This window comes from Camelus ferus, chromosome 15 (assembly GCF_009834535.1).
Source record: "Camelus ferus isolate YT-003-E chromosome 15, BCGSAC_Cfer_1.0, whole genome shotgun sequence".
NCBI classification, from domain to species: Eukaryota; Metazoa; Chordata; class Mammalia; order Artiodactyla; family Camelidae; genus Camelus; species Camelus ferus.
Window position 1 is genome coordinate 29585797 of NC_045710.1, and position 144179 is coordinate 29729975.

Consider the following 144179-nt stretch of genomic DNA (forward strand, 5'->3'; position numbering starts at 1 on the left):
TATTCAGATCCAGCCGTTTACAATGGTCTGTCCAAGGAATTGGCGAAGTCCCCATCTACCAACGTGAAAAGTAGGCTGTGGAAAGGCAGCCCAGAGAAATGCCAAGAGCATTAGGCTAGGAGCCAGAAACTGAAACTGACATTGGTTAAGCAGTAAGGTGAAAGTCAGAACTCAAGTCTGTCTGGCCCTAAAACCTACGCACTTAACCACAACTGTCCTCCTTCCTATGTTAATAAAATGCTAATAGTCACTGCTCATGAACTGTATGCTGGATGCTGGATTGGGCACTGCTATACCCAATTTTTATAGGTAGGGAAACCAGTTTCAGTAAAATAACTGGTGGTGCCAATATTTGAGCCCCATTCTGTCTGACTCTACAGCCAGCTGTGGCACCATTCAGGTGTCCAATGAACAGAAGCAGGTTGGAATAAGAAAAGGGAGCAAGACTCTGAATAGCACCCATGACTATGGAGGCTGGGTGGCGCCCCAGCCAGGGCAGAACTGGCTACTTTGGGAGGAGAGGGGGGAGACGATAGTGGCATCAGCTGGTGGCAGCATGGGCTGGGAATGCATCCTCAGTGCCTCTGTGCTCTGTGGTGGGGACATTCCATATCCCCAAGGGGCAGCAGCAAGAAGGGGCTAGAACAGACTCAGCCAGGGTCAACAGCAGGAGACTATGACTGGGCAGCAGCCTGAGGCTGGGAAGAGGGACAAATCAAAGCCTGGGATGCAGTTCTCCGGGGGCACCCAGGACACGCTGCGTGGGGAGGAGGTTGCTGAGGCATTAGGCTGCGTCTAGACCCTAAGGAGCAGCCACCAGGGAGTGGCCCATAAACTCCATGGTATGTGAAGCTGGTCTCCAACCAAAATAAGTGAATCAAATTAAAAGCAGAGACCAAAGGAAAAGAAAAGTGTCAAGACCCAGAAAATCTGAGTAGGAACACAGCTAAGGAGGCTCTGGACAAGAACAGAACCCCAAATTCTTCAACAGTAACCATGGCTTAAGGGAAAAGGACTCTCTGGCCCCAGGTGGTCTCTAAGCAGGCGAGAATGCCAGTGAGTTGGGTCTAACTTAGAATTAGATGCGTTACCATGAAGCTCCCCAAAAGGACATGCCTTTATTCAGCCATTAATTCCCATAAAGGTCATCATTGTGGCTGTAATCAGGAGGATTTAAATACCAAATTATACATGGCAGGCTGCCAGGGCTGCAAATGAGAATAGGGTAGAAGATTTATCTCGGCCCTTTTGCCAAAAGAATCACTTTATTTACGGTGATGTGTATAAAGTACTATGATGATGATCTAGAGCCCAGGAGACCCACACTGTTTGGGAAGAAGCTGTAGAGAAAACCTGTGATTTCTTCTCCCCACTTCAGCCCTCTGATGGCTTCAGTCTGAGATTCAGCCCACCCTCCATCCTCTTCCTTACTCCCCTCCAATCCCCCGATCCTCAGTCTCTTCTACTTCTGATCAGCTGTCATTGTTTGAGTGCACAGGTGTGGAAAGCAGGACACCAGAAACAGGAGAGGAGGCAGTATCTGATGTCTCAGGCAATGGCCTGGAAGGCAATGAGAGGGAGGAGGCTGCAGAAGCCATCAGCCCCCAAAGTAAGACGGGGTGGACACTGACCCAGACATGGGCTGATGGTCACACTTCTTCAGCAGCTGGGATGGGAATTTTGAATCATAAACAGCATATATCTCGACCCTCTGAATGTCTAGGGGATTATATGGATAAAGAGAAAAGATGCTGACACTGTCATTGAGGAGAATGCTGTTTTATAAGCCTCTCTGGGCCCTTCTAGCCTCAAAGACATCTCAGAATAGGGGTCCAGCGTCAGGCAAGAGAAAAGAGGACGTCATTCCCAGGGGGAGAGAAACTCCCTGCACTGGCCCCACACAAACAGTACAAGGAGACTCAAGGGGGCTGAGAGGAAGGCCTCAGCCCACGGCTCACAGCTGTAATCAGGTCACTGTCTGGCACTGCTGGGGTTACAGACCCCATCCTAGTCATGGTCCCTTACGACCCCTGGGAAGAACAGCATCAATGCCAAGCATAAGTGGTTCCGTGGAATTTTATTGATTCTAAGACGCACCTTTGCCTCCCCATTTTAGTATCTCTGGACTTGAGATACATTGAACAATCAGTGTCATCTTATGATCCCTGTAAGCTACTCTTTCAAATTTTATCTCTGAAACTAGAAAGCATTTTATACTTGCTAGTATCCTAGGGCAGGCAAAACATGCACTCTTTCCATTTTAAAGGTGGAAGAAATTGAGGCTCAAAACGATTCACTAAATTGGCCAAAGTCATATAGCTAGCACAGGGCAAGGGGGAGGTATTTGGGACTAAAATTCATGTCCTCCGAGCCTCACAGAGAGTGTCCCTGTCTATTTCCATCCTGTCTCTAGGGTCTCCAAATCCTTGTTCCAAATCTCATACGAACACACATATGGACATACCTACCTTCTTTGGGCAAATGGATTTTGAATTCCAATCTCTTTCCTTTCATCTGCAGCAGAACATGCAAAACTCTGGCCAACAACAGAGCTCGAGACTTAGAATACGCTTGAAAGCTCAGACCTGGCTGCAATGCCATGTAATGTATTTGTAGCTGAAACGTGAGTTGATAAGTTCTAGAAAGGCAAAGACGTAAATGCTGAGTGAGCTTTTTTACAGTCAGTGGGTAGAGAGTGATGGAAGAGCGGGGGGTGGGGGTAAGCTATAAAGAAGATATTTCCTGCACGTTTTGCATTTCACTTCAGTTTCTTGAACCTATTTTTACATCCTGAGTGGAAAACGAGGCCCCGTCGCTGCTTGCTATAAAGTTGCCGGCAATCCTGGCATGACACCTAGGAAATTCTCATCTCTGACTAAAACACGTAGACAAGAGACTCGACAAGAAGGGGCAGCCTCCTGGGGTTCCTGACCCCATCACTGCCAGTCTGATTACATTCTGTGCTCAGAAGCCCCAAGCGGCGCAAACCAAAATGACTTCCCCGAATCAACACGGTGCTGAAAATTCAGTTGTTTCATTTCTAAGCTAAGAAAAGGAGCTCCCCTAGAGCCAACTCCCAGAGCCAAAATCCCAAATAACCAGCTGATGTCAGCAGCCAGCTTCGGGGTTTGCCCTTGGTGCCCAAGCAGGCCTGATGTTTCATTTCAAGACAAGAAAGTGAACTTTATAATTTCCTCCATTTTAGAGCCACTCTCGGGGCAATTCCTCTTTTCCCTCACACTCTCTCCCTCAACAGACGCTGCGCCTTGAGCACAGTGCCCTTCCAGGGTGATGGCTTCACCCATGGTCTACGCTTGGTTAGGCATCTGGTCCAGAAAATGTGTGAACTGTACGTAGGACGGGCATGTTTGGAGCCAGAGTTGCAGGCATGACCTTGTCAACCCCTCTGAAATTCTAAGCAAAGAAATGCTTAGAAAAGAACTGCCTAAGACCCTATTTCCCTTATCTAACGCCCCAGCAACTATGGCTCCCCTCAGTAACGTGGTAAGCCGACCTTCCCACTGTATAAACAGAAGTGTACAAAATAAAAGCTTCCTGCGTTCCGTGCACCTTACCTGGGAGGGATTCCCCAGGATTTTGTTAATGCTTAGCATTTTCTTCTTAAAATGGCAAGCTTGTCTTTATTATCTTTGGCAAAATAGTAAATCTGATCACCGTGGAGCCAAAGGAATTCTCTGGGATTATAGGAATGGGTATTCATACCGTTTTGTGCAGTAAAGTAAATATCCATACGGCAGAAAACAAATGCTGCCTAAGAAGATTCTGTGCCCCTTTCCTCTTATACAAAACACTGTTTTCCCACAGCAAGGCTTTGGATATCAGTGGCTTAGCTAGAACCCAAGACAGTCTACAGCTCCAGGACAGCTGAACAGTGGTTCTTAGCCGCTCAAGGGTTTTTAGCCCCTTCAAAAATTGGTCTAAGGCTGTGGACTCTGCCTCCAAAAAAATGCACACAGGCACACATGAAGGCTGTTTGTGATTTCAGCATGTTCGTGTCCCACTAAAGCCCATCCATTTCTTCCCTGCTTTGACCCTAGTCCTATCCCTCTTTCCCGGTGACAGGGGATGTTCATGCAGGACGTGCCAGCTCACCCCATCTGATGATGCTGCCCCATTTCTCACATAGGAGCTTGTTTTCCACCCCAAAAGAGGGTGCTTTCCTTAATTCCTCTGAATCTCACTTCCCCCACAAACTGGGAACTATCATATGCACCAGCCCAGCTCGTGGGATACTGCGGAAAACAAAAAAAGGAAGAGACATAAATATACTCTGAATTATGGATTGAACATTGCATGTTTGTGCAGGATCACTGGTGGGGAGTGTGTGTGTCAGCTGTAATGGGCTCCATCCATTCTGCCTCCAAACTCCTCCATCTATGTTTGCTGAACACACCAGATCGCTGATTTGATTTTTCACTAAGGGCATCTGGGGTTCACCGTGCTTACACATGCCTTTGCAAATTAGGGCGTGTGTGAGGGGAACTGTCAGGCTGTCGATTCTTTAAAGACAACGTATTGGCACCTGGGGAACAGCCAAACGTTCCTGCAATCCCAGTAATTCAGGGGCTTCCATAAATCACACTGATGAGAAAGAAATGCTAAAGCAGGAATATTGCTTTCTGCCACCTATAAGAGAGAATAAATGGTTTTAAGGATATCCTTTCAGTGTGACCTAGTTGTCAATAACCCATTCCTCAAGTTGTCATGTGTAACAGAGGGCCTCAAAGATAGGATGCAGGGAAAATAAAGATGATAATGAAAATATTGCCCTTCGTCTGTCTTAGCCATTTTTGCATATCACTGCTTTAATAGGTTAAGAGTATTTATTAATACACATGTAACTAACTGCTGCAACAGACACACCCAGAGATGTATAGCAGGCTCTCGTGCAATAGGAGTTCAACTTCTCCCTCACATAAGCAGTTCAAGGTATTTCCTGTTTGGTTCCACAAAATTGTACAGGGTCCCAGACACTAGAGACCCTGCCAGCCTCAACACATGCATTCAGTGTTGTCCTGGCACCCGTGTCTCAGAAAGGAGAGCGCAGGGCAGAGAGGATGCGGTTAGGGAGACTGACTGGAGCAGACGTGGGAGTGAGGCATAACTTCAGCTCATGTTCCGCTAACTGGCTACACTGAACAGCAGGGGAAACTGAGAAATACAGCCTGGGGGAAAGAGGAAATGGATTTTCTTTAAAAATTCTTCTTCTCAGAAATAATGTAAATAATTTTGAAATTAACATCTGGCCAATATTGGGGTGAATAAACTCAGCTGGTTAATTTATTCATACATTCATGCATTTATTGATCATCTGCTCTGTGCTACTCACTCCTTAGGCACAGGAAATGCAGCAGTCTTTTTTAAAAAAATAGCAAACTCCTTGTCAGCAGAAAACTTATTTTCTACTGTGGTCAGACAGACACCAAACAAGAAAAATAAGTAAAACATATGGGATTTTAGTGATGAGTATTAAGAATAAATAAAACAGAAAAGGAGATAGGGAATGCTGGTGGAAGATGGTTTACAGCTTTAGACAAGATGTCCAGGGAAGATGTCAAGATTAATACCATCTGAGTTTGGTTTAAAAAAAAAGGTTTAGACTTTGCTCCTTTAAAAAAATGTATTATAAAATAATTCCAACACACAAAAAAATGTGAACTATAAGCTCCCTAAGACTCTCAAGAAATATCCCATTTTTGCTTGTCAATGGTCGGATCAGATCCATAATATTAGAGTCAGGCCTGGGAATCATAATTTTAAAGACATAAACCAACCAGAGCATAATCCAAAGGAAGCAATCAGGATGGTGAAGAAAGCTGAAACCACACTCACATCCAATTATCCATTTATATGTTCAACAACAAATGTCTTCTGAGCACTGACTGTGTGCCAGGCTCTCTTCTCCTCAGAGCAATGAAAGAAAGAACAGATCATAAACAGGTCAGCACAGAAACTAGCAGGCTGAGCAGTGCAAGGCTGTCAAACAAGACTGAGTTTGGCAGGTTCGGGTAACGGAAAGAAGGGCAGCGCTGCTCAAATACTGCAGACAAGAGAGAGTGGTAGGGGCTCAGGCTGAAGGGTTGGTGGGATTGGATACAGACTTGCGGGCTATAGTAAGGAGCTCGGATTTTCTTTCCTAAGGGTAACTGAGAGCCATTGCAGGGTTTGAGAAGGCGGTGATATGATGTGTATTCGTTTCCTATGCTGCTATAACAAATGACCACAAATGGTGGCTTAAACCAACACACATGTATTCCCTTACCACTCTAGGGGCCAGAAGTCCAAAATCTGGTTCACTGGACTAAAGCAACAGTGTCAGCATAACTAGTACCATTCGGAGGCTCCAGGAGAGAATCCATTTCCTTACCCTTTCTAGCTTCTAGAGGCCTGCTGTGTTCCTTGGCTCATGGCCTTTTCCTCATATCACTCCAACATCTGGCTTCCATTGTCTCATCTCCTACTTGAATCTGCAGTCAAATCTCCCTCTTACACAGACACTTGCAATCACATCTAGGGCCCATCAAGATACCCCAGTATAATCTCCTCATCTCAGGATCCTTTACTTAATTGTACCTGCCAAGTCCCTTTACCATAACAGTAACATTCATGGATTTCAGGGATTTGAACCTAGATATCTTTGGAAGCTATTATTCAGTCTGCCACAGGGCACCTAAAAGAGACTCCAGCTGAGTTTCCAAAAAAAAGGTTCTTCAAAACTTGAAGATGTTACTAGTTGCTACATGAGGAGAAAAGTTTTCCTGAACAAATTAGTTTAGGGAAATTGGATTACACCAAACTAAGCAGTCTTTCCTACTTCTCAGAGTCTCAAATGAAACTTTCCAAAATCAAACATAGTTGCAACTCATGGAGCACTGAACCATTTCTTTCCACAGAACATTTAACAAAACTGATATTTTCTGACACAAGTTCTAGGAGATGCTGGCTTGGAAAACCCTCAGGGAGGGTAAACTGCTTTGAGATCTTTGAAGAACTGTCACGAAAAAAATGAAGTAGACTTGTGTAAGGCCCCGGACCAGGAACAAATGGGGAAGTAATAAAAGGTCAGGTTTTGGCTCACTAGGAGCCTTCTAAGAATCTGCTAGGCTGAAACGGGCTTCTCCAAAATGCAGTCCACTTGACCTCAATAGCATTCATGCTGGTCTACAGCAATGCTTCTCAGATTATACTGTGAATATGCCTCATCTGGGGGTCCTGATAAAATGCAGATTCTAACTCAGTAGATCTGGAGTTGGGCTTGTGGTTCTTTTTCCCAAGAGGTGATACTGATGTTACTGGATGATGAAGAGAAATTCAAACACTGGGTAAGTAATTAGAACCCAGAATCTTGATATATCCTGAGGTCTACACTATTGAGTTTAGCAGAACCTCACTGATATTGAGGGTTTGTCCCCAACAATGAACATGAAAATAATAAGACAGGGCAAACTATAGATGCTTGACATTGCAATAGAGAAAATAAAGCCAAGTCAGTATGTTTTGTATAGTAGGAGAGATTTCTTTCCAGGTTTCTATTAAATCTGGGAATTTCTCTTCCCACCCAATACCTGAAATGTAGACATGGATATACATATAAACATATGCTTTATATATAAATCTTGCTTTTGACTGATTGTGGACTTGGAAACCAAGTAAACGAGCTTCTTAGGTTCGTGTATGGAATAAGAATAAATCCATTCTGAATTGCAGCATAAAATTGGTCTGATTTTGTTGGGTTAGTCCAATGACAAGATAAACTTGACTCATTCAACAAATAGTTTACCACCTACTATGTACCAGATACTTCACTGGGCACTGGGGAGCCAGAGGTGGGCAAAATGGACATAATTTCAGCCTTCATGGACCTTAGCTGATCCTAAATAAATAATCACCCACCCAAGCAATAAAAACTGTGACAAGGGCTATGACTGCATTTAGCAGGGGGGCCTAAGAGGGTACTGGAAGTATGGGAATAAAAAATTAATCTGAGTCATATTAGACAGGTAAGTATGTGAGAACTAGCTTGGAATACCTCAATTCTACTTGCCTTCCAGAAACATCTCCAGAAGGAATGGCAAAAAGCAAACTCCTATTCTCCTTCATGGGTGGATGTCAACAGACAGGGGAAGAGCCCCAGAAAATCAAATGCAGTGCCTCTGCATACTAAGTCAATTCTCTCCACAACCGTAAGAGAGGGGAGATCTCCATTTTTACTTTCAAAATCTTTTGGACACAAAGACATTAAAAAGTAATCATGACGGTGCTGATGAGCCATTTCTGCTTTGAGCACCTACTTCCTGTCTAAAGGACCCAACCAGAGAGATGAAATTGGCAGTGAATAAAAGGTTTTGTTCTAGCTTATTCTTGTTATTGTCCAAAGCATGTTTTTTGTGGTGCTACTGTTTGTGGGCATATATAATGTCTCCTAGTAAATTACTGACCCAATATTCAGTAGAGGTTCGAAAACCTGTGGTTGGTCCTGTTGCTTTTCCATAGGAAAGATAAAAAAGTGATTCCTTATTTTTTTATTAGTGTATAGTATTATATATCACAATTTATTTACCCATTGTTTATGGGTTGATGCTATTAAGAATAAAGATGCTATTAAAAAATAAAGTTGTGAACATTCTTGAACATTTCGTGCACATTTATACACATTTCAGTTGGATATGTATACCTAGGAGTGGAATTGCTAGGTCAGAGGGGGTGTGAATGTATATTCATCTTTTATAGACAATGTCAATTTTCCAAGGTGGTTACAGCAATTTATACCTCCCACCAGCAGAATGTGAAAGTTCCAGTTTTTCAACATTTTTGCTAAGAATTAGTATTGGTCAGTTTTTTCATTTTACTCTTTCTGGCAGGTGTGTAAAAATATTGCATTGTGTAATATCTCAATAAAGCTGGGAGAAAAATGAATCAGTCTCATGAGCGATTTTATTTTAAAAGCTCTGTGTTAATTAGAGGGGAGGGTATAGCTCAGTGGTAGAGTGCATGCTTAGCATTCGTTAAGGTCCTGGGTTCAATCTGCTGGACCTCCACTAAATGTAAATAAATAAACCTAATGACCTCCTCCCCTCCTCCAAAAAATAAAACAAAAAAAAATTTTTAATAAGCTCTGTATTAATTATTCATTGCTCACCCAGAGTTCATAGGGGACTTAAACCACCCACCCAAAAAAAGATATGAGAAGATTTTAATTTGCATTTTCTACTTGATCAATGAGGCTAAGCAAATGTCTTCCTCACTGGACACTGGCTATCCTCTATCAGAAAGGGTCTATTCAATTCTTTTGTCCACTTTCTGTTGAGTTGTCTGTCTTTTTTTCTTCATTGATTTGTAGGAGTATTTTGTTTTATGTCAATATGAGTTACTTATCAGTCATAAATATTTCAAATATGTTTTCCCATTCAATGGCTTGTTATTGCATTTTCTTAATGGTTTTATTTTAATGAACAAAGAATCCTAATTTTGTATAGTTAGCGCTGTCTTGTTTTTTTCAAGGTCATATATTCTCTTATAATATCTTCCAGAAGCTTTACTGTTTCTCCTTTTACATTTAAAATTGCAATCCTTTTGGAGTTGGTTTCCATTTATACAATTATGAAAAATTTCAAATGTAACAAAATTAAAATAATAATATTATAAATCCCAAGGTATCTTTCATCCAGTTTCAATAACTGTCAATTGATAGCCAATCTTACTCCATTTATACCCACATTTACCTCTCTCACCTTGGCTTATTGTGAAGCAAATCTCAAGACACATCATTTTATCTATAAATATTTATCTCTAAGGACATTTTTTCCTAACAAAACTATAACAATCACAACTTAAGTTTTATAAATCCTTACTCTCATTAAATATCCAGGAAATATTAAAATTTCCCCAATGGTCTCATAATGTTTTTTGTTATAGGTGACTTCACACGGGCACCTGAGAACTATAAGAACACCAAGATAAAAATGAGATACAGAAAAAGAAGCAACCTGGGTTAAAGAGAAGAGCTCAGCTACGCCTGTTTTCCTTTTCTCCAGCATTAAATTTTCTCACTAGATACTTTTGAATCCATAATCTTTTTTAGCAAAAATAACTCTGAAATTTCCCTAAAGCACAATCCTGAATTCCTATGAGCTAAAAACCTGCATCTACATTGAACAGCCTTAATAAAGAACATCTTGGAGTTTTTGCGAGGGACTCTGGTAAATGGGATTTGTATCATCTCTTCAACATTTTCAGACTGTTGAGCACTGGCCTGCGTCAGGCCCTGGCCCGGCTCGCTGAGGGCATTCCAAGATTGCCCGGGTACTTTGCTAGTGAAATCTGCTTGAAGAGAAGATGCTCATTTTCCACTTGAGGAGATATTCAGCTTGCCTCACAAAATATGATTTCAATTTTTTTTCATCCTCTTTCATAGAGTTCAGAAAGCCATTAACTAGTGCCTAATAATTTTTAACTTTAGGAGGTAATTCACATTTCTACAAGGGGCCTAGCAGGAGTGTTCTCTCCCAGAAAGAGCCGACAAACGCCCCACTTGTACCCGGGGATTACCCCAGTGAGAACTTTCTGAGAACTGGGTCTAAGATGTTCCCAGAAAACTGAGAATACTTTGGATCAGTATCTCTGGCCCCAGACAAGACCAGAAAATTCTGTTGTTCCTCTGAGCTACCACCCTCAGCATTCCACTTTTCAAGACCCCACTCCTAAGTCCCACAGAATTTTATCAGGATTAATCCAGAATCCTCTAGCTCAGTCAATGCTGTTCGGAACCTGGTGAGATAAAACAATAAGAAAGTTCCGTGAGAACAGGGACTTGGTCTGTTCAGTGCTGTACTAATCAAAGCCCAGAGAACTTTACAACACAAAGAGAGGAACTCAATGTGTGCAATTTTTTAAAAACTCATTTAAGAGGTTGAGCTATCTCAGGATAGAATGTAGACTATGTTTTAAAAAGAAAAAATCTAAGTGTGTTAAAAATAAATGAAACAACCTCACTGAAGGGGTTGGGGGAAAAGGCACTAAACTAAGTCACCCTGGGAATGAGGGCTGTCTGTAAGGCTAAAAGGCAAAAGGAATTTCAAAGAAGCACTGTACTCTAGTTGATACAATTGCTTCCCATGGCGGGGATGAGTTAACAACGTCAATACTAAAGACATGGATACTGGAATTGAACAATTAATAAATGAATGATGGATGGTGACCCAGCTTGCTTACTATTGGAGTGGGAAGTTATGACAAGCAGGGAGAGAAGGCTAGAACGATCCGTGTGGATTAGAGTTAGAGACACATGTATACAGATGGTTACATATATAAACATTTACGTATACAAATACTTATAAATACATGATTATTCATGAGTTAGTATTCACACATACACTTCTGGGCTCTGCCATGTGAGAGGGCCTAGAGGCAACCACACCCCAGCAGCATCCAGACGTTGGTGTCTAATACCAGTCTCCAATATAAGAACCAGAGCTCCTCTGAGAAATGGAAAATTCTAGGGCTGGGGAAGGAAACATACAAGCTGAGCTTGGAAAAATCACATTGTTGGGGGTACGTAGGTCAAAGGGACTCAGAAGCCAGCAGAAAGAGCTCCCAATGGCCAAAGCTGGAACAATTTGAGCAAGAAAATAAACAGTAAGTAGTACTGAATTATAACCCAAAGTATGAAATAAATATTTACCAGTCCATACTGGTATAGATAAATAGTTGAATAAATAAATAAATGGGGAAGAAGAAATAAATTTTCCATGCAGAAAATTCCAAATAGTTTATGTAGATACTTTCAAGGAAACGGAGCAAATCTCCCCATTCCCCACCTCTGGGGCACACACAATGCCCTCCTTCTGAAAAGTACAGTGTGGACATAAGTCAAAAGACTAACTTTACAAAGGGGACCTGACCAGCCCTACCTCAGCCAGGAGACCAGGGTTAATGTAAACAGCAATCATTCATGTGAATAATAGGTATCCTTGACATGATGTTATGAGAACAGTATTTCACGTGTTTTTTTCTCCCCCAAAAACTTACAACCCCAGTCTAGTCATGAGAAAAACACAAGACAAATTCCAGTAGAGGGACGTTCTATAAAACACCTGACCAGTACTCCTCAACACTGCCAAGGTCATCAGAAACAAGGGACATCTGAGAAACTGTCCGAGTCAAGAGGAGCCTAGGGAGACATGACGACTAGAAGTAATACGTGGTGACCCAGATGGGCTCTTGGAACAGAAAAAGGACATTAAATAAAAACTACGTAAATGGGAATAAAGTGTGGGCTGTTTTTAATAATAATGTATGAATACTGGTTCATTGGTTGTTAACAAATGTACCATACTAATGTGATATGTTAATAACAGGGGAAACCGAGTGTGAGGCATATGGGCACTAACTGTACAACTTTTCCATAAATCTGAAAACTAAACAGAATTAAATTTTTAGAAAATCATAATTCTAACTCCACTTATGTTACATATGTCCTTCCTGCTTGTTGGACAGGGTTTTCATTTTGTGTACTTGTTAAATGACACGAGGTAGTGAAGAAGAGATGCAAAGATCTGAAATCAGTGAATACAACTAAGGCTTGTCATTACATTCAGTTTTCAAGACATCAGGGAATTAACCATTGCACTTTCGACTGCATAACAAGTATTTAGTATAATTCACAGTTAAGGACAAGTCCAAGCCTAAAGTCCAGACTCTTTACTTTGAATGAAGTCCTGGTTCTCTTTATACCTCTGTGGAGGCAGCTTCCCACTGGCACCTACTCTGGCACAACTTATTGAAGCCTGCTCCTTTTAAATGACAAAAATGAAATTCCATAAGGTGAAGTGTCAACGGAACTCGATCTTTTTCTTTTACGTTTTCTTTTATTGCTTGCAATTTTGTTATTTTATCAACTATAAATCTTTCAAATGGCAATGAAACAAAACTAAACTCAATAAACAATAAAAAAAAAAGTTTGAACAAAGTAGGACTTCATTAACCCATTAATCTGAGAAGTCCAGAGGTAGGTCTGGCTTCAGGGATAGCTATAATCAGTAACCCTAATAACATCATTAGAACCCAGTGATTCTCCATCTCTTGGCTCTCTGCCTTCTGGCTCCATTTTTAGGTTCTTCACTATGACCCTAAGCAACTGTAATTCACATCTTCTCACGTTCAAGCACAACACCAAGAGAGCTTGACTCTCATCCCACAGTTACAGCAAGTGTCCCATTACATTTTACTGGCTCTAAATAGGACATGAGTCCATCTCAGAAACAATTACTATGACCAAGAACATGATGACCTGTTTGAATCCATAACTGCCCCAATGCTGGAGATTCGGGGCAGAGGTGACCCCTACCCAAAGCACATGAACTGAGTTTCAGGGAGAGAGTATTTCCCCCAGAGAAAGAGTGGAATAAAACTGATTGGACAATGGAGAATGGATGCAAAGTAGCAAAACAACAAAACAAAGCATGTTTATTCTAGAAAAACCAGCAATCACAGACAAGCAAGAGACAAACATGAAGAATCCTCCTACTACGACCTTTGCTCTCAGAGCCAACCACCTTCCCGGAGCACATCCTTCCAGATGCCATCCTGTTCACAGGCTTCAGTGGTGTGTTTGATGGTTCTCTGCATTCAGAGCCTTTCTCTGTTATTCCCACTCCACCCACACAATGTACTGCTCCATTCTCCTCATCTATTCCAACTCATACTTCTGTCTCATCCATGCCATGTGCACTGACTGGGAGTGAGAAGAAAAATTATCCCTCATCATTAAGAATTTATGCCAGGAAAATCAAAACCACAAAGAGGTATCACCTCACACTTATTAGTACAGCTATTATTAGGAAAGCAAAAGATAAGTGTTGGGGGGAGGGTACAGCTTGGTGGTAGAGTGCATGCTTGGCATGCACAAGGCCCTGGGTTCAATTCCCAGTACCTCCGCTAGAAAATAAATACATAAATAAATAACCATCCCCCCCATAAATAAATGAGTAAAATTCTACCAAAAATAAATTAAAATAAATGTTCTAAATTTTAAAAAAGGTAAGTGTTGGAAAGGAGGTAGAGAAATAGGAACACTTGTGCACCGTTGGTGGGAATGTAAATTGGCACAGCTACTATGGGAAGCAGTGTGGAGGTTCCTCAAAACATGGAACAGCCACATGATGCAGCGATCCCACATCTGGGTAAATATCCAAAAGAAATGAAAACTTGGTCTCAAAGGGATCTCTGCACTCCCACAGTCATCACAGCACTATTCACAACAGCCAAGATATGGAAACAACCAAAGTGTCCACCAACAGATGACTGGATAAAGAAAACGGGATACATAAACAGAGTATTATTCAGCCTTTTAAAAAGAAGGAAGTCGTGCCATTTGGGACAACGTGGATGAACCTGGAGGACACTGTGCTAAGTGAAGTAAGCGAGACACAGGAAGACAAGTGTTATAAATACTGCATGACCTCACTTGTATGCAGAATCTAAAAAGAAGAAATAATCTGAACTCATACTAACAGAGAGTAGAATAGGGGTTACCAGAGGCTAGGGGTGGGGGAAAAGTGGAGATATTGATCAAAGGGTACAAACTTTCAGTTACAAGATGAGTAAGTTCTGGAAACTTAATGTACATCATGGTGACTATAGTTAATAATAATGTATTATATACTTGAGATTTGCTAAGAAAGTAGATATCAAGTGTTCTCACACACACACAGAAGGTAACTGTGGGAAGTGATGGATATGTTAATTATTTGATTGCAATTATCATTTCACTATGTATACATATATCAAAACATAACACTGTACACCTTAAATATGTATAATTTTTTATTTTCCAAAAGTCATAGTGTTACTACCCTTTGACACCACCCCCTAAAAAGAGATTTTATGCTAGAATATTTTCATGATAACTTATTCTGGGCTTCTCAGCTTCAGAGAGACAAAGCGGAATTCCAAAAGACACAGCTGGAAAACGTGGGTTCCAAATCCAATTCTGACACAACATAGCTGTGTCATCTTTGAAGTTGTCTGACTTCCTCTCTGACACTATTTCTTGTCTGTGAAATAAGGGAGATTAGATTTGTAGACGGCAGGCTTTAACCAGAAACAATGTCAGTGATCAGTGGTTAACTTTTCCAGGGCAGTTTTTTTCCGTTAACAGACGGAAAGGGTATCAAGCAACAAATGTCTAGCATAAGTTCCTTGAGGGTAGTGCCTAACTCACATTATAAGGATGTGCTCACCCCATGCGCACGGTGGGCATTCAAGAACTTCTTGATAAAGGATTAGATAATGATGGTAAGTGAAACCAAAGGAAAAAGGGGAAAGAAGAATAATCAAAAAATTACTTCTTGGAGTTCTATATGCCAGCTCCCGGCTCACAGGCGAGCCTGCTCTGATGCTGGTGGTGAGACCAGGGGCTGGGACTCTGGGGCTGGCACTGCAGCAGACGCCCAAAGAAGCATCCCCCGACTTGCTTGTGCGAGCTGCCTCCCTCACAGACTGTTACTGAAGCCTGGCAAAGCCTTGGGCTGCAGACAGGCTGCTGGAGAGGAAACAGAAGACTAAACAAGGCCGGACCTTGATTCCTGCCTGGGACAGAAATGGGAGGGCTGGAAACTCAGGTTTCATCTCCCCGAGCAGCCGGACAGCGTGCCCATTCCTCCCCAGCCCCATCCAGAGCTACAGATCCAGGGGCCTTCAGTGGGGTCTGTGGTAGTTTTCTTTTTCACCCAGTTTCCTCTAACCTTTCCCACTTCCAACCCGGAAGTGACACCAGTTAGTCATTTAACAACCACAAGTCCCTAGCCTGTCCATCTTCCCGGTCACCCCAGCTCCCAAGTGACTTCAAAGCTAATCCAAGCTTGGCCGATCTCGGTTTCAGTCATTACATCTAACAAGTTGCCAAATTCTGTAGAGTCTTCCTCAGCAAATTTTCCACATCCACTTCCACCCCTGCATCCAGCCTCCCTGGATAAGGCCCTCGTCATTTCTCCCTTAGGGTATTGCAGTCTCCCTCCCCATCAGCCCTCAGACATACTAGAGCCATAATTATCTTTCTAAAGCACAGACCCGATCATTGTCACTCACCTGCTACAAAAAAAAATAATAAAACAAAACACTGGAATTTGACACAACATTGTAAAATGACTATAATTCAGTTTAAAAAAGTTAAACAAACAAACAAACAAATAAATAGAAAAAGTGGGGGAAAAAAACCCAAAAAACAAAACACTTTAATGGCTCCTAATTTTTTACCCAGTAAAACCCAAACTACTCACCCAGCACTCAAAGCCACCCTAGCTGAACTCCAGACTTCTTCAACACCCTTCCAGACAGCCTGTTCTGGAAAGCCACCCTAATAAGGCATCCTTATTATACCACTATACCCTGTGCCCTCCAGACTCCAGGCCCCAGCTTTTGCTTTCCCCTCCACCTGGAAAGTCCATCTACCACCTCACCACTAACTCTACCCCCTCAACTGCCTTCTCCAAAGCATGCATATTCTCCTTGGTCATTATGCATCTCATTTCCTCATCTTTCTAATCATTTTCCTTTGCAGCACATTTAATCATTTGCATTATACGTATACTCTTTGCCTGTTTACTTCCCTGCTACACCCGGGGGGAAAGGGATCACGGTATCATGACCTTGTCACACTCCTCTCACCCCTTTATGGTCCTGAAAGCACGTAGTGTCAAAGGATCTAACTCCATTCCAATTAGTTTTCCACATACGCTATCTCATTCAGCCCTCACGATAATTCTACAAAGTGTTATTTTCATTATTATCACATCATTCACTTTGCAGAAGGGGATCGGAGGCACGGGGAAGTTCAACATCAAGCCCAAAGACTCGCAGCAACGTGCTGAAGCCAGCCTGTGGGGCTCATGCTTTTCCGCCCACGTCACACCGCAGAGCACAATGCTTTGCAAACGCCCCAGGCCCCCAAAATAGGTGCTACATTAAATTTCTGTCCAAATACCACACATACAGTAACAATTATTTAGTTGCTACATATAGGAAGGACAAACTTTACTCAAAGATATTTGATGGTGGCTCTGTTTCCTCTGATCATTGTCCCAGATTTTTATTTTTGCTTTCATGTATCCTAGACTTCTACACAAATTTAAAATAGAGAACTAATGAGACATTAGTCTGGGCGATCCCTGTAGAGAACTGGCTGTGTCTCACTTCCTTCCGGGACCTCTTCCCGCTTCCTCCCCTGACCTAGCTTGTCCAGCTCCAACAATCCAGGCAACCCTGACAGACAAAGATGCAGAGGCCGGATTAAAAGGAGAAGAGGTCTCACACAGGAGCCACGCAGGGTACCTCAAGCAGATGGCTCAAAGGCCCACCCACAAAGTTCTAGGACAGAGTCTTTCATCTCCCCAGGTCCATCTACCTGCTGAACTCAAACATGACACCAGATTTTTTACAAGATGACTGGAAATTAACACAATTCCCTCTTCTGTCACAATTCGCACTGAAATGATGGTGCTCTGCACCTGCGGGTGAATGGATATTCTCTGGGAATCCAATAAGCTGACTTTGCTTCCTTCTGTGTGGGAAGCATTTCTATTAAAGGAGAGAAACAAGCCCCAACAACTTCAAGCACCAAGAAGAATACACAATGAACGGCATTTCTTTCCTGCTGGAACATTAATCAAACAGAGTGGACAAGGACAAATAGCCTCACAAGGCAGGGAAGCAAGGGTCTTTGCTGTTTCCTAAATTGTCACATAAATACCTATCCCTGGAGCCTGCAAAGGGGCAGTACTCACAGTTCCTCTGGGTGCTAATTCCCTTTCTGATGTTGCCAGAGCAACATACATCGGGTGGGGGGAGCCCCAGGTAAAACATTTGAAGGAAATGTTATCACTGCAAAGACAAGAAAGAAGAGCCTTGGGAACAGGATGACAGCATCTGTTTGTGCAGCCCTTGCTTCAATGAGAGGACTATGATGAGCAGCCCCTGCGAGCAAGGCTGGGGCTTGTCTCCATTCTACCAACTTGCCAAGCAAGAAAGCTGAGAAACAGAGAAGCGAGAACTATGAGAAACACAGTGTAAGGAAGGACTGGGGAAAGATATAAATGACTCTGAATTCCAAGCTAAGGGCATTAAGCTTAATATTATTTAAAATTACTAATAACTGTAATAAGATAACTATTTTTATTTCTTTTTACTGTTCTATGTATTATCTCATTTAATCCTTAAAACAATCCTTAAGGTAAGAATTATACTCTTCTCCACCTTTCAGATAAAGAAACTATGGCTTAGAGGAGTCTTGTACCACAGCCGAGATCACAGAAGTGACACAAATCAGATCATGCAGGCCACTTAAAGGACACATATGTGGGATCTTTGGAACTGGTTTAATAATGAGGTGACAGAGTCTTTCAAAAGGGTCAGTCTGACCAGAAAGGGTCATCTGGCTGCTGTGTTGGAAATGGATTGCAGAGAAGCGAGTACAGACACAAGGAGCCCCATGAGGCTGCTGCAGGAATCCACGCAAGAGATGACGGTGGATCAGTGACAGCAGACGAGTTGGTGAAAAGTGGTCACGTTCTGGACAGAGCTTAAAGAGAAAGCCAACAGGACTTTCTGACTGTTTAAACATGAGGTGTGAGAGAAAGATAAGAGTCAAGGATAACTCCAAGTTCCTTTTTTATTGGGGGGGGGGGCTTAAATAATGGAATAATAGATTGCTGTTAACTAAGACGGGGAAGGCTACAGCTATTCTTACAGGTTTGGCAACAACCAGGGGAACAGGAACTCAGTTTTGGACAGATTCAGTTTAAGAAGTCAATTAGACATCCAGGTGTAGATGCCAAGTAGACAGATGGATTTAAGAATCTGGAGTATAAAAATCTGAACTGGACATATAAGCTTTGGGGTCATTGACATATAGATGGTATTTATAGACATGAGACTGGGTGAGATCACCAAGGAAGTAGAAAAAAGTTGAGGATCAAGGACTGAACCCTAGAACACTCCTATATTATGAGACCTGAGAGACCAAGAGGAACCAGCAAAGGAAGCCAACAAGGAGTGGCCAGGAGGATGGTATACTGAGGCCAAGCAGAGAAAGAGTGTCAAAGAGCTGGAACGGGATGTGGGCGTCAAATGCTACTAACAGTTCAAGTAAGAGTCAGACTGATAACCAACCAGAGGGTGTAACAACTCGGAGGTCATGGGTAGTCTTGACAAGAGCCATTTCTATGGAAGAATTTGAGAAAAAGCCCAATTAAGTAGGTTTAAGAAAAATCAGGATGCAAGAAACCAGAGACAATGAGCATAGGTACCACTTTCTAGGACTTCTGTTGCAGCAGGTGCAGAGAAATGGGGTGACAGCTGGTGGAGAAAGTGGACTCAAAAGAAGATTCCCTTCTTAGGATGTGAGACAGAATAATGTATTCATACGAGTGATTCAGTAAAGAACACAAAAGTCAGTGACGTAAGAAATAAGTGGAGGGCTGTTGAATCGGTGCCCTGGAAGAGCAAGAGGAGGATGGGACCTAGTACACAAGTGAAGGAGGTTGATGTGAATGTGAAGGATAGACACTGGCAGGTGAGCAGACTGGAGGAGCGTCTTTCAGGTGCTTTGATGTCCTCAGTAAAGTAGGATGAATGGTCCCCAGCTTAAAGCAATGTTGAGAGAGGTGCTGGAGGTTTGAGAGGAGAGAGGGGATCTGAAATAATTGTCATCTGAGGGCAGGGAAGGAGAAGGAGTGTATCACTGATCTTCTAGTTCTAACAGTAAGCACCCCAAATCCACATGTAATACAATTCCTTCTATTCCAAGTGTGGAAGGAAAGAAAGGCACACATGATTTTGTCAAAAGGGGTGGTTATGCTGGTATAAGATATTTTCCTATGCAGCATCTTTTTCAGAGACAGGTTTCCACATCAAAGAACAAACTGAACTATTTCCCAGTGAGGAGCTCCATGACTGCCTGCGGGTGGTGTAATGAAAGGACAGGATGTCAGCCCCTTCTAAAGCCAAATCTCTGATGGCGGGGGCTGGCGGGGGCTGGAGTCAGAAGAGAGTTGGAATTGAGAATGTTAGGTAAAATCATCAGCATATAAAGCAATTTTTTGTTAAAGTAGAGGTAGCTTAAAAGGCTGGTGTCAGAAAAACACTTGGTTGGAATCTTGGGTTAATGAAAAGCAGTATGGTTAGTAAACTCAGGAAACCAGGGACAGAGCGCTGTGATGAGGTCAGGAACAGCAGGACATTGTCTGGGGCTGGAATGGGGATGCTCCACTGACTGAAACAAGCCTAGACAAGCAGCAGATTCCTATGGAGAGGAGACCACCCAGTCGATCAGGGCTTGGCTCTATCTTGCCCAGGCCTAAGACTTGACCTTCCCACCATTAAATAGCCTACCCATTTCCTCAGTCAGTTCTAAGTGTTCACTGAACCACAACATCAAAGAATTTTCACAGCCTTTTATATATAAGGGCCCAAACAGTATAAGGGGCACCATCGGGAGGTATCAAGACACTGGCCCCTTCAGTTCTATTTTGAGAGGTAGTCAGTGTCCTTGGCAAGAGGACTAGGGTGTACAGACCCAGAAGCAGCAATGCCATATGGCCCAGAGTGCCTGTAATGCGTTCTTTTCTATCTCTCCAGGAAGGACATATTTTACTCCAATGGTAGGTGGAGCAGTTACGTGGGAAGCCATAGAGTTGTATTTGTTATCTATTGCTGTGTAATAAATTACCCCAGAGCATTGCATCTTAAACACACATTTATTATCTCACAGTTTCTGTGGATCAGGAATCTAGGTGCTGCTTAGATGGTTCCTGTGACTCAGAGTCACAAGGCTGTGATGAAGATCAACTCTGGCGGCAGTCATCTCCAGACTCACATGGACGAGGATTCGCTCCCAGGCTCACATGGCTGTTGGCAGCACTCAGTTCCCTGGAGGCTGTTGGACTGGGGGTTTCAGTGCCCCACTGGCCGTGGTCTGGAGACCTCTTTTGGCTCCTGGCCACATGGGCGTCCACAGGGCAACTCACAACATGGCAGATGGCTCCATCAGAGAAAGCAGGTGAAAGGGCGAGACGGGACAAGTGAGACAAAGCCACAGTCTTTTTTGTGACCCAATCTTGGAAGTGATATCCATTCTTTATGTCACACTCTGTTAGAAGCACATCACTAGGTCTAGCCCACACTCATGGCAGTGATACGAATGCCACCAGGTGGACATCACTGGGGGCCACTTTAGAGGATGCCTACCATAACGGTGAACTTGAAAACTAACCAAAGTAGCTGCTAGAAGTATTCCCTTCAGATTGTTTGCCTCCATTCCCAGCTCTGAGGAGAATGCAGCTCAGAAATGAAGAGAGGCCAGCTATTCACCTTCTAAAACACTGCCTTGCCTGAGCACAGTGCAGCCCCAGGGGCGCTGTTTTAATTCTTCCAAGGCATACAAGCCTCTAACTGCAGCCTTCTGGCTTCAGGCTCCCGCTCCCCACATTACTTATGCTCACAGCTCTCCTCAGCTCGCCTGGGCCCTCAGAATGCAAACTTTTTTTTGAAGCCTTAGTTCATTCCTTGACAGTTGCCACCATATTTCCACCTCTGCGGGCCTTTGCCCACTGCTGGGTACACAGTGCAGAGCACCTCGCATCAGGAGGTCTCCCCAGGGAGGCACGTGCCTGACATGGCCTTCTCTTGCAAAATTCTAACCCATTCTGCTTCCACCAAGAGGAAAATGAAAGGACGGATTAAGTAGGCAAGAGGCACTTCAGAGCATTTTCAAATTTCAGTTTAAACACAAATCTCCAAGCTTATGTCAAGAGAACTGAAAAGCCAACTTGAAGCAGCGTTTGCCAAAGAAATGAGTCATGAGGAATTTATACCACACCAGAAACCCTCACCTCCCTGGTCACTGTTCACGTTTTACACAAGTGCAGCTACACCCCTATCCAGACCTGCTGTGCCTGTGAATCTGCCCCTGGCAAGCAGAGTAAAGGATGGTGCTGGTGGCCCAAAACCTCTTCAGGACCAACCAGAGGCCTCCCTTCCCAGAGCCGTCTATAGCTTCAAGGAAGATGGAGGTGTGGTGAGTGACTGGTCTGTGCACTTAGGTGTCACACAAAGCCAGGCTTGAATCCGGGTTCATTTACTTATTCCCAACCCAGGCAACCCAGGGCACATGTCTGAGCCTTCTGTGTTTAATTCACAACTTTTCTGGATTAAATGATGCAATTCTTGACACAGATCAGAGGCCAAGGAGCTGCCCCCTCCCTCTAAGAGACTTCTGCTGTCCCAGGGTTCCCAGTGCCTCTGGTTCCCAAGACTCCCCTAATCCTTTCCGCAGTGCACTTCATTTTTCCTCAGTGCTTCCCATGAAGACTCGCCTTTGAAAGGGGCCATGCCAGGAAGCCCTCCTGGGAGAAGTCCTTGATAAAAGCAAGCTAGTGAGCTGGTCTGTGCTGTGGCATTCAAGGCTGTGAGGCCTCTCTCAGTTACCCACCCAGGGGCTCTCTGCTGTTAAATATAGACACATACCAACAACCTCAAGTCCTCTTCTAGATCTGCTTCCCACCTACAGTCTCTCTAATCTTGCCAATCCCCAGCCCTGGGGAACCCTAATCATCCATTTTATCCACGCCTGTTCCCAGGCTGTTGAAAATTATAAAAGCCGGCTGACCAGCTCCATTATAAATCTATGTTATTCCACCTCAGCTGCTCACTAATCCTTTTATTCATCATTAACCGTCTATCCTGCTCCATATGGCAGCAATTTCAATCTATCTGCTCTTCTCTAATCTTCAAATGCCCCATCCGCTTCTTTCTGCGTCTCCTACTTCACTGAAAAACAACGTTCTCTCCTTCACCTCCCCCTGCCGCCACCTCAAAGTAGCTTCTTCACTTATTCTGCCCCTCTGGCCTCTCCCCAACTCCTCTCCTGTGCCGACAGTGGTGATCCTTGGGCTTTGGCTCCCATCCTTCAGGCCTCCTGCTAGATTCTGGGGCATTAATCAGCCCCTTGCCCTCTCTTGCATGTTCACCCCTTCCCTTCATCCCTCAGGGCAAGACTCCTTTTCCATGTGTGCCCACATCAAGTATCTCCCCTTCCATCCATCAACATCATATGCAGATCGCACTCACTACCCACGGTTCTCCATCACTCATTCGGCTCCTAAGAGAGAGGCTTCCACATCAAATCCTGCACTGAAAATGCTTTCTCCAGTATCTTCAATATCTTCCTAAGTGGGAATCCTATGGTCTCATCTCAGTCCTCCCCCTATCTGACCCCTCTGCAACACTGAATGTAGCTCTCCTCTCCTTACACTGTTTTGATTCTCTTCTGTGCTCTCTTGTCCTACTTTTCCTACTGCTCCTTCTCCGTCTCCATCCCCCCAGGGCCTTTCTCCCCCTAGCCCTCAAATGTGGACATCTTAGAGGTCCTCTACTGATCTCTATTCCACGCACACCTCTCTCTGTGAAACTGTGCAACCTACTCCCTTGGGCCTAACTACTATCACACCACCACGAAATACTCTTAAAACTACCTGACCAGTATTGGCCTCACTTCTGGGTCTCAGTGCCTTCTGAGATTTCCAAATTCCTACCAAACACGACCCCAAAAGTTGCCTGCCTTCACTGCCAGCTCACCGATTCTACAACCATTTTAGACCAGAAGTCACTTTCCCCACCAGGCCTCAAATAATCTCCTTCCCCGTGTTCCCTCCTTCTTCCTTCCCTCCCTTTAATCATTTTCTCTTCTTACCCTGTTTGTACAATTCGTTTCTTCCTCAGTCTACCTGCACAGAACTCCAGTTCCCCAAGTGACTGAAAGCCACCCAGTCACCAAGGCTGCTGATTCTTCCCCACGTCGGTTGGCACTGTGTAACTCTGCCACTGAGACTTTGTTGCTGATGATTCATCCTGAACCTCTCACTTCCCGCAATGATGTACAGTTCTCCCCCCATATCACAGGGGATTGATTTCAGGAGCCCCAGGGGATGCCCAAAACCACAGATGCTCAAGTCACTTACATAAAATGGAGGAATACAACGAATACAGTCAGCCCTCCACAAGTTTCACATCCACAAGATGCAAAACAGGAGGATACAGAGGGCCGACTGTATATAACACAGCAGTAACTGAGCCACAGCAATGGCCACAAGGAGTAAGATCAATCCACTGGAGAACTCCAGTGGCGGCAAGAGCAGGTTCACGATGGCTTCTACAAAGCACAGGGAGCTCCCCCACCCCCGACCCCGAGGGTCTGGTTACAAAGGAAGAGACCACCAGTAAGGGTCGCAAGTCACAAACACGTATACTCTTCAATTATTGCCTCAGGTTAGCAGAGCCTGCAAGAATAAAATCTATATTTAAGGACACTGAATAATGCTTTATCCAAAAGAAAAGTGCCTCGTCCTTTTAGGCAGAGCCACCAGGAAAGAGAACGTTTCTGCAAAGTATCGTGAGGGTTCCCATACATGAGCACAACTGCCAGGTCATGACTGTGGAAGCAGACAGAGTATGCCAGGGGATCCTTCTCCTCTGAAAATCAGAGCTACCTTCCCAGTTCCCTACCATGTCGGGAAAGAGCGTCGCTGTCTTAGTTTAGTCAAGGTGGAATCAGCTTACCAGGGATCTCAGATACAGGACAGAGTGCAGAAGAGACACTTCATCCAGTCACCTTCAGCTGATTTTAGGTTCTTGTGATTTATCAAAGCATCAAGCAAGACCGGAACACAGTTCTAAGCTAAGCATGTTTCCCTTACTGGCAACAAACTTGTGAAACAGATGAGAAAGGACAGAGACCACCAGATGGCCATCAGCCAAGCGAGGCCGGCTTTGCTAACCAATGACTCAAACACATTTGTCACTCCTGCCTTCTGCATGCAGTTCCTGCATCTTAAAAACTCGGGGCTCCTGTTTCAGCCATCCTGTGTAGAAATATGCAGTCTATTTCCCTTCCTTCCATGCCGTATATATCATTTTTCCTGCTAGTTTCATAGTGACCTATAGGGATTGCAGGCAGTGAAGAGTCAGCCATGATTAACTAAAGGAGATACCTCTGCATCACAGACCATCCACTTCCTTCTCCAGCAGTCTGAAGATGAAATCTCATTTCTTTGTCGTTATTTCAGTACTTCTGAATTTCAGTAATGAATGAGACTTCCAGAGCGCATCTCTTTGTCTGGTGGTGAGTTCAAACCTTGGCAGTTAGAAGGGAAGGAGGGCAGAAGAGAAATTTTGCAAAGAGCGTTGCCTACCAGGCCGGGCATCCCAGACAGCCTCCCAAGCACCATAAAGACCCATCTCATTTTATGGACCGTCAAAGGCCCTGCAGTGCTTCTCAAGTGCTAAGTCCAAGATAACGTATTTTGTAACTTGTGAGAGAACAGCTTCGAAGTCAACACTGGTAAGGCACTGAAGCCTCAAAGGGCAGTCACACGCTACCCTCATGACACACGCACCATCTCTGAAACTGTCAAAAGTCAAGAAAAGAGCCAAACCAGCAGGAGAGCTAACGATGGAGGAGGAAGGCAGGGCCGGTTTCCCACCAAAGATGTAAGCAAATGTCTCCACTGCCATGCCTTCCCGAGCCCCAGCACGGGAGCCCTCCCTCTGGGATAAATGATGTCTGCCCTTCCCTTTTTCTTTTCTCTCCACTGAGATCCCTTGTCCTCTGTCCTTCCCTAAGAATCCTGAGACGCCTCTAGAACAAACGTAGGAACCTAACTCAGGCTATCCCTCCCAGACGACAAATCTCAGGACAGTTTACAACAACCCGCAACAAGCCACTGAGAGAAGTTCAGATCCGTGACCAGGGATTAGTGTCAGGACCGGGGACCACGGTCAGGGGGAAAGACACAGAATTCTGACCTCCTTCCTAAGTCACAAACTTAAGTGGTTTCCTTGTCTGACACACACACAGCTCTCAGGAGGAAGCACTGATCACCTGAACCTACAAACACAGGTAGCAGGGAACTTCTCTGCCGTCAGCCATCAGGAGCACCAGAGATACTGATGGACAGTGAGTCACATTCTCTTTTTCCCAGGCCTCTAGAGCCTCCCAGCACCTTTGGTCTGATTCCACTAACAAACTCATCAGGAGAGAACTGGGTTGCTCACTAAGAATTTTCATATTTATTAAGTATAAAATCAAAAAACGAAAACAGTCCATTTTTGTGCTGATTCCGAGAAATAAAAATAACAACCACACATAGTACTTCCTAGGTTGTGTGCTTTATAGCATCACCAAGTAAACGAAGAGGCCAGACAGTAAAGTGGTTATCCAGTTTTCTAGCTCTGGAGGACCTTGCACCAGTTACTTAATTTCTCAGTTTCTCTGTCTGTAAAGTGGGTATGATAAAGGCGCCTGCAGTCCTACAAAACCAGGTATCTCAATGCCAACATTATCAACAACTGGGCCTGGATTATTCTATGTTGTGAAGGGCCATCCTGTGCCCTGCAGGATGCTTAGCAGTATTCCTGGCCTCCAACCACGAGATTCCAGCCCCTCCCTCAGTTATGACAACCAAAATGCCTCCAGATATCACCAAATGTAATGCCTTAACTAAGGCACAATCGTCCTTGGTTAAGAATCACCGCTGTAGCGGAATAGGCAAATCAATACATGTAATGCGTAGGCCTATTCCTGGCACATAGCAAACGCTCCATGACTCGACCCAGAGGATAACAGTCTGGAGAATAGAGAGAGAGACTGTTCTCCAGCAAAGAGGACTGCACTATTCTTACAGAAATCCTAATAAAGTTACACATGTCTGAATCACCCTCCACCCCTCAAAGGCCTGGGTAACGAATCCCGGTGGCAACGACCAGCTGACAAACCTGTGAGTACTTACTTGATTATCTCTGCCTCCTCTCTGTTGAATGCTACAAGCAATTTGTTGAAAATAACGTTCATTATCCCCCTCAATACTTGAATGCCTCTCAGCCAGAGACACAGAGAATATTTTTATTGGACTTTACAAACAATAAAAATAACCCATCTGGCCTCACTCTTTTTATCTTTGTTTAAAGGCCATTTTGTTAGAATATCAAAAAATCTGGTTTCCCGACTGCAGAGGGAAATGTTGTTCATGTCAGTGACTCTTTGATGCCCGGCGCTCTCCGATGCTTGGAAATAACCAACGCAGCCATTCCACTGACAGGGAAGTCTCACTGTTAGACAGTTTATCTTTCTCCCAGGCCTGACTCTCCCTTCTCGTAACCTCTCTGTGTATTTGGGGGGGTGGGGGGGGGGCGGAATTAGGTTTGGTTATTTATTTGTTTGTTTAATGGCAGTACTAGGGATTGAACCCAGGACCTTGCCCGTGGTAATCACACACTCTATCACTGAGCTATCCCCTCCCTCCTGCACATTGTTTAGTCCAGTACTAACTATGTGGCTGCTCTGTGCAAACGCCATGGCCCTTAAGCCACATACATGCCCTACTCCCTTTTGTGACAGAAACACAGATAAATGAAGATAATGACAATCCTGACTTTGGTCCTCTCTTCCCTGACTAAAAATAACCAGTTCAGTTCACAATTCCTCATAGACAGTGCTGTCCTGGCCCCTAACCGTCTGCTCCCCCTCCTTCAGAATCACTCTCATTTGTCAATGGACTGCCAAAATGAGGTGTCCGAACCGCACCCCACAGTTCCAGGTGTGATCTGACCAGTAAAGAACCTGGAAGGACTATTACATTGCTGATCCACATGAGTCAACCTGTAATACAGCCCAGGATGGCTGTCTCTTAGCAGGCAAGGCCTCCCAGACTCTCACACTTGAAGGCAAAGAACTCAGGTCTTTTTCATGCAAATTCCCTCCCATCAAGTTTACACACATCCTATATACTCAAGGTCATATTTTGAACCTATTGCTTGCAATCTTGTTGTCTTGAGTAGGGACCAGAATGCCAAGACAGCTTTGAATGTTGGGCCTATAAACCACGATCCAGGGTACTTCTTCCTCCCCCAATTTTTCTCAGCAGCTTTGGGTCCTCTTACATTTTGACTGACTGAATTGTTGTCTTCAACTAAATCAGAGGTAGGCGAATATACAGCCCCTGAGCCAAATCCATCCCACCACTTGTGTTGTAAGTAAAGTTTTATTAGAACATAGTCCTGCTCATTTGCTTACATATGGTATGTGTGACTGCTTTCCCACGATAACAGCAAAGTTAAGTAGTGGCAACAGAGACCATATGGCCCCCAAACCAAAAATATTTACCATCTGGCACTTTACAGAAAAAGTATGCTGATCCCCACACTAAAGCCTTGAAATATATAGAATAGAATCAAGTCAAAGACAGGGTGCTGAGGGCTGACAGTTGATTACAAATGATTAATCAGCACATTTAGGAGCAATGGTTCACAGTTTTGAATTCATGTAAAAATGTGATCATTCCTAGGGTCCGTGCAAAATTAAAGACAAACTCTGCTCTTGGCACTGGCTGATCCTAATAATCCCATCAAAGTAAGAATGGGATTAATCAAGTAATTCACTGTGGATTAATTAATTCAGGAATTGCTCTGCTATGATATAGATGGATGAAGGGGAAAATGGGGAAAAGAACAACTGAAGTTTGAAGCAATGACAGGAGGCTGGTGAGACTATCAATTCTAAGAAGCAGTCGGAGGCACAGGACGCAGAGGGACCTCTGTGGAGATGTCCGGATTTGTTCTGATGGTGGTTAATACTTCCCATTCATGCTGGCCTGCACTTGTTCCGGCCTGTCCTTGCTCCAGAGGCACATAACTTGGAAAATTACCATGGTCTCTGACTGAAACTGCTATCAGACCGGCTCCCCTACTGTTGCCCCATAGGCAGGTAATTACTTACCACACTCAACACTGTATTGGAATCCGAAGTCTCTCATGGTTGTAAATTCTCGCCTTAAATCCAGGCAACCTAAAGCCATCTGTCCCCTTTTAAACCCTATGCCCTTTTCTCATTTCCAACTAACAGTTCCCACAGCAGATTCCTAGAGCCAGAGCGGTCTAGATTATGTAAAGTAGGGCTGACTGCTGAAAGAAAAAAGTTACGTTTGCATTTGAAAACACATACATACTAAAAAGAACCCAGTTGCTAACAAATGTTAGGCCTGATACACTGAGCCTGAAAACCATCTGGGAATGGGTCATTCACCAGAGACGGAGAGAATCTTGCCAAGGTTAAGCTCGTGGGCTTTGGTATCTGGCAGACCTGGAATGGAATTTGACCTGTTATTTGAGCCCTCCAAGCCTCAGTTTCATCTGCAAAATGGAGATAATTGTAATGCTTCCTCGGAGCCATGGTAAGAATAAATGACAGAATGCACACAGAGTCCCTAGCACCTGGCACCTGTAAGCATCCAGTAAGTGCTCATTAGCATTGTTGTCATTATCTGTATGTTCATATTAACAAGCACACAATAGAAATCTTTGGAAATTCAAACGTTTTCTGAAACAGTGCCCGAAGCACCCCTCTCTGAACCACAGCCCTGAAACTTCATCCTCACATAAACACAAGGACATACAAGTTTTTAGCTTTTCCCAAGGCAAGAAAACAAGCAATGATGCAGCTGTGGAGGGAATGTTTTCCAGCCACCTATAACATGCTCATAAAAGAAGTCATTCTGTCATTAAACAAGTAACTGCCTTTGTTTTATTACTTCTCCAAATAAAAATCACCCGTGTCGAACCTAACAGCCAGCTGCCCAGTAGTCCCCAAATCCTCCAGCCTTACTGTGTAACCCTTACCTGTAATATTCGTATTAAGATACAGGTTCAACTGCTTAAAAAAGAGAGAGATACAAAAACACAGTGGCTCCAACAAGACAGAAGTTTATCTCACTCTTACGGAAACAGTCCAGAGATAACACAGGGGGTTAGGTGACTCTGCTCCACAAGAACACCCAGGCACCCAGGCTCCTTCTACTTTGTTGTTTTCCTGTCTCCTGTGGCCCCTGGACCAGCAGCATTAGCATGAGCCAAGAGCTTGTTAGAAACACAAATTCTCATGCCACACCCCCCTCCCGCCACAATCTGTGCTTTGACAAATAAGACTTGTAGGCGCTGTCCTTATCTTGGTGGTCAAAATGGACTTACTGCTAATTCCATGCTCTAGACCATGGAAGGAGGAACAGAGGCGATGAGAGACAAGTCATGTACTGTCAAAAGAGTCAAATGGAAATTACACACACTACACCTTCTGTTCGTCTTCCACTAGCAAGATGCACGGTCAAAGGGACACATCTAACTGTAAAGCAAATGTTGTCTCTAGCAGGGTAGCCATGTGCCTGGGTGAAACTAGGGGAGTTCTAGGTTAAAAGCAAGAACAGATGTTGGGGAACAATTAGAAGTTTCTGCCACACTACTAGGAGAAATGGCTACTGCCTCCTCGTCCCCACACAGTGGGAAACCCAACACCCCCAATATCTCTCAAAGAGGTTGCATTATTTCCTCCAGTTTTAACTTCTCCCACTCCCTAAATAATTATCTTAGTCATATCAGTCCTCTTCAGGCTACTCTTTTCTTTGCTTCCTCCTCTAGTCTCTTTCCTTCCTTTCCCGAAACCCTTCCACAAGAGCAGTGACGTGGAACAGTGATGACAGGGAACACTACTGCACAGCAGATAACCTACAAAGACAGCCTTGTTCCAAAGCTCCCCTTGACCATTCCTCCCAGAACCTCTCCCTGGTCAGCTTTTTTGCTTTCCTCTATCTCTGAGCAACTCATCCCCTCATTTCTCAGCCACCCATGGGACTCTAACATTGCTCCAGCTTCTGGTAAAGAGAAATTCTGTTCTCTCTTGGACTCTGACTCAGCCAGTAGGGGCAGGAAGGCAGAGGGATCAGAAGCATCCCCTCATACCCAAAGAGAATAATAGTAAATTTTCCTAAACAAAGGCAACTCTCACTCTAACAGGAATTCTGCTATCAGCTTAGAAACAATACATTTTTTTTCTCCACCCGAAAATACATCATGGTGCCATCCTACATGGCAGTTCATCTCAGAAGCACACTGAGTGTTTTCCCAGTGGTGATGCTGTCGGAGTACCATGTAAAATGTAAGTCAACCAAATCAAAGGGATTCAGGAGGAGAGGTTACACAGTAAGTAGCATTCGCTTCACGTGTTTATTTTTCATTCTTTAAAAAGGGCTCTTCAAGATGAAACTTGACTCTGAAATGGCAAGGACTTATTTACTGAAGCCTGGTTTCTGGACAAGCACTTTCTCCTGTACTATCAACGGGCTGTTTCGCTTAAGTTACCAAAGAGAAAAGAAAAGGTTTAGTTAATTTAAATCTTTATACAAAAGAAGTATAGGGTTAAAAAGCTAAAACAGCACAAGGAAGCACAAAATCAAAAGGCAACACCTCTCGCCCTACTCTGTTTCTCCACAAAGGTTATTTGTTAACAACTCCATGTGCTTCCTTCCAGGAAAAAAAATGCATAATATAATGATTATGGGGAAGCATTTATTAGAAATTTACTCTGTACTACACACGGTACTTACCATTTTACGTGTAAGCATGTAACCCTCACGACAACCTTCTGATGGAGCCCAGACTTGACAGGTGAGGAAACTGAGACACAGGGAGAGACTTGGGCAACGGGTCAAGGTCACACACCAAGCAGCGGAGGGGAGAATGCGCCCAGGCAGGCGGACTCCAGAGCCCAGGCTCTAAAGCACCACACTTGGTGAAACTGTCTCCCCAAAATGGACCGCAGATTTTTCAAAATAAAGCCATCAAGACACTCCAGGAACCCCAATGCAGCCGCTCAAGGGCTCCTAGCATTTCTAATTTATTCCCCACCCAAGAACTGAAAATGTATTTTTAATTAAAAGAAAATTACAAAATAGAGAAGATCCCCATGGAAATAGAGCCCCAAGGAGCAGCCAGCTGGTGGCTTCCTCCCCCGTTCCCCGAGCCCTTCCTCCTAAGGAAGTACTGGTGTGAGCACCTCGGGGATTACAGCCCGAAGACAGAGGGGCTGGAAGGGGATTCTTCCAACTGGATGCGAGGCTGGGGGAGGGGCAGCTTCCAGGCAGTTCCATCGGGGAAGAGGTTGCTCCACAGGGGGTGGTGGGACTCCAGAGTCCCAGAAGGAGCAATGCCAAAGAGAACTCTGCCAGACAGAGTTAAACAGGCAAGGAAGATTTTATTCAAGGCTCTTGCAGCAAGAGGGGAGAGGGGCTGAACAAAAGGCAAGGCGGGAGAGTCGTTAAGGGTCGGAGTGAGCTGGCAAAAAAGCACTGGAGGAAGGTAGCCGGGAGGCGGGGCAGTGTGATCAGGCCATCTGTGTTTGCTAGCTGGTGCTTGTGGAAGTGAGGCTCCTATCTGCCCACAGAGAGGGGGAGACAAGGCTGCTAGCGTTCCTGGTGAATTTATTTCAAAGGGGTGGCTCCCAGGTTCCTAGGTTATCAACCTGGCAAGAGGCTGGGAGAAGATTTACATTTCAAAAGGGCAGGGGAAGAATTTACAGGTGAAGGTTTGCTAAAGTAAACACTCTATGCAGAGAAGGTCAGAGGCCCTGAGTCCGGAAGAAGCCCTATTGCAGGACTGACAAGTTTGGCCAAACTGGTGGAACCTGCAGCCATCTGGCTCCGTCCAAGTGCCAGGACCCTCTGCACACTTTGCAGACGAGGCCCTGAAGCCCAGATCTGCAGCACCACTGTCTTTGTCCCCAGCGCAGCAGTTCAAAACGGATTTTTCTTTCCTTTCGTCGTGAAAATAGCCCGTTTGGGAAAAACGATTTGTTTCCCCATCGGCTTTGGCATTCTTCCCTCTCCTTTGGCATCTAAACCATTAAGACTTCGAAAATCATTTCATTTAAAGACAGAGAATTGAATAGCAGGGCTTTCTTAATCAGGTCTCAGCACTGCACCAACCGAGCTGACTTTGCGTTTTTAAAAAGCTGCCCGGCTTCCTGCGGAGGCAAGATAGCGACCATTTATAAAGGCGGCTGTTGCAACCAGGCGTTCTTCTGCTTAACGCAGGCAGCTCTGACCTGAATGGCTCAGGTACAGCTCTACTCAGAGACAAGACTCTCCAATGGGAGACACTGAAACACTCCCAATAGCAATTCATGCAGAAATTGTATTTAAGTAGAACTAGTGGGAACACAGCTCACAGCCCTGACTGTAGACTGAGCCTGCCTCTAACTCTGGAAAAGAAATAGAAGTCGCTCATTTAAGCCTCTTCCAGGGAGACTCTCTCAAGGCTTGTTTCCCGCCCCTTCTTTGGGGACGTGAAGGAGCCCTCCCACAGCTCGCCAGCGTCATCGAAGCATTGATTTCCTCTTCACTAGAAGGCTCAGCATTTACATCAGGACAGAAGACTCGCTTTAAGCAAACAATGCCTGCAGCTGCTTCCCCCATCACCAGACTGGAATGAGAGCAAAACCCGCAAAGTGGCAATGGTCGCTCCTGTTTATCCCACAGCATCTCATCCTAGGATGAGCAGTCATGGAGCTGCTGTGCAGAGTGACTGGAAGACTCTGCTCTGAGGCCTGTGTCTTCATCCTTTCTTCTTCATTGCAAAATCGATCCTCTGCATCTCAGAAGTGCCATCCAGTTGTCCTAGTATCAGGGACCTGGGGAGTCCCAGAGGTGGTCCCCTCAGGGAGCCCCAGGAGCCTGCCCCAGGAGCCCCGGTAGATTCTTTGGTCGATTTAGGCAGAATGTGAACCAAGTGCAGAGACTGCTCCCATTTCATGGACAGTAGCAGCACACGGTGCCGTAACAATGCAGGTTTTCATCTCCGAGATGGGGTACACAGCCCCTGCCTCCTCCTGAGGAAAACTGTGTGGTAGCCATAAGTGAGGTTCACATCCACAGGGTAAAGGAGAAAAGGGCCATCACCCAGTGGGCAGCTCAGAACCACACAGAGACAAGGGAGCATGTGGTCCCAGCTTAGTCTACCCAGGGATGGAAAACTCCACCAACCTGCCCCCGAGTCCTGCGCTTCCTGCCACCTCGCTTCCTCTAAAGCCTGCTTCATTTTTCAGGAAAAGACTTTCTTACCTGAAGCAGATATGCTGTTCCTCTGGGTTTTGTTTTGTTTTGTTTAATGTGTTTAAGGCTGTGTTGTTTTTATAAAACACCATTCAACTAACTCCCAGTGTGCCTGCTGCTTTTCAGTCAAGCCTCAAAGACTGTTGTGAGTTTCAAATTAGATCAGAGATCTTATTTTTAAATCACTATTTTTAAACTCATCTGAAAGGATTTTCTAAAACTGCCCAGTGAAATATCAGGCATTGTCATGGACTCTATAAAGGGGGGATGAATCCTTCCCAGCCATGGTATCCCAAAGTGCAAAGCTTCAAGCCCCCACGTGCCTGGATTAAATCCAGCCCATCTCTTCACCACCACCTGTACAGGTCCATAACTCACACCATTAAAATAAAAACCAGCAGAAAACCACAAAATGGAAGGTACTTACCCCAGAAACCTGGGGGCAAGAGAAGTTGTTTCAAGGAACGTTCAACTTGGCTCTGAGATTTCTGGAAAACAAGGCAAAAAGGAAAGCTTGATGGGCTCCGTGGCTTATTTAGCTTCTCACTAGTTTAAGCTCTAATGGGGTCCAGATTCATCTTTCTGGTTTTACAGATAAAGAAACCTGGGCACAGAGAACACGGGAGTTTTGAGTAAGTTGACAGACCAGCCGAATCTGAACTTGATTCCCAGTCGATTGAGCCTTTCTGAATTCCTGTGCCATTTTGTACCCTGGAGTTTCCCTCCAGCCCTCAAATACAGTCCTTCCTTGAACCTGAACAGAAGCGAGGCACACGTGGCCAGGGAAGACTTTTGGGCAGCAGCAGGATTCATACTTATGGGGCACTAGGTCATTAAGCTGGAGTCTGCATCCGATAATGCATGTATGCAGGTACTCACATCTTTCCTAGGAGGCACAGGATGGAGAAAAAACCACACTCTTCCACTATTGAGTTGTGTGAACTTGGCAGAGTGATAGAGATGGAAATTAACACTTATAGCCAGGCCAGCTGAGCTAGGAGCATTTGTATGGATCCATCTTTTTAAACTACATCTGAACAGCTTGCAAGTCGAGGGGAATGAGGCTCAGGTGAGAGCTAAATAGCTTGGCCAAGGTTGGTCACTGTTAATCTGCAAGATGAAAATTTAAAACCCAAGTCTGTGTGACTCTAAAGCACAGGCTCTGCCCACAAAACAGCACTGGCCCCAAATCCCACACTGCGTCTTTCCTCATTTACAAAGTCAGAAGGTCGTATGAATGGTCATTAAGAAAAGTCACATATGACACATACATACACATATGTGTGTAGCACTCAGGAAGGACCTTAAAGAAATACCCCAAAGGGTTAACAACAAGTTTTCTCTGGGGTGGGGAATGAGCATGGCAGAGAGAGAGGAGGAGAGGAAGCAAGTATATATAAAACTTGATTCCTTTACAATTAAAATGTATTTATATATCACATAATAAATAAAATAAAAGAGACTGAACAGATAATTCCAGAAGTCCTCTACAGCTATAATAACCACGTATATTTTTCCTTAAGGTTCAGCAGCCTCCTGCAAACTCACTTCACCTGAAAATGCAGGGTGATTTTTTTTTTTTACTAACACCGTGGAGCAATAGTGCCACCCAGTGGTCACACTAAAAATTACAGTGTACCTTTCCCATAACAGGAAGATACCCTGTGTTCAACGTATCAGCCTTGTGGGAAAAAAATAGTTCCTTCTTTATTTAGCAGTGATAAGTAATTAATTTAATTTGATAAAAAGTAATTTTATCTATGGTAAAATTTTCTTCATTATTCCCCCAAGCCAACCAATGCAGTATTCTCTCTTATCCCCATGTTCACATTTTTCACTTTTAGGTTCACATACTCTAACAACTGGAATGAAACTTAGGCACCCGTGGAAACTGCCCACATCATTTTACAGAGAAGGAAATCTGTGTCTAGGATGAGGGCCCCTCTTTTCATCAACAAGACCCTTCAAACCCCCAGCACCACCTCAAGTCCAGAGCTGGGATTAAGAGACAAGTCAAACGAAGCAACATTTGAGGTCAGGATTAATATCCAACATATATAAACAGTTCATACAATTCAACATCAAAAAAGCAAACAACCCGATTAAAAATGGGCAGAACTGAACAAACTTTTTCATAGAGGAAATGCAGGTGGCCAATAGGCACATGAAAAGATTTTCAACACAACTAATCATCAGAGAAATGCAAATCAAACCCACAATGAGATATCACCTCACACCAATTAGAATGGCCATCACCAAAAGAACACAAAGAACCAATGTTGGTGAGGATGTAGAGAAAAGGAAATTCTTGTACACTGTTGGGAACGCAAACTGGTGCAGCCACTATGGAAAACAGTATGGTGGTTTCTCAAAAAACTAAAATAAAACTACCATATGACTGAGCAATTCCAATCCTGGGTATATATCTGGAAAAAAAAAACAGTAATTCGAAAAGATACGTGCACCCCAATGTTCATAGCAGCATTATCTATAATTGCTAAGATATGGAAGCAACCTAAGTGTCTATCAACAGAAGAATGCAAAAAGAAGATGTGGTATATATATGCAATGGAATATTACTCAGCCATAAAAAAGAATGAAATTTTGCCATTTGCAGCAACATGGATGAACTTGGAAAGCATTATGCTAAGTGAAATAAGTCAGAGAAAGACAAATATCATAAGGTATCACTTACATGTGGAATCTAAAAAATACAAAAATACAACAAACTACTGACTATAACAAGAAAAAAAAAAGCAGACTCAGAACAAACTAGTGGTTATCAGTAGGGAGAGGAAAATGGGGGAGGGACAATATAGAGATAGGTGATTAAGAAGTACAAACTATTAAGTATAAAATAAGCCACAAAGATACACTGTACAAAAGAGGGAAATAGCCAATATTTTATAATAACTATAAATGGAGTATAACCTTTAAAAACTGTGACTCATGATATTGTACACCTGTAACATATTATATTTCAACTATGCTTCAATAAAAAAATAAAAATTTCTAAAATTGTGAATATAAAAAAGGAGGTGGATAAAATATATATATACATTAACTTCCTAATAAGTTATCTGTGGAGAAAAATCATAATTTCTAGGAAATTCCAAATAAATTTAAAAAGTCACCAAATGACTAGCCTGTCTGGGACACTAATGATAGTGTCCTGTCAGAGCTCCTGCAGTGTGTGTTGGCCTCTATTTTGTGGGAGGAGTAGTAGGGTACTGCATATTTATTTTACACACAAATACACATACTCTTACAAACATGAACACACACACACACACACACACACCTGTGACAAATATGCAGGCAAATCACTAAGTTTCAGTTCATCCATCTACGAAATGGAGGTAATATCACCAGTCCTGTAGAGTCATTTTAAGGATTAAAGGGGATCATGCATTTAAAGTGCTTAGCACAGTGCCCAGCACACAGTAAACGCTCAGTAAATGATGTTCATGGTGGTGGTGCTGCTGTTTCATTAACACTAAATTAAGGCACACAAAAGACAGTGTTGAGCCCCGTGGGTTGTAAGCGTTGTAGCATTGGATCCTAGAGGGTCTTGAGTGCTCCATCTCCAGACCGTCGGGCAGAGGTCAGATGACCAGCTCTCCTACAAGTGACTAATAAGAGCCCTTCCTTAGGTGAGGGATTGAGCCTCATGGATTCCAGTGTCCCTTCTAACTCTATACCTCTGTGACCTTGTCTTTCTATGGTTTAACACTTGCATAGGGTCAGCAGGTCTTGGGTCTTCTAATCCACCCCCCCATATTAACTATGTTGACCAAAAACAATAAACCTGCACATCAAAATAAGGTGAGAATACATGTGATATCTAATACCTGGGCGCAGAAAGGGAGGGGGGACCGCATAGCTATAGTCCCTCCCTTGTTTTTATCAGTTACTATAATGCCTGAAAATTACTTAACACATGTTTCTTGATGAAATGTTTCTTGGCATGCTTGCTTTCTTTGTTCTCTGTTCAATGAAAGCATTGCCTTTTCTTTGTCCACTTAGAACAGTCAGGTCAGGCATCACACTTTTTACCGCCTGGAGACACTTGGCAACGTCTGAAGACATTTTGATTCACAAGAGGTGAGAGTTGCTACCAACATCTAGAAAATAGAGGCCAGGGCTAAACATTCTATAATACCCAGGACAACCGCCACAGCAAGAAATTATCTGGCCCAAGAGTCAACAGTGCCCTCATTAAGAAACTCTGTTAAAAGCAGTGATCAGCAAACTTCTTCTTAAAGGGACAAATAGTAAATATTTTAGGTTTGCAAGCCACACAGTCTCTCTTGCATCTACTCAACTCTGCTAATACAGTGAGAAAGCGGCCCTAGAAAATACGTAAATGAATGTGCCGTGTTCCAATAAAACTTTATTGACAAAAACAGGCAGCCAACTCAGTCATAATTTGCTGGCCCTATATTAGCATATGCTTAGGGAAATGAAAATATGCTTAAATTAATGTTAATAATTATGTTATTGGTTATAAGTTTGGTATTTGTGTTGTAAGACTTGTGAGATAATGCAAATGAATAATTACGCTGGAATAATTGGGAACTAGATTTTCTATATACTAGCAACAAAGAATTAGAAAACAGAATTTTTTTAATGTACAAAGCAACAACAATATCATACCCTTGGAAATAAATCTAGTGAAATATGGCAGTTTTTCACTAAAAACTGGAAGACATTTCTGGGAGAAATTTTAAGAGATCTAAATAAACGGAGAAATCTGCCAGGTTCATGAAATAAAAGGCTCAATATTATTACAATGTACAGTGTCCTTAAACTGGTATATAAATTGTTATGCCAAAAAGTGCCAACAAGCTGTGTTGAATAAAAAGACAATGTGATTCTAAATTCTACAAGGAAATTCAAAGGCTTGAGAACATTCAAATAATCTTGAAAAAGAAGAATAAAGTTGGCAGCTTTATAGCACCTGATTTTAAGACTTATTGTAAAGCTACAGTGATCAATATAGTATGGTATTGATAGGGATGGACAAATTGATAAAATGGAACAGAATAAGGAGTCCAGAAATAGGCACACACATAAAGCAAATTGAATTCAACAAATTGATTTTACCAAGTCAATTTAGAGGGTGAAAATGATCTTTTTTACAAATGTTGCTGGAACAAATGGATACCTAGATGAAAATAAAATGGACCTCAACTCAATCTCACCCCGTACACAAAAATTAACTCAAGATGGATCAGAGACCTAAAAGCAAAGCACAAAACCTTACTACTTCTAGAAGAAATCACAGAAAAAATATCTTAATGATTTAAGGGTTGGCAAAATGTTGGACCAGAGACAAAAGTCACATGCCATAAAAGAAAAATTGATGTCAAACCTCACAAAATTTTAAATTCCTGTTCATCAAAACACTACCAAGAAAAAGAAGACAAATCATTGACTGGGAAAAACTATTTTCAGCATACATTTGTAACCAAATTTTTTTAAAAAGTGTATTCAATATATGTAAGTAACTTCTACAAATCAACAATAAAAAGACAAAGGACTCAATTAAAAATGTACAGAAAACATGCAGTCATCTCTAAACACACACACATACACACACACACACAATGTCCAATAAGCTCATGCAAAAGTAATCATCAGGCATCAGGGAAATGAACATTAAAACCACGATATCACTTCATTCCAACTAGAATGACAAAAATTTAAAAGATTGACAGTGGTAAACATTGGCAAAGATGCAGAGCCACCAGAATGCTCATACACTGCTGGTCAGTGTATAAAATGGTACAAGTGCATCGGATGGGCCAAGAGTTGACAACTGCTGAATCTGAGTGATGGGTACATGCATATTCATTACACTACCCTCTTTACTTCTGTGTAGGTATGAAATTTCTAGCATTAAAAACTTAAAAAAAGAAAGAGTGGACATCTATGACCAAGGAAATGATCCTGATTCTCAGGGAAAAGTTGTATTTTCCCCAGCCCCAACAGTTAATACCAATCAGCAATATTGGTTTTTTCAAACTCAGTCTGCATATCAGAAACTTTTTAGAAATATCAATCCCAGGCCTTACTCTGGACCAGTAAATCTGAATCTCTAGGGACAGGACCCAAGCACAGTATTTTTTTAAACTCCCCTGGAGATTCTAAAGTTCAGCCATGGTTGAGAAGCACAGATAAATATAATCTTTTTCCCTGTTTTGTTTTGTTTTGTTTTTTTAGCATTTTTTGGTTTTCTTTCTTTTTTTGTTTTTAGTGGGGGGTAAGGGGTAGTTAGGTTTATTTATTTGTTTTCAGAGGTGGTACGGGGGATTGAACCCAGGGCCTGTTGTATGCTGGCAGGCGCTCTACCACTTAAGCTATGCCCTCCTCCCAGTAAATATAATCTTAACTCCTGGTTACTTTTCGTGTCCTCTTTGGATGTCATGACAGTTAGGGACCTGACAAGAAACAGAATTCACCCCACATTGGTAGAAATATGGGCAGGATTAAGAGAACAAACACACCCAGCAAGATGCCCTTGCATTAATTAGCCCCTGGAGATGAAGAGAGTAGCGTTTCCCTAGCCCAGTGAGGACTGGAGCCATGGGAAAGACATAGTCCTGGATGGGACCAGAAGCCAAGGCAGGAGATGGTACTCACAAGGACCCTGACCTCCCTCTCCCCCCACCTTCCAGGCTAGCAGGGAAGCCTGGAGTGACACACTCTCCAGGAGGGGACGCAGAGCAGGACCGAGTTGGCAGAGGGTACGAGGAGGATGGTGTCAGGCAGGCACGTGCGCTAACTACACTGATGCCAACAATTCCAATTCCCTGCTGCCAGTAGCTTGCCCATCAAACCTGACTCCCCTCCCTCTTCTTGCCCACCGGTGACTGAATCAGTTTCTTGACCCCACCAAGGCAGAAGTGCCAGAGGCCAGTCTGGGAGGGCATGGGGCAGGGTGCTCAGTTCTGCAGAAACTATGCATTAGTCTCAAAGAATTTAAGTCAGAAATCTATAGCAACTGTGAAGAATCACACGTTATCTCACCAGCAGAGAATTAACCTCTGGTTCCCTTTCCTGGCCACCCTTTATTTAAAGAAATGAGGAAAGAAAGAAAAAAAGGACAGAGACTGGAAAGTATTTTTTCAATGACCGTATTTGAAAATGCTGTATAAAATCTATCTGATGTAGAAAATTCTAGGTACCTCCTCTAGCCCATCCTCCTCATCTTATAAGTAAGGGATCTGAGACCAAAACCAGAGAGATGAAGTGATTTGCCTAAAGTCACCATCTGGTTAGGAGCAGAGTCCAAATGTTGTGACTCCCAGCCCAGGGCAAGGCTCACTGCCCCACCCAGGCTCTCAAGTGCTTGTCCATTTGGCCAGCCAAAGCTGGACCATTAGACCCCCGGGGTAGCAAGAGCGTGGAAATCCTTGCCACTTACATTTTACCTTTCCTTTCCACCCAGATGTGACTGTAATTACTTGGTCTATCTCAGAGGGCAGAGTCTTTTAAAGCCGAGAAAGGAAATAAATGCCCACAAGCTTCCGGCTGGCTCCAGAAGGCTGGTGCTCAGGGGGCCGCCTGAGGCAGTGCCAGGTTGATCCAGGGAGGCGAGCATGAGATGGAAGTGGGCTCAATTAGCTTCCTGATAAAAAGCTAATCCCAGAAGCTGGCCCAGCTGCTACAGGGTAAAGGCTTAGGCAAGGGCGCTTCCTGGTGAATTCAGAGTCTCTGTCCTCGTGAGGTCCAGCCAAGGATGAGGGGAAAGACCAGAAACGTTCCACGAGTCCTTCCAGCTCCGAGGGCCACATTTATTTATTTGCAGAGGCGGTACGGGGGACTGAACCCAGGGCCACCTCCCTCCAGCCCACACCCCAGAATTCTCTCTCTGGCCACAGCCCTGTCAGTGCCCTTCATCACAATCTGGAATTATACATTTAATGTTTTGTTCACTTGCTTACTGTTGGTCTCTCCCACGTGACTAAACTCCACAAGGCCAGGGATTGTAGTAGCCAGTGCCCAGGAGAGCACCTTCTACTTCGCAGGCACACCCAAAAATATCTGTTGGAAGTGTTAAATAAATGGATGACGCCATGAAACACCCTTGCTCCTAAGGAAGGGCAAACCACTTTCAGAGGGAAATGAGTTCTGGCATTTGTAAGTAGGGTCAATTACAGTGCGTTTCTGTACCTCCAGCTGCCAGGCCACCTGGAAGCCCACCCTGCCCTGTGAAACAGTAGCATGCGTACAGAGATTTCTGGATGCCACAGCACTTCCACGTCGTGGCTTATCCAGAATAACCGCCTTCATAAGTAGGAAACACTTATTCTACCTTCAAATCCAGTGCTCTTCCCCGCACCTCTAGCACCATCAGAGTCCTCGTTCTGAACGTACACCGGGGACAGGCTCTATTGTTCCACTTTTGCGGAAGAAAAGCAGGAGCCCTGAGAAAATATTGGCTTTGCGGATCCAAGTTACGCCTGAAGCAAGAGCCAAAATTCCTCTTAGGATTTGAAAGGAGAAAAAAGGAAATTGAGGCTTAAAGGGGCAAGTACTCTTCCGCTTGGTAGAGAAAAAGAGAAGCAAAGGAGAAAAAAGAAACAGAAAAGGGCAATGTTTCTGGCCTGGTGATTAAACAGGGAGATTAACTAAATGGCCGCTAATCCTCCACTTTCCCCCAGATAAAGCAGGTGCATTAGTCCCTGGGAAAGGGCAGGCCACCCCGCTGGGAGCTCAAGTCTCCCCCCACCACTCTGCCTGGTGTGCAAGAAGCCCCTGCTTGACATATATTAAAACTATTGTTGTTATTAATAATGCCAACACTTTAGATTTGCATAGCTCCATTTCTTCTAAGAGTTTAAAGCCTTTCACACACAGTGTCTAATTCTCTCTCAGAATTTTAATCAGAATAGCGTTTCCAGGTAGCTATGTAAATACATTTAAAAGTTCTCCAAACATTTAAACACATTTCAGCCTTATCTATACCCTCTTCCCCCTGTCCCAGGTTTAGCACATTTCCATTTGGATTATCCATCTTTGAAACACTAGTTTTCAAAACAGAAAATGAGAAGAGCAACTATAAACCTCCAGTCTCTGGCCAAATGTATATCCTCCCTGTACCTCCATCACAAGAGGTGTAGAAGAAGCTTCAAAAACAGCACAGGATTCACTTCTCCCCAACCCCACCCACTCTCCCTTTGGTATGTATTCCTTCTGCTCCCGATGTAACTAAGGGGTAGAAACTATAGTTTACTCACACTGAGGTGTCTAGTCCGCCCAGGCCACTGTGCTAGTTGCTTTACGAACATTGTTTTATTTTTAAATTTTTTTTATTATTTGTTCCTTCATTGAAGTATAGTCAGTTACAGTGTGTCCATTTCTGGTGTGCAGCACAACTATATTCAGTATCTTGTAATCACCTTTAATGAAAACTAACATGAAAGCGAATGTGTGTGTATACATATGCATGACTGGGACTTTGTGCTGTGCGCCCGAAGCACTGTCTTATTTAATCCTTGGGTCAGAGACTTCATGATGTCCCCACAGTATCCACGGTAATAAAAATTTTAGCTGGGCACACAGCTATATTTCCAGTCTCCCTTACAGCTGCGTGTGGCCATAGGGCAATAATTAAAAGTATCTGTGGAGGCTTCCAGGGACACAGCACCATCCTTAGGCATGTTTTTCCTCTCCCCTGACTTCACAGGGATTCCACCACTATTTCTATAGCCTGAGAACCCAAAATGGATTAATCCATTGAAAACCTCTGCTTTGACTTTTTCCTGGTGATGGTTCAAATTGCTCACTATTCCTTGACTTCTCCATCTTACCTCCTATATACTGATGGTCTTTGTTCTCTCCTTCTTAAACCAACCTTAACTTAAAGGAAAACAGCCTGCCAATTCCAAACAGGTTGAATAATTTTCCTCTTGTCTTCTTCTTCCCACAACATTACAGATCCTCCCTTCTCCTCACCTCTTTCCAATCCATATGCAACACCACTATCCACCAGGACCCATTCTACTTCCCTGAGATCCCTGTGGCACCTACTCTGTGTGCATCTGCTGACATCACCCCCACACACCCACTCGCTCCGTTTCGTTCCTTCCCAGTACTGACCTCCTGCCCCACGTCTTCTCACCCACTTCACATTTTCTCTTTTTTCCTGACTGCTCCAGTTGTACTGGGTCTCCTCATACTCCCTCTTAGGTTAAGAAGGCAAATATTTATTATTATCCCCTATTATTATCAATGGGAAAAATGGAGGCGCAAAGAGATGAGAGGATTTGTCCACAATTGCACAAAAGAGGGCAGGTGACACCATACCCTTTAGAATCACAATCCAGGGCCCTTCTTCTCCCCCTGCATTTCTTTCTTTCTCTCATATACCCTCCCAGATTCCCTGAAGATCAGGCAGGAGGTAGTGACTTTTACTGTCAATGATGGGCACAGCTAGTGACTTCTCCAAGGTCCCTCACCAAGTCTGCAGTGAAATAAAAACTAAGTGGTCTTCATTCTACCCGTACCACACTCTACCTACAACAACCTAATATGAGAAAGCCAAGGAGGTGATGTTTTATAGATATAGATATAGATATAGATATAGACATACACACACACACATACACACACACACACACACATATATATATATACACACAGACTTCAACTGATGGACTTTCAGGTATGAAGAAGCAATGGATATAGTTTTCAATAGTGAGTCCCTTAATACTTGAGAAAACACACCCACGAAAATTCAGGAGAACCTGTGTGTTAGAGAGAAGTGTCAGCCTGAGCGCTACCATTCACCAGGGCATGAGGAGAAACAGGGCTAAGAACAAAGTGCTAAATCATCTGTGTGACCTTGAACAAGACCTTTCCTCTCTCTAGAGAGTGCTTTCATCTTCAGCATCAGGATCCACTGAAAGCAGGCACTCAGGTGCTCAGGGGATGCTGGGTGTCATACAGAAGCCACGGCAGCACTAAGAAGGCACCCTCTAGAGACGGAGCTAAAGAAACAGGGGCTAGTTTATTTTATTTACTCAACCACTAATTTACAGTTTGAGGGGAAGTTAGAGAAGTCATGACTTCGCAAGGCCAGCCTCTAGTTTTTATCACCTACGCAATGTCCTAAATATTTGATGAAGAAAAGAAGAAAAGGAATGAAATAGGAGTGAAGCCAGGAAGTTGACCAAACATTCTTGTTTATTGGGTAAGATGGCTTCATAGCCACATCTTCGCTACCTGAGAGGCTGAGACTGGAGAATAGCAGATTTTCTTTCAATATAATTTCACAGATTCATTTTTTAAGGAACATTCACACACATTATCGTATTTATTGTGATATCAAAAAACAACTAACAGAGAAGATTCTATTATCAAAATTGTACTGTGAAGACCCTGACACTCAGGGATATTAAGGTAGCAGATTCCACATCCAGAAAGGGAAGGATCCAGATATTATAACCCAAAGCCTGTGCCTGTTTCAGGATCAGGTACTCAAGAAGCTGAACACTGTAGGAAAATCACTCACAAAGAGAGGGACTGAACCACCTGACATCACATATCACACTGTCAATGTCCACCTTTTGGAAAGGGCTGTTAGACATATAACCCGCACTACTGGCCCCCTGGATGGCCCAAGGACCCCAGCAGTTGCTTAGGAAAAAGGTAAGTATAAATGAGTGTCCCTAAGTGCTGGCAAAGAACGGTGGGGAATGGAGAGTCAATAGGCAGTTATGTTCCAAAATCGGCCAGGGGTTGTGGGGAGAACGAAGGAAATGAGACTTCGAGTCCCTAATACCTGCCCTAATTCAGTACTTTGAAACCTGTCAGTGCTCAACAACACTGAGCATTGAGGCAGCCCATGGACAGCAGTCCGGACCTCCTGCTGCCTATTCAGATGGCTCTCTGGTTACTCTGGATTTGATGGTAAATGCTCAGACTCAAGCCATACAACCACAGTGGCTAGGGACAGCCTAAAGTTTTTTAATTAAGCATTTGCAGGCTGAGAGGAAACTTCTGGTCTTGTTGGAGAAATCCTCCCACTGCATAGCTGTATAAGTCAGTGGCTCAGCTGAGCAGAAAAGCAGCTTCTGAGTGAGTGGGTGAGATAAGTAAGACCATGCCCCCACCCCAACCCCCACAGTGTAGGCTGGTGCTGTATGGGGGTTTTGATTCTTCGTTTTGAAGATGCAGGAATGTCTGAGAATAAGCATAGGTGGGAGAAAAGGATAATGGAAGGGAAGGAGCTGGGAGGTTGGAGAAAAGAAGAGGGAGCCCAAGAACTAAAGGAACCTGTGACTCTGTGGGGACTGGGAATAGCCTGAGGCTTTGGGATCTCTCTCAGGAGAAAACCGTCCTTGGCAAAACAGCCTGGAAAAACCAGGTCAAGGGGCTGACCATTTATTCACAAACACTTGCAACAACAGTAGCAGTATGGAGGCACTCTGTAGGCAGCTTGTAGGCTGCGGGCCACTGCCTGAAAGTTAAAGAGGAAGGAAAATAAAAATAGAGGGCAAGTAGAGAGAGAGAGAGAGAGGCTGAGAGGAGCCCTCATTTCTGAGAACATATGGGTCACTCTCTGGGGATGCCTAGAAAAATCTGGGAGACTTTCAGGGGACTTAGTTCCTGCAGTTACAATGTAGGAAATCAGAACTATCAATTTGTAGGTATTGATGATGATGTGGCCATATGTGAGTTCACATGCTGTTAAATCCTGAGACATCTGGATTACAGCAGTATTCCTAGGATCACCAACTCATTCCAATTTGCTTGAAACTTTCCTGATTTTAGCAATGAAAGGCCCATGTCCTAGAAAGCCCCTCAGACCTAGGCAGACCAAAACTTCACCTCCTAAGTACCCCCTATCCACTCAACCCTTAGACTGAATGTGTCTCACACCGGCCATTTTCTTAGTCTACATCAAAATGATTCAACTAGACCCAGCAAAAACAAAAGCTGATGACTTTCACTGCCCTAAGCCTCACTTGGGCTCCCGAAGTTGTGTTACTAGCCTAGTTAGACACCAAGAAGAATCCCAAGAGGAAACAATCTTAGATTGAAAGAAGTGAAGGAAACAATGGGCAATATCAAGGAGATGGCAAAAATCCCCAGGACACCAAGTGCCACATACCAGATGTCAAGCCTTGCTTACTTTGGGAAGCTGCCAAGCACCTAATGAGCAAAAGAAGGGCTAGTTCAGATGCTTCTTTGAGAGAAATTAGCCAGGGAACAATTAAAAGCCTTGAATGAACAATTAGCCCAACTGCCAAAGACTTACAAACCCTACCTCAATCAAAACAGTTAACTGAAATTACTAGCCTTTGGAGGGGAATTACTCCTTTTTAAAATCAGTGAGTATGTTATTAGGATGATGAAGAGCTGCAAGGAAAAGGTCAATAAAGCACTTACTCAGAAAGAAGAGGGCCAGACTCTGTATTCAAAGCCACGGTAATTAAATCAACAATGTATTTAGCCAACATGGGTATCCTTGAACTATTATGTTGAATATAATGGGGTATTACTCACTGTTCTAAGTTATTGTGGCACACACAGGTTATCTACCAAACCCAGGCAGGGAAAAGAAGAAAATGGAAGCAAATGTAAACCAAACAGTTTGCTATAGCCACCCAAATTCAGTCCTTAGAATGAGCATGAAATGGAGATCCCCAGATGTCATCAAGTTTGGTCTAGTTGGACACCATTGACTCTGAATTAAAGGCATCCTTGCTTTCATGTTCATTGTACAATAGATGTTCAACAAGATGTAATTTTAACTGCACTATTTTGGATATTCTAATAATTTCGACCAGTGATCCTCAAAGAGAAGCAAATTTGTCCCCAGAGGACATTTAGCAATGCCTGCAGACATTTTTATTTGTCACTCCTAGGGGGCAAGAGTGGTTGCTACTGGAATCTAGTAGGTAGAGGCCAAGGATGCTGCTAAACATCCTGCAATGTACAGGGCAGCCCCCACAGTAAAGAACTCCCCAAACAAAATGTCAACAGTGCCAATGTTGAGAGACTTTGATTCAAATACACTCTTATTTGAAGTTTGATTTTGCTCCAACTACAATAAGAAAGGCTTTCTTGACAAATTAATGGCACTAACATGACAAATGAAAATATTACTTTGAGTAACAAAATTACAGTATTTGAGAAACTTCCTTGCACGTCAACATTGAGTGTAACAATGACAATTTTTTTTCCTTAAAGCCAGGTATCAAGATTTTTAATTGGTAGTCTTTCATTAATTATTAGTTCTTCAGAGTATTAACACTATATGTCCATTCAAATCTTCCATACTTCAAATATTTTTACTTATTAAGATTGAGTCTCTATAATTCCTAACACAGCATGGTGACAATAGTTAACAAGACTATATTGTAGATTTGAAAGTTACTAAGAGTGTAGATCATAAAAGTTCTCATCACAAGAAGAAACAAATTTGTAACTATGTGAGGTGATGGATGTTAATTAAACTTACAGTGATCATTTTCATATATATATATATATAAAATATTTTCATATGTATATATAATTATGTTCTACACCTAAAACTAATACAATGTTATATGTCAATTATATATCAATAATAAATAAATAGACTGAGTTTCTCTATAGCACTCAGCCAATTATTCAAAATTAGTGAGATTTCCCTTATTAATATAATTACCTAAATGTACATATAATTACCTAAAATGAACTAATGTATTCATTTGTAAGTTAATCAAAATTCTCCTTAATGAGAACTCAACTAAAAAGAGATTATATCATTTTTATGTTTCTTTATCTAGTTAACTAATCTTCCATAGTTTCAAAAAATAGCAAAATACCACTTTGTCTCTTTGCCCAAAGAGACAGGAGCTAAATTTTTGGCTGAGGCTTAACTCTATTTTCTATTCCCAAGCATTCAACATTTATTACCTGAGAGATTTCTTTGTCAACAGAGCACAGTTACTGGAAGTATGTTTAGATTATATATGTTAATTCACATTTGACAAACTTGCCTCTCTGGTGCCTGCTGGGACACTAGCTAAATGTGTATCCTAGTTGTATTTATCCAAACTCCATAAACAGAAAATCCAAATCCCCACACAGGGCATAAAAACATGAATTACATGATCAAGTGAGAGTTCCTGAGGGAAATGGCAGCTTCCAAGGGGAAAAAAATTATTCCAGGGTAAGTCACAATCTTTGATGAGTCATGTGTTTTTCACCTTGACTTTCTCCAGAGGGGTGAAGGAGCACTCTTTGAAAGAACATAGTAAACAAAAATGTAGGTAAATACAATAGTCTTTCCTTCTACTCTTGAGACTTCCAAATTATGTTTGATGGTAGAAATAAAAATTATAATACTGTCTGATATAGTTCTAACTGTACATAGAGGAAATATTTAAGACATCTTTATTATAAATAAGGAGAAGAAAAGGGACATAAAGAAAGGTAATATTTTTATACCACATGAAAAACTGACAAAACAATGATACCAAGACTGTGATAAGATGTGTGTGTGTGTGTGTGTGTGTGTGTGTGTGTGAGAGAGAGAGAGAGAGAGAGATAATACCTAAAGCAACCACTCTACACCAACCGCTGTGTAGAAAACCATTCTAAAAAGAGAAACACTCAAAGACACTATAAAGAAATTAAGAAAACCTATCAACAGAGACACAGATTACTATAAAAAGGAACTAGAAACTATAAAGAGGAGCCAATTAAAATTAGAAAATTCATCTGCCAAGACAAAAGCTGAGCTAAAGGCAATAAATAGCAAATTGGATAATGCAGAAGAATGAAAAAGTGATTTGGAAGATAAAATAATGGAAATCACCCAATCAGAACAGCAGACAGAAAGACAAATAAGAAAAATGTAAGCAATATACAAGGCCTATGGGATAATATAAAGCATCCCAATCTACACATAATAGGGATCCCAGAAGGAGAAGAAAGAGAAAAGGGGATCAAAAATGTATTTGAAGAAATTATGGCTGAAAACTTCCCAAACTTAAAGAAGGAAACAGATATCCAGGTACAGGAAGCACAGAGGGTCCCAAATAAGATGAACCCAAAGAGACCTACACCAAGACATACTATAATTAAAAGAGCAAAAGTTAAAGATAAAGAGAGGATTCTAAATGCAGCAGGAGGAAAACAAAGAGTTAATTACTTTGTTTAAACTAATCAGCTTTAAAGTAATCAGCTGATTTCTACAGAAATCCCGCAGGCCAGAAGGGAGTGACATGATATATTCAAAGTCCTGAAAGGGAAAAATCTGCAACTTAAGATAGTCTACCCAGCAAGATTATCATTTAGAATAGAAGGAGAGATAAAGAATTTCTCAAACAAGCAGAACTAAAAGAATAAAGCAATATTAAACCTACCCTAAAGGACATATTGAAATGTCTTCCTTAAATAGAAAAGAAGCAAGAATATATAGGAAAGTGAAAATCACTACTGAAAAGTAAATCACTTAAATAAGCCAGTATAGAGATTTTTTTAAAAATCAAAAAAATTTTGGTGAAATTAATGATAACTACAATGGCCAGCAAAAGGATAAACATGAAGATGTAAAAGAGGACATCAAAATCATAAAATGTGGGGGAAGAGAGTAAAACAATATTATAGATATTTCTTTTAGGATGTGTTTGAGCCTATATGGTTACCAGTCTATCACAGGTAGGTAAAATAATGGGTTAATATACTTGAAAAGCAGGGTAACCACAAATCAAATACATGCATTAGATTCACAAAAACCGAAAAGAAGAGAACACAAGCATAATACAAAAAAAAAAAAAAAAACCATCAAACCACAAAAAGAAAAGAAAAAAGAAAAAGAAAGGAACAAAGAAGAAATACAGAATCAACTGGAAAAAAAGGTTTAAAATGGCAATAAATACATATCTACCAATAATTACCTACTAAGTAAGTAGTTAATGGACTTCTAAGTGAAGTAAGCCAGAAAAAGAACAAAAAATAACATATGATACCACTCATATGAGGAATCTATAAAAAAGAAAAGGAAAGGAAAAGAAAAAGAAAAAAAGGACACTAATGAATTCATCTACAAAAGAAACAGACCCGCAAAGTAAACAATCTTATGGTTACCAGGGAAAGAGGGTAAGAAGGCATAAATTTGGGAGTTTGAGATTTGCAAATGTTAATATAAAAATAGATTTTAAAATTGTCAATGGACTAAATGCTCCAATCAAAAGACATAGAGTGATTTCACTGCAGATTTCTACTAAATGCTTAATAAAGAATTAACATCAATTTTACACATTCTCTTCCAGAATACAGAACAGAAAGAAATGGGTCCCAATTCATTTTATGCAGCTAGTATCACCCTAAAAATAAAACCAGACAAAGATAGTACCAAAAAAAAAAAAAAACTACAGACAAATATCTCTCATGAACATTGATACAATAATCCTTAATGCAATATTAGCAAATAGTTTTCAGTAATATAAAAAATGTATAGGCCATGATCAAGTGGGGCTTATTCCAAGGATGCAAGGTTGTTTCAATATTCTAAAATCAATCAAAATTATCCACCATATCATCAGGCTAAAGAAGAAAAAACACATGATCATATCAGTCAATACAGAAAAACACTGGACAAAATTCAACACCCATTCGTGATTGAGAAAAAACTCTCAGAAAAATAGGAATGGAGAACTACTTAAACTTGACTTAAAAAATCTACAGCACACTTACAGCTCATATGATATTTAAAGGTAAAAAGCTTTCCTTCTAAGATGAGGATTGAGACAAAGATGTTCACTCTCACCACTTCTATTAAACATAGTACTGAAAGTTCTAGCCAACATATTACGGCAAGAAAAGGAAATAAAAGGCATATGGAGGTGGAGGAGGCCAAGATGGCGGAGTAGAAGGAGCTTGTAACTCACCCTCTCCCACAAATGCACCAAGACATACATCCACAGACCTACTCAGCCAACCAGAGCACCTGCGGAACTCTGACAGAACATCGTCCTCTTCAAAAGAAAGAGATGCCAAAAATCTGGTAGGAGAAAAGGAAAAAATAAAGAAGAAAAAGCAAAACAGTGCAGGACTGGTCCCACGGGGAGTGAGCGGCAAAGGAGGACTGGCACTCGTTCGCTGAACCTCCCCCTCTCCAATGGAGAGGCCAGAGGGACGGAGGGGGAGCCTCCGAGGCTTGGATCTGTACAGAGCAGCCCTTGACCGACAGAACTAAGTTAAACGAGCACATAGGGTCCCCGCGACACCCAGCCCCAGACGAGGGCTGGCAGCTGGGGCCGGGACAGGACGCCTGAGCCGGGCGGGGGATGGGGACAGCTGCGCTGAGGCAGCCCCGGGGGACTGTAGGGGGCTGCGCGCCGCGGCTGTGGGTGCACAGCCCAGAACAACCTGGGCCCTCCATAAAACAGCACGGCTGATGTGCCCTGAGGGGAAGGGTGCATATCCCCATCTTTGAAAACCCAGGGAAAGTCTTTGGGTGAAGAGAGGCGGGGCTCAGGCACAGCCGCCATATCCTCCTGTGCTTAGCACTCAGGCGGGGGCGGTGGTGAAACCTGCATCCGCACCTAAAGGCTTAGCAGCCTCAACGACCAGACGGAGACCAGAGGCAGATAGGATCCTTCCATCCTGGTCCCTCAGAGAACTTGCTTCGCCAAGACAAACAAGGAGCTGGGTTTTGGTCCAGAGCAGGGGCGGGGCTGTTCCTCGGTCTTCCCCGAGCCCGAGCCCGCCTACGGAGCGCCAACACGAGGCAGAGCGCGCAGCGACACAGAGCTGTGGAGCGGACAGCGCCGGAAGAGGGAGGGCGGGCGGCTCCCCGCCTTTCTGGCAGGAATGCAGCCCCTGACTGCGGTGCTGAGAGGGGGCGCGACCTGCCCTCCTACCTGGCCAGTCTGCAACATCTGACTGCGGCATCGGGAGGGGCAGTGACCCGCCCGCCCACAGCAGAGGAGAGCTGCACCTGACCCAGTGTTGGGAGGGGGCACGATCTGCTTGCCAACAGGCACTGGGAGCAGCACAGACAAGGGCGCCAACGGAGGGCCTCTGAAAACAGCAAGCTGAGCTCCCAAAACAGGGCGAAGACAGAGACTTCACATTAAGAGCACACAGTCTCCGGGAGAACACCGCCCCCCACCCCCCTTTTTTTTTTTTATCTGTTTTTACCTGTTCTATGTTCTATTACCCTTTTAATTTTTACTTCTTAAACAATTATATATATATACCCCAAGTTTTAATCCCTTTAAAATTTTAAAAAATATATTTTTTATTATTATTTTTAAAAATCCACATCCTTTCATTTTTATTTCTCTTGGTTTTGATGTCCTGTTATTGATTATATACAGGTTTCAAATACATTTTTTCCCTCTTTTCTCCTTTTTTAAAGGTTTTTAAAAGACATCTCAACCTGATTGCTATTCTGCTTCAACTCGCTCTTCTATTATTCATTATACACTGTTTTCAAACCTTTTTTCCTCCCTTCTTTTAAAATTCTCTCTCTTTTTTTTTAAGTTTTATTCCTACATAGGCATTAGATAGATAAATAAATAAACTCCTTAAGGACCACAATAGATAACTGATACTCCATAAACCACAGTGCCAGAGAGGTATGAGCAAGATGAAGAAGCAGAGAAACCATTCCCAATTAAAAGAACAAGAGAAATCCCCTGAAAGAACGATCAATGAAATAGACATTTATAGCCTACTAGATCAAGATTTCAAAAAAGGAGTGATCAAAGTACTGAAGGAACTAAAAGAGATAGTGTTTAGAGATTTAAAAAAAATGTCAAAAATGAAATGTAAGCTATAAAGAAGAGCCAAGTAGAATTGGTAAACTCATTGGCTGAGATGAGAAATGATCTAAAGGCTGTGCAAAGCAGACTAGATAATGTAGAGGAATGAATAAGTGACCTAGAAGACAGGACAACAGAAAGCACCCAATCAGAATAGCTACAAAATAAACAAATAAAAACAAATGAAAATAGCATAAGGAACCTATGGGATAATATTAAGCATGCCAATCTTCGCATAATAGGGGTCCCAGAAGGGGAAGAAAGATCAAAGGGGATTGAAAAGGTATTGGAAGAAATCATGACTGAAAACTTCCCAAACATAAAGAAGGAATCAGATATCCAACTACAGGAAGTTCAGAGGGTCCCAAACAGGAAGAACCCAAACAGACCCACACCAAGACATATCATCATCAAGATGGCCAGAGTCAAGGATAAAGAAAGAGTCAAGGCAGCAAGAGAAAACCAAAGAGTGAGTTACAAGGGAACCCCCGTAAGGCTGTCAGCTGATTTCTCTACACAAACACTACAGGTCAGAAGGGAGTGGCAAGATATATTCAAAGTCCTGAATGAAAAAAAGATGCAGCCTAGGATACTTTATCCAGCAAGGCTATCCTTTAGGATAGAAGGAGACATAAAGAATTTCACAGACAAGAAAAAACTACAAGAGTTTAGCAAAATTAAACCCATGCTAAAAGAAATATTGAAAGGTCTACTCTAAATAAAAAGCAGCAGGATGCTAAAGAAATGAGAAACTCACCACTGGAAAGGTGATAACTCATGAATTACAAATAAAATAAACACAAAATTGTAAAAGACATCTAAATCATTGAGAGTGGGAGAGGGAGGCAGGAAAATATAGAATTTTTATTTTTTTCTTTTAAAAATTTTTTGTTCTCAGTAGGATGGGTTTGAGATCATGTTACTATCAGTTTAATAAAAACAATTATAGTAATGGGCTAATAGACTTACAAAAAAGGGTAACCACAAGCCAAAAATTTACAAGGGAGTCACAAAAAGTAAATAAAATCCATGATAATACAAAGGAAAATTACCAAACTACAAAAGGAAGAAGAAAGGAACAAAGAGGAAATACCAAATCAACCGCAAAGATAAGTTCAAAATGGCAATAAACACACATCTATCATTAATTACTGTAAATGTTAATGGACTAAATGCTCCATTCAAAAGACATAGAGTGGCAGACTGGATACTAAAGCAAGAACCTTCTAGCATACAAGAGACCCACTTTAGGGAGAAGGACACATACAGATTGAGAGTGAAAGAATGGAAAAGGATATTCCATGCAAATGGAAAAGCCAAAAAAGCAGGTGTTGCAGTACTGATTTCAGACAAAATAGACTTTAAAACAAAGGCCATAAAGAAAGATAAAGAAGGACATTTTATAATGATTAAAGTAGTGATACAAGATGAGGATATTACACTTGTTAATATATATGCACCCAATATAGGAGCACCTCAGTACATAAAACAATTACTAACAGAGAAAAAGGGGGACATTGATGGGAATACAATCATAGCTGGAGATTTTAACACCGCATTAACATCACTAGACAGATCTTCCAGACAGAAAATATATGGGGCAACAGAGAAACTAAATAATACAATAGAAAAATTAGATTTGGTGGATATTTTCAGAGCATTACACCCCCCAAAAATAGAATATACATTCTTTTCAAGTGCACATGGAACATTTTCTAGGATTGATCATGTACTTGGGCACAAAAGAAACCTCAACAATTTTAAGAAGATAGAAATTATCTCGAGCATCTTTACTGATGCCATGAAACTAGAAATCAACAACAGAGAAACAAAGGAGAAAAAAAGGAAAGCATGGAGATTAAACAATATGCTATTAAAAAACCAATGGGTCAATGAGGAATTCAAAGCTGAAATTAAAAAATACCTTGAGACAAATGAAAATGAAAGCACAACCACACAAAATTTATGGGACACAGCAAAGGCAGTGCTAAGAGGAAAGTTTATAGCGATACAGGCCTTCCTCAAAAAAGAAGAACAATCTCAAATAAACAATTTAACCCACCACCTGAATGAAATAGAAAAAGAAGAACAAAAAGCCCCAAAAAGCAGCAGAAGGAAGGAAATAATAAAGATCAGAGAGGAATTAAATACAATAGAGATTAACAAGACCATAGAAAAAATCAACCAAACCAAAAGCTGGTTTTTTGAAAAAGTAAATAAAATCGACAAACCTCTGGCTAAACTCACAAAGAAGAAAAAAGAGAGAGCACAAATTAGCAAAGTAAGAATGGAAAATGGAGAATTACAACAAATAAAATAGAAATACAGAATATCATACGAGAATATTATGAAAAACTATATGGAACCAAACTGGATAACCTAGAGGAGATGGACAAGTTTCTGGAAACATACAGTCCACCAAAACTGAATCAAGAAGAAACTGATCACTTAAACAAACCCATCGCTAGAAATAAAATCGAAATAGCAATAAAAAAAACCTCCCTACAAATAAAAGTCCAGGACCAGACGGCTTCACCGGGGAATTCTACCAAACATACAAAGAAGAACTCATACCAGTCCTTATCAAACTCTTCCAGAAGATTGAAAAGGAGGGAATACCCCCAAACTCATTCTATGAAGCCACCATCACCCTGATACCAAAACCAGGCAAAGACACTACAAAAAAAGAGAATTATAGGCCAATATCACTGATGAACATAGACGCCAAAATCCTCACCAAAATTTTAGCAAATAGAATCCAACAACACATAAAAAAGATTATACATCATGACCAAGTGGGGTTCATCCCAGGGACACAAGGCTGGTTCAACATACGCAAATCAATCAGTGTAATACATCACATCAACAAGAGAAAGGACAAAAACCACATGATCATCTCAATCGATGCAGAAAAAGCATTTGATAAAATTCAACACCCATTTATGATAAAAACTCTCACCAAAGTGGGTATAGAGGGAACATATCTCAACATAATAAAAGCTATATATGACAAACCTACAGCCAGCATAGTACTCAACGGTGAAAAACTCAAGAGCTTCCCACTAAAATATGGGACAAGACAAGGATGCCCACTGTCACCACTCCTATTCAACATTGTCTTGGAAGTCCTAGCCACAGCAATCAGGCAAGAGAGAGAAATAAAAGGGATCCAGACTGGAAAAGAAGAGTCATTATACGCAGACAACATGTTACTATATATAGAAAACCCTAAAAGGTCCACACAAAAACTACTAGAACTGATCGAAGAATTCAGCAAGGTAGCAGGTTACAAGATTAACGTTCAAAAATCAATTGCATTTCTTTACACTAATGATGAATCAACAGAAAAAGAAAGTAAAGAAACAATCCCCTTTAAAATAGCACCCAAAGTAATAAAATACCTAGGAATAAATCTAACCAAGGAGGCGAAAGAATTATACACAGAAAACTATAAACCATTGATGAAAGAAATTAAAGAAGACTTTAAAAAATGGAAAGATATCCCATGCTCTTGGATTGGAAGATCCAATATTGTTAAAATGGTCACACTGCCCAAGGCAATCTACAGATTTAATGCAATCCCTATCAAATTACCCAGGACATATTTCACAGAACTAGAAAAAATCATAATAAAATTTATGTGGAAACATCAAAGACCTAGAATTGCCAAAGCATTACTGAAGAGAAAGAAAGAGGCTGGAGGAATAACTCTCCCAGACTTTAGACAATACTATAGAGCTACAGTCATCAAGACAGCATGGTATTGGCACAAAAACGGACATATAGACCAGTGGAACAGAATAGAGAGCCCAGAAATGAACCCACAAACTTGTGGTAAACTAATCTTTGACAAAGGAGGCAAGAATATACAATGGAATAAAGACAGTCTCTTCAGCAAATGGTGTTGGGAAAACTGGACAGCAGCATGTAAAACAATGAAGCTACAACACTCCCTTACACCATACACAAAAATAAACTCAAAATGGATCAAAGACTTAAACATAAGACAAGATACAATAAACCTCCTAGAGGAAAATATAGGCAAAATATTATCTGACATACATCTCAAAAATTTTCTCCTAGAAGAAATAAAAGCAAGAATAAACAAATGGGACCTAATGAAACTTACAAGCTTCTGCACAGCAAAGGAAACCATAAGTAAAACAAAAAGACAACCTACGGAATGGGAGAAAATTTTTGCAAATGAAACCGACAAAGGCTTATCTCCAGAATATATAAGCAGCTCATACGACTTAATAAGAAACAACCAAACAACCCAATCCAAAAATGGGCAAAAAACCTAAACAAGCAATTCTCCAAGGAAGACGTACAAATGATCAATAGGCACATGAAAAAAATGCTCAATATCACTAATTATCAGAGAAATGCAAATCAAAACTACAATGAGGTATCACCTCACACCAGTCAGAATGGCCGTCATTCAAAAATCCACAAATGACAAATGTTGGAGAGGCTGTGGAGAAAGGGGAACCCTCCTACACTGCTGGTGGGAATGCAGTTTGGTGTAGCCACTATGGAAAACAGTATGGAGATTCCTCAAAAGACTAGGAATAGACTTACTGTATGACCCAGGAATCCCACTCCTGGGTTTATATCCAGATGGAACCCTACTTCAGGATGACACCTGCGCCCCAATGTTCATAGCAGCGCTATTTACCATAGCCAAGACATGGAAACAGCCTAAATGTCCATCAATGGATGACTGGATAAAGAATAGGTGGTATATTTATACAATGGAATACTACTCAGCCATAAAAGCCGACAACATAATGCCATTTGCAGCAACATGGATGCTCCTGGAGAATGTCATTCTAAGTGAAGTAAGCCAGAAAGAGAAAGAAAAATACCATATGAGATCGCTCATATGTGGAATCTAAAAACAAAAACAAAAACAGAAACAAAAACAAAAACAAAAACAAAAAAACAAAGCATAAATACAAAACAGAAATTGACTCATAGACATAGAATACAAACTTGTGGTTGCCAAGGGGGTGGAGGGTGGGAAGGGATAGATGGGATTTCAAAATTGTAGAACAGATAAATAAGATTATACTGTAAAGCACAGGGAAATATACACAAGATCTTATGGTAGCTCACAGAGAAAAAAGTGTGACAATGAATATATATATGTTCATGTATAACTGAAATATTGTGTTCTACACTGGAATTTGACACAACATTGTAAAATGATTATAAATCAATAAAAAATGTTAAAAAAAAAAGGCATATGGATCAGAAAGAAAGAAATAATACTCCCCATATTTTCCAATGACATAATTACCTATATAGAAAATCACAAGGAATCTACAAAACATCTCCTAGAACTAATAAGTGAGTTCAGGAAGGTTGTAGGAGACAATATAAACATACAAAAATCAATTGTATTTCTACATACTAGCAATGGACATGTGAATATCAAAATTAAAAACATAATATCATTTAAAACCACTCAAAAAATGAAATACTTAGGTATAAATCTTAGAAAATGTGTTTAGTACGTCTATGCTGAAAACTATACAATGTTGATTAAAGAAATAAAAAAAATCTAAATAAATGGAGAGACATAACATGTTCATAGATTGGAAGACTCAACATAGTTAAGGTGTCATTTCTCCTCAAATTGACATACAGTTTTTAACACAATTACTATCAAAAACTCCAGCAAAGTTTTTTGGTATCTACAGACAAGATTACTCTAAAAACGTATAAAGAAAGACAACAACTAGAATACACAAAACATTTTTAGAAAGAAAATAAGGTGGTAGGAATTTGTCTATTCATCTTTAAAACTTATTATAGAGCTACCATAATCAAGACCATGTGGTTCTAGTGGAAGGAGAAACACATAGATTGATGGAACAGAATAAAGAATGCAGAGACAGACTCACACAAATATGCCCAACTGGGTTTTGGCAAAGGAACAAAAATAATTCAACAAATGGTGCTGGAGGAGTAGGACATGCATAGGTCAAAAAAGAAAAATGAACTCTGACCTAAGTCTTGCACACAAGTTGACTCAAAATGGATCACAGACTTAAATGTAAATCATGAAACCATAAATCACTAGAAGGAAAACTTAAGGGAAAATCTTCAGGATTCAAGGTTAGGCAAAGAATAGATTAGATTTCATTAAAATTTTAAAGTTTGCTCCACAGAAGACTCTGTCAAGAGAATGAAAAGACAAGCTACATTCTGGGAGAAAATATTTACAAACCATAAATCCAACAAGGGACTGGTATCTAGAATATATTGAGAAGTCTAAAAACTTGATGGTAAAGAAACAATCCAATTAGAAAATGAGAAAAGACATGAACAGACACTTCATCAAGGAAGATATACAGGTGGCAAAGGGGCACATAAAAAGATTTTCACATCACTAGCCACCAAGGAAATGTAAACTAACACCACAATTAAACATCTCTACACACCTACACAACTACCTACACACTATTTTAAACATCTTTACACACCTATCAGAATGAATAAAAAATAGTGACAACATCAAATACTGACGAAGACTGTGGAGAAACTGGATCATTCATACATTGCTGTTGAGAAGTAAAATGGTATTGCCTCTCTGGAAAACATTTTCTTAAAAAACTAAATGTGCAACTACCATATGACCCATCAATTGTACTATCGGATGTGGAAAAATTCTCTGTGGGATTGTCAAATGCATGTGACATGCTCAAAATTCCTGAATCCCTCCACCCCATCAAATGCCACCCTTTCCCCATTATTGCAACAACTGAAACTGGTCCTACTCACTCCAAAATCACCCCCAAAGAACAGTGCCAGCCACACTGAAAACCACTGCATTGGAGGCTGACAATAATTCTACAGGCTGGTAGGAAAAGGCTGCTTTATGAATGAGAAGGTGAAAGGTCTCAGTGAGGTATGATGCCCAACCAAAATCATTTCTATATCATTGTTTTCCAGCACTTCATACTGCCTCATATAATCATCTCACTCCACATTTCTGATAATCTACAATTTTCAAAGCTCTTTTAAAAATAGTATCTTAATTAATCCTTAAGCTGTTCTGGCTAAAACTAGATGGAAGAAAGCTAGGACAGTGACAGTGGCTGCAGTTTCTTTTAACCCATCCTGATAGGTGCTAACCTAAATCTGGCAGCGAAGGAAGGCCAGCCAGCCTGGAAGGGATAGCAGTTACATTAACTGCCATAATCCTGGGATTGGCCAGGACCCTTACTCTGCTTCACTTAGAACTGGTTATTGCTTACAGAGTTCTCCCTTCTCATGATCTGCATCAGGAAAGTCTGCTTTAATAGCAACAGCTACAAAAGATAAGTACCAAAAGAAAACTCGTTGATAGCATTTCTGACAATAGTTCATGAAATGCACAGAAAGAAATAACCCACAAATAGAAGACTACACACTCTCACTCCCACTTCACAGCTTCCTGCCTCCACAGCTACAAAATGCTCCCATTTGTGCTCATCTTTGCCCCCTTCACACCCAATGTATTAAGGCTCCTCCTGCTTAACACTAATTTGTCCCCCTCTGTTTCTGGATACCACTCATGTTCACTTCATTTTATTCATTATTCCATCTCTTTCAAGCATCTTCAAACTTTCTTATCTACTGGTTCTTTCCCATCGAGAGATAAAATATGCTCTTCTAGCTCCATGGTCTCTTCAGAACATAGCCCCTCTCCTCTTGAAAGAGTCTGCTAACACTCCCTACCTCCATGTCCTCTCCTTTCCACTCCTCATCCCAAAGGAATCTGGCAGCTGGCCCATCACAGCACTTTAACTGCTCTTGCCAAATACGCCAGTGTCTATCCTTGCGCTGACTCCTACAGGCACACGTCACTCCTTATTTTACTTGATTCATCCTTATCATTTGATACTGTTAATCTCTCTGTTACTGAACTCTCTCCACTATGGCTCAGGCTCCCCTGGTTTTTCTCCTACTCTCTAATCACAGGGCCTTCCTCTTCTGTTGCCTATCACTCAGTTATTGATTCCTCAGTGTTCTATCTTAGGATCACTTCTCTTTTCCCTTTTTATCTTCTCCCATTATTTCATTCACCATCTAAACTACCAACCCACACCACTCTCTCAAGCTCTAGACCCATGGAATCCACCTCCTACTCAACACTGCCACTTGTCCCACTGGGACCCAAATCCAACAAGTCCAGAACTGATTTCATCATCCTCGCCCTTCACACCTGTTCCTGAATATGCATATGACACTTACATTCACCAGCCACTGTTCTCCTTCCTCACATCCACATTAAATTGCTCACCAAGTCTACTTCACCTTCTCAAAGTCCTTCCAACTATCTTCATTTCCAGTGACACTGCCTTAGTCCAGACCCCCAACATCTATCAACCTAACCTGATAGTGGTATTCATTTTACAATATGTATGTGTATCAAATCATCATGTCATGCACCTTTAACTTATACAATGTCATGTGTAAATCATATCTCAATAAAGTTGGGGGAAGATAAAAGTAAAATGTTTAAAAAGAAAAAAAAAACAGAAGCCACAAGTCTTTTCATGAAAGAGTTTTGAGAGATTGAGAAGCTTTGAACTATTGACATGAGACTTTGAGAATACTGTGTACAGTGCTAACAATTATACCTCGTTGTGTAGATAAGGAAAGAACTGGAAACTATTTACCAGTCAGTTAACTTCAAGCCACTAAGAACACAAACATAAGATAAATTGGAGGGGAGAATGCTTTTTTTGTCAGATTTACACTTTTTCTGTATTTTGTCACCATAAAATTCAGTAGTCTGTACACAGAGTTTTCTTGTGGGATTTTCTTGTCGGTTAATTATTACACAACCTCTAACCTTGAGACCATAAAACTCACTGAACTGCCCACTGTAGAAAACTGCATTTACCAATCATTGCATATTTGTTATAGGAAATTGCATTTGTAATATTTAACCCACAGTGGCTTCACTGAGCTTGTTATAAGTCAACCAGTATAAAAACGATTCAGATCTTCTTGGGGTTAGGGAAAAAAAGATCACCTGTCTCTTTTCTGGTACCAATTGTGGTACAAGTAAATACAAACATTGACGACAGCAGAAACATTTTTAAACAATACCAAAATGTCTCAACATTTTTCTCTCCAGCTCTAAAGCATAAGTGACTGAAAGCAGTATCTTCCATGGAGTTCTGACTAGGGAGGAAAAGGGCTAGAAGTCACGAGAGCCCGGTGATCTTTTGAGGGCTAGGGAGAGTCCCACGTGCAGAACAAAAGGGAGATGTGGGGTGATTCAAAAGCGGAAGACAAGGGCACCGAACAGAGTGCTGTTCTATGGAGGCACTGTATGATGGGGATTCTGGATCCCCTCTGTGGAGTTCCATTTACCTGGGTTCAAGTCTCATTTTAAAATCAGGCTCTACTTGCCCAACTCCTTTTTCTGTTGCATTCTTTCTCAGCGGCCTCCCTCACGCCCCTAGAATAGGACTTCAGACACATGCACACGTACCAATCCATCAGACATGTCCATAATTGTTGGAATCCCAGCTGTGGACAGCAGTGAAGTCCTTCTGTCTTAGGCCCTTTGCAAATAAGTGGCTGCAAACAGTTGCATGAAGTTAGCAAAGTCTCCTAACTCCATTCCCCAAGAGTCCCAGCATAGCCCCACCAAGACTCATGCTGTTACAACAGGGGAGGAAAATCCAAGGTTAAGTGATTGAGCCGGGACATGTCAGCAGCTGGTGGCAGTGTGGGGACTAGAACCCCAGTCCCGAGCTCATTCTCCCCCCACCACACTGCCCCCCTTCAGTGTACAAGCTCCCTCCTCTATGCTGATGTCTTTGATTTAGCCAGATGGTTGACACATTTTTTTCCCTTTCTGCCAAAAGGATAATTTGCTCTCCAAAAATCTCAAATTAAGCAGCTCATGACTGCTTCTTAAGATAAAGAGCATTGGATTGTAACAAAGCATTACAGAAAGCAACTTGACAGGACCATGCTGCTTCTGTTTCCTATCTCTGGAAACCAGATGCCTGCTGTCTCCTGTCCACCCACAGAGGTTTTGTGATGGGGTTTGAATTCTTGAACATTGTTTCCTGGAAAAGGCCCCAGAGCCACTGGTGTGTCTGCAAGAAAGGAGAAACACTTGGCCAACACAGTGTTGGCAGGCTCTAAGGCACTATAGAGTCCTGAATTCAGCTTTGGGTGCTAAAATATATACTGGCAGTTGCTGAGTTTCAGAAGCAAGAGGGAACTAAGACTTGAGGCTCTTCCTACTTAGTTTTAAAAAAAAGCAAAAAGGCAGTCCAAGGCTCCAGCCTGTCTGTGCTGACCACAGTGCCACCTGAAATTTGAATCATCCAGTTATGCATTGCCAGCTGAGTATTTGATCCAGCAAGAAGTTTTTGACCAATATTTATTCAGAATTTTTATTTTTCATGTGTTAAAGCATTTTGCAGGAATCTTCCACTCTTCCCATCTAACTTAAGGTAAACTAGTCCATAGAAACACAAATGGAGACAAGCACAAATTTAACTGACCATGTTTTAAGGGAGTTAACTCAGAGCTCACAATGCAAATTCACTACTCTGGAGAATATCTAACAGATTACACCCTCGGCTTTGCAAGGAAACACGGAACCCATTCTCTCTCAGTCATTAAGCTCTTTCACTAATCTGTGATTCCCTTATAGTCAAGGACCCTTGCTCCCAAGCCTTCTCATAGCCCCGTCACACTCAAAAACACTGATCCATATACAAAATGGGGGGATCTGGGTACTAGTGTTCTCAGATCGGGTGGCTTAAAACAACAGAAATTTATTTCTGACAGTTCTGGAGGTTGGAAGTCCAAGATCAAAGTATTGGTAGGTTTGGTCTCTTCTGAGTCCTCTCTTCTAGGTGGCTGCCTTCTTACTGTGCCCCCACATGGCATTCCCTCTGTGCACATGGCCTGTTGTCTCCCTGTGTGTCCTAATCTCCTGTTCCTATAAGGACACCAGTCAGAGTGGATTAGGACCCACGCTTACAGCTTCATTTTAACTTGATCACTTCTTAAGGCCCTGTCTCCAAATAGTGACATTCTGAGGTACCTGGTTTTAGGGCTTCAACATATGAATTTGCTGGGGGGTTGGGTGGGGGGGACATGATTCAGCACATGACAGCCTGTCTTTATGGAAAGTTTCCAAACTGTATGAAAGAATAAAGAAACCCATTCCAGAGTTAAGAGCCCTGTGGTTTTGGGGGGCTGTGTAGAAAGACACTGCCAGATCTAACATGTGGTTTAATTTTAGGAACTGCATGCTTCTTGTTCCCCCAAAATACTTCACATGCCTTCAGATTCCCTTATTAGAGCTTCATTTTTTTTTTTTTTTACTTATATCAAACAGAGGCTTTCTTCTGTTAAAATGCAAACAGCCCTAGACTGAGTCTCATCTGTCCCAGAGACTTCAGTACGACCATCGCTTCCTTCCTGAGAGCAGTTTCTGATGAAGGGCAGATGACTGGGCACCTATACAGCTCGGGAGGAGGTGAAGGGAGGAGCACGGAGAGGGGGCAAAAGGAACAGAAACAAGAAGCCAGGGGTATGAGAACACAGACATCACTGGCTTCACCACTTAGCCTGAATAGTGGCAGAGACTGAACATTCATGCTCTGGTCCATAGAGCCAGAGTTGCTGCAAGGAAGCAGCAGCTCAGTCAGAGATCATGTTCTCTAGCACGCCCCCACCTTGCCTCTAGGTGGGGCCACGTGATGGACTTCTAGACAATGGATTGTGAGCCATGATGTATTACAGTTCAAGGTCTAGCCTGTAAAGATATTCCACATGCTTCCTGCCCTCTCTCTTTTCCACCTACCAGCTGGAAGCCAAGGATTCTGAAGCCCTAAGAAACAGCAGAACCACAAAATGGAAAGAGCCTGGGTCCCTGAATCACTACACGGAATACTTGCACTGAACTGTGCTTATGTGAATAACGCCTGTTGGTTCAACCACTGAGATTTCAGGGATTGTCTCTTTTAGCAACTAGCAACTCCTTAATTAATAAGTTAACATAGTCAATGTGTGGCTGAGTTTGGCAAGAAATTAATAATCCCTTCAAAATTGGATGGTTCGTGCTAGTTTACACCAAGTGTAAATCCAGATAATAAGAAGGGTATTCAGTATCCTGTAGTAACTTATGGTGAAAAAGAATATGAAGATGAATATATGTATGTTCACGTATGACTGAAACTTGTGCTGTACACCTGAAATTGATACAACGTTGTAAACTGACTATACTTCAGTAACTATATATATATATATATACACAAAACAGAAGGGTATTATGCATAGAAGGTAGTCAAAAAATACGTACTTGATGAATAATTGTTTCCAAAGGGACTCTGCCTGATAAAACAATTTAAGTTAAGATAACAAAGGGTAGGGACACAGCAAAGGCAGTGCTAAGAGGAAAGTTTATAGCGATACAGGCCTTCCTCAAAAAAGAAGAACAATCTCAAATAAACAATTTAACCCACCACCTGAATGAAATAGAAAAAGAAGAACAAAAAGCCCCAAAAAGCAGCAGAAGGAAGGAAATAATAAGGATCAGAGAGGAATTAAATACAATAGAGATTAACAAGACCATAGAAAAAATCAACCAAACCAAAAGCTGGTTTTTTGAAAAAGTAAATAAAATCGACAAACCTCTGGCCAAACTCACAAAGAAGAAAAAAGAGAGAGCACAAATTAGCAAAGTAAGAATGGAAAATGGAGAATTACAACAAATAAAATAGAAATACAGAATATCATACGAGAATATTATGAAAAACTATATGGAACCAAACTGGATAACCTAGAGGAGATGGACAAGTTTCTGGAAACATACTGTCCACCAAAACTGAATCAAGAAGAATCTGAACACTTGAACAATCCGATCACTAGAAAGGAAATAGAAATAGCAATTAAAAACCTCCCTACAAATAAAAGTCCAGGACCGGACGGCTTCACCGGGGAATTCTACCAAACATACAAAGAAGAACTCATACCAGTCCTTCTCAAACTCTTCCAGACGATTGAAAAGGAGGGAATACTCCCAAACTCATTCTATGAAGCCACCATCACCCTGATACCAAAACCAGGCAAAGACACTACAAAAAAAGAGAATTATAGGCCAATATCACTGATGAACATAGACACCAAAATCCTCACCAAAATTTTAGCAAATAGAATCCAACAACACATAAAAAAGATTATAATACATCATGACCAAGTGGGGTTCATCCCAGGGACACAAGGCTGGTTCAACATACGCAAATCAATCAGTGTAATACATCACATCAACAAGAGAAAGGACAAAAACCACATGATCATCTCAATCGATGCAGAAAAAGCATTTGATAAAATTCAACACCCATTTATGATAAAAACTCTCACCAAAGTGGGTATAGAGGGAACATATCTCAACATAATAAAAGCTATATATGACAAACCTACAGCCAGCATAGTACTCAACGGTGAAAAACTCAAAAGCTTCCCACTAAAATATGGGACAAGACAAGGATGCCCACTATCACCACTCCTATTCAACATAGTCCTGGAAGTCCTAGCCACAGCAGTCAGGCAAGAGAAAGAAATAAAAGGGATCCAAATTGGAAAAGAAGAGGTAAAAGTGTCATTATATGCTGATGACATGTTACTATATATAGAAAACCCTAAAAGGTCCACACAAAAGCTACTAGAGCTGATTGAAGAATTCAGCAAGGTAGCAGGTTACAAAATTAACGTTCAAAAATCAGTTGCATTTCTTTACACTAACGATAAATCAACAGAAGAAGAAAGTAAAGAAACAATCCCCTTTAAAATAGCACCCAAAGTAATAAAATACCTAGGAATAAATCTAACCAAGGAGGCGAAAGAATTATACACAGAAAACTATAAACCATTGATGAAGGAAATTAAAGAAGACTTTAAAAAATGGAAAGATATCCCATGCTCTTGGATTAGAAGATCCAATATTGTTAAAATGGTCACACTGCCCAAGGCAATCTACAGATTTAATGCAATCCCTATCCAATTACCCAGGGCATATTTCACAGAACTAGAAAAAATCATAATAAAATTCATATGGAACCATCAAAGACCTAGAATTGCCAAAGCATTACTGAAGAGAAAGAAAGAGGCTGGAGGAATAACTCTCCCAGACTTCAGACAATACTATAGAGCTACAGTCATCAAGACAGCATGGTATTGGTACCAAAACAGACATACAGACCAATGGAACAGAATAGAGAGCCCAGAAATGAACCCACAAACTTTTGGTCAACTCATCTTTGACAAAGGAGGCAAGAATATACATTGGAATAAAGACAGTCTCTTCACCAAATGGTGTTGGGAAAACTGGACAGCAGCATGTAAAACAATGAAGCTACAACACTCCCTTACACCATATACAAAAATCAACTCTCAACTCAAAATGGATTAAAGACTTAAACATAAGACAAGATACAATAAACCTCCTAGAGGAAAATATAGGCAAAATATTATCTGACATACATCTCAAAAATTTTCTCCTAGAAGAAATAAAAGCAAGAATAAACAAATGGGACCTAATGAAACTTACAAGCTTCTGCACAGCAAAGGAAACCATAAGTAAAACAAAAAGACAACCTACGGAATGGGAGAAAATTTTTGCAAGTGAAACCGACAAAGGCTTGATCTCCAGAATATATAAGCAGCTCATACGACTCAATAAGAAAAAAATAAACAACCCAATCCAAAAATGGGCAGAAGACCTAAACAAGCAATTCTCCAAGGAAGACACACAAATGATCAAAAAGCACATGAAAAAAATGCTCAATATCACTAATTATCAGAGAAATGCAAATCAAAACTACAATGAGGTATCACCTCACACCAGTCAGAATGGCCGTCATTCAAAAATCCACAAGTGACAAATGCTGGAGAGGCTGTGGAGAAAGGGGAACCCTCCTACACTGCTGGTGGGAATGCAGTTTGGTGCAGCCACTATGGAAAACAGTGTGGAGATTCCTCAAAAGACTAGGAATAGACTTACTGTATGACCCAGGAATCCCACTCCTGGGCTTGTATCCAGAAGGAAATCTACTTCAGGATGACACCTGCACCCCAATGTTCATAGCAGCACTATTTACAATAGCCAAAACATGGAAACAGCCTAAATGTCCATCAACAGGTGACTGGATAAAGAAGAGGTGGTATATTTATACAATGGAATACTACTCAGCCATAAAAACCGACAACATAATGCCATTTGCAGCAACATGGATGCTCCTGGAGAATGTCATTCTAAGTGAAGTAAGCCAGAAAGAGAAAGAAAAATACCATATGAGATCGCTCATATGTGGAATCTAAAAAACAAAAACAAAAACAAACAAACAAACAAAAACAAAGCATAAATAAAGGACAGAAATAGACTCACAGACAGAGAATACAGACTTGTGGTTACCAGTGGGGTGGAGGGTGGGAAGGGATAGACTGGGATTTCAAAATTGTAGAATAGACTACACTGTATAGCACAGGGAAATATATACAAAATGTTATGATAACTCACAGAGAAAAAAATGTGACAATGAGTGTGTATATGTCCATGAATAACTGAAAAATTGTGCTGAACACTGGAATTTGACACAACATTGTAAAATGATTATAAATCAATAAAAAATGTTAAAATAAATAAATAAATAAATAAATAAATAAATAAATAAATAAATAAATAAAAGAAAACTAGGCAAAGCAAAAAAAAAAAAAAAAGATAACAAAGGGTAAACACAGATGTTACCTTTCACCCCACTCCTCCCAACAAACATAAAGAAGTGTCTCTATGTGTTCGTGTAGATAAAGGATTCAGCTTCTTTTCTGAACAGTGAGAACAGGGCAGAAATATGAATACATCTGGAGACGACATATAATCAAAAAGTATAGTCATCTATGTATCTAAGAGTCCTGCATGTAAAATGTGAAGAGTGAAAAAAGAAGACAAAATCACCTGTCTTGTAATATTGAAGTAAAACTCAAGTCTGTTTAATTGAAAATAATACTGTAAAATAGATTTTTGTTTAGTCACAAGCAGAGAGCTTTTTCTATCTAGCTATACAAGGGCCTAGACCAGTGCCTGGAACATGGTAGACATGTAAGTGTTAATAACTGAGTGCCTGGTGTGCAAAGCACTGTGGTAGGTGCACACTCTCTCCAAGAGACTTGCAGGCAGTAAGAGAGAACCACATGGCACTGACCCACTCAAACCCAAGGAAGAATGAAACGTGTGCTAAATGGGGGTATAAAAAGCATGCTATGGGGAAAAAGGAACAGCTGATTCTGATGGGTTGGTAGAGGAGGCAGTGTATCAAAGAGGTGAATGTAGGCTGAACCCCAAAGTAGAAGAATGGCTGAGGGAATGGCATGGCCAAGGTGATGGGCAAATGGCAGCACCTGGCTGCACATGCAAGGCACTTCAGGAGATGGCTGGGAAAAGAAGGGGGAGCCACATAGCAGGGTCTGACTATGACTACGGAGCAAAATGTTAGCCTCAAAATTGGACCCTTATGAAAAGAAGTGGGTTTCCTTTCTTTTCCTTATCCCTCCAAAGTTTGTAAAGCACTTACTTCCTTTAAGCAATATAAAATGGCCTTTAATTAAGTTGTTCCAATCTGTGTAAAATGACTGTCATGCCCAAACTATTTTAATGCTACAGAAGTTAAAATAGTGTGAAGAAAATATGTTATAGAATAAGGCATGGGCATATTTTGGTGCTATCTTCTTAAATTATATTAATTTCTGGATAACAAAACCTCATTTTGTTTCAGTTCTTCTCATTAGAAGGGACCCTCTTAAGGTCTGTATCAGCAATCCAGGTGCCTCTCCTGGTAACTGTGCTGCAGGAAAGGACTTGAATTCAGTCTATAGAGTACTTACAAGATCCATTCTAAAGAGAGGGTATGCTAAGACCTCTTCAACTGTCAACACAATTTAGTTGGTAATCCATGGTCATTCAAATCATTTTAAGGGGTATAGAAATAGGAAGAGATGCGCAGACAGAAGGCCTAGCTTAAATTGAGGCTTAGGAAGATGCCAAAGCCTTTCTTCCATTCATTCAGCAAACATTAATTTATTAAACATTGTAAACTGCTTATAACAAATATATACTTTGTAACAACACTGTTTTAGGTCCCAGAAGTGTATAAATAAAAGAGATTGTCAAAGTCTTTGCTCTCATGGAGATTATTTCCTGAGAGGGAAGAGAGTTCATATACAAGATGTGGTAGAGGAGTAATATTTTGAGATCTTCACTAAGGTTTCTCATGTCCACAGCCAGTCCCATTTTAACCCCCACACTTCACTTCCTTGTGCCCTTTGAAAAGCAGCAGGTGGCTTCTATTCTGTTAGCACTGTTCTCAGTGGCTTTGAGTGTATGCGTAGATTTTTTTTTATTCACAGAAGAGACAAGAGTATTGAAAATCAACGTGCTTGAAAAAGAAATGCTTTGCTTTATTTTGCCTTGTTTTGTTTCATTTCTAAAAGCTTGGCTTTGAACATCAGGAAGACAAAGCTTGGAGGAAGAGGGCATAGAGTTTACCCATAAACACAGTTTGGAAAGAGAAGAGTTGAGATGTCAGTCTTCTCACCACACAGAGAGGAGATCAAAGACCTTTTTGAGTTGAAAGAAAGGGCTTCAAAATTTGTAGATAAAAGCAAGAGAGAAAATTATTGGTGATGGTCTCTAAAATAGATGCCCTTCCTCTTGGCCCCTTTCAGAAAAGAAATTTCAGTTAGGTGTCAATAGAGCGCCCCCACCCCCACCCCAATAGGTCCTGGAACAAGAGCAGAGAATTTCTTAAAACCTCATGAAATGTTTCACACAGCAGGGAGTGTTCCCAGCAGAGCAGAATGGAGGCTGGCATGTTCAGGCAGAAAGAAAACCCGATATAGCTGTCCTCCAACTATGACCTCCTCGCTCCCCCACCAGGATCCTTCAGCACAGAATGGTATGGAAGAGCATAAAAAGGTTTTTCTCTAATCCCAGTAAGGGTACAGAGTTGCCTGAGAGAACAACAATGGACCAGCAGAGGCAACTTGCCTTGGACAAAAAGGACACTGGATGACAAAGTAGCATGACAACCTCGGTGGCTTTTGGCAGCAGGGACAGAAGTCTTCAGCCACTCAGGAGAGGTCAGAGTGGACAAGAAGTAGCAATAGATCAGACCCAGTCCCCACTCCCATAATCTCCCACCTGACAGGGGACTGTGCCATGCACAAGAAACCAACTATATTGTGCCAAGCCACTGAAGCTTAACACTGTGACAGTATTTAGCTTACTATGACTATTACTAAAAACAAGTAAATTACCACTTCTTTTGTTTGTTTTAATATGTGACATATAAAATGTGTACCCAGTATGTGACAGATACTAAGAAAATGAAGCCAGGAGACAAGAGATATAGTGATGGGAGGAGAAATAGTGAATGATTTTTCTGTCATGAATAAAAATCTCACTGTGAAGATAACATTGAAGCTGAAACCTGAATATTGAGAAGGAGCCATCCATGTGAAGCTCTTGAATATGAAAGTTCCAGGCAGAAGAAACAAGTGCAAAGCTTTGAGGTGGAGATGAACTAGGAGTATTTAAGGAATTGAATGAAGGCTGATGTGCCTGGAGCAGAGAAAGCAAGAGAGAGTAGGAGAAGCTGAGTCAGGGAGATGGACATGATGGTATCATGGAGGGCGTTAAAGGCCATGGAAATAAGTAAGTCTGAATTTTATATTACATTCAAAGAGAAGCTATTGGTGAGTATTAAGAAGGGAGGTGATATGATTTGATCTATCATTTATTTTTGCTCTATTTGGAGAAAGGATTAGAGTACAACAAAAACGGAAGCTGAGAGACTAGTTGAGAGACTATTAAAAGAGTCCAGATGAGAGATGTTGATTGTTTAACCTGGAGATGACAGTTGTAGAAATGGAAAGAAATGAGTATATGGGAGACACATCTTGGAGATGAACTGATTAACTGGATGTGACAAGTGAGGAAAAGAATGGAATGACCCCAAGGTTGGATCTGACAAGTGAGGAAAGAATGGAATGACCCCCCCAGGTTTTTATCTTTAAAAACTAGAAAAAAGGTGATGCCATTTTCCAAGGAAGAGGTGGGAGAAGAACAGTTTAGAAAGAAGGAAAAGATGAAGATAAAGTGTTCTGTCTGGGCCCATTGCATTTAAGACGCCTGTTAGACATCCAACTCAGGGAGGCAGTCTGACAACAAGTAGGCTGTTTGATTTATGAGCCTGCAGCTCAAGGAAAGGTCAAGCCTGGAAACTAACATTTGGGGGTCATCTGCATACAGATGGTATTAACCAAATCTTCCAGGGAGACAGTGTAGCTAGAGAAGAGCACCCAGGAAAGAGCCTGGAGGTCAAGCAATTAAGATGCAGCCAGTCAAGAGATTAAAAGGGAGCACATCCAGTGAGATTGAAGGTGGGGAATCAAACATGAGAAGCTGGTGTCATAAAAGCCTAGAAAAGAAACTACCTGAGTTATCTTTACTCTGAAATTAGCACAGATAGTTCAGAAGGTTTGCTGAGTTGCCAAGAGCCTTGAGTCATTAATTTCTATCTCATTATTCCTCATAGAGAGAAAAATGTCAGGGTCATGGATACAAACTCTGTACCAAATGCATACCCTTAGTCTCCTGAGGAGCTGATGAGCATATTAATAGCTCTGCTCCCTCCTCTCGAGCAGCTCATGTCTTATTGGCTCTGACTCAAGAGAGTCTTCTCCACAGCAAAAAAACAATACCTTTCAGGACAGATAATTCAAATCAGCTATGCCTTTGAGAGAATGACTTTCTCTTTACATACATTATGTATATAGAACATTAAGCTACAGACTACCATCAGACAGGCCACATATGACGAATGTGGGATGGTTTGCTTACTATTAAGAGTTGCCTTTGGGAATGTATTTTAAGTGAAATTTTGCTAATGCTCATCGCCCTGTCTGCAGAAACAGTTTGACCTGCTGCAAATATTAGCTAACTCAACACTCCATAACCACTGACTTGTCTGCTTGTAAAGCCATTAAGGAAAAGGACATTTAAAGGTCAAATGATGTATGAAAATAAAGAACTCCTTAATCACCCACATGTTCTCATTTCCCACATTAACTCTGGCCTATAGCAAGATAATATTTTGGTAATATAAAGTTTCCAGATTAGCCAAGATGAGATACATCCAATTCTGTACCAACTTTAATGGACCTTCATCACAACACCTGAGAGTACGTCAAGTTATGGCTTGAGATAATCACAATTGGGTATCTTCAGGGAGTGTTTGTGGGCTTGTTTTCATTGATGTTGTCATAGCTGAAGCAATACAGATGATTGTTAGGCACTTGAATAACAAGGAGGAACTCAAATAAAATAGTCACCCACACAAATCTTAAGAGATCTGTCAAAGTACATAAATTGTACATAAAAGTACACAAATTAATTGATCCAGAGTATTTCCATCCTCCAATTAAGACAAAGTTAATTTCCCCACCCAGTAAAATATATGTGTGTAATCTTCCTCGCAAGTTTGCATAACCAAGTTCAGGGAGGGCCTCAGATGACTACCTGTGTCCCCACTGCCCCAGAATTTCCAAGTAAAGCACTCGAATATTTTCTACTATAGAATGTATCATGTTCCCCTTCTCCTTATTTGCCACCAGGAACAAGAACTTTCAGCTTCCCAAAGTGCATTCTTAAGAAACCCTGGGGTTTGGGGGTTGGGTTTGTTGTTGTTTGTTCGTTTTTTACTTTCTAGGAAAATGGGCAAACCCCATAGAGATATGGAGCTCATTTCTCACCATGTATGGGGCTGGAGTGCTGGGTGCTGTCCTACGTCCTGAAATCCTTGAGCTAGCATCATCGGGAGCTGTCCAAGGTCTCAAATGTCTGAGCAGCTACTTCACCAAGTATGGTCTACAGCCTACTGTATCAAAATCAACTGGGTATATACATTAAAATACAGATTTCTAGCCCATCTCAGAGTCACTGAGTCAGAATCTTTATAGGTAGGCATCACAAATCTGCATTTTGACAAGCTTCTCTAGAGCTGCTTATGTCTAACACTAAAATATGTCTCTCAAATGTTAGTACCACTTTGTTAGGACTAAGGACCATTTATTCCCATCTGAACTCACTGATCACTGTAAATACATCAGAAATCTTCAATATTATCTTTATTAACAGTCATTATGAGTTATTATATTCTTGAAAAAGACATTAACCAAATTTCTTCCATATGGTTTCTGTCACAATTTGTCACCAAATGTAAAAATCCAGCCCCATCAAGGAGCCTCAGAAAGGCAAACTCTTTTTAAAATTAACTTCCTTGATCTTTTAACAAGTCTTTCCTGCCCATCAAATCTAGCAACAGAATAATTGCAATTACTACCAATACTTACTGATCAGTCACTCTGTGCTGTCTGTCAAATCTGTAATAATGATAATAGTAGTCCCAAAACTTGAGTGTTTACTACATGCCTGGCACTGTTCAAAGTTCCTCTCATGATTAGCTCATCCAAATTCTAAATATGCATATGTATATATTTGAGAGAATGACTCTCTCAAATTTCTCTCTCTATATATATAATATTATATAATATATATATCCACAATCCCAAAAAAGAGCAGAAAAATTGTATCCTGTATTATCTGAGGTGTTGGTGCCCACTTATAGGCCTTGTCATATAAGTATATGATGCTAAAGCTAATGCTTTGATACTGTGTTTTTAAAATGGGAGAAAACAAAAAATACCTTTTATTAATTGCTTGTGGTGTTCCTGGCACTTTAGCATGTTTTTTTTTTTCAGTAAAACACCACAACTATTTATGAATAGATTTTATTATCCCCATTTTGATAAGTTTACTGAGGCACTGACATATAATAAACTACACTTATTTAAAGTGTACAATTTAATAGGTCTTGATATATGTATACACCCACAAAACCATCACCTACAAAAGTTTCCTAGTGCCCTTTGTAATCCTCCCTCCACCCTTCTCCAGTTGATTGTCCCCAGACAACCACTGGTCTGCTTTCTGATACTATAGAGTAGTGTGCACTTTCTAGAATTTAAATAGATCATAAATATAATCATAAAATTATACTTTACATAAATAAGATCATATAGTGAGTAATCTTGATGTCTGCCATCCTATACTCAGTATGATTATTTTGAGATTCATCCATGTTATTCCATCTGTCAATACTTCGTTCCTTTTTGCTGCTGATTACTGTCCTCATTAGCCCTCACTGTATAAATAAGAAAACTATGAAAATAAGCAACTTGTCTAAGACCGCACAGTAAAGGACTAGATTAGAATGTAAGTCTGTCTAACACAAAAGCCCCAGATTTTCCCCCTAAAAATTCTGCTTCCTTTTTTATTTTTAACTGAGAAGTATTCTACATACATGTTCAGAATGGAAGAGATATAGACCTCAGAGTGACCAGAATATAGTGATCACACCAAAAAATCATTGTTGGATGACTGGAGAGGATGTCAACTGTCCTACCCACCCACCCCCATCATACCTGCTCCCAGAAGTATCACCCCAACCATTAGGCTTCCCATTACTAAGTCATTCACCCCAGTAAGACCCCTAGGATCCTGGCTGCCAAGGTACATGGAGATCACCATGCACCAGGCCTAAGCTCTAGCTAGAGTCGCATCTTATTGGCCAAAAGGGAAGGGAGTATGTGGGGCAGATGATGGGAGGTGGTCAGACTTATAGCAGGTAGGGAGGCATGCAAAGAATTATGAAGAATTCATTAAACTGGGTCACTTATGGGACTTCCCTTGCTAAACAGACTTTTTAGTAGAGAGGGAAGAGGAAGTAACAAGGAGAAAGTGGAAAAGGCAAGGTGGACTATCCTTGCCAATGCCCCAACTGCTACTTTGGTGATCTCAGGTACCCATGATCCTTGTAATATAAAAACTTAACAGACTGTATTTTTCCATAATCTTCAACCTACTTTTGAAGATGAATTAAAACAATAATAACAACAATAACTAGTATGGTAATAGACTGCTTGCTATGTGCCAGGCACCAATCAAGAGAATCCATTTCCATTTTACTAACCGTGAAATTAATTCTCAGAAAATATAAATGCCTCATCCAAAGTCACACAGCCAGAAAGACTGAGTTATATACAGACTTCAAACCTCTAAGTCTCAGTCCAGTGTTCTTCCCATGACTCACAAGGATTCCAGGCTGCCCTGCCCCCAAACCCCACCACACACTTCACCATCATTAGTCCCATCACAGGCTCAACCTCGAGTGTAGGTTGACTTAGGTCCTTCACTTTCAGAGCCTTGGCACCTTCTCTTACCCCACCAGCACATGTCATTCTGTGTTCCCTGCCCTCAAAAATACTGTTCAACACTAGAGTCAACTTAAAAGATACTCCAGTAAACTAATTCTGTACCAAAGGGTTAATGATTATAATGTTATGTTCTTCTCTGGCACCAATTGGGGCTTAAAAATACAGTGCCTAAATGAGTGATGGGAAAGATGGGCAGGACTGTGATGTTGAGATTTTCCAAGTCTGGTCTTCATACATGTGAATGTCATAAATCTACAGACTCTAATTCCAGGCAAAGTAAACCACTATTCCTCTTTTGGAGGGTCCAACGTGGACTAAAATGACCTTTTGCCTGAGGAAGGAAGAAGGGAAATAGTAATCATAATAGTAAATGATAATAATAACATGAGTCAACATTTACTGCCTACTATATATTTGGGGTTTTTTTTTTTTATCAGTATCATCTCAATTAATCCACAATTCCATTAAACAGGTGCTATTGTTAGTCCCATTTACAGATGAGGAAACAGAGAGAGAGAGACATCAAGTAATCTGGGAATTAATGGCTGGTCTTTCAAACTCCACTACACTCATTCCTAACCAGTTCACAGATGTCCACAGCTGTCGTTCATTAAACACCTATTTTGTACCTGGCACTGTGCGAACCTTAAGCATATTAATAATTGAAACTGCACAGTCTTCCTCTGAGGTGGTATTACAGATGAGACCCATTTCATAGATGAGACCCAGGCAGGAAAGAAAGGAAACTGACTAAAGTGTAAAGCTGGAACCGAGCACAGGCAGTCAGCCCTGAGAGCCTACACTCTCAACCAGCATGGCCGATTTCCATTTGAATCTAGGTCTTTTTCTAGGCCTTAAGGCTTTCGGTTCTGGTAGCCAAGCAAACAAAGCACGGCCTCCGAGTAGCAACAGTCGGAAACTGAAGACGCGTTACCTCTTCCGACCACCTGGGGGCGCCGACCGCTCTGGGCTGGAGAGAACGGCGAGAAACCCGGCTCGGCCGCACGCTGCGCGGCTCCGGTCTAGCCCGCCCCATCCCACAGCAGCCAACCAGAAGCTCTGTGACTGCGCAGCGCTCACCGCGGGAACAGCCGGTAAGAACGACTGGATAATTCTCTTAAGGGGCATTGACGGACACTTGATGGGACGTCTCCACAGGAGTCTGTAGCGGGTACAGAAGGCTCCAGACATTTTTACCTGAAAAATTCTCTAGGTGAAGAGTCTCTGCCCTGCCCGCGTACGACGGAGAAGGCGGTAACCAATCCGGATAGTCCTCTTACGTGTCCACCAATCATCGTTCTACTTTCCAGGCGGTCCCTTACCCTTCAGCCTATCAGGAGCGCAGTTTGCCGCTTGCCGGTCACGTGGGCCAAGGCGAGGCCGGGCTTCTCGTGGACCCAGCCGCCGGCGGAGGCCGAGCCCGGCTCCTGCTAGAATGTTCGCTCCTGTAGGTTGGGAATCTGCGAAAGACAGCGGCCGCCAGGTTTTTGCTGGCGCTGCAGTGGACAGCGGACTGGGTTCTGACCCAGAACTTTACATTGGGGCCACACTTACTCCTTCCCAGGGCTTTCCACGTGCTCTAATTTCGCTCACCTTCACCTGTTAGGATCCCACACAAAGTGTCACATCTCCTTGCAGGGACTGGTCCGCTCTGAGCGCCTTTGGAACTTTGTAAATACCACACTGCAGCATTTATTGCACTGTTTTATTATTTATTACTCCCACATTGGACTGGGGTCGAGACCATATTTTAGATATCTTTGCATTGAGCAAGTTATTTAAACTCTGTGCAGCAATTTTACCAACTGAAAAACGGGGACAATAGTACCTCCTACTAAAAATGTGTGCATTAAATTAATGCTTGTGAAGCACTTAGAAGAGTGTCTTGCACACAGCAAATGCTCAGCAAATGTTGGCTTCTATTACTCCTTTGCCTGGCACAAGTCTATAATAAGTTTTCAATAGTGTTAAGAATCAGTTTCACATACTTATTATTGGAAGCTTAAATCTTGGCTTCCTCAAAACTGCTGCACGAAGAGGATGGTAAAATATATATATAAGAAATGTATATTTATATTTTTATACTTACATACATTTTTCATATATAGAGTTATAGTTGTATATATAGTTACTGTATATATATAGTTTATATATATGTATATATATACACACACATATATATATATATATTTATTTATTTTTTTTTTTTTTATTTTTTTTACTATGAATGTGTCCAAGGTGCTTCAACATGTTACCACCACTGACAGCAGCTCTCTGGAGTCAGAACCTGGGTTCACGTTCTGACTGTAACTTGCTAACTGAATGACCATGGAAATTACCTTTAAAATTCTTTAGTTCCTTAACGGAAGTAGGGATGATAATGATACCTATTTCATAGGGTTGTAATGCACACAGGTAATGATGAGAAGTGCTGAGAACAGTGTCTGTCCTATAGTAAACTCTCAGTTTTCTCCTTCCTTATTCCAATTTCACTTTGGGAACAAGGGCAAGAATGTAATGGCACAGTAGTTTCTTACCCTCTACCTTCCACTCATCTCCTGCTTTAACTTTTGCAAAGCGTTTTCACATATGATCTCATTTAACACTCACAACAACCCTGTGATGGTCAGGGCAGTTACTGGTTTGCTAGAATCCCAAAGCACCTTTTTGGTACACTTTCATACATGTGCATTTGGAAGAAAGTTATTTTCTATTGTGTTTTTTAATTTAGCCTACAACTTGTTTTCTTCATTTTACAGTACATATGATTTTTTTATGTCTATATCTCTATTTCTTTTTAATTACTGCACAGTCTTTCATACCTGAATTCGTTTAACCATTCCCCCCTCCTACATTCTAGTTCTTAAAGCCCAATTCTGCTGAGTCTTCCTCCAGGCCCAAGGCTTTGATTGCTCAGACTCTGAGTAGTCTCCAGGCCCAAAGACTCACGTCACCAGGAAGTGAAAGCCTTGTGATCAAGAGTATCCACCTGGCTCCAGATTTCTCCCAGACCACAAGCCCAAAGCTCCAGCAACCTGTGGGAGGAGTGTCCTTCCTCCCAGGGAGGAAGGAATTGGGAGAGGATGCCCACATAGGACTGGAAAGGGCTGATGACTTTGCCCTTCAGCAGTATTGTCAGAGGGGCTCTCTCAGACAGCCCCTCCCCAAAGCTAAGGGTTCTTCAGCACCTCTGCCCTTGTATCTACCCCATCCCTCACACACTTTGCCCCCGAAGAACTTACTTAACTGTAACCTCTCCCCCCACACTCCAGAAAAGACACACTGTCCTATTGTCAGATGCACTGTTATCCCATTAAAGCTTCCCAGAAATCCTGGCAGAGTTCCCCCCGCAGCTTTGTCTAAGGGCTCAGGCTCAGCCAGGAGATAGAAGGAGACCAAGAAGGTCAGGGGCACCCACCATGACACAGGGGACCCTGAGACACCTGGCTCTAACATGTAGCTCTGCAGCCAAGAATGCTGCTTACCTTCCCTGAACCTCAGTTTCTTCATTTGTCAAATAGAAACAATGGAAGGGCAGTGAGGATCTGAGATACGTACATGGAGGGAGGGGGCACGCAAACATCATCTGCAAAGCTATCAGGGAATTAGGAGAGGGAGAGGCCAAGACTGCGTCTTCCTCCTGGGGATGGATGGAGATGCTCCTGGAGCAAAGCTCAGCACGGGAGCCCCTCTCTCCCCTCCTGGAAGAAGCGGAGGAGCAGGATTGTGTCTCAGGTTTATGTGGATGCTATTGCTTTAGGCTGTCGCCAAGTCTCAGCCCTTATAAAGTGCCCTCTCCTCAGCTCCTGCAAGACGCTGTACATCAATAGAACTAGTCTCACACAGGGCACCGGTTATTTTCTGCTTTACCACACCCTCCAGCCCCCTTTCTTCCTTAGTAACAGAACCCTGATTGAGACCTGGGATCATTGTCTTTGGGAATAAAACTACATTTCCCAGACTCCTTTGCAACTAGCTTTCTGGTCGATGAGAGGTAAGAGACAGTTCTGTGTGGGACTTCCTGGGAGGCACAGTGAAGGCAGCCCCAGCCCCCTTTTACCTTCTCCCCTTTTCCCTTCCCCCTTTCCCTCTTCCTCAGTCCTGCTTCCTGGGAGTGAGGTGACTTTTACTGAGGATGGCGGCCACAAGCTAGGATGATGGGGCAGAAATATTAAAGGAGCCTAAATCTTGATAACCATGGGCCTTGAACTGCCTTCCTCCAGACTTCTTTGATGTGAGAAAATAAAACCCTTATGTGTATAAGCCACTGCCATCTTGAGTTTCCTGTTATACATAGCCTGTTAGAACATAGCCTGTTTAATTCTTAACTGACCAGTCTCTCTTCTGCAAGGTTTAGAAGTTGGTGGAAGGAGAGTGGCTTATATCCCACTGATTTTTTTTTTCTTTTGTTGTAAAGAACAAAGCAGAGAAATTAAACTCTGTTATTGGCTCAACTACCTTAACTTTAGACATCTAATTTAGAACATTCTGATAACTGGGTTAGGTTGACCGGCTCAAAATTAGCCTTGGACTAGTGAAATATTTTGGTCCAAAACATACAATAGACCCTGTATCTAAACTACACATTAGCGTGAGCTTGACATTTGAGTTTCATGTAGAAAGAAAACATAATATTCTGCAGAAAAAGATCCTTAATACACAAGCACACTCCCGTATGTTTTTGTTGGTGTTTAAATTCGAGCTCCAAACTGAACTCAAAGTAACAGCTTCTTTTGAACAGAATCCAGCCATAATAGTGGTCTCCCAGGAATGTTCAAGCATTCAACAGTTAACTTCTGGCTCAAAGCCTTCGAAACTTCCAACCCTGGTTCTCCTCGAGAGGGATTCTGCAGGCCCCTCTCTTAGCAAAACTTTTGCAACCCTGCCCTCCGGGAGACATCGTGGGAGGGAACACTTGTTCCAGAGCAATGGTTCTCAAATGTCAGAGGGCCTCAGAATTACCTGGAGGGCCTGTTAAAATTCACGTTGGTCTCCAAACCAAGAGGATCTGATTCAGTGGATCTGGGTGGGGACCCAAATATTTGAAGCTTTAATATATTCTTCAGTGATGCTAACGGCCGCCCGTCCAGGGACACATTTTGAGAACCACCGTCCTAGACAAAGGTAGTTCTTCAGGCTACTTCTTTCAGATCTTTGGGGAATTTCCTGCATTGTATTCAGAGGAGGATGGAGTTGGTCGTAACCTCTGCATAGCTGCCCTGGAAACCTGTCAGCCAGGAACTCTGTCTGCCTCCCCGCCCCAGGGCTCCGCTCAGGCCCCCCTGGGGAGAGTTCCTTCCCCCAGGGCCACTGAGCCAGGGAGCTTCAGAGGCTCTTCCTCCATGGAGTTTCCCTTAACGGTGTGTTGGGTTGGGTGGAACTGGATAACTTAGTTTTCCTTAATGCCTCAATATGTTAAAAACATGTATGTTTGGTTTTGTAATGAAAAGACAAAAAGAGAAATGTTAAAGAATATAGACTCATTTGGAAATGTTTGTTAATAACATTTATGGAAAAGTTACTGTGTTCCAGATCTGATATTAAATGCTCATGTAACGGCTGTTACCGTATTTCAACTCTAAAACAGGCTTAGAGAAGTTAAGTAACTTCTGCCCAATGTGCCGCAGCTAGTCAGTGCCAGGGGAGGGATTCAGGGCCACGTCTACACAAATCCAAAGCCTGATCCTTAATGCTTAGGCAATGCTGTGGCTTAAAAATGCTGCCAATTTTCTAATGCCACTAGGACATGCACTGTCAACATAGGTGATGCGACCCCCAAACGGAGCAAAAATTGGTCCTTAGGGGAAGAAAGGGGGAGACAAAAGAACTTTATTCTTTTTGTATATAAAGCACAGATTCACATATAGTACCTAATGGCTATGCGGTATATCTGTAGTAGTACATTTTATGGGGGAGGGGTAATTAGGGAAAAATAACCTAAGAAGTCTCCTTACAAGGACAGTAATGAAAATAAAGTCAAGAAACACTGCAAGGACATTTTGGCAAAGAGCCCATTCGCTGAGAAAGTTAGTTCTGTCTTACACAACTTTCAAAGTTTTCTCGTGGAGCAGAGAATGAACAAAACATCTGACATTGCTGAAAGCTTTTTAGTCATTATGCCATATGGTCCCTCCAAGAACCTCTTGATGTAGTCATTAAAGAAGATATTTACTGTCCACACCTAAGAGATGAAGGAATTGGACTTTGGAGATTGAAAAAAAAAAAACACCTAGATTTAATATCAAACAAAACTTTCCTTCTAGAGTAAAGCGAAATAAAGAAATGTGTAGACAAAGCAAAGCAGAATTGTTAGCAACAGACCCTCAAGATGAAAACTTTAACATCTGAGATGCAAGAAGGAATGAAGAAAGCAAACAGAGTTGTTAACATGTGAACAAATCCATACAAACACTAATATATAAAACAACCGTTGCAATGTCTAATTTAGGGGCTTCCAAACATATGACAAAACTAAGATGTTAGACAGCAAAAGCATATAGATCAGGAGGGAAGATCGGAGTTAGAGCACGTTCAAGTCCTTGAGTTGTTTGGGGAGAAGAGTACAAATACTAATGGGAGAATTTAAGTTACACATGCATGCTAAATTTCCAAGTTAACAAGAGAATAAACATTGAGTATTAAAACCAATCAGAGGAATGAAAGGAACAAACCCTAGGCTGTCTCATCACAAATGTTAATGATCACTGAAAAAATATCAGGGTCTTGATATTTACTTAAAATCATCATCTGTGTGACTGGATAAAGAAGTTGTGGTATATTTATACAATGGAATACTACTCGGCCATGAAAAATAATAAAATAACGCCATTTGTAGCAACATGAATGGCCCTGGAGAATGTCTTTCTAAGTGAAGTAAGCCATAAAAAGAAAGGAAAATACTGTATGATATCACTCACATGTGGAATCTAAAAAAAAAAAAAAAGATGAACTTATTTATAAAACAGAAACAGACTCACAGACATGGAAAACAAACTTATGGTTACCAGAGGGGAAGAGGGTGGGAAGGGGTGGGAGTTTGAAATTTGCAGATACTGACTGGTATATATAAAACAGATAAACAAGTTTATATTGTATAGCACAGGGAACTAAATTTGATATCTTGTAGTAGCTTACGGTGAAAAAGAATAAAAAAACGAATATACGTATATTCATGTATGACTGAAGCCTTGTGCTGTACACCAGAAATTGACACAACATTGTAAACTGACTATACTTCAATAAAAAAAAGTAAAATCATCTTTGAATACAGTCTTTTTTAATGCTGCTTAAAATCAATTGCATTAGTTAAGCTTTTTATTACTAAAAATAAGAAAGTCTTTTTTTTAATCTTATGACTCAAAAACTGCTTAGGACTTAAACATTGTTTTCTAAAGGGTGGTTTATAAAATTCTGTCTTCCTGAGATTCTAAGCCCCAAAGAAAAGGATTCATGGTCCACTGGTTTGAGGGTTGCTACACACCCCCTCCTCACCTGGAGATTCACAAAACTTCAAGGCCCTAAGAAGACTTACACTTACAAGGAAACTCCTTGCCTTGGTCAACCCCAGTACTTTACAAACATCCTCCCCACCCCTCCTCTATGAAATGGAGTAACACTCCATGGGAACTTACTCAGGAAACATCTGGATTAAACTTTCCTGTTTGGGCTAGGTGGCTCAGACTGAGAATACACCAAAAACACAAAATGTGGACTTTGTTCTTTGGGATCATTGACAAAACTATTTTAGAAGGTTGAAACTTTGACTTCAAGCAATTTGGAACATAGTAATGTCAGCCACTTGCAAAACCTCACAGTTAAATCCGTTGGTACCCACATGTAGCAAATACTGCCTCCGGGCCCCAATGTGTGCACACAGAATTGCTCTCCTGTAGTCCCGTCACTGCAGAGACAGCATGCCCACAGCCACAGGCTCACGCCTCCTGCCAGTTCACCCCGCCAATAACCAGTGTCGGTCTTCACAGCTCATGTGTTCTCATTTCTCCACCACCTACCTACCATCTCCTTCCTCTCCAGTCTGGTTTTGGAAGTTTGAAAAGGTATGAGACTAAAGAGATTTCTGAGGAGACAGTCTCCTGGCTCCTCAGGGTAGAGTCCGTGGATAAAAGTAACCCAGGACAAGTCACTTCCTTTCCCTATCTGGGCCTCAGTTTCCTCCCTGGTCTATGGAAGGAGTGGTACCCTCTGAGCTCCTTCTGGTCTCCGATCGTGCATCTGTAGAATGAAGGGGTGGAAGAAGATGATGCCTGCTTTTCGTCCAGCTCTGACATTTTCTGATTTCAGAGACCACCCCACTTCACTCTCTCTCAGAGGAGGCAACTTTAGCCCAGAGAGGTAAAGCAACTTGCCCAAGGCTACACAGCTCATGAGTAGCATAGTAGGGACTGGACCTGCCTTGGCCCTGAGTCCTAACTTGTGTGTGCATATGTCTGTGCATGTGCATTGTGTGCGGGTGTGAGAGTGGATGTATGTGGATACACAGCAAGGTGGCATATTCTGAAGTGTTTTGTTGGACTGTGATATTTCCAAAGGCTTCCATGCATGGGAGGGCGGCTATGCGGCCCTTGGATGTGAGTGGGCTGGGCAACCCTGGGGAGGTGAGGAAGCCTAGAAAGGTCTCCCTTCTCCTCCCTAACCTCTCCTCCACTGCTCACGCGCCTTGCCTAGTCAGATGTGGCCACCTCTAGCCACCTTGACCTCATGAGCGACTTTCTGCTCCCAGTTCAGAAAGACCAGGCAGGGAGACAGTTGATCCTAAGGAGGATGGGAAGTGGTTTTTTCCCCAGGATCCAGTTGAGTTCCAGCCAGCCAGTGCTGCCACAACCTCCAAGTGGAGACAGAGTGATGCTTCCGGGACAAGACTGAGCCTGGACTGGCCTGCTGCCTCCATTTAAGAGTCCCCAGCCCCCTGGGGCCATCGCTTCCTCCAGCTGCTCACACATTCAGGTATTTACTGTACCTTTGTGTGCTTGGCTATTGCGTGTGAGACCTCCAAGTGGTTACTCCACAAGGTCCCCAGGGAGGAATCTGCCTGGAGCACAGCCAGACATGGAATCCTGCCTGACCCAGCCCCAACAATCAGCCTCTTGTTACCACGTCCATGCTTTAACTCTGGCTTGATTGGCATAATCTTTAGGCTTAAATCTCGCTGTCAAACTTGCTGGATTCTGTCTTCCTCTGTCTTCATCCCTCTGCAGCTCTGCCCTTGCATGCCTCTTAGCACTTCCTGATCAAGTCTTTTCCTCCCACAGTTCCCCTCCGTGGTAGCTCCTGCAAGTCCTCCCACTTTGATCAAGTTCCAATGCCTCCTGACCCCCTTTTCTTAACTGTACCTGACACCTGGTCACCAGCTCAAAAGGCCACAATCCCCTACATTTCTCTTTTCAACTTCCAACCCTGCTGACATCAGCATCTCTAAAGCTTTCTATTGTCTTCACTGATGTAGAGATTATAAGTTAACGCACACTATAAACTCAGTGGGAGGGATGTGTGAGTGTGAGTGAGTGTGTGTGTGTGTGTGTGTGTGTACACTAATGTTGGGGAGTGGGAAGTGTCACTAGGTCATCTGCTGCAATGAGAAGACAGAATGTTGAGTATCTGCAAATTCCCAATTTCAATGTCAGTCTGATCTCTCCAGAAATGTCACTCCAGCCGTGGGAGGAAAATTCAGGGGCTCTGATCACATTAGCTCCCTCCTTCTCTCCCCAGTGGGTAGGTTGTGCCTGTTGCCCGCCCTCATCCCCAGGAAGAGTTCCTTCCAGGTTCCTTGGCACCAGCCTCACCCCACAGTCAGACCCACCGTCATCTACACCCCAGAGTGAGGAGGAGGTCTGTCTCAGCCCCTGAGTGTGTGTCCCAGGGCAAAGGAGCTGGAGTGAGTCATCTCTTGGAATCCCACGGGAGGCGGAAGGATGGCTGAGGAGGTAAGGGAGAGGCACTGCTCCAGCTCTGCTGGTTGGGGAGGGGGGCTTTACAAGGCGTGGGTGGATAGTGTAAATTCACAGGAGAGAGAGATCGGAAGGCTGTGCCCCCACGGACTTCAACCTGACAGTCCAGCAGAATCCCTGTGAAGCTTGTAAACAATGAGGATGTGCTGAGGGAACCACAGACTAAGGAAACCGAAACTCCAGGTGGAAGATGAAGAATCTGTATAGAAGAAATCTCCCCAGGTGATTCAGATGCACAAGCAGCTTTTTTTTTTTTTTTAACACAAGCAGCATTTAAAGGCAGTGACACACCAGGCGCCTCCTGATGTAATTCAACAAGAGGCAATACGGTATCGCCAACGATGTATTCTTGCCAAAATGCCTAACCTGAATCTAACCTGGAGTAAACAAGCTGATAGCTCCAGCTGCGGGACATTCTACAACAAATCCAGCCTGGACTCTTCAAAAAAGTCAATATCATAAAATTTCTTAAGATGGCAAGGAAGGTGGACTATTTTTGATTAAAAGACACTAAAAAGACATAACTCAATACACTGCATAAACCTTGATTCGAGCTCAGAGTTAAACACACACACACACACAACTATAGGAGACATTTTGGAGATAATTAGAGAAATATGAAACTTTGAATATAGGATGTAGGTTAGGTGATATTATAAAATTGTTCATTAGTTTTCAGCTGGGATGAGATGGGGGTGTTGTGGCTGTGTAGAAGTTCCTTACTTTTACAAAATGCCTGCTCAATATTTGAGATTGAAGTGTTATGATTTCTGCATACAAAAAATGGAGAGAAGAGGACAGGAAGGGAATGTGGTGAATGGTAATAACTGGTAAATCTGGTGGGAGGAATATGGGTACTCATTCTACCATTCTTTCACATTTTCTACAATTCTAATATTTTTTTTAATAAAACAAAAATTTTGGAATGTTGACACCGATTGTGAGTGGGCAGATTATACCTGGTTTTGAGTTTCTCCTTCTCACTCTCCACCTTTGGCTTTTCCAAAATTTGGGCAGTAAAAGAGGGCACTTTCACACCTGGGACAAGGACTAATAAATGTTCATCTGTGGGTATCAGAAATAAATTCCACAGAGGCAGAAAGGCTGAACATCACCCCTCAGGGCCTCGAAGAAGCTCGGTAGGGTGGGGGTTCTTGGCCCCCAAGACAGCACCAACCTGGTGTCCCTCCTCCTAGCAGAAGAATGACAGGGCAGTGAGATGCTCAGAGCAGAGCTGCCCAGGGCTCGAGGCCCGCCTCAGCTGTGGAGGGGGGCACAGCATTGTGGCCACGAGATCCCCCCTGCTGCCTCTGCAAAAAGATTTCTCTGCAATGGGAGCAGGAGAAGCCCCTGTCCTCCTGGCCCCAGGGCTGCAGGACCCATGCGTGAAATCCAGAGACATAGGCTCCTCGGAGCACTGGGATGGAGAGCAGGCGCAAGGCTTCTGCCTGGAGGGTCTCCTCCCCTGGGGGCGGGCCTCAGCCCAGCTCCCTCCACAACAGGAGGCACCACCTGGCCTTCCAGTCTCCATCTCATCCCGGCCAGTGTATACCAAGCGCTGGATGTTGGCTGTGAGAGCAGAGGGTAGGGGCTTGAGGGGACAAGGCCGTGATCCCTCCCAGGGTGACCAGGGGGCCGCAGGCCTGCCGATACCCTCCTGTGTGTCTAGAGTCCACAGTGGACTTCCGAGCAAATGCTCTTGTCCACAAGCCTCAGGTCCCCTCCACATCTGTCTGCCTCACCAGTCCTGCCACAGGGACACTGACTGTAGCTTACTGCTGCCCACAGCCAGGGTCTGAAGGACAGAGAGAGGGAGGGAGGGAGGGAAGAAGAGGCTGCCCAGAGCCAAGCATCTTTAGTTTTTAAAAAGCCAGAACCACGGGCTCTGAAGTCTAATTCTCAGATGAGGGGATCCCCTCTCCTTACCACAGAAGAGAACCTTCCTTCTTGCCGTCTGCAGGTCAGTCTCCCCTCCTAGAGGCTTAAGGAAGCATTTTGCCAAACACTTCAGTTTGAATCCAAACACTTCTTAGGTCAAACTGCCTTCTGCATAGAAATTTTCAAAAGAAATTTCACTTGGACCCCAAGCCTCTTGCGGGTTCAACAACGGTCTCTCCCCCGGAGCCGAAGTTTCCTCCAGCCCCAGCCTCATGTGAGTTTTGGCTGCCCGAGCCTCTCTTCTCTCCCTGAGAAGAAACTGGGGGAATATTCCACCCTCTTCTGGTGAGTGTGTCCACACTTGCCGTGGGCCAGAAGGCGGGCCAAGGACCACTTGCACAGAGCTGACACCTCCAGGTGTGCTGTGGCCTCCAGCCCCCTGAGCAGGTCTGCGGCCTCAGATCCCAGGGGCTGGGGATTCAGTGCTCGGAAGCCCGGAGCCAAGCTGCCTAATCTTGTCCAAGAAAATTCTTTGCAACCTGGCGATAACACCCACAAGGGGGCAGCAGACCCTCATGAAAAGAAACTCCTTAAAGTAGATGCATTTGAGCCCTCAGGGGCCCTTACTGAGGATCCGGACAGCCCACTGAGCACTCAGGTGGTTGAGTAACAGGGGTCAGAGCATAATCATTCTCTATATCCGGTTAGTGCTTCCTGCATGGCAGACTTTCCCCTGTATCACCTCATCTGAACCGTACAGTGGTCCTGAGGCAAGGGAGCACCAACATCTCTACGTGACAGATAAGAAAGCCAGGCTCAGAAGGGTTAGGTGACTTGTCCGAGTCAGAGGGCTGGTCACTTTTCAGATCGGGGACTTGGGTGCCGGCGCGTGCGCTCCCCACGGCTGTCTACGGTCATCACAGCGGGAGTTTCTCGCTTGCTTCCCACACGGGCAAGTCCTCTCTCCATCTTCACAACAACCTATGAGGCACGCTAACTATCCCCACTTTATAGGCAAGAAAAGAGAGGTGGAGGAAATTAAGTAACTTGCGCAAGTAACAGATAGCGTAGCCAGGATCTGAACTCGGGTTCGGCCGACCCAGTGTTCCATTACCATCTGCTGCGTCCCCACTGTCACTTGTAGGTCACAAACATTCACTGAGCAGCATTGGTGTTCAGTCCAGTCGTGTGCTAGTCACCAGTGATGCGGCATCCAATCTAGGAAAACCTAAGATGAAGGTGCCAGGGGGACCCACCTGGGTGAGTACCACTAGCCCCATTTTATAGATGAGGCAACAGGGTCTAGAGAGGTGAATGGACTTGGCTGAGGCCACAAGAATAAGCGAAGGGCCGGGGGTTTGCACCCAGCCCACTTGCTACCCCTGCTGCTTTCTTAGAGCTCCAAGCACCAAATTTGCTGAGGAGAATATCAGATATAGGAACTGTCCCCAAACACAAGGGAAATTCCATTGTGATGGTCATCTCATCGGATCTCTGGGGTCACCCGTGCTCAGCCCGCAGCCCAGACTTCCGCCCTTCTCACTCCCAGAACCCGCTTCCCCTTCCCATCACCAAGTCAGGCTCTTCTCCCTCTGGAATGGCCCAGAAAACTAGACCATTTTGCATACTGAGGACTCTGGATGAATAGCTGCTGTTGAGGGTCAAATGAGCTTCCCCGGGGCCATCTCCAGTCTGCACCCCACTACCACCAAGAGGCACAGAGTTAAGGCAGCGCCGGGCATCGGGTGCAATGCCTGGGCAGGCGGGTGTTCCCCTCCTTGGGTCTTGGAGCCCCTTTACCCAAGCAAGTCCCACTCCCTGGGCACCTCTTTTCTTCTTCCAGCAGATTCCAGTCCTCAGTCTGCTAGGAAGCTCCTTTATCCTCAAGGTTGCCATTTCCTGGGGATTTTGCGCTTATGTCCCCTAGGGGGTCTTAGTAGAAAAATATGCCCCCTTCTCTACTGCCCTCTAGAGCAGTGGTATCAGATGCCTACTGTAAGAACAGTGGTATCGTATCCGAAAAGAATATTGGATTTGGAAATCTGAGCTCAAAGATATGGATATAAAACCCAGTTTTCAGACTCACTAATGGGGGACAAGGACAAATCTCTGAATTTCTCTGGGCTGGGCATCACCTTCCTGTCCTTGCCACAGGAATGAGGGCCTTGGGGTTAGAGTGGCATTAAATAAAGTGATGTATCACAGATGGCACTTTGCAAACTGTTAGCTGCTACACAAACATTAGCTCTTCTTGCTGCACATCAATCAAGATAAAAAGGGAAGGGAAGGATGTGATTGAAGTATGAATACTCAGGAAATCGCCCCCCAAATGAGCAAAGGCCCTGAATTTGCTAAAGATTTTTCACTAAAGAAGATATGTGGGTGCCAAATCATCACACAAAAAGATCCTAAAAATCATTAGGCAGTAGGTAAATACAAATTAAAGCCACAATGAACTGCTACTACACACCTGTGAGAATTACAATTTTAAAAGACAATAACCACACATACACACAATGCTGGTGGGAAGGCAAAAGGGTACAGCCACTTTGGAAAACAATTGGGCAGTTTCTTAAAGTTAAATGCAGGCTTTTCATATGAACCAGCAAGCCTGCTTCTTAGCATTTAACCAAGAGAAACGAAACAAACAAAAGCGAGGTCTACAGAGGTTTTCTCATAATAACCAGACCTGGAGACAACCCCGGTGTTCTTCAGTGAGTGAGTGGATCGGTGAACGGTGCTACACCCTGCAACTGGATACCGCTCCGCAACAAACAGAACCGCGCGCTGCTGATACCCACTGGACGCCTCGCCGGTGCATCGCGCTGAGTGGAAGAAGCGAGACCTCGAAGAATACATACTCCGTGAGTCCACTTGTATGACCTTCTGGAAAAGGCAAAACTATAGTGACTCAGGACCCAACTAGCAGCTGCCAGGGGTGGGGAAGTTAGCAGAAGGTTGCCTACAAAGGGGCAGAAGAAGGGAATGGCTGCAGGGGTGGTTAGTGATGGGTTGGTTTTGTATTTTTACTGTGGTTGTGATTAAAGGACACCATACATTTAACAGAACTTTTAAAATTGTCCACCAAAAATAATTAACTTTACTATGTAATTTCAAATAACTTCTAAAAACTTTTTTAAAGCTGCATAATCAGCCTAGTATTTAATGGATGGAAATTTTTTCTCATTCCCTTTTCTGCTGGAACTTGTATTCCAATTACTTCCCCCACTGAATTTTACCCTAATGTAATATTTTTATGGTTGAAAGTCTTATTCATCATCATCATATACTTCTTACAACAAATACATAATTTAAATTTAATTCTTAAACAATGCCTTGTGATCCTAAGGCTAAGTGCTAAAAAATATTTCTCCATTGAGTTGTCACTATATTATTATTTGGTACACAATTGATCAAAACATTAATACGTTACATAAAAAGTAAAAATTCATTAGAAATGTATTTCTTAAGAACTTATCTTAATTTTCCATGTGTCCATTGCCACAAAGATGGAATTTCAGAATCAATTCTGTTCTCTTTTTCAGTTTAATAGAAGTAAGCACTGAGAAACTTGTCCATATTAGTGGATGGCTAGAACCAGGAGTTTGGCTATTAGAATGTCACTTCTTTGAACAACTCCTGAGTTACATGCCAAGGATGACAGTGACATTCTCCCAAACTCATTTTTAATGATGAACAGGTGTCAAATCAAACTGAAAATAAAGAATTAAAAGCCAGCTATCTTGCAGTAGTCATTTGCTTTTTCATTTTCTGAAAAGTATAACGAAAATGCTTTCCCAAGACTTATTAAATGGCTCACAAGTATTCATTTTACCCACTCACTTAGAATCACCTTATTCAAGTCAATATACTTTAAAAGGTTTAGGAAAATGGAGATAGTGGTAATCTCAACATATTTTTACCAATGTAATAATTTCTAACAAAATAATTTAATGTCATTGTGCTTCTTTTTTATGTTTTGATCAAAACATTGGACCCATCGATTAAGCTCAACTGATTTATGGGAAGTAACAGTCAACATTAAAGTTATGTAAATCTATGTAATTAATTACCCCTGGTTTTAAAAGTTGTAAAACAAGATGGTTAATAAATGTGTTATTTCTGTTTCCTTAATTTGTAATAATGGAAAGTAATGAGTAGCAAAAATTATGTTTTGCACAAGGCAAGATGTCTGATCAAAATAATAGTATTCCTTCAATGTATGTGTGTGTTATCAAGTTCTTGCATTCAGCCTTTGATAAAACATAAATAAAATTCCACATTTAAAATTCAGAAATTATTAAACAACATGATCAAACTTTTCCTACCCATGTAAAGATAGAGAAAGGTATACGCAACTGAAAAACAAAACCAATCAGTTTAGCAGCTAGCATATAACTTGTATTTTTATTAGCAGTGATAGAAAATATTAAATATTTAATAAGATGAAATGAGATAAGCATTAGGTATAATCAATTGATGATTTGATTTGAGAATATAGATTTTAAGTAATTTATTGACTAACTCAGAACAATCTGAAATAAATCACAAGTTTTACCCACGTATTTTTTCAACTGTATCTTGAATAATTTGGTAATACCAGGAAAGCTTAAAAGAATCAGCATCATTAATTACTTGTGCTGGTTAAACGTGGGGCTTTTTCCCTAGCCCATAAGGCCTGCTAGAATGAGTATGAGAACAGCTGAAAGGAATTGCTTGTGTTAAACATTTGAAAATAGCCATTTTAGCACTTCATATATTTTTCATGCTGTCTTGGCTTCTCTCTTCTAGAAATCGCCTTCAAGAGGGACTCACTCTTTGACAGTAGTCTGGGGTGGGAGAAGGCAAGACTGATCATTAAAGGAATTTTGCCTTCACTCCAACTGCCCCCACTCTACACTGTATTAGAATTCAAACATCACAAAATAGGTCAAAATACCCTTTTCTAACACCATGCTTTACCTTTCAGAGAAATGTGTTTAAGATACAAAACCAGAAGGCAGGTTTATGGCTCTTTAATTAATCATTAAAGGAGGCCCCTGGAAGTGTTTCAAGTAATCCCTTTGTTGGGGGCCTCTGAGGTTACACACTGGGGCAGCACACCACAGGGAGAGTCCGAGGGGGTGAGAAGTCCTGCCTGCCTCTGGAAAGCGTGGAAGGCGATTGCGGGAGGGGAGAAAGAGCTTGAAGCTGCTGACAGGGTGCTTCAATTGCCTGCTTTTCAACGGGGAAACTTTAGGAAACATACATCTAGAAGTTAAGGATCTGGAAACAGATTCCCTTCCCATGCCTTTAAACCTCTTGGAAACCCTTCCTATAACCCCCATTTAAAGACGCTCTAAGATGCTGCTCAGAGAATACATCCACTGTCTGTTGAAAGTGATTCCAGGACAAAGAGAAATCAGTCAGTCACCCTAGCAAGGCCTTCCCACATTTCTGTTTCCACTCCTGAGTCTGTTCCTGCACTCAAAGTATCTGGGATTCTCATCCTGCCCGGTTCAAGAAGTCTCCCTACAAACTTCTGGTCCTCAGCCCCAGCCACCCCGTCATGACCCCACGTCTTTCAAGACTCAACTGAGACCTCCTTTATCTATCCTTCCTCCTGTATGGAATTGCACTGCCCCTCTACCCCATATATACTTTTACCAAAATATTTGTAATACTTGATTAATTTTGTTTACACATCTGTTCCCAATTTTGGAATTCATGTTTTATTCCTTTATGTGTCCTCAGTTCCTAAAATAGTTTAGAAGTGGAAGAAACGTCAGTTGAATGAGTGAAACTAAGGCTTACTGGTTGTCTCCATTAATGACAGCCTCTTGGTCCAGCCCTGTCCAGCTTTAAGGTGACCCAGGCCTGACACCACATAACCAACATTGGGCCACAGGGTGACCTGCCTGCAAAGCTCTTTGAACCCTGTCAGGACTCCAAGCCACTGATACACATTAGAATCACCTAGGGAGACCTTTTTTTTTTTTTTTTTTTTTTTATGCTGATGCTCAGAACTCCACCTAGACCACTAAATCAGAAGCTGTCTTGAGAGTGGAACCCAGGCATCAACATTGTTGAATTTTCCCAGATAATTCTAACAGGCAACCGAGATTGAGAACTGCTCTCCTGAGACATGCTTATCTGCAACCCAAGGAGCACTGGGTTTACACTAACTTCAGCTGTGTACGAATTCTCAGTTCTGCCCCAAGTTCCTAATCTTCCCTCCAGGTGTGGGCTCCCAAACCTTTTCCTCCGAGCTACATGCACATCCACCTGGAAGTCAGCCCAGCATTCAAGCCCACCCATGATACCATATGTCTAAATATTTGAAAGTTATAAATCAAGCTAAAAACTGTTAAATACTGTCTGTCCCTTCCTCCTTCCTTGACAAATATAACTTTCATAACATCAAAATTGAAAAATGTGTGCAAAGCTATGGTTCTTGTATGACTAAAAGTTGGCAAACTATCAAAGATAACTGATTGCATATGTCTGCACGTCTCGGTGAGCTGACGATGTTCAGGTGGGTAATGTAAAAAAGATACACCATAATTAACTATTATAAACTTATTCCATAAATTCTCTCTGTCTTGTCCTTCATTTCAGCAAATCACTGATTGTGTTGCTATAATCTAAAATTATAGATGCCCAAATCGGCAATTTTAATTTAGGCAAACACTGCTCAGGTAACAACCATTGGACTTGTCAGTACAATTCTTAAAGCAATACTTAGATTGGAAGTGAATCATGAATTTTACATACCACACTCAAATATTGTAATGCGGTCACATATGATAACTTCATGTTGTTACTGGACATACAAAATATTTTCATTTTATTACACAAACTGCTGTCCACTTATATAGTCTTTTTTAGCTTCCCTTACAATGTCTAGATCAATATGGCATTTTCATGGGTTCTTCTTTTTTAATTTTTCTGAACTGGGTTATTATAAAGAAAACTGAAAATAGCAAGATGTGGGTTTATTTGCTCAAACTTCTCCCTGATCAAGATCCTTAATCTAGAATGGCCAGAAAACAGTCTATAGAAACCAGTTTCCGGATTGTATATTATTGAATCTTCTCCACAGTCATACAAATGTTTTTGTTTCATTGTTTGGGTTCACTTATATTTTACTGGAATAGTACTTCTGTTGCATATTCATCATGCAATTTTTTTGAGAATGACAATTTTCTCTACATTTTTAAATACCTTTTTAGAATCCCTTTAAAAGTGAAATAACCAAACCATTTTAATGGTTCAGGGTTTTGATTGTTTTTGTTTCTGTCCTTGTAACTCTTTGGTAACACTATTTATAGCAAACAAAATTTCATAATAAATGACTGAAGAGTGAAAATTCAAAATTAATTTCACTTTCTGCCAAAGACCAAGATTTGTTCTTTGAGGATCTTATATTGTTCGGCTTAATTCTACTAATGTATTTCGTATCTTGTCCAAATTAAATCTAGTTGCTTTAACAGCATTTCATTGGAATTCCCGTTGTAGGGCTAAGAGTGTCTGTAGAGCCAGATTTGGTATGTGTTTCATCAGGATGTTCTGCCTTTGGGCAGTAACAATGAACTATACTGAAAACAATGTCTATAATCTACAAGTTGTTCCAAGGAATGCCATTGCTACCAGCACTGCAAAGCTAGGCTCGTCCTGCTAAAATTCAAACTACTCTTCAGAGAATGCTTCTGTACTTGCAGCTAAATTTCAGAGTTGTTTACCTTTTTCTTTGACAATCATATTAGCATCATTATCACAGGCTTATGATAAGCTTTTAAATCAGTGGCTACAATTTGAAGCTGTGTCTTCAGTTAAGACAAAACCTGTATATTTCACAACAGGTGTAAAACCAATAAAAGATTCATTATTTTATGTTTCCTGTTTTTTTCTGATAGTTTAGCAATGAGTGTCATAAATATAAGTTATTCAACAAGACTCTTGACTCTGCTACAATCTGGTTGAACTGAGTAATGTTTTCTATTTTTAAAATTATGTATGTTTTTATCATTTTATTATCCATTGACTTAATAATCTCTTTTTAATCCTCTATCTTCAATAATGATCATTTGATTCTCTTTAAATCTCTGTTTCATGTTTAATCATTCTAGCAGAAAATGTTTAAATCATTTATATAAAACACAGACAACTGTTTTCTGTAAAGATAGCTATTACCATGAAAAGCATCATTTTGTTTGGCTAAATATTGGGCACATAAATATTTTTCTTTTAAAAATATCTCACCAATATTCTGTATTGGTGTTTACTTGTCTTTCTTAAATACCACTAAATGTCTGCTGCCTTTCTCTCTTGAACAATTGCTTGGGTGATTTTTGTGTGTGTGTACAAGTGATTGACCTCTTCTGGCTGTAAATAACCTCCTCACCCAAAGCTGATCTTAAAAGATTGATTGTAATTGGTACTGAATGAACAAATATGGTCTTTGAACTTAACATATAGAAGCCAGTTTCTACAAGTTCTTTCTCCAAATGAAAGAATGGTGGTATGAGATGAAATATTAAATTATCTTGCCACGTTCATCGAAACAAAATTTATAGCCATTCATTTGGATGGGACTGTGTTTTAAGGAAATACTCTTCTGCGGTGAGGAGGACGTGATGGGCAATTTTCCAGAACCAGCCTCCCACAAGCACAGTGAAGTTCCCAAAGTTTCCATTCATCATTCTCCTCCCACTGGGCTTATTTCATGAATGTCATTTTCTTCGTGTCTCCTAGACAGGCACGAGCTGCATCCAGGGCTTCTGAGTTGTAAATTTGATACGAACAATTCCCTTTTACAATCTCATTCTTTTGATTGCTAATTAAATCTTCACTAAGGAAATAATTTGTAACGTTCGGTGTAAAAATTTCATATGGAATAGTCCAACAAAATCATCCTCACTTTTGTTTTTTTCTGCTGTTTTTAACGATTTAATTAGATTGCCTCTTTGGCAATTTTCTGTTTCTTTTCAGCTTCCAAGCTTTACTCTCCTATTTTTTATTTTTAATCACAATCTTGACTTGTATTCATTTCATTCATTCTCAACGATGAAAAGATTAATGTGAAATGTTTTCCTATTCAAATTTGCCTCATTTGAGTAGATCTCATCAAAAATGGGGGAAAATGAACAAGTAAAATTATGTTTACCTGTATTTGACATTTATTTTAAGAATATTTTAATATTTATAACTATCCATTAAAATTTTACGGCAAAATCCAAATCAGAATGAATGAATATAAAATTTTAAATAACAGTAACGTTGTAATTTGATTTTCTGAAAACTTAATTTGACCATACTTAGCATTTTTATAAAAAGAAAGCATCCTTTATTTTTAAATTGCAATGAAGCCTCACAGTTCTAGCATCCAAAGGCTATCCGGTTGTCTGCTCATGTGAGGAACAGGTGTTAGGCCTCACAGGAGTTCCATCGAGACGTACACATATGCAAATCTCAGCGTAACATGAATTGAGGGTTGCACACGTTCCTTAGACACTGGATATCTGCGATTGTTACAGATACTAATATTGAGCTAATTCCTGAATATCTTCATCACCAGGAATTGGAAATTAAATAGAAGCCAGGAAAACGGATTCTTAGCGCCTCTGGAAGATAACACTTGGTAAGAATCAATAGGATTTATGCTACCTGAGAGGAACGTTTTCACAAGTTAATCAGTATTTTCCCCACCTAAGGGCTCCTGCCACCAAAATTCTCCTTTCTGATATTGGCGGCAACACAGCCCCCAAAACTTCCTCACATCAAAACACAGCCACCTTTCGTTTCAAGGACATGCCAGTAAGGACAAATGGAGAAGCATTTGCTAGAGCCTGAATGGTGTTAGAGAGCAAAGGTCTGGCTGGAGTTGCAGGTCACACCGTGCCCATGTTGAGTGCCACAACCAAGTGACATCTTTCTGTGTGTTTGTAACACGTGGGGCCCTCCTGCCCGGGCCCAGCAGTGCTAAGTCCCACCCTAGCCCCTGGATTCACGTCCCCCAGGAGAAAGGCGCTTCCTCACCTTGTCCCAGAGAGCCGTGGCTTCACCCCTCCCCACCCTAACACTGCGTGCCTCAGCAGAGCCCTCCTGGGAGTCTGTGGACCCACCAGAAAACCCACCTATCTCCAGCCTGACTCTGCCCTGCTTTGCCCAGAGAATATTCACTCTTCCATACCATTCAAAATATCATCACCTCACCAAGGCTCTGCATGTCTGCCTCATGGCACCAGCCCCAAGGGCACGAGCAGACTGACACCCAGACAGGTGAACGGTATAATGACTCTTCAGACTAACGTCTTATTTTGTTTTTTAATGTTTGGCAGCAGTACAGCAGAGCGATTAATTGCTGGATCTCTGTAGACCTGCCGCTTGGATTGACATTCCAGCTCTAACACTTAAAAGCTGTATGACCTGAAGTCGAGTTACTTATCCTTTCTGAACCTTAATTTTCCCTCTGTAACATGGGAATAATAATGCCTACCTCACGCATTGGTGGGGGCCATATAGGCAATGACATACACAAAGTAACTAGCACTTTTCCATAGCTATTCTTTTCCTTATTTGTTTAACATTTGGTTACATGTTTATTTTATATTAATGATTTCTAACACAACATTGTAAATCAACTAAACTTCAATTTTTTAAAAAAGGGCAAAAAAAAAAAAAACCCCCACAGAAGACAAATAAATAAATTTAAAAAAAAATAATACTGCTTTCTTCAGGCTTAAGACATGAACTGTATCACAGGTAATTCTCCAAACCAAAAAATATTTTGGGGTGGGGATGACATATTAAAGCGTTTTTAATTTGCATAATAATGTGAATCATTTGTAACTAGCAGATGTATTGGGCCAACTTGTCTCAGAATGATAGCAACTGTAAAAGTCAACATCAAGCAACTATCAACGGCTAGACTTGGGATTTAAAGTGCCATGCAAAGAAAACATGATATTTGCATGTATAGGAACCCAAGTGTGATACTGTGATTTATAATAAGAAATATGTATTTGTTTTTTTGTCCTAGTTCCTGGTACAGAGCTCCTAAAACCCTTGGAATCTCCTACATGAGAAGACCTATAAAGGTGCCTTGGTGTTTATAACAAACCCCTTTCAACCACACCAGAGTTTATGTTAATGAGGTGACTTTTGGAAGGCACCTAAGGTTGGTCCTGGTTGCCATGGGAACCAATCATCTGATTTGAGGGTTGACTCTTTCAATTCTACTGCCCTGCCCTCTGGGGAGGGGGAAAGGGGGCTGGAGACTGAGTTCAGTCACCAATGGCCAATGATTTAATCAGTCGTGCCTACCAATGAAGCCTACATAAATACAGAAGGACAGTGATCAGAGAGCTTCTCGGTTGGTGAACACGTGGAGATTCAGGGCGAGTGGCCTGCTCAGAGAGGACGTGGAGGCTCTGTGCCCCTTCCCACATACCTTGCCCTACGCATCTCTTCCACCTGGCTGTGCCTGAGTTGTATCCTTCTATAATTAACCCATAATCTAGCAAGTAAAATGTTTCTCTGAATTCTATGAGCCGCTCTAACAAATTAATCAAACCCAAGGAGGGGGTTGGTGGAACCTCCGAATTATAGCCAGTAGGTCAGAGGCACAGGTAACAACCTGGCCTTTCATTTGGCATCTGAAGTGGGCGGGGAGACTGAGCCCTTAACCTGTGGGATCTAACGCTACCTCCAAGTAGATAGTGTCAGAAGTGGGCTGAACTGTAGGATACCTAGCTGGTATTGGAGAATTTGTGGGGTGGAGGGAAAACCCACACATTGGAATTGGGAGCAGAATTACATGGGGTTAATAGGCACCATATTTCCAATGTGTGGGTGCCCCCTAAAAACCAGTGTTCAAGCTGGCCAAGACCACCAGCCTCTCATCCCACCCTTGTACCTGGTTTCTCTCAGCCCCTGCCCTCTGCAGCCACTGTCCACGACCTGGGGGTGGGCACAGGTCACATCAGCACCTTCCAAAAGCGCATGCCCTTCTGGGATGCATCACTAAACCCCCATTTCTAGTACTATTTTCCACCTGGGTTTGGTTTGGTTCGTTGTTATTTTTTCCAGACCTCCTCTGAAACCACGAAGAACACATCCTTACAGGTCTGCCATATTAAATACCTCAAACACACTGGAACATTCTAACGTGCCTCCAAGGGAAAAGCATGTTCTCCCCCAGCAAGCCCTGTGTCCCAGTGCTGGGCTCTCTTCCCACGACACCGAATAGGTCAGAGGCTTCCACTTAGTGAAACGAAAACCAGTCAAACCAGTTGTCTGGCAACATGTGGGCCAAGTACAAATAAACTAGAAAACAGATGGTGGCCAAAAGAAGGAACGGCAGCACGTTTGCATAAGCCTGTCCTGTTCCGTTTCTGTGAGAGGCGTGGGGCACCTTAAAAGCTCCAGGTGGTCTGACCAGTTTCCCCATCAAGGTGATGATGGTTCGCAGCCAAAGAAGCCCTTTAAAATCTTGCGAGCGCTCCCACTGTAGGAAAAGATTCTCCCTGTGTGATCACAGGGGAAACAATTGACAACATCTTCATCTTTGTCCCAGATTTGGAGCCTAAAAGGGGATCTGTCTATGATGAAAGGATAGCAGGTAGAGATGTGCTCTCTGATGTGCTAACACGCACATCCTGGATAGCCAGGGGCACTATCTCAGTCAGTTGTCCCCACGTCCAGGGAGCCCTAAAGCACATGCTCTTCTTGTCCACCCATGGCCTTGGTCCCCTTTTTCCCTCTCTGTTCCCCCCACTTAGGACCAGACATCACTCATCCAAATGATAGATATGGTTGATAAATTTGCACAGTGTTCCTCTGCAAAAGAATTACATTTCTTCTTATTATACACGTAAAAGAAGATTTGTACAACTTATCAATCTTTTCAGCAACTTGCTGTTCTTGAATACTGCTTTTCTTAATCATTTTCATATTCCAAGAGGCAATACTATCCTAGTCATAAATTTAACTTACACTCAATTTATTCCTCTCAGATTTATTTTTAAGGATTTTGAACAAATGACATAACTTTCTGCCTGTTAATAGTCCTTTAAAAAAATAATAACTTGTATCTAGCCTGGGTTTTGTCTTCTCAAGTTTCATATTCTGAACACACATCCAACTGCCTACAGTGGATATCATATATACTCCCCCTGTTGTTTTGGGGTGTCTCTGTCATAAAGAAAATCTTACCAAAAATGCAAAATAACATTACCACCACGTTTAAATCTGCTGACTTGGAACTAGTATGAAACTGCTATTCAAACAGACCACACAGTTTGTTTGGGCATCAATTTTCTTACATTTCAAGCGATCAGGCTCATTATAATTTAGAGACAGCCTTGAAGGATATTTCCTGCTTTAACTTTCATTTGTTCTTAGTCACTCCCACAGGCCAAAGGCAGCAAGGATCTGCCAGAGAAATCATCACACTGAGAGAGGGAAGCGTGGCAAAAAGGAAGCTATCCCAGATCGAAGTAAGAGAGACATCTGGCCAGGGGTGAGCACCATCGGGGAAAGAAACTGCTCCCCCGCCTGCTCTTGACAGCCACAAGTACCACCACGCTGGTGCAAACCACACATATACACACACACCCCCCACAGCCTCCTGGTATGCACCGTACTCATCACACACACACACACACAACACACACATACCATATACAGATACTGCACACACGCTCCATCTACCACACACACACACACACACACCACAAACACCCACACAAAGACTTGGCTATGGCCCTTCCTCCTTAGTTTCCATTCTTGAGCCTGGATTTGGAAATTGCTAAGGAGGTGGGGGCTGGGGGTGGCCAGTGAATAAGAAAACAGAAACGAGCTTTGTGTAGGGGGGTTCCCTTGGGAACTCACAAGATGTCTTTTTAGGCCTGGACTGGTTTTCTGTTGTGCTTGCGGTGAAAGAGCTGGGGTGACACCTGGGGCGGAAGCTTCGAGGAAGAAGCTGCTCGGAGAGCAGAAACCAAGGGCAGGGGTCTGGATGAGGAGGAGGGCAGAGGATGGAGAACCAGTGAGTCTACCCAGGACTCCAGGGGCAGAAGGACCTGCTGGGTCCTCATCTGGGATGCCCTTTACCTAATCTCTGAGAGCCACCCTGGATCCAAAGGGAGGTTGCTGCCTGGACTGGCCAGAGCTGACCATGGCCAAGTGAGTGGGTGAGGGCTGAACCCCGTGCTGTGTGTTCAGGGGTAGAAGGAGTTAGCTCACCTCCAGCCGAGCGTCCCTCCTCTCCAGCCACAACCACAAACATCCCACAAATGACCATGTCAACGAGAGCTTTTTAACACTTGGGTTCTCAAACCTTAAGACACTCTCCACCCTTCAGTTTCTACATGTCAATCTCATTGGAGCGTTTTATAGAAGGGCAAGAAGTTTTGCCACCTACATCAGAGACATGGAGCTTTTCTTCCCTCCTCTTCCTTTTGAAATGAAATCCAAACCCCAGTGGTTTCACTGTCTGGGAGACTGCTGTGCCCCACACGGCATCTGCAAGCAGTTAATTTTCCAAATGGGAGACGGTCACCACAGATGTAGACCTTTTCAAAATAAACACCAGAAAAATGTTACTCCAGCAAGAATAAAAGCCCAGAATCCATGTGAGTGGGTGGGAGGTGGCTGGTATTAGGACAGGATCCAGTCTGCGCAGATCAAAGCCGCATCCTAGACTGCCCAGCTCTGCAAAAGGAAGGGAATTGGAACCACAGGATTTCGGCACAAAAAGGGACCTCTGGGGGGTATTGCGGCCTCAGTACAGGTGGGAAAATGAAGGGCTGGGGCAGGAAGGCAGTGCTTAACTGTGTTGGGACTGGAACCCAGGCCCGGAGCTTTTTGCTCTATTGTAAGCCTCATTATTATAAGCTCTTCTTAAAATCTGTATTTATTTATTTTAGATTTTTGGGGGGCGGGATTAGGTTTATTTACTTATTATTATTTTTTAATGAGGGCGCTGGGGATTGAACGCAGGACCTCATGCATGCTAAGCACGCATTCTACTGCTGGGCTCTGTTTGCATATTTCAGCTTTTTCCTTTTTAGGAAAATAAAAGCTCTCCGACTCTTGACTATTATCCTTAACTTGGGGCCCATCTGGGGTTGGGGGGGTCCCGCCCTGAAAATGGGTGCTTCTTCCCCCCGCCACACCCCTCACTGTGTCCTGCAGCTGCACTGACAAGGGGGTGATTTCAGGATCCCGCAGAGGCCAAGAACTTCACTCGGGCAACTGCTTCTCATTCAATACCTTATGGAATGAAGGGGCCAAGCTTGAGGGTCTTGTGCCCTGAGACTGAAGAAAGTCAGGTCATTGTGACCAGCACGAGGCAAGGGGAACTGGGCAAGGCAGCCTTGGAGAACTGGCTGCACCCGCACCCCACCACACCTGTTCCTCTGCTCCCCCAACGGGGATATGGTGCCCCTGAACAGGAGGCACCGAGGAGATCCCCACAGACCAGGTGTTCAGTACATTACAGTTGTTCCAGGTTGGAATGGAAAGGAGGAAATTTGAAAGACAACTGGTACAAGTTACACATTACTCCAGTCCATGTGACCCCCCTAGGCAGTGCTAACTTGTCACACTTTATCAGCTATTAAAGTCTTATTGTCTGTTTATCCATCCTATCCCTATTGGAGGGTTTTCTACAGCGAGCTTGCAAAAGGCAAAAGCTGAGCTCAAAAGAAAAAGTTACGGGGACAGATACAGGAAAGCATAGAAGGAAAGAACTGTGGTCAGTGGGAAAGCCATGGTGGTGGCGACAGTGGTGCGCCCAGATGTGGAGTCCACCAGGGGGCACCGCTGCCCCACCAACAATCCTGGGGTAGTCAGCAACTCAAGAGGGTTTTCAGAACCTCAAGTGGGCTTCTCTCCTTCTCCTACCCGACTCTAACTCCCAGACTTTTCCGTAAGGTTTTGGGATCTCCCCTCCTGGACTGCTGGGGGCTTTCTCAGAGGGCTCTGGAGGGACCCTTCCTATGAACCTTTCCTGAGAAGGAGCAACAGCAGGCTGGCCCGGGAGCTATGGGGATGATGGAGGCATTGGCTGGAGAGTCAAGAGGCCTCCTGGGTTTGCACCCAACTCTGTTCCCTCTGTTGGAGGCCAGGTGCCCGTGGGAGTAGGGCTAGGAAGGCACCCCGCAGGCTGCTGACGGGGTGAGCACAGGCAGAGGACCTGCTGGCACAAGGGGTCCTCCTCAAATCCCCTGAAGCTCTTCTCAGTACATCTACGAGGGAAGTGCTCCCCTGGCTCTCCTGGTCAAGTAGCAAACCCGGGGGGACTGAAAAGGTAACCCGGAGTGTTGGATGTCTGCCCCCAGGGAACCCCGGAGGGAAGATGGAGGGACTCCCTGTGGCCAGCCAGGGCTGGGACTTACACTTAGGAGCACAGAACCTGAGCCCGAGGAAGTGCACGCTCCCAGGAACATCCGCAGCAACCCCCTGTTCCCCTCTGTCTGAGGCCCAGCACCTGTCGTCTGGGATCAGCATTTACTCGCCTCTGGGCAGACACCCTGACAAATTCTATACCGTCCCCAGCTTCTCCACTTTCAGTTCTGCTCCTTAGACACCAAAAGCTCCCATCTCTACAACCGTCCTCATATTACCTCTCCCAGGATTGTGGCTTAGCTGAGATTAGTTCCAGTGCAAGTCCATCGCTATCTCTTGAGACGATTTCGGGGAGACCTGGGGCCTCCCAAGTCTCAATCACATCTCAGGATGGTTCCTCCACACACTTAGACACTCTTTCACAAGGCATTAATTGGTCTGTTCTTGGTTTTCTAGGGGCATGAAGAGGCAGGCTTAAGGAATTAAGGGTATTGGGACTCTGAGCTAATTATTCCAGCCTTGGGGGCCACTCCTGTGAGGACGCTGAGCCATGCTGGACAAGCTCACGTGTGGTTCCTGCAGGTGACGATTGAGGGCCCCAAGACAAAAGGAGATGGCAGCAGAGTCCAGGCACCGGTGGGACCCTATGCTGTCCATCCCAGGGGGACCCCTCCCAGCAGGCTGCTGTGCCCTGGGGAGGCCCCCAGCCTCAAACTGAGTCTCAAGGGCGAGAAGGAAGGGTCTGGAATACTAGACAAGACTGCAGTTCAGTTGTGGACTCCCGAATTGCTGCTGATGCCCTTGAGGGGGTGGGGACATAAAAGAAATGCTGGGAGTTGGGGGCTGCCCAGGCAGCCAGCCTGTCTCTGACACACACAATCCTCATTTGGATTTGAGCAAAGGAAACTCTCAAGAGCAGGAGGAAGGCACCCAGGAGCCTATGAGTCGTGCCTAAGCCTCTGGATCCCACATCTGAGGAATACGACTTACTATCAGCTTTGAGCAGTGGTAGCACGGTCGCTTCTGGGGTTTAACCAAGGCACCATGGTTACTGATTGAAAACATGAGACCAGATTCCAGCCCCACCTGCCCCCAGTGGCAGGCTGAGGCTCCACATCCATTTCCTGCCTTGGTCAGAACTGGCTGCACAACAGAATGTGCCTGCTGGTGGCTCCACTCAGGAGAGGCTGAGGAAGAGAAACGCAGAGACAGAGTGGGGATGCCAAGGGGAGTGAAGCCTGGACCTAAGAGCTGATGCCCCTTCCGACCTGTCCAAGTCCTTCTAGAACCTCAGGCACACACCAATGGCCGGTATAGGAGGTAACTGACGTAAGCCCATCTCGTGGCCATGATGCCATTATGCTGCAATGCTCCGGGGACAGCCCGGCCCCCTAGCCATTCCCCACAGGAGGACGGGCTCTCCTTTTGCAGCCACTTTCCCCCAGCCTTGTAGATGGTCATCTCCAGAGCTCACAGAAAATCAAAGATACACGGAGCATTTATAGAGAGAGCCTAGCAAATGTCAGGGTTAACCAAAGCCCTCACGTCTTTACCAGCAGAGTTCAGAGACGTTAAGCAACCTCACAGAGCTAGATCCAGCCTGCAGCTCTTGACCTCTAAGTCCTAATGGAGTGCTTCTTTTCCGACACCAGAATTTTCCAGAAGACTTCTTTCAGAAGTCTTTCAAGAAACCAGCATCTCTGACTAAAGTCTTTTTAAAAATCAGCTTCAAAATGATGATAGGTGAATAGTCGATGTGACCATTTGCAAACAAATACATCACCTCACCACGCTGCTTAGCATGGTCCTGAGGGACAGGACCTGTGGAGAGCCAGCACTCACACCATCTGTCTCCCTCTCAGTCCCCCTCTCTAGGAAACGAAGCCACATCCCTGCCTCAGAGGGATGCCAGCAGGTTGCCACGGTAAAACATACATGCAGTAGTGTCTCACCATTCCTGAAATCACTCCTTCAGCTTGCAATCCAGAACAAGGAAGAAAAGACGCCCCAAACAGCCAGTGCAGACATCACAAAGTCCAGATTCCAGAGGTCACGCCCTGTGCTCACTGAGAGTCCCCTCAGACTCATTCAGATCCTTTGAACTCTTGCTTCATAAATAGAGCTAAACAAGCTTACCTTTCAGGTTTTCTTTTGTTTAGGTTTGGGTTTTGTTGTGATTATTACTTTTTTTTTTAATCCACGCAATATTAGAAGGAGTCAACACATTAGAAGAAACGTGCTAGACTGCAAGTCATAGGTAGACTGAGAACTGCAAAAGTAAGTTAGCTCTACGACACAGGGGAGCAAAACTGCACAAACAGGGGTTCCAAAAGCATAGAAACCTGGAGTTATTTTAGCACAGGGCTAAATAGCCAGGTACATTTCAGAAGACCTGAGGTGTTGCTGTGTGCCTGAATCATCAAAAAGAAAAAAAAGAGGGAAAGAGAGAGAGAGTATTTCTACCCATCTTTTGATTCCAAGAATAATGGCCCAGCCTCACCCAGTTCAAAGGGTTTTCACTCCTATAAGTCCACACGTCATTTTCAATTGTTTTCAGCCTCAAGAATGAGATGCCCCTCGCTCAGCCCCTGTGTTAGTGTCTCCTCTTCAGACACACTTACACACAACAGACAGATGGACTCGACGTTTCCACTACTGGAGCAGATAAGAATACGACTGTAAATTAGCATAAAGATTCTCCAGAGATGGTGCAGAGAAACCATGCATGCAGGATATGGGAGTGATGTCTAAACCACTTGAGAACAAACTGTTCCCAAGCTCCCATAAGTAGCTTGAGAGCTTCTATTTATCTACAAATAACCGACGTACTCCAGATAATCTTTCTTCCCTGCTTACGAAGGGAGGCCCTAAAAGCCCCTCTAGGCCACTGTTGAATGACTGGATGAATGGGTGCATGGGTGGCAAATAAATAAACCTGGTGATATAGCTGGAGTTACTTGAAAATAGCAAGTCACCTTTCTTTAAATAGAGCCCAGTGCAGACTTACACTGCTCCACGCATTTCTCCCAATGAACCTGTAGCAGTAAGACCTGATCAATTTCATATTTCTATGTTTTGCATCATTTTGGCTGTTTAAGTTTTAGGGTGATATCCAACATTCAGATGAAGTCGTGAATCCATCCATGTAGAAGTTTCTAAATATCCAGGTGGCTGGCATCAATAGATATATATATAAGCGTTGTATATCCATTCGTTCAACAAATATTTATTAAGTGTTTGCTCCATGCCTGGCTTTCTGCTAGACCCTGAGAACCCCAAACTGAGTAAGACTGATTATTCAGTCAGCTTCACAAAAACCACATCATCTTGGAGCAGAAGGCAGACAGCAACCATGCACGTGACCAGTCCATGCCTAGACTGCTTTAGGCACTTCCGGATGATACCACTCTCTGTTTCATGATGACCCTTAAAAGTAGGTATAACCCTTAAGCAGAGGAAGAAACTAAAACTCAGAGAGGTCAGGGAACTTGTTTGAGCCACACAGCTAGAGTCAGAGTGAGAACTGCAGTCCGTGGCTCTGCACAGCCCAGGGGAAGGGCCTGTGATGGGAGGCAGACAGCACACTGGACTGACTCTGCCATCCCCTGCTGCATCCCTTCAGGAAAACAACCAGCTGTTCTGAGCCCCAGTTTCTTTGTCTGTCTGATGGGACCACATGCCTCTCTCAGAAGTCAGTTGTGGAAATTAAAGGAAGTAATACAGCTGGGGTCTCCTAGCTTTGGATTCCATGCATACTAGGTACTCAACAAACGTGTATCACGTGGGTGGGTCTGGTCTCCAAACCCTCTCCCACACTTACCTCCCACCCCCAGAGGTCCTCTATGCCAGTATCTGCTGATGGCAAGCATCCCCAAACCCTTCCAGAAGTGGGCAGCTCATGACTTCCTGAAACACTCCATTCTGGAGTTGAAAGGCCTTTATTCCCCATGTGCCCAGACCACACCAAGTGGGGATAAGACAGGAGAAGACACAGGCCTCCCCCAAGAGGTGACAGTTTCACTCTGGAGGCAAGGTCTGTCCACAGGAAGCATCAGGGAACTCTCCAAAGTGCATCACCTTGAAGAACAGGAATGGGAGGTGGGACAGGCTGTCTCTTGCTCCCTCAGCCTCCACTCTCTCCATCCCAAGGAGGAGCTGAGCTGACCCTCAGGCCATCCTTCCCAGACAAGGGTGGCCAGACCTCGCCTGGGTTCCTGAGACTCACAGAACTGACTTTGTTTCTCCATTGCCTTCTCTCCCCAGCTCAGTCACCCTTTGGAGCCATCATCCCATGTGACTCCTAAACCAGCCAGGTAGCTCCTGGCCTTGTGAGAGACCAGTCACAGAAAGACAACAGGAGAGATGTCCCGTACCCCCAAATGTCACCCTCTGGACTTAACCTTACTGGAATTCACAATGGAAGGACCTGGCATGGAAGCAAATAGTCTCCAGATTCCTTTGTATCACAGAACACTGAAGGAAGTAAGGGCCTTAGAAATCACCTGGTCCAACTGCCCCTGTTTTACTAATGAGGAATCTAGGCCCGGATGAAGTTAAGAGACTTAGCCAAGAGCACCCAATCTCTTGGACCACGATGACCACCACCACCATCATCTCGGTGCCTCTCCTGTGTGTGCCGTTTGCTACCTCGTTACCATTCTTCCCGACATGAATCCTTCCTTTCCCTTTGATTTTAAATCTTTGGCTCAAATGACAGGTCCTGACTATCATGTGATGTGATCTTGAAAAACAGTTTATGTGCAGATCCTAGTTTATTAGATATTAGTAATCCTGAAAGCAAATCAAATCCACTTTTAAAATTTGTTTTATTTTCTTTTATTTTATTAAGGCATAACTGACATGTAACTTTCTATTAGTTTCAGGTGTACAACAGAATGATTCCACAGGTGCGTATACTGTGAAATGAGTACCACGATTAGTCTAGTTAACCACACCATTACAAGACTCCTTTTCTTGTGATGAGAATGTTTATGACTTACTCTCTCAGCAATTTTCAAATATGCAATACAGCATTATTCACGGCAGGCACCATGCTGTACATTACATCACCATGACTTAATTTATTTTAAAATTGGAAGGTCTTACCTTTTGACCTCCTTCACTCATTTTGCCCACCCCTCCTCAGATCCATTTTTGAAACAAAGGGGTATCTACACTGCCCCTGCCTTGACATCCATTGGCAAGCAAATGCGGGCTCTTTCATTTCCCTAATCAAGACCCGTCCACATTTAGCCAGCCTCCTCCCAGGATCCCGGCACCACTCACACTCAGCCGCTCCAGAACAGGTGAGGAGAAATGAGAAGGCCTTGCCCGGAGCAGCGGGACTCAGCCCTCACAGCCTGCCCTTCATACAGCAGGACAGAAAAGGCATTCACTTTCCTCCTCCACGTCATGATACCAACCGAAATTACCTTTAAATGAGGAAGAAAGTCATTATTTAATCAATAGGATTGCGTCAATCGAGGAAAATTTGTCTCCAGTGTAAACAAGCGGAACGTCTTTGCGCTCTATGAAAACAAGGTTAAATTACTTGCAGATCCAGGCCACGAGAGAGATTAGGAAGTGACCCTGAAGCCTGACACATTCAAGGTCTGGGAACCGAAAATAATCGGAATTGTTCTGATTCGTCCAGCGGAATTGAGCACAGAGATGGGCACGCCCCTTTGCAGAATCAAGGATGCTGGGGCCTGGGGTGGGGGGGTTGTGCAGCTGATCCCTCGGGAACTGGCCACTGTCACAGGCCTGCAGGGGCTAGTGCTGGAGAGAGTGGCATTAAAAGGAGGACTGATCAGGTTTCAGAAGTCCCACACTTCCTGTTCACAGCCCTCCCTCTGCTCCATCAACTCCACTCAGCAGATCAGAACTGAGAATAAATTATTACAATGGTAGCTGGCGTGTACTGAGTGCTCACTCCATGGCAGCCATGCTCAGCACTGGATGTGCGTCATGCTGTTCAATATTTACAGCAGCCTTAGAAGGCAACCACTGTGGTCACGCCCATTTCACAGATGAGGAAGAAGAGGGCAGCAACAGCTGGAGAATGAGGCCCATTGTCCTAACTGCCCAGTCTCAGGACTCCATCTGCTGGCTGGGAAGTCATCCTGGTGCTGGCTCAGGGGTCAATACCAGCCAGACCCACCCTTTGGACAACCCCACAGTCACAGGGGACAACGGGGGCGGAGCATCTACTCTTGCCTAGGGAGGCGCTCAGCTTGTCCCAGGAACCCTCCCAGGGGGCAGCCTTCCTGCCTGCTTCTCTCCCCATCCGTCCCCCTTCCCTGTCCGCATTGGCCACCTGGGGAGCCTCTCCGTGCTGAATGTGACTTCTGTCAAGGCTCCAGGCAGATGGTGGGGTCTAAGTTCCCTGCTTCCTAACAGAACTGCTCGATGGGAATTTGACCTCGGGTTTCTTCTCACCTACTCAGGAGACTATGCTGGCAGCTAAGTGAGAATCACCAACACGTTCCCATTAGGACACAGGGAACTGTACCCAAGTACATTTTAGGTCTGGACTTTCCGAAAGCCAGATTCCATCACTTTTATGGTACATTCTGGCTCATGTCCACTCCTCATCTCTCCTCCCACCCCTCACCCACCCCTCACCCACCCCTCACTCAGCTCCAGTCCTGAAGTGTCTGAATGTGTAATTCATAACGGACCTTCCTTCCATGATTATATCCCTTCCACGTCCATCAGGAAAATAGTCTCCACACGCCGAGGCCCTGGGTCACCCTGGCAGGGATCTGACACGGCTTAGATCTCCTGGCTTTGTGTGGGAGACACTGTGGCGGGCTGGCCTGGCCGTGTGATGCAGCAGCCTGGCCCACCGGGCAAGAGGCTGGCCTGCTGAGAAGAGTTTCACATTTTAAAAAAAGAAAAGTGAAATGAAATATATTTGACCTGGGAAGAAACAGAAGACCTCTCAAGTTGCCAAAGTGACAAATGAGATAGGGAGGCAGAGCAAATGTGAACTCCTGGGGAGTCCATCAGGAGGAGCCCAGATGGACCAGACCGGGCTGGGGGGATGGGAGGAATGAGACAGGACCATTTATCCAGGTTGGGCGGGGAGACCAGTCAGAAGGCTCGTTAGAGCTAGACACAGTCCACCCTTTGTGCCTGTGTTCATCTAACTCATCAATTTTACAGCCACATTACCTTCCGAGCAGGCAGGAAAGCAGATACCGGTGCCGTCAGGAGGCCCAGCTGTGGTTTGCAGGGCATAATGACGGATGCCAAAAACAAAGAGGAAGGGAGAGGGCGCTTCAGGGACCACAAAAGAGCCTTTATCATTATGCCGCTGCCCCCCCGGGGAGCCGCCCCTCCCTCCTGCGGAGGTGCCCCCGCTGGCTTCAGGGGTGCTGCCTTCCCCGGATGCGCGCAGCGGCCGCCTAGCACGCGTCTAGTAATAACCGTGCATGGACTTGAAGGGAAGTCTGACGTCGCCTCTCTTCTCCAGGCTTCGTAGTGGCAATCCCTTTAACCTTTCTTCATGGGCCTGATTTTCCATCCCTTTAATCATCCCTGTCACTTTCTGCTGGATGGGCTCCACTCTCACCACATCCGTCCCCGAGGGTGGGACTCCCAGCCAACCGGAGGGATGGGCCCCACGACCTGAGGAGCCGCTCCTTCGCTCCTTCAGGCCGCCCTCCCTCCTCGCAGGCCTGCCTCCGCAGCCTCCGTCCTGGGAAGCCCACAGTCAGGGGAGCCCACCCCTCCCCCCGCAAGCTGTGTCACTGTCATTCGTGACCCAGTTGGAGCCTTTCCCTCCTCCCACTTGGATGTTCCCCATGACCAGAAAGGCGCTAAATTCCCGGAATCTCCAATGAGCTGATTCTCATCGTTTTCAGTCCCCGGCCCCCACCTCCATTTCACAGCCCCATCCCAGCGTGGGTCCAGACCCCCAGTCTATCCTTAGCTGGTAAGAACAAGCCCCCAGCCAGCATCCTTGCCGCCATCTGCTCCAAACAAAATCCTGGAGCCAGCTTTCGAAATAATTTTTTTTACATCAAATGTCATTTTTATCACGTCCCTCCCTTTCCCAAGAGCAGTTAGTAGCTCCCTGGTGCTAAACAGTACAGCAAATGTAAACACTCGCCAGATTCCGGGTCCAGAGTGTGCTTTTCCACTCCTCTCTGTCTACGTCCAGGTCCTCCTTCAGAAAGCGTACCCTAGTTAATCCCCTTCTCATCCATCCACACCTTTGCCGGCCACCCATCCCCACAGCATTTTGCTGGGTACTGTTTTGGGGATATTGATATATGGGTTAGGGTTCTTTGACGGCAAACAACCAGAGAAACCAACTCTGACTGGTTTAAGAAACAGAAAGGGATAGATTGGAAATGTAAGGCACAGTTGGCAGAATTTTAAAAATAGCTAAGCCACACACCTAGGAAAGGACAAAACAGGGCAACTCTAAAGATCCTTCTAGAAGATTGCCATCAGATGGTCAGCTCCGACTGTGTTCCATCCTTATTCATCTCTGCTGAGGATTCGGAGTTTCCTAGACTTGGCACGAGCTTTGTGACCAGGGGACAGAGCCCTGTGATTGGCCACCCCACCAGAACCACACTGGGTAGGGAATTGGTTGCCAGATTTAGAAAATAAAACTACAAGAAGTCCAGCTCGAATTGAATTTCAGATAAACCATGTATAATTGTTAGAATAAATCTATTCTGTGCAATATGTCCTGGCTTTGTCCTCTCATTCTTCCCTTCCCCCAGTTCCACTCTGCAGCTCCTAGAAGGGGTAGGCATTCCCTCAGACCGTGCCTGCGTCCCCTCTGATGGCCACAGCCCCCTGTTGTACCTAACAAAGTTCTTTAATCCACCGTCACGGTGGCTCTGGGTTGTATTTCTTTCTCCTTAATTTTAATAATCCAGTTTAGATCATCTCAAAACTGCACAGTAACTGACACAAACAAAAAGGCTCATGTGTCCTTTGCAATCATTTATTATGTATTTCCTCCTTACTTCTATTCAGGAAAAAACAACTTTTTTGCCTTGTCTCTTTTGCTAAATACTCCTAAAACAGCCCTAATAATATTTAGTGTTTGTATACCTCTGCACAGCTTAACATGTATGTTCATATTCATTATTCTATTCAGTATCATAAATTATCATAATTAGTGAGTTAAGTGGTTCGTTGGCACTGTTTAGTATAGTCCCCCATTTTAAAACTCTGATAGTGAGATTATAAAAGCTAGTGTGGATTCAAGGTTGTGGATCCAGGACTTGGAACAAGGTGTTCTTTTAGCTATATTAGGGGTCAGCAAACTTTCCCTGTAAAGCACTACATAGTAAATATGTCAGGCTTTGTACGTGCCATTCGATCTCTGTCGAAACTATTCAACTCTGCCATTGCACAAAACCCTCCATAGTCCATACGTGAGTGAATAGGTGGATGTTCCAATAAACTGTATTTGCAGAAAAGGTCAACAGGCCATATGTGGCCCATGGGCTGCAGTTGCTACACCTCCTCTGTACACAATAAACTCTTTCCAATCTTTATGAGTCTGTCAAAGTCTGCCTCCAATTGGGATGTCATCATTTTGACCTATATCAATATTAGATCATTTTTTTCTCTTCTTCTTACCTCTTACATGTCAGTATTTTTTGGATAATAACTGACTTGGTTTCCCACACCCCCCTTGATCTCTCCTACAATATGGCTAAGTCTTCTCTCATGCTATGAACATGCCCAGCTAAGCTCATCCTTCCTCCCCTGGATCCTTCTTCACCTGCATGTGACACCAGTTCTGATGGGCCTTGCAAGGGGGCACCTTTCTGGGACAGGGCGTTACTGGAGATCCCCTAGATTAACTGGGATAAATCATCCTTCCAGCTTCCCCTCACTCTGGGTTTCACGTGCCTCTTCCCTTAGGCCTGCCTCATGGCAAATTGGTCCCCAGGAAACTCATGTCATGGAATGGTAACCCCACCCGCAGGCCTTCCTGTGCCATCTCCAGCCCTGGTACACGGAATATGGAGACTGGTTCGTTCCATCTTCTGCGTGCAGAGTGGAAGACTGACTCAACGTCTTCTCCTCGAGAGGGCAAGAGCCCCCTGGAGCAAGCCAGCTGGTTTGGTTTATACCCTTCACTGCTTATAGATCCTGGGACAGGGAAGGTTGGGGACTGTGTATCCTCGGCATCGTCCTGGGCCAGAAGGATTCTGGTTCTAGGGAGCCAGACACCACTGTTGAGGGTTGTTGCTGTTCCCAGAGAGCTCCACTTTGGGACACATTTAAGCCTTGAGAAGGCCGAATCAAATATTTCTCAAAAAAGTGGATCTCATGCATGGCTTTTGAGCTATGCTTGGTTGAGCACATTCTCTGCCTCCTATTTAAAATAAAATACATTAATATTCAATAAAAGCTTTAGAGCTATAAATATCAGTTTCATTGATCACGTTCATCATCATCTTTATGGATACTGTATATAAAGACAATATAAGCCTGTACCCTTTGACACCACGGTAAACTAAGGTGGTTTCTCTGGGGTTCGAGTTCCTTGTTTGCAGATGAGGGATTGGGGCAACTTGATCTCTATAATCTCTTTTGATTCTATGCTCGGGTACGTACACACAAAAACATACACCTAGAGGTCCATTTAAAGACTTGGAATCCCTCATACAAGGTGTTAATCATGCCCCATTGGCTCGTATAATGTGGAATTCTGGTTCCAGGAAGGCAGTCACCACAGCTGAGGATTTGCAATCCAGTGTGGTTCTGGTGGGGTGGCCAATCACAGGGCTCTGTCCCCTGGTCAAAAACTCATTCAGATTCTAGGAAACTCTGAATTTTCAGCAGAGATGAATAAAGATGGAAGAACGTGAATGCCAACGACCCTCTCCAAATGTCTTCATAAAGTCTCCAGAAGGGTCAAGAGAGGCAGCAGAGGGTAGAGGGTACAAGCAACACGTGGGCTCTGAATGTCCTGCCTCTACCATTTAGAGGCTGTGTGACCTTGAGCAAATGATTTAACTGGTTTAAGTCCAGTTTCCTCATCTGTAAAGAGTAGCAGAGTAGTATTATGGTAATAGTGCTTCTCTCTTAGAGGTGCTGTCGTAGTTAAGACAATGTATACAGAACACCTGACATAACACTGGCTTAATAGTAACTACTCCGTAAATATCACTGTTACTGCAATTGGTGTTGACACGTTGGGCTTTTTCTCTCAAGTTCAGCTCTAATTTTGAGTTGACCACTCTGCCTGCTTTTCTGACTGTGAAACAGGGATAATGATTTAGCAGGAGAGACAAATAAGTCAAAGTTAGTTATGAGCTGGGGAAACAGCTCCGGCTCCTTGCCCAGATCCTTGGCCCAAATGACCTCCAGGTTGAGACAGGGTCTCCTCTGAAGGGGTGACCTCCAGGCTGGGGTTCAGGTTTTCTGAAAGAGATCAGGGGCTGTCACAAATGAGAGGTTCAGAGAATTAGGGGAACAGGCCAGGAAATGTGAGAGACTAATGTACAGTTTTCCTTATGAACAATTTTTTGGACATTATGATTTTTAGTCAAATTGTGTCATCCTTTGAAAGTCCTGCAGGTTGAGGGCAAAAGAAATCAGAGAATTCCGACAACCAAAATACAAAGGGTTGAGAATGGACCCTGGAGAAGGGTCGTGCTTCAGGGGTAACTCAATAAACCAGACTGTACTATTTGCAACATCTTCATACTATTAAAAAAAAATTACAAGGAAGAAAAGCAGACCACCAAGAACGTCATTTTCCTGGTGATAGAAGCAATGTGCTAGACAAAACAACCCTTTCTCCTTTTCCGTGGGTTACTTGGCAGCGGCAGAAAACACTTGACAAAAAGTTCCAGGAAAGCTTCATATTGAATTTGAAAAGTACAAATTCCCACAACAATCAGTGACTAAAGTAGCAATATTTTAGTCCTTCGCAGGAATCTGGTTATTATTACCATTAATGCCAAGTATCTTGTTTCTATTCTTTTTGATTTAAGGTAATTTTCTTTGTAAAAGGCCTGCTTTGTTAAGCTCTACGCAGTTACATTGGTTTCGGGAGAAAGAGAACTGGGCACATTGGGAAAGTATCATGTTGTTTTGAAACTTTAGAGGACCTGGTTGTGAAGAACCCCCTTTGTTTTTGCTCTGAATCCGATGCAGCCCTCCTTTGTTTTCTAGTTCAGTGCCCTCCTTTCAGCGTTGTCCAGTCTGATGATGATATCTCTACCCGAACATGACAATGTCCAAGGACAGTCTCCAAGAGGCTGTACCTACCTGGTCACTCTTGGCTATGACCCGGTCAAAGAGACCCAGTCAATGCTGATGTATAGAAAGTGACCTCATGACTCAGGGCCCATCTTACAGGCAATGAGGAGGGACGGATACCAAAGAGTGAAATATCTCGCTCAGTGGTTCTCAACCAGGGGCAGTTTTGGCCTTCAGGGCACATTTGGCAATGTCTAGAGACATTTTTGATTAGCACAACTTGGGCAGGGGTTGGGGTTCCATTGGCATCTAGTTGGTAGAGGGTAGATGCTCTGTTAAACGTCCTACAAAGCGCAGGAAAGATCCCACAGAAAGACTTATCCAGCCCCAAATGTCAACAGTGCTGAGGATGGGAAACCCTGAGACAGAGACATGGATGGCCCTCATGGGCTGGCCCCGCCCGCCTGCCGCCATATTTGACCCTCTCCCCCCTCACTCCCTGAACTCCAGACACACAGACACCTTGACTGCATTGTGTTCCCTCAGCATGTTCAGATCCCTCTGCCTGCCGGGCCCTTCCCTCTCCTTTCATCTCGTTAATGCCTTCTCATCCTCCAGATCTCAGCTCAGTAGATCCTTTCTTGGGAAGAATTTCCCTCAAGACTTTCCCCATTACATGTTCTCTCACCTTTATTCTGTCTTTTTTCATGGAGTTTGAAAGTGTCTTTCTGACTTTTTTGGAGCTCCCTAAGCTCCCTGCCTCTTAGCTCTTAAGGGTATGGGCTAACAGCACTGACTCTGGAGCCAGATGGCTGCTGTTTGAATCCCCACTCTGGCATGTTCTAGCTGTGTGACCTTGGGCAAGTTACTTAACTTCTCTGTGTCTGTACCTTGAGCATGAAGATAATAACCGTATCTAGATCACAGGGGTGCTGTAAAGACTGAATGAGAGGTGCTTGTTAAGTGCTTAGAACGGTGTCAGGTTCACCGTGAACATCATATAAAAGCTTGCTATTATTATTACTTCAAGAATTAAAACCTGCACTTCTCAAACATGGAGCTGCATAAGAAAGACATGAAGCATATTCTCTTCCCAGTAGCATGACTTTGCATCACTGTCTTTTCTCTACCAGATCTCTACCAGATGACTTGAGGCAAGAGAGTCAAAGTCAACACTTTCTATTTATGGATAAAGAAATGGAGACACAGAGAGGTTAAAGGATTTGGAAAAATCACTTAACAGGTTTCTTTCCACCAAATCAATCTTTCTCTCTCTTCCCCCTTCCCCTACCTCCTCTCCTCCCATCCCCACTCTGAAGCGATAACTGGTAGAATTCCTGATCTACACTAAATGAATATCCCATAGCAACTATCTCCATCCGACTATAAGTCCCAGCTCCCCAGCCTTTCTACAAAAGACCTGGGAGTTATAAAATCCATGCTTATCAGAACAAAGCACATCAAACAGAACACAGCAAGGTTTCTAATCAGAGATTTAAGGTGCTTATACAACAGCCTTGGAGGTAGGGGGAACCAGGCCTCAAAAAAAAAGAGTAGACCAAGGGCAAATAATAACCTAAATAAATTAAGAAAACACTGAGACAGTCTGCTGAAGTTTTCTGCTATTACATCATTGGTCCTGAGCTGGGGCTGCGGAATGTCTCCACAGGGCTACATGGGCAGAGCCATATCTCATTTGTTTTAACTCCCTCAAGTCCTATTTCACTCTTTGACACCCTCCCAGCCTCTTATGGTTGTTTTCACTCTTTTTCCACCTCCTACGGGCTTTTATAAGCTTACTCTTTGCCAATAACTCTGGTGTTTTAGACCAAAGCATTCCTAGGACCTTAGACCTCATGGAGGGAAGTGTGGTGTCCAGACTGCAGGGTGGCAGTGCCTCTGACCTCTTGGTCTGGCCACACCTGGGGAGCCCACCCCTGTCTGGGCCCTCCTCTTTAAGAAGGACTTGAACAAACTGGCATAGTATAAGAGAAGTAGAATCAGGATAAGACACTTCATCATGTGAGGACAAGAGGGTAGAAGAAAATTGGGGTGGAACCGAAGAGCTGTCTTCTACAAACTGTAGAGCTATTGAGTTTTCAGCTTCCAGCAACCTTACAGAAAGAGCTAATATGAACTTCTAGTTCTACTACAACCCATAAAAATACTGGTAAAATATAGCAAACATTTTTTAATAAATATAAGTAAGCTCATAAAAATAAAGTAAAATCTCTAGGTGCCAGGAAAAAAAAAAAAAAAAGAGGGAACTTCCAGTCAGAGTGGCAAACTTCACTGATGCCTTATGGAGATACTGACCCAAATGTCTAGAGGCTGGGGTTTTAATGCCTACAAAAGAGCAAAAGATGGGGCTTTGGGGTCCTTAATAGACAGTCTAGAAGCATTCCGTGGAGACTCTGGGAGGATAGTTGCCTCAGTTTAAGCACTGCTCACAGGCTCAGGAAGACTCCAGTGGTACATGTCTCTTTCCAGAGTTGCAGATAAAGAAACAAAAGTACCCCTGAGAGACTCGCAGGCATAGTAAACAATCTTATGGTTACAGGGTGAAAAGGGGTGGGAAGGGATAAATTTTGGAGTTTGAGATTTACAAAGGTTAGCCACTATATATAAAAATAGATTTTGAAATAAGTTTCTTCTGTATAGCACAGGGAACTATGTTCAATATCTTGTAATAATTTTTGATGAAAAAATACTAAAATGGATATATGTATGTATATGCATCACTGAAACATTGTGCTGTACACCAGAAATTGACACATTTTTGTTGACTGTACTTAAATAAAAATAATAATAAAATATTTTAAAATGTACCCCTGAGAAACAAGACCTCAAATCATCAGCAAACACAAGAGTGTTCTCCAAATTTGCACCCCTTACTTGTTGTATTAATCAGGGTTCTTCAGAGAAACAGAAACATTAGAATGTGTTTATACAGAGAAAGAGAGATTTTTTTTTTAAGGTATTGGTTCATGCAATTGTGGGGACTGGTAAGTTCGAAATCTGCAAGACAGGCCAGCAGGCTCAAGACTCGTGGAAGTGTTTATGTTGTAGTATGTGCAAATTCAAAGATAATCTGGTGACAGAATTTCCTCTTCAGGGGACCTCAGTCTTTCTCCCTTAAGATCGTCAACTGATTGAATGTGGCCCACCCACATTATGAAGAGTAATCTGCTTGACTCAAAGTCTACTGATGTAAATGTTAATCACATCTAAAAATCACAGCAATGTCTAACCTGGTATTTGGCCACAAACTAGGTACCATGGCCTAGCCAAGTTGACACATAAAGTTAATCACCATCTCTGGTATGTGAATTGCAAACCAAAAAGTTAATTAAAGAATTGGTCTTGGACGGCCCTCTTGGAGCAGAACAAATGAAAAACTCTGCAGAGAACCTTTCTTATCCCAAGGAAGAAAAACAACTAAAGATGTGCTCACAACCAAAATTACAAATCACCATGAGGAAGACTGGAAGATAAATGAGAGGATTATCATCTCAAGAATTTAAAATAACAGAACAACCTGAAATAAACCATAATATATGTTTTATATGTTAAATAAATAAAATAATGACTAGAAACCATAAAGAATGAATATAACACTGGAAAAAATATATAAATTTGAAGAAGAAACTTATAGAACTTCTAGAAATAAAAGATATAAAGATAAAAAAACAGCAAATTAGATAAAACTGAAGAGAGATTTAGTGAACCAAAAAAGTGAATCTTGGAAAATTATCTAGTATATAGCTAAAACAATCAAGAGAAATAAAATATAAAGAGAGAATATAAGACTTGAAGAAGAAAATGTAAAGGTCAAAAATTAGTCTATTATGAGTACCAGAGGGAGAGTCAGAGAGAGGAAGGAGAAGCAATATTCAAAAATATTGACTAAGAATTTCTTAGATTGAAAGACAGATATTCAGACTGAAAAGACACTTAGAAATCTGAGCAAGATAAATATAAAAATACATGTAGGCTCATTATAGTGAAACTGCAGAGCAGCAACAAGACAGAAAAATCATGATGGCACCAGGAAGAAAAGAAAGATCACCTATAAGAAAAAATAGACAGCAGACTTGGCATCAGCAACCACAGAGGCCAATAGAATAATTTTTTTATGCTGAAGGAGAATAGCTATCATTGCAGAACATCAAGCCAAGATTAACTATCATTCAAGAGTAGAGATTTTTTTTTTAAAGACATCACAGAAGACCTAAATAGACATTTCTCCAAAGAAGACAACCAGGTGGCCAAGAAGTGCACACACACACACACACACACACACACACACACACACAATGGAATATTACTGAGCCATAAAAACGAATGAAATATTGCCATTTGCAGCAACATGGATGGATTTAGAGAGTATCATACAGAGTGAAGTAAGTCGGAGAAAGACAAATATTATATGATATCACTTATATGCGGAATCAAAAAATAATACAAATGAATCTATATACAAAACAGAAACAGACTCAGACATAGAAAACAAACTTGTGGTTAAAAGGGGCAAAGGGAGGAGGGTGGATTAATTAGGAGTATGGGATTAACAGATATAAACTACTATACATAAAATAAATAAGCAACAAGGATTTACTGTATAGCACAGGGAACTATATTCATTATTTTGTAATAACCTATAATAGAAAATCATCTGAAAAGTATATATAGGTATGAATCATTTTGCTGTATACCTGAAACTAACACAATGTTGTGAATCAATTATATTCAATTATTTGAATGCTTTACAAAACGACATATCTTCAGAAAAAGACAAGAGAGTTAATCATTTGTAGAAGGAAACTGCTAAGGAGTAGGATCAAGAAACAATGATTAATAAAGAAATGGATGAGCATGTGGATAAATCTAAATAAAAAATTGACTATGGAATAGCAACAATAGTAGTAATATCTGATTTTTGCAGAGTTTAAAAACAAAGTAGAACTTAAATGCTAAATAATAATAACATGAAACTTGAAAAGGAGTGATTAGAATAAGAACATTCCAAGGATAGAGATTCAGATACACTGTAAAATTATTACAGTAATATGCATGAGTTATAGATACTTGGAGCTGCCCACATAATGTATTTCCTTTCTCCTTTCTTATCATAGAACCTTGATTTTCTACAAGGCAGCTAAAAACACTCACCTTCCCAGACTGCCTTGCAGCTGGAGTAGCAATGTGTTACAGTCCTGGCCAATGAAATATAAGCACAGCTTACTGGTAGGTTTCCAGAAAGAACACTTTGCCCTTTACCTTTCTTCCTCTGGGGAACAAGAACACAATAACTGGACGAGCAGCAGGGATCTTGTAACCACTAAGAAAGGACAGAATCACATAATAGGGATGGGAGAAACAGATAATTAAAAGAACCTGGGTGCTTGGTGATATTTTTAAAGAAATGCACTGGCTTTCTACTGCTTAACACTGGCCTTCTCGCTATAAAATAACCCCTTCCTACCTAATCCATTGTTTTCTGTTATCTGCACCCAAATGCAATCCTAAATTGCACAGCATATTCAAAATTAAGGATAATCACCAAAAGAAGAGAATTTGAATGCATGTAATTTTTAAAACAGTAAAAGAGAAAAAAAAATGGACTAAAGAAAGCAGTCAATACAACAGAGGACAGAAATGAACAAAGAAGCTAAAAGATTAAAATAAAAACATTAGACTATCAATATATACCAGTAATAACTGGGTTCCAATAGTAAATATAAATGAAAAGGATTAAAATTACCTGCTAAAACACAGAAATGCTAAGTTCAAATAGGAAACACAGCTCTTTTTTTTCTAGCAGACATAATTAAAATATAATAACAGAAAGACTGAAAGTAACGAGATTGGGGGGAAAATATATCAAGCAATCATTATCCAGAAGAACAAGTGATGAAGCAACACTAAAATCAGAAAAAAGTAGTGGAAATGATAACAAAATGATAAAAAGAAAAATTCTCCAAGGTGTACCTAAACTTTGGTACACCTAAGAATATAGCCTAAAAATAAAAAGAAAGAAAGAGAGAAAGAAAGAGAAAGAAAGAAAGAAAGAAAGAAAGAAAGAAAGAAAGAAAGAAAGAAAGAAAGAAAGAAAGAAAGAAAGAAAGAAAGAAAGAAAAAGATTGAAAGACAGGACAGAAAGGAAGAAAGAACAGAAGGAAGGAAGGAAGAGAGAAAAGAAGGAAAGAAAGAATTGACAAATTAATCATCAAAATGAGAGATTTTATCTGAAAGCAGGCTGAGACAAATGAGTGAAAATTACAGAAGAAAAGGACATTGACTCAATCTGTAGAGGAAAATTTTTGACTTTCAGAGTTGATCAAAATTGAAATGGGCTGCCTTGGAAAGGAGAATTACAAAAACCTAGAGGTTTTGCAGAATCTGTATGACCCTCAGTGAGGCTGCTGCTGGCATATGCAAGCATCAGACACTGGGCTCCAGGGCACAGGAACCATGTCCATTCTGTTCACTCCTATTTACCCAAAGCCCAGAGCAGCGCCTGGCACACAACAGTCATTACTAAGTAAGTCATTACTAAGTAATGAATGAATGAATGAATGATCCAGACAAGAAAATGGATAAAGTCACCTCTAGCATAGCTTCTGATTCTAAGATTCAGTGATTCTCACATGCCCATTCCTCTGCTCTTGGCCCTTACTCCATACTGAGCTCCAGGATTACCACAGACCACGAGACTGAGGCTGGCACTGAGAAGCACGGGCAGGGTAAGGAGCAGTTGGAAGAGTAACATAGAAGCTCCGAGAATGAGAGCCAGCTCTGCGGAGAGCTTCCAAGCGTCTTCCTGTCACAGAAATTCCACTTGGCCACAGTAATTGCCCTGGCCTTGGGCCTGGAGGGAGGCGGCGGCTGGACTCCCATGGCAGGGACTTCCAGCTTGTCTTGTCTGTGCTGCTTTACAAGGGTGGAGAAGCAAGACCGTGAGTAGGTCACCACGTCAGTCAGGTCCAGAAACCAAGCTTCTCCACATGCTGGGTTCTGGGACACATTGAAAGAAGGAGATGAGGTCCCTGGCTCCAGGGATTCCTTAGATCACGGAGGGACAGGGTCCCTGTACTTGGGACCCTTCAGTCTGATGGAGAGACACAGCCAGCCCTCTTGGAGCCTGCTATGGACTGAATACTTGCGTGTCCCCTCAAATTTCATATGTTGAATCCTAACCCCTAATGTGGTGGTGTTGGGAGGTAGGGTCTTTGGGAGATAATTAGGTCATGAGAGTGGAGCCCTTACGAATGGGATTAGTGCCCTTATAAGAGACTCCAGAGAGCTCCCTCACCCCTTCCACCACGTGAGGACACAGCAGGAAAACAGCCATCTATGAACCAGGAAGCAGGTTCTCACCAGACACCACCAAGAACTGCTGGCATCTTGATCTGGGACTTCCAGAACAGTAAGAAAATAAATTTCTGTTGTTTGTAAGAAACCTGGTCTCTGGTACTTTTTGAATAGCAGCCCAAGCAGACTAAGACAGAGTCTTGAGAATGAATGCCACACACAGTCCCTCTCTTCACGAAGATCAAATCTAACGGAGGACACCGGGTCCTTGCCCTCAGAGAGCCCCAGTCAGAGCCTGCTGTTATCTCTAGCCCTCCCACCACCCATGCAAGACCAGGGAGGAGGAAATGGTAGGCCCAGGGGCACACCTGCTTCTGGGATGGAGACTAAGCACTGCCACCAACAGACTCCCAGGGGGCATTCCCACAGCCCTGCCATCGGGGTCAGGGCTGCCCTCCCTCCCTTCCTCCCCACCATGATGCCTGACCCCTTGGAATCATTCCTGAGCCCTGAGCCTGTTTCAAACACAGAAATGTTGGCCCCTGGGTCACATCCTGCTTTCCCTGTCTCTGTTCTTGTTCCTCTTTCCACTCTGTCCCCACCCACCCCCATTTCCCAAGCTCACCCCTGGGAGACCAGACCCCACAGCCCACTGGTGATCTTGTTTTACATGAGACATTTCCAAAAAAGACCAAAAAGTCCTTTCCAGGAAAATGCCATTTTAAAAATTCAGCTCCAGACATTGCGGCAACATTAGGAAAACAAAGGACTTGGCAGAAACGATTTCTGAATCGGAACTTTCTCAAATACCTTTTCCAAATTGCCTCCAGTGGGAATGACTCCACATATCAGCTCTGGAGCACCCAGGCAATTTCAGACAGACGGTGACTTCTTTGGGGTTTTTACATCTTCCCAAACCTTTCTCAGCCTGGGATATTCCCCCAGGCTCAAAGAGAGAGCCCCTCCCAAGGGCCACCACAGGAAGCACCTGTCCCTGGAGGGTCAGGAAATGTGGCTGCTTCCTCCCTTCAGAGGAGATTGCTTCTTTCCCTCTTCCCATCATCACTAAGCTGGGGGTCCAGGCTGAGGGTCTGGGCAGGGCTCAGTAAGAAGCTGTCTTCTATCATCCAAGTAAAAGGAGCATACAGTTTCCCCTGCATACATGGTGGTGTTACTCCTTTTGCATGTATCGGATATAATCATGTTGATGTCATATATATAAATGGCTGTTGTTTATTAAGGATTTGCCATGTGTCCACCAAAAACCTATTCTTTATATCTGTTGTATGTAATCCTCATAACAATTGTCATGGGCTGAATCGTGCTTCTCCCCAATTCATACGTTGAAGTCCTAAATCGCAGCACTTCAGAATGTAACTCTATTGAGGAAAGGGTTTTTAAAGAGGTGATTAAGTTAAAGTGAGGTCTTCAGGGTGGGTCCTAATCCTCTATGACTGGTACCCTTATAAAAATAGCAGATGTAGACACAGGTAGGTGTGTTCACAGAGGAAAGACCTTATGAGGACACAGTGAGAAGTTAACCATCTACCAAGGAGAGAGGCCTTAGAAGAAACTAGAGACCTTGCTGACATCCTGACCTTGGACTTCCAGCCTCCAGAAAGGTGAGAAAATTCATTTCTGTTTTTTAAGCCTCCCAGTCAGTGGCATTTTCTTATAGCAGCTGGAGCAAACTAATACAACAACCCATAACATTAGTATGTCTATCATCACCATCTTACAGAGGGCAAGACAGTCTCAAGATGTCATGAAACCTGCCCAGTGTGAATAATAAAGCTGAAATTTGAGAGTCAATGGTCTGGATCCAGAATACAAACTCCTAAACACTGTGTCAAACAGCTTCCCTTCCATGCTCCACTATGTGTGTGAGTGGCCTATTTATTGCTGCGTAACAAGCGAGCCCACAACTTAATGACTTAAAACAGCAACACTGATTTGCTCAATCAGCAGTAATTGTAGGCCTAAGTGGGGGCAGCGCATCCCTGCTCCACTTGGTGTCAGCTGGCATGACGCCAAGGCTAGACCAAATCACCTGAGGTCTAGTTCACTCACTTGTTTGGTGACTGACATCAGCTGTCAGATAGGACCTTAGCTGGGGCTGTTGGTCCAGACACTTCATGTGGCCTCTCCATGTGGCCTGAGCTTCCTCCTAACATGGCGACTGGCTCCAAGGGTGAGCGTCCTGAGAGACAGAGCCAGACAGAAACTGTATCATCTTTCCTAGCCCAGCCTTGGAAGATACATAGCATCACTTTCACCATATTCTCTTCATTAGGAGCCAATCACTAAAGCCAGCCCATGTTCAAGGGAGGAGAAATGCTACCTTGTTTTTTTAAATTGAAGTATAGTCAATTTACAATATTGTGTTAGTTTCTGGTGTACAGCATAATGATTCAGTTATATATATATATATTCACACACACATATATATATTCCTTTTCATATTCTCTTTCATTATAAGTTATTACAAGATATTGAATATAGTTCCCTGTGCTATACAGTAGGACCTTGTTATTTATCTATTTTATATACAGTGGTGTATAGCTGCAAATCTCAAACTCCCAATTTATCCTTCCATCCTCCCCTTTCCCCTCTGGTAACCATAAGTTAGTTTTCTATGTCTGTGAGTCTGTTTCCACTTTGTAAATAAGTTCATTTGTGTCATTCAGTACAATGCTACCTTTTGATGGGAGGAGTGTCAAAGAATGAACTTGTAGACATGTTTTAAAACCCTGTAAACACATGCCCTTGACGTGGGTGTCCATGTTTTATGCAAGTGTTTGTTTACCAGCAGCACCATATCGTTGAAAGAGCATGGCACTGGGGATCCAAAGCCCTGAGCCAGAGCCTTACAGCTATAAGGGGCCAGGATTCTACAACCCATGTACAGAAAGAACAGGACCTGCTTTGGGTTCAGCCAGTCCTCTGGATGGGACTGAGGTCACTTAATTCCATTCTAGCCTCTAAAACAAACACTGATCTCCATCAAAAGGACTTAGAAGATGCCGCTGCTTCTGATGCTCCTTGGTGCCAGGAAGTGCTCAGTACTGACTGCATGGCTTGCTGGCACTTTGTTTATTTCACTTAGTTATCCTATTAACCCTACAAAGAAGGTAATATTATACTTTTATAGATGAAGAAACAAGCTCAGAGGAGGTAAGTAACTTGCCCTAAAATTAGTAAAGGACAGAACCAGAACTGTAGGCTGTGCACTGACCAGCTCCATTTCCTCCAGGGCCTGGTGTCCTGCTCCTGGCCCCTTGCCCAGCATCCAGGGCCTGCTCCCTGTTGACGGTTTCCGCACGGTTGAACTGCCTGCCAGGACATCTGATGGTTTCTGGATTGTCCCTCTCTCTGCTCCACTCACCTTTCAGGGCCTCACTATGCTTCCTGTGGAACTTATCTCTGCCCTCTTTGTGAACTACTTGCCAGACTCCTACCTAGAAATGGCCATGGCACTGTGTTCACCCTCCCAATCTATGTCCCCGCCCTTGACATCTGTCCCTGCCCATTCTGCTAGCTGAACAGTGCTGGGACATGGCTAAGAGAGCAAGATCAAGCAAGATAGCATCATGAATGAAAAAAAGAAGAGGTCCTGGAGTCGGACCAATCTAGATCCAAGTCCTGACTCCACTGTCTGGTACTCATATGCAAAAACAAGGAGGTCTACGTTGCCTTGCTGTGAGGATCCTTGATGAGTTAATACATGTACAGGGCTTGGCCCCGTGCCTAGCACATAGTAAATGCTTAATAAGTATTACTTATCTTCACTGTTGTCATTATCAGTACTATTTGTAAAATATCCACTAGAGAGCCTAGCATATGGTAGGCATTCAAAAAATGATAGCTGTTAATCTCATTGTTTAAGTCCTGGAAAAGCTACAGGAATTCAGTGAAGGGCCAGATAACAAGGTAGCGAAGACAGAAAACAGGCTGCCCAAGGAACTGTGCAGACCTGCAGATCTCTGCCGAATCCTAAAGCTTGGGTATGGCTGGCCTCGATGAAGTGGAAACGCCTCCCTACATAACTCCCATTTTCATCTGCCTCAATTAGGAGATGACAAGAACTTCCTGAGCTTGGAAGCCCCAGGGAAAAGGAATTTCAAGAAAGAAAATCGGAAACACCTTCTACGTTTCTGCCCCGCATCCCCTGCTGTGGCCACCAAATCCTGCTCTGCTTGTCCAGTTGTCCTACTGATCCGTGGTGTCATGGGCTTCATCTGAAGCTGTAAGTTCTCAGAAAGCTGGTGAATGTGGTCAGAATATGCATCAGTCTCCCAACCTCAAACCCACTCCCAGCGGAGCTGTTAACAGGAACAGCAGGCAGGTGGACAGCAAGCAAGCATCAGGTTCATAACAGATAAGACATTACACACACATACCCCTTTGCATTTGGGAGCTGCAGTACTGGTGATGTCCTCTTCCATCATATTTTTCCTGTGCTGCTTTCCCAGGATCTTCTCACAAGATCCACCAAGGCTCCAGCTCCTGAGCCAATGCTGGCCAAGCTGGAAGGGGGAGGAGGGGTGGAGTCGAAAATTTGAATAGACTCAGTGGCTTGGAATAATGTCACCAGCTCGGTTACAAATGCTTGACCCCTGTGTTCTTCCTGATTTTCCTTCAAGATAGATGATCAGTGAGGTAACAAATATTTCCCCCAGACCACTCTCATTTCCCTCTTCCAATCAGACATGGATCTGGTGCCCTCTGGAATGACCCCAAAGGGCCCCCATTACTGCTCATGTTGCCTCTGAGCCCAAAATCTCCCTTCTCTGCTCTAGGCTTCGCCCACTCTAGTACACTAGACTACTTCTTCCTTGACTACTACTCCCTAATTTTGCCTACAATCTAGTTCTCTTTTGTATCAGTCAGTGATTGCTTTGATAACACTATGTAATAAACAATCCTAAAAATCTTACTTGCTTATAAAATCAGTTATTTTTCTCACTTACAGTCTATGGATGGGGTGGAGTGACTGATTCAGGCTATGGGTTATGTATAGATCAGCTCCATATGTCACTCATTCTGGGACCACCAGGTTCCTGGGTTAGGGTTCTCTCGTTATGAATAGAAGCAGCACAAGAAAAGACTAGTGGAAACTTCCCATGACTCTAAAGACCTTAACTCAGAACTGGCTACTATTGAATCCACATATATCCATTGGCCAAGACAAGTCAACGGGCCAAGCCCAAAGTCAAAGGATGGGAATATATCTCCACTTATTCTAGTAGGGTGTATGCAAGACATATGGCAAAGGGCATGGACAGATAATTCTATTACAGGGACAGAGTGAAGAATTGAGAATAATAATACAATCTCCAGCACTACTTAAACCAGAACCCTGTTACAAGCTCACCTGAGTGAATTTCTAGCTTCCACTTGCCTGCCAGACCCACTCACTCCTAACCCCAGCTCAGGCTTAGGGGCTGGCTCTGCATGGACAGAGCTTTCACATGGAGACCCCTGCCCACTTGACTGCCAGCCATCAGCTGTCACCTGCAGCTCATGCTGTGACTTACCACCAGATTGTTCTTCCTGAATTCTTAGAGAGGCCCACCAGCCTAAGTAGGTCCTCGGTCGCTAGTATATCCTGGCTTCAGAAGGATCTAGGACCAAGAATTGGAAAACTTGAAGTGGGAAACCAAGGCAAGCTCTCCCACTCTCTCACACTCCCTTGCTATATGGTTTCTCTCTTTGCTTTCTCTGCACATCTGCACATCATTTTTCTCTCTGGGAACCAGCTTTCTCTGCTCCTCCACTGACATGGTAGAACAGGGCCTGCTCTAGCCCTGGGGCTATAGAAGCCCCACTTCCAGCACCATCACCTAGCTAAAAAGGATGCCAGCATCCCAACTCCAAATTCCCAGGGAAAGACCCCAGTCAGTCATGGCTGGGATCACATAGCACAAACACTCCCTCCAGATGGAGGAAAAGAGTGGTCTGGGCTGCCAGACAGAAAAAAACAAAAAACAAAACAAAAAGTCCTCTAGGCCGACTCTGGTCAGAGGATGTGTTTAGTTTGGCCTATGGGCTTTGAAAATGTTTTGAATTACTTGACAAAATTTAGAAATTGAGAGTTCACCTACAAATCCAGATTTTCTTCTTAAAAAGTAAAAGATCTCAACTGGAAGGGAATGTGAGGGTGCCTTGTGGGACCTGATTCTTGGGTTCTGTTTCTTGATCTAGCTGCGAGTTATACTACCCTGTTCCATTTGTGAAAAATTCACCAAGCTGTACCTTTAAAATATATCCACTTTCTCCATATGTATATTACACTTTTCTTGTTTTAAAAATGTAGAAGACCTGTCAACACTGGAGCCACATTCCAGCAAGGGACCAGCCAACTGGAGTTGAGTGGTTTTCCGTGTTGCCATACTCCCTGCTACTCCCCATTCTCCTCCCGTCACTGAGGCAGAGGGTCAGGAGTCATTTATCATCATTTTGGACAATGTTTTTCTTCTAATAGAGTTAAGAAGAAAGTAACCTTTTATCTTTTATATCCATAACTCTATCAAAAGGGGGGAAACAAAGAGCACTAGAGAGGACTGTGTGTTTGCAGAAAAATGGAAAATACCGTTTTTTCTTTTTTGCAGAAGTTAAAAAACATTCTCCCACATTTGACATACAAATAAAATGCTTCAGTATCAAAAGAATTCAAGCAAACAGGCTGCAACTAGTATACTGGAACTTAATTATCTAAAAATGAAGGACTGATGTTTCAACACAATTTTTTTCCAATGCAAATAAAACAAGTGATGCAACCACGAAATGAAATTATGGAGTAAAGTAGGTGAGCGCACTGCTCGGGCATCGAAACCTTTTATGAGTGGTGAGTTTGTAAAAGAGCATCGACTGAGGACAGAGGCAAGAAAATCATGCTTTGAACAAAAACAAGTACTCACAAATGGAAGACTAAACAGAAAGGCCGTTGCTCAGCAAGATGACGACACGGCTGAGAACTTACAGGACAGGTTGTGTGAAAAAGTTCAGTCATTTGTGGCATTTCCTAGGGAAGCTTATGAGAGCCCAGTTAAAATAATACTACCCAGTCAGCTATATTTATTTATGGTTCCAAAGAGACTCCGATGTGACTGGAGAACTTTTGAGCATGGTGTCCATCACAGGCACAACTGCAGGAAATGGCTTAGCTTTGTGTGTTGAGAAGCCTTGAAGAATTTAAAGCAGACAGGTCAAAATTAGTAAGCCTGGCTAAGAAACAGAGCTCCTGAGGTGGTCAGCATTAACAATGACCTTGTTTACCGAACTTAAATCCAAAGTGCCAAATTTTGCGTGATTGTGGAAACCAAATAATTCACCAGGAGTTGCCTGGTGCAAATAAGTTAAAATAGAACATGTCATGTGCCTTCTGGATTGGATTCACTCCACGGCTGAAAGTATAGAGATTTCGATGTTTTGCCTTATGTGTTGGATACACAATAGTAACAGCATTCATCTGTTCTAATAAATTCAGGATAGTTGGTGTATAATGTTGGAGTCTTATTTGCAGATCAGAGGAACAGCTGAAAAACTATTAACTTGCATATATCATCCAGCAAAAAATGCTTCCCCAACTCACCAGCCAATATTCAAGTATTGAACTTTTCAATATATATGGGCATTTGGGTACTTCTCTGCAAGAAACTTCACAAGCACGTAAATGGGCTATTGAATTTGCTCATTCTCAGTGAAATTATATCTTCAGAAAACTCATTTGACAAAGACTAATCTGACCCACTTTCCTATGTTGAAATCAATTTTCAGAAATGAAAGAGATTGCTTTAACGGCTCTCCCTAAATTGTGGGATTGAAGACAGGATTCCTTAAAAGGTTCTAATTTTGTAAAAATAAACTACTATTCTTCAACTCACCTTTTTTAATTAATAGTGTGCCATAAATGGAATTTTTGAACCACAATTTAGTCCCCCAAATTAAATATTGCAATATTAGAATGCCAGAATTCTACAAATATCACAGGAGTAGTTACCCTAAGTATAAACGCCATCATACAAAGATTCTATCCACGTTCAGCCATGAACAGCTGTTTTCCATTATGAAACTAAATAAAACTATTGCTCTTAGTTAAAGGATTCAAGGCTGAATTCTATGCAGCACATCACAACATGAAATGCAAGACCCAACATTGACATGTTGGGGCAAAAGAAAAAGTGTCACATTTCTGGTTATAAAGCAAAAAAGTAATGCGTTATGAAAGAAAAAAATTAATAATTAAATATTCCTGGTTTTCGCAAATGTTACGTTTTCCAGTTTTGAACTTAGTATATAATCTCCAATATCATACATGTTTGTGCTACGTCATGTGCTTATGCCATGGTCAAGTAAAAATGAAAGAAAGTTTAATTACATTTCTGGCAGCACACTTGATTCATTTTTGTTGCATTTCTGGATTCTGTAGGAATTTGAGTTTGCAACCTCTGGTATACACTACTTTTTTTTCTATACTTTCACCATTGAGCAAGTGAATGTGTATTATTTGTCAATGAGATATTTTATTATAATCAATTCTGTGACCAGTATAATGAACTAGTAATGTTAGGATAAAATGTCTCATTGAAAAATAAAATATGCTCACTTGCTCAACGATAAAAACATAGAGAATCCAGAATAGGAAAAAAAAATTCCACTCATCTTACCATCTTGAGAGTGCTTACAAAAACAAAAACAAAAACAATGCATTTATAGGAAATATATGTATGTAAAATGTATTTTTAATTAAAAATGGAATAATACCACACATAAAATTTATAGTCGTCCATATTGCTAAGTGTTCTATAAGATTTTAATAGCTACATATTATTTGATAATATATTTGCAATACAACTACCTTAACTCGTTTGCTATTTTTGCATATTTAAGTTATTTCCCATATTTAAAGTGTTGGCCTTGATAACTGTCCTGGCTCCACCCTTTTCTTAACCATAGCCAGATTTTTATTCCTAATATCTTATACTCAGTACTGGACTTTCCATTTGTAGTTTCCAGTAAAGGCTGGAATTGGTTCAAGTTAGAATGTGGTAATCCTCTGAGGGAACTAAAAGAACAGCTCAAACTTGTGGGCCCTGCTTGAGCCCAACAAACTTCATCACGTCCATTGACCCTGAGCTGCATTTTTCTGGAACCATCATTATTATCAGCGTTGCTCAGAGGGTGACGGGTTTGTTCCGTATAATGAGGGGGTCTCTGATTGTTTCATTTGCCTCTATAGGCCTTCTTCAAGACAGCCAGAGCTATCCCACAAAGATTAAAATCCAAACTTTCCAAGTCAAGGATGCCTAAATATGGTTAGAGAGAACACCTCTCTGAGGTTAGGACCAACGCCGGCTGCCACCCAGCCAGCCCAGATGCCACTGCTGCTGTCACCTTGCACCTGGGCCACTTGACCACCCCTGCCCCTGACCCCACCACTATTTGTATTCATCACATATGTCTGTAAATCTCAGAACTCTTAACTACTAGAAGAGATATAGGAGTAAATAGGATGCCTCCAATCTGCTGGAGGAGGCAGTCTTGTCAATAAGGAAGATCTATTTAATTCAGAAATCTTTATTCACCTCCTTGGGAATCCCCTAGTTTGACAAGGAGGTGACTAAACCATCAGGAAGCCTTTGGCTCAGTGAAAGAACACAGTTTGCTGCTCTGATCAAAGGCTCCCAGAAAATGTGCTGATGGCATCAAGTGGACAGTGAAAATAATCAGGAACTTGCCAAGTTGGGGAGAAGACCTTCAGACCAACTGCTTAGGCTGGTGCTCCAGGACTGCAGAGTAGAGCGAGTGAAGAAAAAATGTATCTTATTGCAGCAGGACAAAGGGCGTCATGACAAAGGACCAGTGCGAAAATCTATAGAATAATTATCTTTAAAAGAAATGATAAAGATCTAACTTGAACAGCATAGAAGAAAGTTTTTAAGTGAAAGAGTCAAGATATTACGACTAAAGATTGTAGATGAGCACACGCGTTCACCTTCTCTCCTTTATGAGGCCCCCATTAAAACTAATTTTTAAGGTGTTCACTCTTAATAAGAAAGAAAATGGGAAGGTGTTCTTCACAAAGGAAGAATTTCAGCCCATTTTTAGGAAACTTAAAGTCAGTGGAAGATAATTCACTGATGAAGCAAAGTAGGTGGCAGAGTAGGAGTCCTGACCTCCTGGAACCTTCCTGGCCATACCCTGGAGAAAGCTGTGACTTGGAGACAGAAGACAAGCTGGGTGATGAGAGTGAGAAGTAAGCGATTAATTCAAAATCTGCATACAGAATGCGAAATGGGGGAGGGGAGAGGAGGGTATAGCTCAAGTGATAGAGCATATGCTTAGCATACACAAGGTCCTGGGTTCAATCCCCAGTACCTCCTCTAAAAATGAATAAGTAAACCTAATTACCTCCCACCCCCAACAAATAAATAAATAAACAGGAAATGATACTCTGACCTCCGCCCCAACATTGGCTGACAGAATGACCTGCAACGAGGCTCTGAATCCTAGGCTAGAGAGGGGAAAAAGAGAGAGGAGATGGGGTAGAGAGGAGGGGACCAGAAAAGAGAGGTGAGGAGAGCACTTCTCTAGGGAAATTTCATTGTCTAGGAAAACAGGAACAGCAAGGGTTGTTGTTGGGACCCCAGTACGGAAAGCTCCAGCTTCCCAGCGCTTCAGAAACCCACAGCACGATGGCCAGCATCACCCCCAGCCTTCAGACTCACTCTGACCAAAGCTGCCAGTGACCCCCGCCGTAAACATAGAACCCCCGAGCATACTTTTTTGCCCTTCGTTTTCACATGTGAACAACCACCAAAAAGCCCCAGATCCTGAGGAAAGCCTGCAACGTGAAAGAAAGCTGTGGAGAGCTAGGGCCTCATCCATCACCGCCAGAAGCCAGAAGATAATGCCTGAAGTTGATAAATCAAGGGAGAAGCATCTAAGCACATTATTTAGATACGATTTAGAACTAAAAGCAGAAACAGATAAAAGTGAATGTCTCTCAGTAGCAGAACAGGAGGCAGGGGTGTGGGGTGGGAGGAGCAGGATACCGTTGTTTTTCATTATAAGCCCTTCAATGCTATTTGGTTTGAGTTTTTTTTAACTTTTCAAATATTTTTAAGAGAAGGTCACACTGTAGAGCTATTGCCATAAAAGGAACCATAAAAATAACTCATTGTGATGTCATTTTAATATTTTGTTCCTTGAGTTTTAGTTTTTGTTCTTGATTTTTTTAAAAAACAACCGCTGCCCACGGAGATTCTCTAGCAGTTAGTCCCTGTATGTCCATATTAGGTAGTATGTTACCTTATGCGGTAGGAAATTGATACAGAGAAGGAACCAGATAACATTAATCCTAAGTAATTTAGTGGAGGGTTTTCTTTTTTGTTTGCCAATTCAACCAAGGAGAAATAAGAAATTAAGATCTAAAAGATCAGCTCAAAGTCTCCCATCACCTCCAGTATTTCTTGAGCACATACTATGGGCTAGTCCATGTTCTAGATGCTGGAGATGCAGTAGTGAACAGGATGGACAAGGTACTATCCTGGAACTGACACTCTAGTGGGAGATGGAGGACAAAATATAGACAAAGAAACAAATAAATAAATGGGGGTAACATTAGGTAGTGTCAAGAGCTATGCAGAGGATTGAAATGGTTTGGGGATAGACAGTGGCTGAGTAGATACCCTAATGCAGATGATCAGAGATGGCCTACTTGAAGGATGACATTTAAGCTGAAGTTTGAATGAAAAGAAGGAATCAGCCTATAAGGATATGAGGGGCTGGGGGAGGGAAAGGGAGGGCAGCATTCCAAGTAGAAAAGCTCTAAATGGGAGGGGAAAGAACTTTAATATGACATTTATATGTGTTCTAAGAACAGAAAGAAGGGCATAATGGCTGACCTTGGTACGTAAGAGAGGATGAGAAGAAATAATGGGATGAGGTAGGAGATGCAGGGACCAGATCATGTTGAGTTTTTAAGCCATAGTAAGGAATTTGGATTTTATTATAAACATAAAAGAAAGCCTTTCAAGACATTTAAGCAGGAGAGGGTCTTGATCTGATCTAGGTTTTCAAACTACTTCCTACCGGGGATGGTTGGAGGCCAGTTTTTTCACGTCTTTAGTTATCAAGCAAACAATGAAGGTTACGGTGAACTCAAATCAAATTAGCACAACCTCTCTTAGGAAAACAGGTTTTTGTTCATTTATTTATTCATTCAAAACTATTTATTGAGCATTTGCTACCTGCCCAGACCTATGCTGGGTGCTAGAGATGTACAAGTCCTTGTCAAAAGGAGACTGTGTGAAAGACTGGCATGGAAGAATATCACTGAATCAAATACTCAGCGACGATGAGATCTGGGGTAAGGAACTGCAAGATTTTCTTTCTACAAGAAAGTTGTCAGGATTTTATAGGAGCCAAAAAAGTACATCTTCCTTCTCCCAACCTCAGGTGGAAGCATGGAAAGCTTGCAAAGATGGCCTCCCTCTGTCCATGCCCTTTGATGTGCCCTCCTGCCCTGACTCTGAGCTGGCCTTGTGACTTACTTTGGCTGATGGGACAAGAGCAAGCAAAATCTAAACAGAGACTTGAAATGCACTTGTGCATTGGGGCTTTCTTGCTCTCGCTTGCTGTTCTTGGGGACCTTGCAACCACCACAGTGTGAACAAGCCCAGGCCAGCCTGCTGAACAATGAGAAACATGAGACCAAGTGTTCTTTGTTGCTTCAGATGACCTAGAACCAACCACCAAACATGAATGTGAGGCTACCCTAGGCTATCCATCCCCAGCCAAGCTAGTCCAGACCAGACAGTATGCCTAGCCTACCTACAGAATAGTAAGAAAGAACACTGCTATTTTAAGGCAGTATGCTTTAGTAGTTTGTTACACAGCAAAAGCTAACCGATACAGGAATACAGAAAAATTAATGTACTTCTCACAAAGGAAAGATCTTTAAGTCACATACTTCAGCCTAATGTCTGTCTCCTTCTTATCAATGATTCCTAAATAGTATCCATCTTTTTCTGCCTAATATCTCATACATCTATTTATTCTCCCTTTTGACACTCACCTACCTTAGCGGAAGAAAACATAGTGGCCCTGGCCAAGATGACAGCTGACCCTATCAGAGATATGCACAAAGGGATCTTAACAGATGACAATGAAGACAATGAAACGCAAAGTCACTTTGGTTGCACAGCAAATAACAAGGTGGGATTGGCAAGAGTGTAACGAGGCAGACACCAGGGGAAAAACACTCTGAGAAGCTTTGCTCTGAACTCTGCCCTATGCAAGAACTCTTGACTCAGCCAAGGGATCTAAAACTCAATGGAGAGTCCATGAGCTCAGTAAGAAAGAGTTTACAGCTTCCTTCCTCAAAAGCCTCCAAGATAAACAAAATAAACACCAGTTGGTCTCAGCTGGTCACACGTTGGCCTGCCTGGAGGAGGGGGATGCCAGAGATAGCTTCTTGAGGTTGCTTCCAGCCATGCATTTCTAGGAAATAGACAATTATGAACAACATGGATTTTATTATCGTGACATTGCTAAGGTCTCTGCATAAAGCCTATATTTAAAAATATAAACATGTAAGTGAAAAAGATGTCAGGGGAATAAATATTTGTCTTAAAAGAGACCATCTGTTTCAAATTTTTATTTTAGAAAAAAAACCCAACATGTGTTTTATTTTAAATTTGTATGTGTGTTGTTATCCTTGGGTTAAGTATTAGGTAAATAGACAGAAGCATTGAGAATCCATTTTCCAGCAAATTTTGGTTAGAAATCCTTGCACACGTGATGCGGGAGATAATTTGGGGGCTAATTGGAGCTTTGTGGGCAGCCAGCTCCTTGCAGCCCTCTCCCCAACTCAGTCCCTGTGTGATGGGGATGAGGAGCTCTCTGGCACTGATGTTTGTCTTGCACAAGATGGCATTTTATACCTCTGCTGACATGACACATTGCAGGCTGTTCCCAGGCCAGCCAGCTCCCAATTGCAGGTGTGGCCACTGTAGCAGGAACACACAGCCCACTTTTGTTTGGGCCTGAGATGCAGCCTCAAAGCTCAGTTTGAATGCAAAACCTCTTTGGTAGTTGTAACCAGGCTGGCTGGGGTGAAGCTGGGGTGTCAAACATCACTTTGCAGAGACGATCATGATCCGGTCTTGATGGATGAATAAAGGAGAAGCACAGGAGAGGTCATTTCAGAAAGGGTGTGCAGCAAGGAATCTTGAAGGGGTCTATTTTGAGAAATGGCATCCATTTGGGGTGCTGCAGAGTAGGGAGTGGCCGAAGATGAAGCTGGAGTGGTGCTGGGAACAGTGGACAACTTTCACTTTTTGTCTGTTCTTCACTTCTTCCTGTTAGGAACTGCCTCTTCTCCCATGCATTCCAGGTGATTCTGGTGGGGCTGTCAAGATGTTCATTCAGAACACAGCACCCCCCTGGACACAGCCATTGGTCCAGGAGTGGTCATATGACCTGGTTAGAGCCAAACAGAATTTTTGGTTTGGTTTGGACTAACAGGGATCTGAGAAAAAGCGCTTCCTCCTTTTTGTTAAGATTATGGGCTTAAAGAACCCAGGAAGGCATCTTTCTCTCTCCCATCTTGTGGAGAGTTCTTGTTTATGAATTAAGACCAGTACAGTGAAATCCAGAGAGGAGAGCGAGAAAGACAATTGACATTATTTGGGTCCAACTACATCTAACCAGGGTGTTTCCACTTTTACGAAAGCTGGTCAGAGTTGGGTTTCTGTCTCTTGCAACAAAGAAATTATTGGCTAGTACAGTTGGAGTTGGAAGCCAAAATTAAACTTGCAACAAGAAGCAGACAACCCTACCTGACACAGGCAAGAGTCCAACAGTTCCCTTGGCTAGAGAGAGCTAGCTGCCCACCAAAGCACACGCTCCCACTCCATCCTGGAGGGTTGTTACTGGGAAACGGGTGCCCGACTAGGGATTACAGTCCCTGGTCCCCCCTCCCTGGCTTGTACTCAGCTGTGGTACAAGATGAATTCTCACCAGTGGAATATAGGCACAAGCGATGTGAATCATTTCCAGAACAAGACTTTCAAAAAGCGGCCCTGCGTTCTACACTCTCGTTACCCTTCTGCCGGGATAGGGAGGGTGATGAGAGGCCCTGGAGAATGATGGAAGTGCAACACGGAGGGAGCCTGTATTCCTGAAACATCACACTGAGGACAGCCACCACCAAAAAGGAGCTCCTGATCTGGACAGCTCATGTTAGCAAGAAATAAATTCCTTCGGAGTCTGAGTCACTATGCAGTTTGGAGATCTAGTTGTTACAGCAGCTGGGGTTACCCTAATTAGTACATGCCTGAAGTCGGCCACCTATGGCTTTGCTCCCCAATGCCAGAATTACTCAAATCAGTGACTCTTGCTGGTGAAGTCCATCACAAAAATCTGTTAGTTTCATGTACTTATGGAGCACCTACTACATACCAGGCTGTGTACTAGCTGTTTAAGGTGACAATGATAAATTAAATATGCCACATTTCATTAACTCTAAGTCATCATCAACTGTGAGACATACCATTACTGTATGTACCACTAAAAAGTAATTACATACCACAGAGAAAAGATACTGCTAATTAAACTATGACATGCCATGAAAAGCTATCCTAATTTCAGAAATGCAAAAATGTTGGGGAGGGGGGATATGTATCTTAAAACTAATGACATAAAGTATTTCTTACCTTCAAGAAGCTGAAGGTCTTGTGGGAGAGCAGATAAGCAAATAAATACATACCACATAATACAAATGTATTAACAAGTATGTAGACTGTTCAGCTGGAATCCAGAGAAAGAAGTAATTGACCCAGCCATAGAAATGGGAAAATCTTCACAAAGATGACGTTTGAGCTGAATCTGGAAAGAGGAAGAGGGGAAGCACTTGCCAGGAGACATTCTCCCCGGGGCTGGAGAGGCCAGCAGGTCTTTCAGATGCCTTCTCCAAACCTGCAGAGAGGCTTTCATGAACCTCTAGGGACGGCGATGGCTTAGCAGAATCTCAAAATACTGCAGCAGCGAATTCCAACCAGACAGCTTCATTTTCTGAGTAAATGGAGGCTGATGTTTCAGGTGCCAAGGCATAATTTTAACTGGATTTTTTTTTTTTTTAGTGGAAAACCTTCCAAAATGTACCATAGTAAACCCTTGGCATCTGCAAGAGGTCCATCAGGGGGTCTTGGTGCATCTCCAAATTCACAAATACAGCTAAGCCCGGACAGATGCCTGGCTGGCTCAAGAATCACATTTAGATGAAAAGCCACAGGTATCCTTTGTACAGCCTCGCAGCACACATCACCCTCCCTTTCCACCGACTCTACAGTTTTGCCTCTTGCTTGATGAGCAATTATATGTAACCGGTATATTGACCACGCATGACTTATGATGTAATCAAAGCACAGTTTTATTTTCATCTCTCATTATCCCTTTAAACCTGATTCCATGTGGGCAGTCTTCCTCTACCACGAAATAAAAACTCCTTGTAGGTCCATGACTTTTTAGCTCAGGCCTGGGTGGTTGACACACTAAGTCACTCGAAGTGACAGACACAGGCCTGACTCAATAAACTGAATGCTCATTTCTGTATAATAACTAAACTTAACTTAAGAGCTTGCCTTCCTCCCTCCCCTCACCGCAGCTCCACTTTGCTTTAGGCTGAAAGCCTTTGGTGGGAAGGGAGAGAGTGGGGTGGTTAGTCTCCATCTGTCTGGTGTGTCTTTTACTAACACACACACACACACACACACACACACACACTGAGGGGAGGGAGTCAGAGCACTGTAACAGCTCCCTCCAGAGAAAACGCTTTGCTCTTCTATTCTTTCTCCACTGCCTCAGCCATTTTATATTCTCAAGATGAACAAGGTGATGTCAGGAATTCAGTTTCCTTCATACATTCTGTCAGTGGTGATCTACATGATTTTATATCTGCTGTACCTTGAAATCTCGTCAAATTTTAATTTTTGACATGCTCCAGAATGTATCATCATTATGGACTGAATATATCCCCCCAGATTCATATGTTGAAGCCCTAGCCCCCCTTTCCCTACAATGTGATGGTATTTGGAGGTGGGGCCTTTGGGAGATAATTAGGAATAGATGAGGTCATGAGGGTGGGGCTCCCATGATGGGATTAGTGCCCTTGTAAGAAGAGGAAGAGTTCTCTCAGTCTCTTCCTCTGTCCTTCTCTCTCCCTCTGTTATGTGAGGACACAGCAAGAAGGCAGCCATCTACAAGCCAGAAGAGAGTTCTCACCTGAACCCAACCATGCAGGCATCCTGATCCTGGCCTTCCAGCCCCAGAGCTATGGGAAACTTAATTTCTGTTGTTTACGCCTCCCAGTCTGTGTATTTTGTTATGGCAGCCCGAGCTGACTAACACAGCTGCTAACCAGAGCACTCACTGAAATAGTTTTCCCGATAGCTTTCTCTAGTCTAGTTTCAGCATTGGGCACATAGTGGGCACTCAGAAATATTTGTTAAAGGAATGAATGGGTGACTGGAGAGCAGAACAGAATCACTCACTTCAAGTGTCCAAGCCACTGCAGAATGCCACATTCCCTTCTGTGTGTGTGTGATCTTCTTTATTTTCTAAATAAAGCAAGAAATACATGAACACATTCTTGTGTATGTATGTATGTGTGTATGTTAAACAACACATAAGTAGATACAGAAAAAAGTAAAGTTCCCTTTCATTAGTCTCCTCCCTAGCCCATCACACTTGCCTACTAAGAGAGCACACACATACACACACACACACACACATACACACACACGAGTTAGTATGACCTGTTCCTTACAGACCTACATGTCTGGAGACCTGCATCACATGGTTTCATGCCATTCATGCCATGTGCAACGTGTACTTTCTCTTCTAACTAGCAGACCTCTCTATGCCAGTATGTTCCTAATCCTTTTAAGTGTTGCTTCCTATTCCACCACAGAGCCCTACCTAGGAACAGGCATTTCAGGTATTTCTGTTTGTTTGTTTTGTTTTGATTTTTGCTTTTTGGGGGGAGGGGTAGGTAATTAGGTTCGTTTATATATATTTTTTTCCAATGGCAGTACTGGGGAATGAACCCAGGACTTCATGCACGCTAAGCACATGCTCTACCACTGAGCTATACCCTATGCCCCATTTCAAGTATTTCTATATTTTCCCTCGTGTTGCAAAATACCTCCTTCCACATGCCTCTTTGGGCCCACATGCAAGTGCTCACTGGGGTTAGATGATTTGCACATTAAAAGCTCTGCTTGCCTCTGCCTCCGCATTGCTGTCCTAAGGGTGGGGTTTGCATTCCACGCCACCAAAAAAATTCCCCCTACCCAGGCAACATGGAAGATTTTAAACAGTCCCAAATTTTATCAATATGATATTAGAAAAACATCTCACTGATAACTTCTAGTTCTCTGATTACTAGTCAAGTTTGTGGTCTTTCTGATTTTTTACTACAAACTGCCTATTCACATTTTGTATGTATTTTGGGGTCGTTTTTTAATTGATACTTTATAAAAACTCTGTTTTGTGGTTATTAACCCTTTGTCTGTACATATGTTATAAATACACTCTGCCAGGCTGTCATTTGTTTTTTGATTTTGTTTATGGTATCTTTTTTGTGTAGGTTTTGATGTTTATGCAAATATAACAAATGTCTCCTTTGTGGTTTCCTTTGTTACTTCTGAAGTTAATAAAATATTCATTTATATTTTCTTCAGATACTTTGAAGGTCTTTTTGTGTTGTTTTGTTTTGGGGTAGTTTGGCTCTTTATTACATCTAGGATAAATTTATATATGTGGGAGAAAAAAGGGAAACGAATTTTTTTCCCTAAATATTTTATGGTGCCAATCTCACTTATTGAATAATCTACCCTTTCTTCCCTCTTATTGGCAATGCCACATTTATCATGTACCAAATTACCATCCGTGTGTGTGTGTGTGTGTGTGTTTGTGTGTGTGTGTGTGTTTGTGTGTGTGTGTGTGTATGATATTTCACTCTAACTTATCCAAAATATCTCTTTTCCTAAACTTCAATTCTTCCCCTAGCAACAGGAGTTGGCTTTGGGGGAGGATCTACTTCTCAGATAAACATACACATAAAAGATTCCTTTTACTTCCATGGTGGAAAACAACACAAATGCTAGAGAGCATTAATAAGAGGCTCTCTCCCCACTGCAGGTTTGCACTGTCAGCAAATCCAATGCATATCTCAGCAAATATCAAATTCTTACACTTGAGGGAGCATGCAAGCTTCAGACACAGCTGTTCCATCCACTGGCATACTCGGTCGCTATTATACTCAGTCCCTAGAGCACGTTAGATCA